This window comes from Oryx dammah, unplaced genomic scaffold (assembly GCF_014754425.2).
Source record: "Oryx dammah isolate SB20612 unplaced genomic scaffold, SCBI_Odam_1.1 HiC_scaffold_21, whole genome shotgun sequence".
Taxonomy (NCBI): Eukaryota; Metazoa; Chordata; class Mammalia; order Artiodactyla; family Bovidae; genus Oryx; species Oryx dammah.
Window position 1 is genome coordinate 55,189,810 of NW_024070205.1, and position 144,179 is coordinate 55,333,988.

General features: G+C 41.2%; 1 protein-coding gene across 1 annotated transcript; it reads left to right on the top strand.

Annotated features, from left to right (window-relative positions):
* The first annotated feature begins 39,710 nt into the window (after window positions 1-39,710).
* DUSP10 (dual specificity phosphatase 10) lies at window positions 39,711-80,205 on the top strand. The gene is made up of 4 exons (XM_040263241.1): window positions 39,711-39,887; window positions 42,136-42,989; window positions 74,735-75,106; window positions 78,941-80,205. The coding sequence occupies exons 2-4, from the start codon at window positions 42,179-42,181 to the stop codon at window positions 79,204-79,206; spliced, it is 1,449 nt and encodes a 482-aa protein (XP_040119175.1). The 5' UTR covers window positions 39,711-39,887; window positions 42,136-42,178; the 3' UTR covers window positions 79,207-80,205.
* The last annotated feature ends 63,974 nt before the right edge of the window (window positions 80,206-144,179 follow it).

Below are 144,179 nucleotides of genomic sequence, written 5' to 3' on the forward strand. Positions count from 1 at the left end.
ACTTGTCCAGACCTCTGGGCCCTGCTTCCAAAATGCTCTGCTTGCTGGCAACAAACTGGTGCTGGCTCTTAGTGGAAAGCTCTGGTTTTCCTCCATGTGGCCCCTTGCAAGGGGTGCTCTTGAGTGCATTCTGGGCAAAGCAGTTAGCTTCCCAGCTTAGTGCTAGATCTAAGAATAAAAGACAAGAGTCTCAGAAGTCACACCCACTCTTACTTCAGCTTCAGTCTGTGGTCATTCCTGACTCACTGGGGGAAAACTCATGAGGGTGTGAAGGGCAGAGAGGGAGGGAGGGAGCATCCATGGGGACCATCTTGGAAGCTGGCTACCCCAGCTGGGGGAAGTGCTATTTGGAAAGCCAACTAAACTGGACTTGAAAACGAGTGTGGAGGGGGAAGGACAGAGAGGAGCAGACAGATATCAGAACAGGAACTTGGGGACCAGAGCCTAAGCCTCAGGCCAGCCTGTTCAGACTGGAAAGCCTACTATGAATCCATGCAGAGCAGACACATTTCCGTAGGGAGGCTGCAAATGAGGGGCTGACTCAGGTCGCAGCACTGGCTGGACCCAGGTTAGGCTGCCTGTGAGGGGATTTGTGAACCAGACAGAGTCCTTCGTTCATCTCTGGACCTGGCTTGTCTAGGGGACTGGAGGCAGAGCCCCCTGGGTGAGGTGGAAACTGCCCAAGAGTCTCCCTCCTCAAGTCAGGATGGGTCTTGGGAGCAGAATGGACAACTGTGCAGGGAGAATGGCTGGGAGGTGGCAGAGATACTGGTGCTATCTGTCCATTGGCTGGGTGCTGAGCTACGCCTTGTGTCCCGAGGATGGACAGGATTTCCTGTGACTGGCTTTGATTTTCAACTGTGTGAACAGATGCTGTGGAAGAGAGAGAGCTCAGAAGGTTTGAAAGCAAACGTGGACCCAGCAACCCAATGGACCTTTTTATGTGCCTCTCCTCCTCAGCACATGCAATTAGTCACAAAATAGTCCCCCTTACATTTCTACCCATGCAGATGACACCACCCTAATGGCAGAAAGCCAAGAGGAACTGAAGAGCCTCTTGATTAAGTTGAAAGAGGAGAGTGAAAAAGCTGGCTGAAAACTCAACATCACATCACTTCATGGCAAATATATGGGGAAACAATGGAAACAGTGACAGACTTTATTTTCTTGGGCTCCCAAAACACTGCAGATGGTGACTGAAACCATGAAATTAGAAGATGCTTGCTCCTTGGAAGAAAAGCTATGACCAACTTAGCATATTAAAAAGCAGAGACATTACTTTACTGACAAAGGTCTGTCTAGTCAAAGCTATGGTTTTTCCAGTAGTTGTGTATGGATGTGGGAGTTGGATCACAAAGAAGGCTGAGTGCCAAAGAATTGTGCCTTTGAACCATGGTGTTGGAGAAGATTCTTGAGAGTCCCTCAGACTGCAAGAAGATCAAACCAGTCAATCCTAAAGTAAATCAATCATGAATATTTATTGGAAGGACTGATGCTGAAGTTGAAAGTCCCATACTTTGTCCACCTGATGTGAAAAGCTGACTCATTGGAAAAGATCCTGATGTTGTGAAAGATTGAGGGCAGGAGGAGAAGAGGATGACATGGTTGGGTGGCATCACCCATTCAATGGACGTGAGTTTGAGAAGCTCTGAGAGTTGGTGATGGACAGGGAGGCCTGGTGTGCTATAGTCCATGGGGTTGCAGACAGTCAGACATGACTTAACAAAGGAACAACAACAGCATTTCTACCCAAATCTCAACTTTGCAAAATCCTTTCACCATTACCTCCTTTGGGTCTAAGTTGTTGTTGTTCAGTCAGTCAGTCATGTCTGAATCTTTGCCATCCCTTGGGCTGAAGCATGCCAGGCTTCCCTGTCCTTCACCATCTCTCAGAGTTTGCTCAAACTCATGTCCATTGAGTCGGTGATGCCATCCAACCATCTCATCCTCTGATACCCCCTTCTCCTCTTCCCCTCAATCTTTCCCAGCATCAGGGTCTTTTCTAGTGAGTAAGCTCTACACATTGGGTGACCACAGTACTGGAGCTTCAGCTTCAGCATAAGTACTTCTAGTGAATAGTCAAGGTACTCAAAGCACAAGTCAAAGCTCAAGGGGAGTTGCCATCACTGACATCACGAAAGATATGAGAAAACAGAGGCAACCAGAGGCAAGAAGCTGTGACCAAACTCACCTGGGTGAGGTTAATGCTCTGACCTTGGTCCATGCACCCCTGAACATGGCATCAGCAGAGCAACCCCACAGATGAAATGCTGTATACCACAGATTCCTGGGTAAAAGGATGAATCTGGGACCCCCAAACAATGAGGAATGACCCCAACACTTGCAACAAGCCATGGGACTCCCAACCCTGCTGGTACACATTTTTACAATTTTTTTTTTAAAGAGGTACACCAGCATCCTTCTCTTGGTATGAATCCTAGACACAAGCTCACTCTGCTCCTGGTTTTGAGCATGACAAATTTCTTTAAGTTTCCTAAATTGATGATTCCCATACTATCAGCTTACTTGCCTACCATCTGCACTTGACTTTTCCAGCAGTCACAAAGGCAGAGTGGGAAATTCATTAGGCCTTAGGTGTCTTGAGGCTTCCCTCAGTGGTAAAGAATTTACCTGAGATGCAGGAGATTCCGCTTCAATCCCTGGGTCAGGAAGATCTGCTGGAGGAGGAAATGGCCACCCACTGCAGTATTCTTGCCTGGAAAACCCCATGGACAGAGAGTCTTTCAGGGTACAGTCCAAAGGATTGCAAACAGTCAGACATGACTGAGCAAATGAGCACTCAGGCATGCTAGGTGTCTTATGAGCCAAGGGCCTTTCCAGCCTTAGATGATGAATGAACCAGGTCATCAGCACAGCAGGTACACTGGTTAGTGTTCAGTGAAGGCAGATATGTTTGTAGGAGTGCATCCATTTCAAAGGGACCTTGCCAAGCAAGCACTATCTGCCTTCTTTGTGAAAGTAAGGTTTGTAAGTAAACAGAAGAGGTGAGTGCTATCAGGTTGGACTGCCCCCCCACCCCCCACCCCGACTCCTGCATGGGGGATGGAGAATGGTAATTCTCTGGTGCTTCCTCTCCATGCGGTAATCTTAGGCTCCCTGGCTTCTTGGCTGTAGGGGAAGCCATGTACTGGGGTGATGGGAAACATCTCAGTTCAGTTCAGTCACTCAGATACCATCCAACCATCTCATCCTCTGTCATCTCCTTCTCCTTCCACCTTCAATCTTTCCCAGCATCAGGGTCTTTTCCGATGAGTCAGCTCTTCGCATCAGATGGCCAAAGTATTGGAGTTTCAGCTTCCTAGCCTTCTTGGAATGCCTACACCATCCAGATGTCAAGCTTGTGTCTCTTGCAAAAAAAACTTCTGTGGGGCAGGCTCTCTTAGCAACATGAACAGATGAAGAGACAGTCTCCTGGAGGCAAAATCACTTCCCCAGGATCCCACCACTCACCAGTTTCTAGAGCTGGGGTTTGAATGTAAGCTTCATGGCTCCTATTGTTTATAGTTTCTCTGACCACGTTATCACCCTGGGAAGGAGATGTGAAGTCTTCCAATGAAACAGTTTTCCCCTTGTAGAAATTAATACAACAATGTAGCAATAAAATGTTCTAGAAAGATGATTTTGTCCCGTCAAGTTGCCCTGATACCCAGGGCTAGGAGAGGGGTGGGTTTCCTAGAGGTGGTGGCCAGGCAGCAAGAAGGGACCGTGTTTGCTTAAGGCGCTGCTGGCACCTCAGGGTGGTCTAGCACGTCTCGGGGAGGGGTCTGAGAGTCAGCCTCTTGTGGTGTGGGCAAATTTTTTAAAATTATAAAAATGTCTGAAGGTCTGGTTTCAGCCTGACTTAGTAATTTGCTTATATAACCTCTGTGCCTCCTCTTGGTGGCCCAAAGGGCCCCTGGATCAAGAGTTTTATGAACATCTTGCTGTGTTTAGTCTGTTGTACCTGAGAGTATCTATTTCACTAACCCAGATGGTGCTGTTACCACACACATATCCTGAAAGGGCAGGGATTGTATTAACAAGTATAACCAGTAAAACCACAGCATTTTGATTTAGCAAAAGGGTCTGGTGCCGGAAGCAGGTAAATCCCCTTCTGCCCACACACCCAGTGCTCTCCACCCTTTTATGAAGTTAGAGTCTCGGGCTGTGCACTCCTCTCTGCTTCTAGGGGTCAAGCAAGGCATTAGGGAAGCCCAAAGGGCTCATACTCAGCTCACAACACTCCTGGACTATATGTGGGCTTTGCTGTTTCCTTAATGGCAGGAGAAGCCATAATTGCTTGATTTTCCCTTCTCTTTCTCTGTTGGTTCTCCTTCTTCTTTAGAGAATTGTGGTATTCCTGGACCATACTTTCCAAATGGGCCCCTGAAGGCCAATTCTAGGGTGTATCCCTCACCAGAAATACAATATGTTTCTGATTATTGATAAGAAAGATGAGGAGGCCCCACTGGTTTCCCTGAAAATAATGTAATGTTTCAAGTTCTTCTCTTGTACTTTTCTGCCCGCTTCCATTCTGCCACCCTCCAGAAGCACGTGAACACATTATAAACGTAGAAAAGTCATTAACTAATTAGCTTTTAAAGTCTATTGTTTTTTCTGTAGCAAGCCATTGTGGATAAGAGGCTTCTTTGCCCTACATGAGGTTGCCCATTGACTTGAATGCTTAAGCACATCTTCAGAGAGTCACAATGCACTAGCATCTCAACTGTACAAGCAGTCTTTTTAGGCACCAGAGAGGGAGGCAATGTGGTCCTCCTTTCCAGGCTCAGACCAAAGAGGTCTTTAGCTCACCAGCTCCTGGCAATATCAGTGAAAGTGAAAATAGCTCAGTCGTGTCGACTCTTTGCAACCTCATGGACTATACATTCCATGGAATTCTCCAGGCCAGAATACTGGAGTCGGTAGCCTTTCCACTCTACAGGGGATCTTCCCAACCCAGGAATCGAACCAGGTCCCCCACATTGCATCTTTACCAGCTGAGCCACCAGGGAAGCCCAAGAATACTGGAGTGGGTAGCCTGTCCCTTCTTCAGCGGATCTTCCCCACCCAGGAACCGAACTGGGATCTCTGCATTGCAGGTGGATTCTTTACCAACTGAGCTACCAGGGAAGCCTGACAACGTCAAGGATTGCCAAATGCGTGTTGAGAATGATGTAAGGACTGTCAGACTGTTGAGACTGTTTTATGTTTGTGAGTATTTTCATTTAAATATGGGTTTGTGTTTATCATTTCGTGTGTTGCTCACAAAAATCCCTAAAGTTGATGTGGTATGTTATCATTTTGCAGAGGTGTTTCCCAGATGTTACATGGTTTCCTAAGGTGCACATATAGTGAATGGTAGAGCTGGAGCAGGCACCAGGATTTCTTCCTCAGTAAGTTGATATTCTTCCAAGGAGCCCTGCCTGCTTGCCTTTCTTATTGGAAGCTACATCAGCCACTTAATTTAGGGGTCAAAAATGGCTCTAAGTAAAAATATATGTTCACAGGAAAACCTGTAAAGGAGGATTCATAGTAGGAAATAGCAACCTGATCCAGTATTCTTGCCTGGAAAATTCCACAAACAGAGGAGACCGGTAGGCTTCCGCTCATAGGGTCACAAAGAGTTCAGTCAGACATGACTGAACAACTGAACACAGCACAAGAGCAGCGTCTTTATAACCAAAACTGGAAAACAGCCCAAATGTCCACCAACAGATGAATAGATATGAGATCTATCCACAGGACGAAATATTATTTGGCCATCAAAAGGTCAGTCAGTCAGTCAGTTCAGTCGCTCAGTTGTGTCCGACTCTTTGCGACCCCATGAATCGCAGCACGCCAGGCCTCCCTGTCCATCACCAACTCCCAGAGTTCACTCAGACTCACGTCCATCGAGTCAGTGATGCCATCCGGCCACCTCATCCTCTGTCGTCCCCTTCTCCTCCTGCCCCCAATCCCTCCCAGCATCAGGGTCTTTTCCAATGAGTCGACTCTTCACATGAGGTGGACAAAGTATTGGAGTTTCAGCTTTAGCATCAGTCCTTCCAAAGAACACTCAGGACTGATCTCCTTTAGAATGGACTGGTTGGATCTTCTTACAAAAGGTATGAAGTACTTCAATTCATGCTCAAAGTGGATAAACCCTGAAAAAACTATACTAAGTGAAAGAAACCCATCATGAAAGGCCACATATTGTGTGATGCCCTTATATGAAAGTTCAGAGTAGGCAAATTCATAAATAGGAGAAGTAGATCAGTGTTTGTTCTAGGACTGGGGACTGGAAGAGCCTTTGGCAGGTGTCCTCTAGTGGGTATGGACTTCTTTTAAGAATGATGAAAGTGTCTTAAAGTTGGTTTTGGTGGTGATTTGAATATATAAAATTTATTGAATTGGATACTAAAAGGGTGAATTGCACAGTGTGCAAACTATCTTTCAATAGATTGTTATTAAAAGCAGTTGTAACTTCCTCTGGCCATGGGTCCTTTCAGGGTTCCAAAGATCCTGGCTACTCTGATCTTCTGCCATGGTGAGAAATTCCCCCAACTATTTGCCTGCTTCAAGTTGTGGGGGTGAAATCAGGCACCTCCATAGTCCCAGATACAAACAGCTAGAAATAACTTCTCTGTGTCTCACACAGGAATGTACGTTCAGCTCACCTGGTGACCTTGATAAAATGTAGATTCTGATCCAGCAGTTCCAGGACATAGCTGACATGCTGCACTTCTAGCAAGCTTCCAAGTGATGCTGAGGCTGATGCTGGAGATCATGCTTTCGGAAGCAAGGGTGTCAACCACATAACCAGGTAGTGGAAATCTTTACTTTTCAACCGCTGACTTTGCCACACAAAGATGCAGCCTTTGATTCCAAAACACCACCCTGTGCAATTGAATCAAATATCAGAATCTCTTTCTACTCTCCATCCAGTTGTGAGGACCTTATGAAGAAGACTACTAACCATTCAGAACACATTCATCTTTGTGGAAAACACCTACCAAAATATTTGAATATTTTTTGTTTGAACTAATCAAATTAGCTATCTGTTTCTATGTGGTAGGGAAAACCCCATATTGTCCTACGTTTGTGCCTTTTTAATTATGAGTCTACATTTAAAAATTTCAAGATCCATTTCTATCTGCAAAACACCAAAAAAGGCTTAGAAAAGCTCCTTGGAAGGAGAAGAAAAAAAAAAAAAAACAAGGATTATGAACTTTCCAATGGGTTGTGGTAGAATTATGTACACAGATTCATTTTTATTTAATAAGCCTCTGTTAACATGGGGGCTTCCCCGGTGGCTCAGCAGTGGAGAATTTTGCAATGCAGGAGATACAGGAGACATGGATTTGATTCCTTGGTCTGGAAGATCCCTTAGAGGAGGAAATGGAAACCCACTCCAGTATTCTTGCCTGGAGAATTTCATGGACAGAGGAGCCTTGCAGGCTACAGTCTATAGGGTCACAAAAGCATCAGACATGACTTAGAGACTGAACAGCAAGAACAGCAAATAATAGTTTAGAAAAGTTTCTTTCAGATGTGTTACTTACTCATAGAGTTGCCAAGAGTCGGACAGGACTGATGCAACTTAGCCTGTGCCCACACCCTATTAACATGGCTGCAATATGCTACCCGCTATGGCTATCCAGCAGAATGGCAGGTATTTAAGATCAGAAGACACTCTCTGTGCTCCTAGAGGGGCCTGGTTCCTGGTGGGGAGAAAGACAAGCTTACCAAGAAAAGCAAGAGAGGAACAGGAAGGAGAGCCACATTTGGGGCAGAGAGCGTGCTTTGTGACTGCTGTCACTGTGTGACTGGTTTACTTTCTGTCTTCACTCCAAATTTTGCTGATGTTGCTCAAGAATCCTGGACATCCTCTTAACCCAAATAACACCTGCATTTACATAGGCTTTGCTAAAGACGGACAAAGGAAATGGCAGCAGTAGCATTAAGCTCATGGCTGGTAAGTCGACCCTATAGACGGCAGCCCATCAGGCTCCACCGTCCCTGGGATTCTCCAGGCAAGAACACTGGAGTGGGTTGCCATTTCTAAGCTCATGGAACCCTGCTTAAAAGCAGCCCTTCATCGTCCTCAGGCAGGCTGGGATCCTAGGCTCCAGGCTCTGCAGATTTTGATAAAGGGAAACTGACTGTGTTCCAAACCTTGGAAGTGCTGTGGATGTGGTATGAAAAAAAATTTCAGGTTGAAATTCCATTTCTGCCAAGGCTTTAGATGGCCAACAGCCTGGCTCTGTATACCTGCTGGGCTTTGATTTCATCTCTAATATCAAGATGATTATATTAACTTCTTCAGAGGTATGAAGCAAAGAGGAAATGGGCTAAAATATAGAGAAGAGCTTCACGTGCTGGAAAGCATGACAGGCTTTTTCTTCCCCCCACATACACCAGGCTCACGTGCCCCTCTGCTCCCCTCAGATCTAGCAAAGCTCACCTACCATCCAGACACTGTCTCAGAGCTGTTTCAGGGTGATTCTTGATGAGCTAAGTGAATGTGGGGTTTTCCTAATGACTGTGCACTGTGACTGTGATCAGGGGACTTAAGTCTGATAAGGGGACTTAATTTTCTGGGCCTCTGTTTCTGCAGCTCTAAAATAAAGGTATCACATTTTTAAATTCTCTCTGCTAGAGAAATTCTCACCCATTCGCAGGCAGAATTTCTATTCGGGGCCCTATATCTTATCTTCCATATGAAAAAATTGTCTGCAGTTCATTTTTTTCTTCCCTGGATTTTTGAGTCTGAGTCCTTATTTCCCACCAGTTTGAAAACACCATGATAACTCTGTTTGGTTAACCATCAGCTCTTTTTCATCATCCTTTCTGCCTGGGAGTCTGAATCTACTGCAGGTCCTCCACCACCCCCTTCCTAAGGAGTACACGTGTGTGTCTGCTTAGTCATTCAGTTGTGTCTGACTCTTTGTGATCCCATGGGCTGCATCCCTCCAGGGTCCTCTGTCCATGGGATTCTCCAGGCAAGAATACTGCCATGGGTTCCAATTTCCTTCTCCAGGGCATCTTCCTGACCCAGAGATCAAACCCACATCTTTGTCTCCTGTGTTGGCAGGCGGATTCTTTAGCACTGAGCCACCTGAGAACAGGGACCACTTATCAGCCCCAACTTTTGAGCTTTTAAAGCTAATCAGTGCAGATATTCTAATTCCTGTTATCTCCAACCAAATAACAAACCAGAAACTGGACAAATTCTTGAAGTAAAAATACCACTTTTAAATACGATTGATAAAATATTGACTGAGCCAGTATGAACCTCAACTGATAAAAGTTAGTGAGCATTTCCAGCAAGGCTGCTGTTGAGAAGATATTTTTTAAAAAAACTCAACCTTAATTAACCCCACCCCAAACTTACTATATAAATTTTCTTCTCCAGAATGTGAGACAAGTATGCATAATATACATGCAAATATATGTGCTATGTAAATTATTCCCAGGTCTCATTTGATAGATGTAGGCTATAAATCTACATTCAGGATGAAGAGATATACTAATAATTACTTCTCTAGTGTTAGATATTTGCAAAGGGACTTGCAGTTATTTATTACACGGTTCTTACTCTACGTAGAACAGTATTCTCCTTGATAAGAGAGAGCAGAGAATGATGTCAGGGCTGTTTAGAAAGCTTAGAAAGAGGACTTTGCTATCTTCTAAGTTTTAACCACGTGTTGCCATTACGGTTTATTCATTAAGCCAAGTCGGACCCTTTTGCAACCCCATGGACTGTGGCCTGCCAGGCTTCTCTGTCCATAGGATTTTCCAGGCAAGAATATTGGAGTGGGCTGACGTTTTCTTCTCCAGGGGATTTTCTCAACCCAGGGATCAAACCTGAGTCTCCTGTATTGCAGGCAGTTTCCTTATCAATTAGCCATAGCTTGGACCAAAGTGTTCTCTCTTGACATAAGGCTACAACCACTTCCTAGACGCCTTCATTTCTGTGAGAATGCCCTTAATTTGGGGGGAGAGTGGGGAGTCCCAATAGTAAACGTTTAGATTTGGAGACCAAGATCTTGGCCCTACCACCTCATTAACTAGCTGTGTGATCTCAGTCAGGTTACTCCATTGTTTCTGGTCTCTGAGTTCTTTGTCACACAAGAGTGATAGCATCTAATATATCAGAATATAACAAGATTTCTTGTGGGGATAAAATAATGGGCAGAAAAACGTTTTGAAGATATTGAAAGTCCATAAGGTGGTGTTATTACTGTTATTCAAATAAACGGCTTTTTCCATCTCATGCTGTCTGAAAGTGAAAATTCCTTGGTCAGCTTCCCTGATCAAGATTTTAATCATTCACTTTGCCTTGCCCCACAATTTCTTTAGAAGTTTCAACTTCTTCTTCTTCTTTTTTTTTTAAGACCAAAACAAGATATCATAATGGTTGAGATGACTAATTCTGGATTCAGATGGCAAGGATTTAAATTCTGGCTTAATTAAGACATCAAGCTCTGGTCATGATGAAGTAACTATTACTGAACTTAGACTTACTTCTGTAAAAAAATATAAAACAGGACAAAATATATGAGGGCTTTTTTCAGTCATTGAACAATACAATATATGTACCAGAGTCTGATCCCTGAGAAAAGACAAACTCACAAGGTGAAAGTCACTTTGGCCCCGGCTCTCTACTTATGGTACAGCACAGAGAGACAGTGTAAAAGCAGATTACAGAGGAGTCTCTTGGCTAAAGGTCAGCACCTGAAGCTTTTCAAGGGCCTGAAATCAGTGGGGCAGGACACAGGAGAGAAGGAAGGTGTGAAGAGAAGATTATATAACTCTGTTTGGAGGTTCCCTGTGAGTTCTCAGGTGAGGAATGGACTGAACTTGCACAGAAGGAAACAAAAGGAGACTTAAATAATAGCCACTGTAGGGTTGTAAGCAGAACAGAGGTACTTGTGGTCCAGTCCTACTGGTAGATGTCAGATACCAACATCTTAGGCTTTCCTAACTATCAGCATAACCAGCTGAAATCCTAGGAAAAATACATACAGATGTAAAGAAAATGCCCTAGAATAAAACCTATTCTATAAAAAAATCTTGAAACCAAGCCTTGAGAAGGTCTGCATGGAAGACAAGGTTAGTAGTTTGAGACCCACCAAGATAAAAGCCTGGAAACCATCTTGATCTTTTTATAGATCAAGGGGCTTCCCTGGTAGCTCAGCTGGTAAAGAATCTGCCTGCAATGCAGGAGACTCCAGTTCGATTCCTGGGAAAGGAAGATCCACTGGAGAAGGGATAGGCTACCCACTCCAGTATTCTTGGGCTTCCCTGGTAGCTCAGCTAGTAAAGAATCTGTCCACAATGCAAGAGACCTGGGTTCGATCCCTGGGTTGGGAAGATCCCCTGGAGAAGGAAATGACTACCCCCTCCATTATCCTACTCCATTATCTTCCCTAATAAAGCTTAAACTAAAATCTAAACAAATTCAAAGTGATTAACCAGTGGTGGAAATGCCTGCTAGAATAAAGCTCAATGTTTCAGAGAATGATAATAGAATCCACAGTCTCTACAAGATATAATGAACAATACCTAGTATGCAATCAAAACTATTAAACATGGAAGGAAACAGGAAAATGTGATCTCTCATCAGGAAAAGAAGTCAATAGAAACTGACCTTGGGGTGGCCCAGATATTCAGTTTTGCAGACAACTACTTTAAGGAACTTACTTAATAAATGGCCATGAACTAGAAGAAAATATGTTCTTAATGAGTAAACATAAAACATATTAAAAACAGAGAAAAAACTATAAAACAGAACCAAATGTGCATTTAAGAACTGAAAATTTAAATAATTGAGATTAAAATTTTACCTGAAGGCCTTAACAGGAAATTAGAGACAGCAGAATAAAGGGACAGTAGACCAACTTGAAGAAATATAGATATAAATTATCCTAGAAAACTGCAGAGCAATATTAAACAGTAATACAGCAGTCACGTAAGTGCAGTTTCAGAAGAAAAGAGCAAGTACCAAGCAGGAAATAAGTTATTTCAAGAAATAGTCACTGTAAAAGTCCCAAATTTGAAGAAAAAGATCACTTACAAATTTAAGAAGTTTGAGAAACCTTAGGCAAAATTAATATACAGAAAACCACACCCAGATACATCATAGTCACACTTACAAGCCAAAACTAAAAAAACAGGAAGAGAAAGGAAAACAGAAGAAAAGATTAGTGGTATCAAGCCATAAAAACATACAGCAGAAACACAAATGCATATAATTTAGAAAAACTTGTCTGAAAATGCTACATGCTATGTGACTCCAACTGTATAACATTCTGAAAAGGCAAAACTATAGAGATATTCAAAAAGATTAGCAATTGCCAAGAGTTTGAGGAGAGAGGAGAAGGATAAATCTTTGGAACCCAGGGGATTTTTAAGGCAGTGGAATGACTCTATAAAATACTATAATGGTGGGTACTTGACACTGTGTATCTGTCAAAACCCACAGAATGTACAACACGAAGAGTGAATCCTAATGAGCATTAATGCTCCTAATGTAAACTATGGACTTTGGTCAAAATAATGTATCAATATTGGTTCATCAATTTTAATAAATGTGTTATGCGAATACAAGATGTTAATAATAGCAAAAACTGTGAGCAGGGAAAAGAGGGTATATGGGAACTTATACTACTTTAAAAGTTGTAGTCAATTAAGTAATTTATAAAAATTATAAACAGGAGGAAATGATGAGCAATTAAGACTACTTCGTGTCACAAACAGTGGTGGCCAGAGGCACTGCAACAATGCTTTTAAAGTCTGTCAACCAAGGTTTCCACATCCTAAAGAAAAATATCTTTCAAAATTGAAGATAAAATGAATACCTTTTAAATAAACAAAAGCTGAGACATATACTAAGCAGTTAATATAAGAAATGAAATAGAATGTTAAAAAAACATAAAGCAAAAACATCAGAGAAACAGAGGAACAAAAAAGTGGAAAGGAATAAAAGGGAAACAAATAGCAGGATATTAGGGTAAAGTCAATGGTATCAATAACTTCATCAATGTAGATTCACTGAACAAATTATAAGGGGGTATGAAGAAAACTCTGAGAAAAGCTAACCATGTACCAATTCTAGAACTTTGGAAATCAGTTTGGAAGTTCAAAGAAAAGACAGTTATGGATTTTATTATCAGAGAATCTAACAGGAAAATCACCGGGGTAGGAACTTGACTTCTGACATCACAGTAGAATCCAGATGTCAAAGGACACAATATGTGCAAAATATTTAGAGACACAACCTGCACACTGATGACATGGGATGACCAGTTACCTGTAGAGGGATCGTAATCATGTGGAGTGATCAGATGGGTCTGCCTGGAGAGAAGCCCATGGGAGCCACGTAGGAACAAGGGAACTAACATTGCTGCAGGATTTTAAGCAAGTTCTGGAGGTTTACCACACAGCACAGTGCCTATAGCTAATGAAACTATATTGTATCCTTAAAATTCTCTAAAAGGTAGGTCTTCTGTTCTTGACATACACACAGATCATACCATCATGCATGATTTTGATGGTGGTGACTGTTTGATGGGTATATAAATATGCCCACATTTATTGAGTTTTATATATTAAATATGTATAGCTTTTTACACACACCTTAATACAGTAGAAAGAAAGAGACTGAGAGAGGAGGAGGGAAAAAAGGACGGAGGGACAGGGGAGAGGGAGAGGGCAAAGGGAAGAAAGAAAGAAAGAAGGAAGGAAGGAAAGAAAAAAAAAGATTAAAAAAAATAAGGAATGAGAGACTCTGGTATAAAGGAAGAGTGCCCAAGCAGTATGCAAGATATGGGAATAGGAGTAGACAACTGCTCAATGACAGTGAGTTAAAGATGCCAGCAGTTGAGGTGGTGAAGGTTCTGGAAGGCGGGGAGGCTGCTTCAAACAAGGAGTTTGGGAAAGTTCCCAAACACATGGGCGGGGCCACAGAGCCAGACCTTGACCTTGAAGAATGTCAGGAACTATAATGGCCCTGGAGACAGTGTTTCCTTCAAGTTTTGTGGGACTTGAAGTTTATAGAGTTTGGTGGTTCAATTTAAGAAAAACAATACAAAGCAACATATACAAAGAAAGATACAGAAGTGACTTCATTTAGAATGAGAAACCACAGTATTTGGAAAAGTTGGTGGTTCACAAATTTTACAGAACACAGAAATACAATGTAATTTCACAACTGATATTCCTGACTCAATGCTCTGACCTCTATGTGTCTGACACATCTTTAAAATACGTTCTTTTTGTGTTTTGATTGCATATTCTTTAATCTCCTTTTCCTATTACAATGATATTATAATTTTTTTTACACTAGAAAGATGATTCAGTCCCTCCTCTGACATGTCTGATTGAATTTTTTAAAATAAACTTACATTTTTGAAATAGCTTTTGATTTACCGAAAAATTGTGAAGATAGAACAGAGTTCCCATACACCCCACACCGGTTTCCCCTCTTACTGGTCTTTTCCATTTGCATGGTACGTGAGCTGCCACTAATGAAGGGCTAGTAATACATCACCTTTACCTAGTCAATGTGTTAGGGGAAGCACACTGATTGAAAACGCCCACCTTGGCCAGGCACCATAGTAACCATTTGCATGAGTTGTTTTATGACAGGAGGTCCTGGTGAGGAACAGGGAACTAATAAGCCTCCACCAACCAGAAGAGTTCGGGAAAGGTCAAAAGGAGACACCATCTATCTGACCACCTCCCAGAATCCTTCTCTCTGGCATCCATCTTGGCTGAACAAGGCTTGCACCATCAGGAAGGACTCTGAGTCAGAATGATTGGCCAAAGACCACCCGGAAACTAATCTCATCACCGTAAAACCCGAGACTGTGAGCCACACGGCAGAGCATTTCTCCTGGGTTCCCTTACCTTCCTGCTGTCTGCCGGGGCACCCTTTCCCAGTAAAATCTCTTGCTTTGTGAGCACATGTGTCTCCTCTGATAATTCATTTCCAAGAGTTAGACAAGAGCCCAGTTTTGGGCCCTGGAAGGAGTCCTCCTTCCTGCAACAAATGCATTCTTCAGGTTGTCTTAGCTTTTAACTAAATGTCCCTTTTCTGTTCCAGCACCCGATCCAGACTCCACACACTTGATTGTCAGATCTCCTGAGGCTCCTCTTAACTGTGGCATTTTCTTCCTTCCCTTGGTCTTGAGACCTGGTTTGGAAAGCTACCAATATTCTTGCCTGGAAAATTCCAAGGACAGAGGAACCTGGTGGGCTACAATCCATGGGGTCACAAAGGTTGGACAGGACTGAAGGACTAACACCTTCACCTCACTTTCACTTTGGAAAGCTACTAACCAGGGATTTTGTACTATGCCCTTCAGTTAGGATTTATCTGATGTTATTCTCATGATTAGGCTGAGGTTACAGGTTTCAGGGAGGAAAACCACAGAGATAAACTGTCATTTTCATTACACCTTATCAAAGGCACATATCACTCCTCCTTCTCCCTCCCTCCTTTCAATCTGTCCCCTTTGAAAGGACGTCTGTAGGTCTGGGCCACATTTAAAGAGTAGGGGAGTAGGGAGTCATGCTCCACCTCCTTGAGACAGGATATTTACAGAAATTAATTCAAAATTTTCAACATGGGAGATTTATCTCTTCTCCTCACTTATTTACGTATTCAATCATTTATTTAATTATTATAGGTACATGGATGTTTATTTCATACTTTGGGTTATAATACAGTGCTATTTTATTTGCTTTATTGCTCAAATAATTCCCAACTTTAACCATTGGGGGCTGTTTTACTTGGCTCCAATGCCACGTTTAAAATACTCCTGTCATTATGTTGCTGTTTTTTTTTTTTTTTTTTTAACACTTTACTCTCTGACACTGGAGATATTCCAGGATCATCTTGTATATTTCCTTCCTCAGTCATAAAATCAACCATTCCTCCAAGGAACTCTGGTTCCTTCTAATGGAGATTGGTATTACAAAACAAGATCTAAATATTAAGTACATTCATTGACACTAAAATTTAGTTGCTTCTAGGACCTTGCAGCTGACAAAATAAGGAAATCAAAAAGTGAAAGTGAAAGTGAAGTCGCTCAGTTGTGTCCGGCTCTTTATGTCCCGTGGACTGTAGCCCACCAAGCTCCTCCTTCCATGGGATTCTCCAGGCAAGAATATTGGAGTGGGTTGCCATTTCCTTCTCCAGGGGATCTTCCCGACCAGGGATCGAACCCAGGTCTCCCACATTGCAGGCATAGAAAAGTATATACTAACCTGTGTAAATATACATATCTACGTATATTTCTATATGTAACCATCTTTATTCATATTAAGCTAAACATCAGTTAGTACAAATGTCTGCCGCTCTCAACTACTACTTCATGTATCATTCCAGACCCTTTTCCTTGATATTGCTAACCTCCCACTTCAACAGTGAGAAGCCTGCTTCCACCATACACCCTCTTTTATTTAATTGCTCAATTCCAGTACAATTGTGCAGCAATACCAGAATTGTTAACTCTTTCTCCCGTGAGACTCCGCTTTATCATCTAGAGTACAGTACTTACACACAGTTTCTTTGTCCTTAAGTCTTACAGATTCTACTAATTTGCAAAGTTACTTAGGTCAGCACTCCTTCCCCACCCCCATCCTTTTCAGTAAGGTTGTTTCACACATTAGTAATACCTTAGGTTATTTTATCACATTCTGCATTCCATCCAAAGATCTCCTGACCTCTTAAATTATATTTTTTAATTTGTGTGAAGTTCACCCTCAGTGACACTCCACATCTTCAATCAACTACCAATTGCCTACCCTTATATAGTACTTATTATGTGCCAGACTTGTAACAAACTTGTAGTTAATGGGGGATAAGGCAGGGTCTGGGGAAGGATAAATGGGGAGATTGGGATTGACATGGATACACTACTATATATAAGCTAGTTAACTAATAAGAACCTGCTGCTGTATAGCACAGGAAACTCTATTCAGTGCTCTCTTTTGGCCTATATGGGAAAAGAATCTAAAAGAAAAGAGTGAATATATATATATATATATGAATAACTGGTCCACTTTGCTATACACTTGAAATTAACACATTTAAAATCAACTATTCTCCAATAAAAGGTTTTAAGAAATAGTTCACCTTTTGTGACGCAAAATGACTAGTGTCTGGGATCCATGGTTGTAGGAAATTTGTTTTTTCCTAATGAGTGTTTACCAGGCTCCCCAGGAGGCTCAGTGGTAAAGAATCCACCTTCAGTACAGGAGACGTGGGTTTGACCCCTGGGTTGGGGAGATCCCCTTGAGGAGGAAACAGCAACCCACTCCAGTATTCTTGCATGGGAAATCTTATGGACAGGAGCTGGCAGGCTACAGTCTATGGGATCACAAAAGAATCAGCTATGACTTAGAGACTGGACAACAAGAACAGCAAATAATAATTTGGAAAAGTTCCTTTCAGATGTGTTACTTACTCTTAGGGATGTCAAAGACATTTTTAGATTTGTGACCAAAGTTGGTAAAACTTTACTGAGGTTTCATGAACAAGCTGTAAGACTTGGGAGAACTTTCTACAGACTACCAGTCGGGGCCGTGCACTCCAGGCTTTGTTTCTCCTCCACATCCATATACTTCTGATGCCACAGCCCCACACCTTTGTGTCCCAAGATCAAGTGAGCCCTCCCAGAGGACAGTAGCAGTATTCCTGGACACCATTCTTGCTTTGGAATAGCTAGTAGTGATGTAACTATACCTGAAAGTATTTAGACCCATGTAAAACACTTCTGCAGGTTTAAATAATTGCAGTTCAAATATCTTTGTTGCGGCAAGTTTTTCAAAAATACTACCATGTGGACATGAGCCTACATTCCTTAGAAAATGAGGAGCCCTGAGGATTAAATTTATTGGCTTCATGTAAATTTACCTCTGAGTCAAACTTTTCATTCATTTATTCAACAACATTTAATGATCACCCCACATGTAAAGGGGCATGTGTTCAGTGAAATATGAGACAAAATCCCTGACCTCATGCCATCAGAAACCCGTTTCAGTAGAACGAAACAGTACAGATTATTGACAAGTAATTTCAAAATTTTATTTTCCATGAAGAAAATAAACAGGGGGCTATGATGCAGAATAAGAGGATGGCCTAATTTTTTAAAAAAAACTGCAAGTGAGGTGATATCTAAGCTCAAACTAGAAGGAAGAAAAGGAGTTCAGTATGCAAAGAGCTGAGGATGAGCCTTCTGGGAAGGAAATGGCTCACAGACATACACTCAGGCTGGAAAGAGATCAGCCTCCTCCGGGATCTGACGGGCTGGAGTTTAGTGAGAGAAATAAAAGGGACATGATTGAGGCTGTGCAGTGAAATGGGAGCCAGATCCTACAGGGCATTCTCTGCAGGCCCAGAGAAGAATGAAAGTGAAAGTGAAAGTCACTCAGTCGTGTCTGACTCTTTGCCACCCCATGGACCCCATGGACTATACAGTCCATGGAATTTTCTATGCCAGAATACTGGAGTGGGTAGTCTTTCCCTTCTCCAGGGGATCTTCCCAACCCACGGATTGAACCCAGGTCTCTTGCACTGCAGGCAGATTCTTTACCAGCTTGCCACAAGGAAAGAATAAGTTGTGTTCAAATGGCAGAGAAAGCGCTGAAGTATTCGGTTGGCCAAAAAGTTCTTTCAGATCTTTTCACTGTGCCTTATGGAAAAACCCAAAGGAAATTTTCGGCCAACCCAATATTTTTAACAAGAGAGTGACTGTTTGAGACTTTCCGCTTTTAAAGAAGAGGAAATTCTTTTAAAGGAGAGTTCTGTAAGGGGGGATATATTGGGAGGGGAGGTCATAAAGGAAGCTGGGAGACCAGTTATCTGGGTGGAGAGCTGGTTTCACCATTTCCAGACCAGGTAGGCTTGGATAAGCTGTTTGACCTCTCTTAGCCTCAGCTCAAAGTTGGGGTGGGGTGAGAAGCTGGCCCCTCAGCCTGCCCTTAGTGTGCCCATGGAGTCCTCTGCTGAGACACAGACCACCCAGGAGGCAGAAGAGTGGTGGGAATTTCTGATGTTCCAGGTCAGGGTTTGTCTCAGCCCTGACTTTTGTCAGCGAGCCAGACACGGTATCGAGTGAACAAATGAGCAGGAAGCCATCTCTCAAAGAGAGGTCAGGAGAACAAATGAACTTTTATTTACTTTGCTGTTCTTGTGTTCATAGCAAGGACAGCAAGGAAAGGAACTAACTCCTTGAACCTCTTCAATAATTGCATTTTAGTCAGTCATTTGAAGTTCAAGCTACAGGAGAGGCTAAGAGGGGCTCCAGCTTTGTATGCAGGCAGGCAGCAGTTGGCCTGCAGATGGCTGAGGGGATATGTCAGACACCTGGGATACGTCCAGTGTCAGAGTTATGTCTGTGGTGGAAATGATAAAGTTATCCCTGTGGTGGAAATGATAAAGCTACAAAATAAGAGAAAGGCCATGAGTTCACATAGTCTGGGGACCATAGCTTTGTCTGGGGGATGAACAGAGCTGATCAGGAAATTTGCTTAAAACATCCAGACTCTTCCCCTAGATTCTCTTCCCTGAGAAGCTTAGCATGTAACTCCTTCTTACTCTTCTGTCATCTCTTCCTCTTTCTCTAATTCTTCATTGTCTCCCCTCCAAACTTGCCTAATCTCCAATCACCTCCTCGTCTTTACCCAGAGCCTCTTTGCTTCCCCCGTGACATATCTGACACTCTCTCAGCTTCTCCAATTTGCATGGCCCTCCTCTGAAAATAGCTCATCATTTATTTTTTTTCCACTCTCAGACACATAAACATTTAGTGAGCATGTATAATATGTACCATGCATTGAGTAACTTTTCACATTTAAGTTTCACTTCTACCCTATGAGCTAAGTCCTGGTATTTTCCAGATTTTACAAATAAGAAAACTGAGGGGTAGCGAAATGAAGCAAATTGACTGGAGGAAGTAGAATTTGCCAGACTTGACCTCATGTTGCTCAATTGCCAACACCATATTCTTAACTATTATGCCATCCTACCTCCAAGTGACGGTGATAAAACCTGTAACCTCTGGATGACCTTTGCACAAGGATGGATGCGTGTTCAAGGTAACAGGGGTCATGGGAAACCAAGCTGTACCTGCTCATAGAGAGGGCAGCTCCTCTGTTCCCTGGGGGGCAGAATGGGGCCAGGGGACCTGCCATCCACGGTGGAAGTGGCATTTGGACTCAGCACTGGATAGAGGTGTTCTCCCCGAGATGAGGGATGAAGAGAGTGCCCTCATCTGTTAGGATGGGCCCGAGTGGATGGCTCGCAACAGGAAAAAGAAAACCCTCCAAAGAAACCTGCCAGATGGTTAGGAGCTGGTACGGAACACAGGAAGTAGATCCAGGAAAAAGATGTGGCAAAGCCAGGCCATCTTAGGTGTCAGGGCAACAGGAAAGAAGCTTCAGGCAGGAGGGGCATCTATGAAGGTGCTATGCTATGACAGAAGTGAGTCAGGGCCAACAACTCGCTTTTGGAAAATCAATTCATCTATTTAGTCATCAAATACTTGTGCACCTCCTGTGTCCCCAGCCCGAGTCTCAGGACTGGGTGTTCATGAGTGAACAGAATTGAACAATGCCTCTGCTCTGCAGAGATTTAATTGACACCACTCTTGTAGCAAAGTGACCAAAATTCGCTGGATGATGACAGTGAGAAGAGTGTGCCAGGCCTGAAGACAACACAGTTAGAGCTGTCAGAAGAATGAATCGCCCAGGATGGGGGTCTGGTGGGAGGCTGCAAGGGGTGCTGGAAACTCCTACAAGTTCTGCAAAGAATTTGCAGCTGATGGAGGAAACGTGTTTCTTCTGTTGAACTGGGCTCATGACAAGCTTTGACTGGGATGGTGCAGCTTCTTTAGCTTATGACTATCTGGGGCTGTGCCCCCAGTCAAGGTCAATGATCCCTTTTCTTTGGGCTTCCCAGCTAGTGGGGCAACCTGGCCAAAGGGCCAGGGACTCTGTCCGAGGTGTCCTGGAGTTGAGAGCTGGAGGGAGGACTCTAGTTCTGGCCCAGGGGAATTCAAGGCTGGCAGCTTCCATGAAATTTTTATTTTTATGAAAAAAAAAAAAAAGAATCAGGCAACAAATATTTATTGTTGCAAACTTCTTTGCTTCACAGAAAGAGTTTACTCTGAAACACTTTCAAATACATACTAGAGAAAACTCTCATTATGTGCAAAATGGAATCTAAATAATCAAAATTGTATTTATGATCAACTTTTCCGAAATTCGCCTCAGACAGGTCAGGATGTCCCAGTGAGCAGGTACTAATAAGGTGGCCTAATTTCTGTGACTGATGCTATGATACCAGTTGAAATTACTAGTTTTGTAAGGCATGCGATAGTAAAGCTATTCCAAACATTTACATGAGCAAATGCCTATGGCAAGGACCAAAAATTAGAGTCTCTAATATTGTGTAACTAACCTCTCTGTGACCTTGAACAAATCATTTCACCTTTGTAAACCCCAGGCTTCTTTCCTAGTAAAAGAGAGAGTGCATTAAACAATTCCTAAGTTCCCTTCCCATCCTGACGTAGCATTTCTGCAAGGTTCCATGAAGAAAACCACTAGGGGATTTGCATGAATGGAATGGGGCTAAGATGCCTACCAAGTGCGGAAGAAGAAAAGACACACATCAGCCAGAGGGTCCCAGCTCTGAGAGCCTGGATCTAGGCATCCTCCTGTATCAAGAGTATTGCACAGATGATGATACAGACTGTGGTCATCACTCACTCGGGAGAGATTTTGTTTTCCTCTCTGTGGCCTAAGGGACAAGTTGTGATCATGTAGATCAAGACTAGAGGGTCTTTAAGAGTAGTTGCATGTGTAGGCGGCTCTTGGGAGAATGAGGTGCTTTGCACGAGTGAATTCCCAGATAAATCCCAAGTATATTTCTGCAGCTATCAACGCTACTTTCACTAGGTTTAACCTATTTTCCTCAGGGCTGGTGTGAAGAACACGCACTGTTATTCTGTGTTACCTGATAGGCTGTGGCTGGTTTAGGAATAAAGTTCTGACTCCGGATAACCGAGTACCCTTCACCTTTAAAGCTTCTGTTTGTTCCTTTGCATCTTTGTTTGTTTTCATTCTCTCTGCAGTCCACTCTCTCCCTGTCCTTGCTTTTTTGTTTTGATCTGCATGTGTCTGTTTTACACAGAACTACCTAGCAGAGGGCGTGAAGGAGATGCCTTGCTTCCCTTGTGTAGTTCATCTGAGCTTCCTGATGGCTCCTTTCTCAGAATGAGGCTTTTATAACTTTCTGTCAGAGTGACAGAGCTACAAGATTGATCTCCATCAGTTACTCAGGTATGAAAATCTGTGTTTAGAAATCAAGAATCAATTCATGAAATAAACGATGGTTTGCAAGGCAATGGGCATTGTGGGAAATTTAGATGGAGTCTAATCAGAAGAGGATCTTGCTCTATGAAATGTGAAAACATCACTGCCTCTTGAACTTTATGCTCTCTTATCTGCAACATGAGACTAGGAATGCCCACCACGGAACTGTTGTTAAGTTCAAATGTGATAGAGAGAGAAAGTGAAAACACTTTGTAAAGGACAATGTGAAATTCAATTCTTACGACATAGCACTGCACTATTATTTGTGGGCCCATCTCATCCTCTAAACTGTAATTTATTTTAGGACAGAACGTTTGCCTTATATCCAAGGGTGACATGCAAATATTGAACAACTGGCAGGGTGTCAGCCAATCAGGTTGGACAATGGCCTAATCAAAGCAGATGTTGGTTATAAACAGCCAGAGTGACTAAGCCTGCCCTTAGATTAGCCCTGCTCTAACCCATGGGAATCTTCCAAAGAACTAGTACAGTATCTTACACGTAAGAGATGCTCAGTGAATGAACCAAGCTGCTTTGCTGCTTTTTATCTACCTTGTATAACTCTACTTGCAAAAATTTTAGAGGACCGTTCCTCGTTAAAAAAAAAAAAAAAGAAGGAAAGAAAGAAAAAAAAAAAAGAACTACATCTCTCTCTCTCTCTTTATATCCCCAGATTTCTTAGGGGCATGTGATATGTCTCTGCCCTACTTGACTTCCCCACAGAATATTTTTTTCCAAACTCAGTTCCAGGCACTAATCCCCGAACACCTGAAGCCTCTTTTCTTTTACCTGAGTTATAGATTCATTAACCCAGACTTTTTAGAAATGTTATTATTAGAACTTTAATCACCCATGTCCTCCTTTTAAGTTCTTTCTAAAATTACTTTCTGGCAATAATAATTATGTCAATCAGGGGCCAGCCAAATATAACTGTGGCCCTCGAGGCAAATCAAGACGGGAGTTTCCAGCCATAATCTATTATTTGGCTCCAAATGGTTGTGCTCATTTTCCTCCACCCCCACCCCACCCCCAAACTCCCTTCCCTGTCCTACCTGACATTCTTTGGTGTAAAGTGACAATAATAACAAATGGAGTCCTAAAGACTAGGGTAGAATGTTAGAATTGGATCTGTCTTAGCATCTATTGCTTATGTTGGAATCTGGGGCCAGATTCTGCCAGTCATATCTTAAAGGAATGCGAAAAATGACATCGTAAGTAAATAGGGTCAAAGTCAAGGGCAGAGGCCAAAATAGTAGTGGAATTGCTGGGGGTGGGGCAGGGCTTGGGAGTGTAGTGATATTTGGGTTGGAAGAGAGAGGAACTAGAGACAGACAGACATGAAGAGAAGACACAAAGTGTGCAGGTGGTAGGACTCCCATTTTGCAAGGTGGTCTCAGCCACGGGTGCTTCTGATGTGATGCAGGAGAGCCGTGGCCAATGGATCAGATGCAGACAGAGAAGTCGCCGCCAGTGGAAGCATGTTAGCCATGGTTCACGTGACTTCCCGCTTTCCTACCCTGCCATTTCTGTGGCCAAAGTTCTGTGGAGTCCAGGCTCGGAGCCCACTTTGACCAGCCACGTGGCATTTCATGACCCAACTTTCATCACCTTTGCTCAGCATATCATCCCTTCCTCACCCCCTTCTTTGTCCTGCTTCCTACTTCACTTCTTAAACAGTTCTTCTCTGCCCTCAATGCTTAATGGAAAGTTTACTCACATTTCCTTTTCATTTCTGGAGGAAAGGATCCCCGGGATAACGATTGTCCCCATCCTGCTGACCCATTCCTCTATCGTCCTGCCTCCAGGGCTTCTTGCTGACAACTGCTCTCTTCCTCTCTTGTACCTTCAAGCAGCAACTCAGCTCAGCCGCCAAAATACTCAACCCCTGCTTTCTGAAACAGAGTCCCTGGTACTTCTGCTTCCTCCATCTAGCCTTTTATCTCATCCCTTTCCTTAATCACAGCACTTCTTGAAGGGGGAGTCCTTGACACGGTCACCTCCACTGTCTCCTGGCTTCTTCTTCCCTATGTCTCTGCCACTCGCTCCTAGTTGTCATGCCCAAGTGTCTTCTCTGACCTCAACCTACTAAAATTCCCTACAGCGTCAGACACACCGTTATCCTCTTTTTTTGAAATTCCTTTCTAAGCTCCTCTTTCTCCTGATCTTCCTTCATTTCTCTGACTGCTTTTCCACAAATTCTTTCTTTTCCCACAAGTGCCTAGCAAATAGGATCAGTGTATTCTTAAATATATATATATATTTTTTTAATTAGAGGATAATTGCTTTGTAATATTTTTTGGTTTCTGCCATACATCAAGGACCAGCATATTCTTTCTAGACCTACTACTGAAAGTGTATTACTGGGTAAGTTGCTTCCACTCTGGCTACTGTTTTTTTCTGCAAATGAGGAGCTTTGTATGTGGACACTTGCACTGTCTATTTCGGGAGTAGTTTGATTTCAATGGCTATTTATTGACTAGTTCTTATGTGCAAAGAATGGTTTTGGGAAATGTACTCAATAAGTTTGAATGACATCAGGAGCCAAAGTTACTCTACCATCTGTAATGTGGCAATAACCTAACCAGCTACTGTAACATTTAGTGGAATGAGACAGTGTTAGGGTTCCACAGAAAAACAGAACCAATAAGATGTGTATAGAAACATAAGAGGAGATTTGTTATTTGAGTTGGCTCATATAGTCATGGAGGTGCCAAAGCCATCCCCACCGCCACCACCGCCCCAGTCTGCAAACTGAAAAACCAGGACAACCAGTAATTCAGTCTGAGTCCAAAGGCCTATAGACCAGGGGAGCTGATGGTGCAACTCCTGGTTCAAGGGTAAAGTTCTAAGGCATAAGTCCCAGAGTCTAAAGACCAGAGAACCAGGAACTCCTATGTCCAAGCATAGGAAAGAGGGAGGGAATTTTCCCTCTTTTACCTTTTTGTTCTGTTTGGGCTGTCCAGGGATTGGCTCATGCCCATGCACCTTTTTGATCCCCCTCTATTTGCTATGAAGTGATGGGGCTGGATGCCATGATCTTAGTCTTTAAAAGCTTCATGGCAAACAGATGGGGAAAAAAATGACAGACTTTATCTTCCTGGGCTCCAGAATCATTGTGGACCATGACTGCAGCCATAAAGTTAAAAGACGCTTGTTCCTTGGAAGAAGCTATGACAAACCTATTAAAAAGCAGAGACATCACTTTGCTGACAAAGGTCCATACAGTCAAAGCTATGGTTTTTCCAGTAGTTATGTATGGATGTGAGAATTGGACCATAAAGAAGGCTGAGTGCTGAAGAATTGATGCTTTTGATCTGTGGTGTTGGAGAAGACTTTTGAGAGTCCCTTAAACAGAAAGGAGATCAAACCCAGTTAATTCTAAAGGAAATAAATCCTGAATATTCATTGGAAGGACTGATGTTGAAGCTATAGTACTTGGGGCACCTGATACGAAGAGCTGACTCACTGGAAAATACCTTGATCCTGGGGAAGATTGAGGGCAGGAGGAGAAGGGGCGACAGAGGATGAGATGGCTGGATGGCATCATCAACTCTATGGACATGAGTTTGAGCAGACTCCAGGAGATAGTGAAGGACAGGGAAGCCTGGCATGCTGCAGTCCATGGGGGTCACAGAAAGTTGTGACTGAGCAACATGCACATTGGTGAGGGTGTCTTCTTCACTGTGATGATTCAAATGCTTCTCTCTCCAGGAACACCCTCATAGACCTCAGATAGAATGATGCTTTACCAGAGCTGTTTTACTTAACATAGAAACAGGCAGCATACAAATAAGCAAACAAATAAATATGATCAGCCTTGCTCATCTTTATTTAGCTGGCTAGCAACTGTTCATTGAACACTTATTCTGTGCCAGATATTATGCTAGCTATACAAATATAGTCATTGTTTATAATCCTTACAGAACCTCAGAAAGCATTGTTATTATTCCTATTCCAAAAATTAAACTGAGGCTCAGAAAGGGAAATGAATAGTCACAGAAGAAAAAAAAAATAAACAGAGAAGTTGGGATGGTATTTTGTAATCTGCTTCTTCATGTACTTTCTGACAATGTCTATTTTCTCTTCTAAACTGTAAACTCTTTAGGACAGAGAATATGCTAACTGTTCATTCATGAATCCCTAGCAGTAGTGTCCGCTAGTAGTCGGACACAACTGAGTAGCTTCACTTTCACTTTTCACTTTCATGCACTGGAGAAGGAAATGGTAACCCACTGCAGTATTCTTGCCTGGAGAATCCCAGGGACAGGGGAACCTGGTGGGCTGCTGTCTATGGGGTCGCACAGAGTCAGACACGACTGAAACGACTTAGCAGCAGCAGCGGCGGCATCTAAAAGAGAGGCACGGGGTAGACTATAAGTTAAGTAATAAATTGATCAAGTTAAACTCCAGGGTCTCCTGATTCTAAAGCCCATGCCCTTTTTGTTAAGAGACGTGGTCTTTTATGAATGCTATGTATCACAGACATGTATGTATGTGTATGTGTCACAGACTTTCGGGGAACACAAAGGAGTCCTATTTATGAATTTGGGGGAGGGTTTCTGTGTTGTTTTTGGCTTGGCCTTGCTAGAGAGTATACAGTCTAAGAGACAGGACCCAAGATGGCCAAGCAGTGTTGGGATTGACTTTAGAATGGGTGGGCAGGGGGTGAGAGACACTACAGGAAAAAGTTCTAAGGAGTTAAGGAGATGAATTCAGTGTCTGACAAAAAGTGATCAAAGGAATCGGAAACTCACTCCCTTACAAATACCTCTAGGGCCAGCTCTGTTGATCTGGAACAGCATTATCCAACGGAAATGTCATGCTAGCCACATGTGCAAATGATAGATGTAATTTTAAATTATCTAGTAACTTCTTTTTAAAAATGTAACAAGGAACAGGTGGAAGTAGCTTAGTAATATGTTTTGTTTAATCCTGTATTTCTAAAATGCTATTTCAAGATGTTCTTAAGATGAAATTATTCATGAGGTATTTTGTCTATTTTTCCTGTTGAATCTTCAAAATCTAAGCATGCATTTTATAAGGACAATAGGCGTTTATTCATTCTAGCCACAATTCAAGTGCTCAAATAGCCATGTGTGGCTAGTGGCTACCGTATTAGACAGTGTGGGTCTAGATATAAAGTATGGTCTGTGGACCAGCTACATCAAAGTTTCTGGAAAGTGTGAGGGAATGCAGAGGCTCCAGTCTCACCCCTGACCCCATGAGTCAGAATCAGCAGTTTAACAAGATACCCTGGGGAATCTGTGTGTACTTGAAGCTGGAGAAGCTGTGGTCTAGAGAGCAGGCAGGAGCTTCCAGTCTGCTAGAAGCCAAGGAGGATGAAGCAGAGAGCTGTATATTCACAGTCAAGCGCTTCACACATTCCTGATAAAGAGCCAGGAAAGCCAAAAACATTAGGCAGCTGCAAAAATACAGTACATTTTTATGTCCCATGCGGTTTTGTGAACTGTGACCTCTTCATTTTGCCAAATCCACTCCTTAGGCCCTTATGCTGAGATCTTGTAATAATTCAACTGTAGGTCGATTAACTTGGGAAAGCAAAACAAGGAATAAATAACTGCAACAAGATGTCACCATTAATTCTGGGATTTAAAACAGCTTTCTTAATACATGATAGAACACTGGGAAAGCAATCTGCATTGACTGTGGAAGCTCCTGATGGGCTCAAAATTCAGGATGTTTAGATAAAGATTAAATATGCATTTGTGGGGAAAAGCAAAAATATTCATCTTTCTTCCTTCAGGCTAAATGGACACAAATCAGAGGCTTAGAAACTTATCTCAGGTTTATTTTTGTATTTCCAATCTCTAGATTGCTTTAGATTTCTAAAACTAGAAGCCTTACTGCTTTTTTCTGCTTTCTCCTAATAAATTATAGTGGGAGGGGGCAGGGGGATTTATTTTCCTTCATTAATAATCATAGCTTAGATTTTCAATTTTCTTTTCTATCCTAGATTTATTTAGTGTGTAGTCATTACCATTTCAGAGTAGTTTTACACTCTTGGAAATGAAGGCATTCAAAGATGAGGTACACTCAATTTAGTGTGTCTTCTGTAATGCAGGAAAGGAATGGAGCTGTGTTAACACTCAGTAGAATGCTTATTTCCCAGGTCTTGCTCTGCTCTGTCTCCAAAAACGAAGAAGGTTGTATTAGTGTGTTAGTCAGGGTTTTCATAGAAACAGAACCACTAGAATGTATGTTTGTGTGTGTGAAGCAGGGAGGGGGCGGGGTTGTTTTAAGGAAAAAGCTTTTCTGGTCATAGAGGCTGGCAAGTCCAAAATCTGCAGAATGAGCTGTCACTCTGGATACCTAAGATGAACCAATGTTGTATTTTAAGTCCAAAGGCCATCTGCTGGCAGAATTCTTTCTTTTGTTGTCAGAGGGGGAGATTAGATTGAGATCTTTAACTGGTTGGATGAGGCCCACCCATATTATGGAAGGCAATCTGCTTGACTCAAATTCACTGATTTAAACATTGGCCCCACCCAATGAAAGACCCTCACAGAAATAGCCAGAATACTGTTTGATCATCTCTCTGGGCACTATGGCCAAGTCAAGTTGACACTTGAAATTAACCATCACAGATGGATATCACAGCAGCTCAAAAACACAAGGGAAAAGCTCTGCATCATCATGAGAAAAGGAGGCATAATCTGTTCCTCATACTATGGGATCAGAGAAACTCATCTTTGGGGTTCTTCAAGGTTTGAGTACAGTGTCTCTGGGCATGTATTAAAACTCAACATTCAGAAAACTAAGGCATCCGGGCCCATTACTTCATGGAAAATAGATGGGGAAACAATGGAAACAGTGAGAGACTTTCTTTTCTTGGGCTCCAAAATCACTGCAGATGGTGACTGCAGTCATGAAATTAAAAGATGCTTGCTCCTTGGAAGAAAGGCTATGACAAAACTAGACAGAATGTTAAAAAGCAGAGATATTAATTTGCTGACAAAGGTCTGTCTAATCAAAGCCATGGTTTTTCCAGTAGTCATGCATGGATGTGAGAGTTGGATCATGAAGAAAGCTGAGTGCCAAAGAGTTGATGCTTTTGAACTGTGGTGTGAAGACTCTTGAGAGTCCTTTGGACTGCAAGGAGATCCAGTCAATCCTAAAGGAAATCAGTCCTAAATAGTCATTAGAAGGACTGATACTGAAGCTGAAGCGCCAGTACTTTGGCCACCTGATGCAAAGAACTGACTCATTGGAAAAGACCCTGATGCTGGGAAAGACTGAAGGCGGGAGGAGAAGGGGACGACAGAGGATGAGATGGTTGGATGGCATCACTGACTTGATGGACATGAGTTTGAGCAAGCTCTGGGAGTTGGTGATGGACAGGGAAGCCTGGCATGCTGCAGTCCATGGAGTCGCAAAGAGTTGGAAAAGACCAAGCGACTGGATTGGGCATGCATTTGAACTCACTAAGCTTCCCCAAAGGCTGCTACCAGACTCTCTCATACTGGATGCCCCCTTGTCTGGCATAAAAACCATCAGCTTTTGTCTGGGTCAGAGTTGCCCCTCACAGAGATGCAGCAAGACCAGCAGCGTGACTGCTTCCCTCCCACCCCATGAGCGTGGGCCCAGCATCTGCTGGGGACAGCCAGACTGAGCTTCAGTGCTACCTCATTTTTGGCTGCAAAGATTTCAACAGCTCCTTTCTGTGGCCAAATTTTGTTCTAGTCTGTTTATCTCATGAAAACAAAAATGTTTGGAATTGGCAATATTTCTTCTGCTTGACCAGTCCTTGCCCCTCTCTGCTCAAATATACCTTTCCCAGTCCCATAATCAAAAGTACAAAGAAATAATTTATAAACAAAACAAAACCCCACTCCTCAGCATATATCCAGAAAAAAACTCTTATTTGAAAAGATACATGAACCCCAATGTTCATAGCAGTACCTATTTACAATAGCCTAGACACTGAAGCAACCTAAATGTACGTTACTGGATGAATGGATAAAGAAGGTATATATATATATATATAAAATGCTGCTGTTAAGTCACTTCAGTCATGTTCGACTCTGTGCAACCCCACAGACGGCAGCCCACCAGGCTCCCCTGTCCCTGGGATTCTCCAGGCAAGAACACTGGAGTGGGTTGCCATTTCCTTCTCCAATGCATGAAAGGGAAAAGTAAAAATAAAGTTGCTCAGTCGTGTCCGACTCTTAGCAACCCCATGGACTGCAGCCCACCAGGCTCCTCCATCCATGGGATTTTCCAGGCAAGAGTACTGGAGTGGGGTGTCATTGCCTTCTCCTATATATATATATAGTACTTGGCCATAAAAAATAATGTCACTTGCCGCAACATGGATGGACTTAGAGATTATCATATTAAGTGAAGTCAGACAAAGAAAACAAATATCATACGATTTCACTTCTATGTGGAATCTAAAACAAGATACAAAAGAATTTATTTACAAACTAGAAGTAGATTCATGGACCTAGAAAACAAACTTCTGGTCACCAAAGGGGATAGCAGGGCCAGGGAGATATATTCGGAATTTGGGATTAATATGTATACACCACTATCTATAAAACAGGTAAACAACAGGATCTACTGTATAGCACAGGGAACTACACTCAATATCTTTTAATAACTTATAATGGAAAAGAATAGAAAATAATGCATATTATATATCACTTTCCATGCACTTGAACTAACACAGCCTTGTAAACTAAATATGTGTCAATAAAAATGTAATATCTAATGTAAAAAAAAAGCAAAAGAAAACAAAAATTTCCAGTCCTCTCAGCCTTCTTTTTTTCTTCTTTTCTTCCTTCTTTTGATTTCTCCCTTATTCCTCCCAAAAGTAATCTTAACAATTGGAAGATAGGAAGTGGGAAAGAAAAAAATTGAACTTTAGGGAAAGCAGCAACAAATTCTATATAGGCTAGAAACAACAAATGGTAAAATATTCTGGGTCATCTTGGAGAGTGTCTAAGTCTCTAGCCTTTCTAGTTCCTACTTTGGAGAACTCACATAATATATGAGGACTGGGATTGTGCATTGACAAGGGAATCAGAATTTTGTTGTCATTTCTGTTCTGTTCATAATACAGGGAAAACAGTTCATTGGACTGATTGCTGTCAGTAATGAAATTTACAGTTCAAATGAGAAGTTTATCAAGTAGCAGTAGTTTTCCTAGTTCCTGAGAATAGGGGAGAAAAAAAAAAGCAGAGACATTACTTTGCTGACTAAGGTCCCTATAGTCAAAGCTATGGTTCTTCCAATAGTCATGTATGGATGTGAGAGTTGGACCATGAAGAAAGCTGAGTGCCGAAGAGTTGATGCTTTTGTTTGTTTGTTTGTTTGTTTTGAGTTTTTTTTTGAGTTGATGCTTTTGAACTGTGGTGTTGGAGAAGACTCCTGAGAGTCCCTTGGACTGCAAGATGATCAAACCAGTCAATCCTAAAGAAAATCAGTCCTGAGTATTCATTGGAAGGGCTGATGCTGAAGCTCCAATACTTTGGCCACCTGATGACAAGAACTGACTCATTGGAAAAGACCCTGATGCTGGGAAATATTGAAGGCGAGAGGAGAAGGGGATGACAAAGGATGAGACGGTTGGATGACATCACTGACTCAATAGACATGAGTTTGAGCAAGCTCCAGGATTTGGTGATGGACAGGGAAGCCTGGTGTGCTGCAGTCCATGGGGTCCCATGGAGTTGGACATGACTGAGCAATTGAACTGACCTGACCGGAAAGAGAGGGGACACAGTTGTTGATTCATCCATAACTGCTATGTCACAGGCTGGTCCATGCGTCAGTAGTTGAATGAAACAGAGCCCCAGCACTCCAGTTGGCCACTCTTTGATCCAATCTCTCTCTCTTAAAATTCTGAATTTTTGTGAGCTGAAAGTTTATGGCATCCATTCCTCCATCTTAAAGATTCCAACTTGAACTAAAAATGTCATCAATTCCAATAGAGACTTTTCTCTTACCTGTTTAACACCTTGCAGTGACTTGACCTGACCTGACTTGAATTCATTTGAACACCTACTATGTGCTAGGGGTGGTACTGTAGGCCTAGTACTCAGCATATAGAGAATACTTAAATTCACCCATAAAGGGACTCATCCATCACATTTTGTACGTTCTTGGCCCTTGCAAGCCAAGAGTGCTATTCTACAGCGGTTGCTTTATCAATCACGTAAATCAGGGGACCTCACTGAACATTCTGCCTAGGTAGGAAGTCTAGTGGGCCACAGGCCTCCTTCAACAATGGAAACAGGGCTTCTTGGAGTGCTGCTCCCCATCTTGCCCAGAATAGAGAGGAGAATTTCCTTTCAAAGCACATCACCCAACTCCCAGGAATGTGAAAATTGTAGTTTCCAGGCACGGGTCTTGATGAAATGCTTCTTTCTGAAAAAAGCGGTTTATTGACATCAGTCTCCTGTTGGACAATAAACACTGGCCAAGCCCTCTGTTGGGCTTCCCTGGTGGCCCAGTGGTGAGGAATCCACCTCTCAATGCAGGAGACAGAGGTTTGACCCCTGGGTTGGGAAGATCCCCTGGAGGAGGAAATGGCAACCTACTCCAGGATTCTTGCCTGGGAAATCCCATGGACAGAAGAGCTTGGGGGCTACAGTCCTTGAGGTCACAAGAGAGTTGGACACGACTTAGTGACTAAACAACAACAACAAAGCCCTCTGTTGGGAAGCTGAACACAAGGAAACAAATGCCTCGAATACTCTAAAATGGAAGATGTTAAAATGGGAAATGAAGATACCTTCATTCTGTTGAAACAGTGAAAATAATGAGGGATATTTTCCTAAGTGTGGAAGATGAACATAATGTCAATAGTGCTGGCAAATGCAAAAATACAACTATTGTGTGGAATATAATGAGAAAGCTAATATTTCCATAGGTGCTAGTGGAAAAGAAATTGGATCTAAACTGTAAATGGGATAATATGGTAACAAACAAACAAGAACGATGTGTAAACAACAGAGATCCCCACAGACAGATGCTTGATTAACGTCTGCATGAATCATTCAGGAGAGGATTGAATTTAGGGACTTCAGAGGTCCCTCAAGTTTCAGCTACCAGGGAGAAGGCAAAATGAGTAGTTAGAAAAGTGTCAGATGAACCCTGGTATGCAGCTGAAAAGCCCAACAATTCATGGCACATATAAGAAAAATGCTATTCATTCATTCATTCATTTGCTGACTCATTCATTTATTCAACGGAGCTTCTGCACTCACCCTGTGCTAGCTCCTGTCCTATCTTAGGGATGGGACAGCAACAAGACGTGGTTGGCAAAAGAGAAGTCATTGGCCCTTCCTTGAATCTGTCAGTCGAGCCTGCAGTGAAACCCTAACACTGACAAGTTTACAGCACTATTTGAGAGGACTCTGGAAACGAAGTAGGAGTTTAATAGATCCCAAGCATGGAGGATGCAGTGGTGAGAGAGACCACACCAAGACATAGTGGACTCTGGGAAGTTTGGGAGAAAGTAGAGGAAAAAACAGTGAATTCTTCCAAAGAGGTAATTAAAAATAGCCTGACAGTCTGGAGGCTGAGGGGGATATGATAGAAGTTTATAAAATCATAGAGACTGTGAATTAAATGACACAGAATTGTTAAAAGCAGATGCTCTGGGGCCGGATTGTCTGGGTTCAAATGTTGCCTCTGCTGCTTTCCAGCTGTGTGACTTGGGGCAGATTACTTAATCCGCCTGTATTTCTGTTTCTTCATCTTTCAAGTAAGGCTAATAAAAGTACCTACTTACAGCATCCATTCAGATATGAAGATTGAAATGAGTTCATGTCTGTGAATCTCTTTCAACAGTGCTTGGCACAAAACAAAACACTAAAAAATGTTACCCACTATTATTTTTTTCCCCTTAGAATCAGTTTAATCAATGTTTAATTGTGAAGGACATAAAACTCAAGACCCACTCAGTCACCTAAAGGGAACTGTAGTATCCAGAAGTGGTACTGTCTTAATCCACTAGGCTATGCTGAGAAGGTTAGATTAATTCCTTCATGTTAGACCTGCAACAAGTCCTAAGGGGGTTTAAGAATGCTAAAGTTGTGTGTTTATCTCTTATCTTTGCTTCCCACAATATGAACTATGAACAACACAGCCTGACATAGCCTCCTGGGGCTGAAGGCCTCTGGGCCTGACAGCATTTCTTAATGAGAAAATGATTGCTCAGTTTGGCAAAGGGGAAAATGTTAAGTTTTTGATGTAGCAACACATAATAATAATAAGCCATCCACTGCAGAGCAAGGCATTGCCAGAGACCTAGGGCCAATGAGTTAGTGTTTGTTGTTTTCACAAGGAAATAAGTTGGTGTCAAGATCCACACACTTGGGCCTAGTCAGAACCCTCTTGACAAAGAACAGGAGGCATGTGTGAGACCACAGATGGTGTGGAACGTGGGGGAGGAGTAACTACAGAACGGGCATTTCTCACTGCACTTGAGACAGTTGTTGGTTAGTTGCTAAGTCTTGCCTGACTCTTTTGCGACGCCATGGATGGTGGCCTGCCTGCCTCCTCTGTCCGTGGGATTGAGAGCTTCTTAATTCCCAAGCCAACAGGTCAGTTACCTCCTCTACTGCCAGGCTGGACTTTGAAATGAGGGCTGATGTCAAACCTGGTGTTGGGCCCTGCCCTCTGCATTCTCTGGGCCTCAGATTGGTTTGCAGGTAAAACAATGGACCATGATTAAAAAAGAAAGAAAGAAAGAACAAATAAAATAGCCAGAATCTGTTGTTTCCTTCCAGTGAAATCTTACTTTGGAGTTTCAGGAGTAATATATGTAGATACATTTTAAGAGTGGAGCACGCGGGGCGGGGGTGGGTGGTGGTCTTAGAGCTCCACCAGCTCTCTGCTGCCTTGGATTCAGTCACTCCCACTTGCATCCCATCCCTCCTCCCTCTGGCTCATCCTAACACAGTTTGAAAACCACTGGCCTAGATAAGCTCTCAAGTCCCCTCCAGGTCAATGTTAGACCAGCTCTGTGACTCTGGTGCCTTTAGCACCAAAGTGACCTCAAATCAAGGGAGCCATTTCAGGTTCTAGAAGAATACTGTCCAATAGAAATATGTAAATGGCATAAGTCATTGAACATCTTCTAATAGCCATATTCTAAGAAAAAAAATAAATAGGTAAAATGAATTTTATTAGCATATTTTATTTAACTCATATATTCAAACTATAAACAATTGAATATTGAAATATGTAATGGACATAAAAGTAACAGAGATATTTTACATTTTTTATATGAAGTTTTCAAAATCCAGTGTAAACTTAGAGCACATCTCAAATCAGATTTGTCACATTTCAAGTGTTCAACAGTCACGTGCAGCAAGTGGCTATCACACTAGTAAATGCAGATAAAGAAACTTCAGTGCCTCAGAACATTTTCCTGAGTCCCAGGCACACGTACTTGTTTTAGTTGCTAAGTCGTGTCTGACTCTTTTGGGACCCCACAGACTGTAGCCCGCTATGCTCCTCTGTCCGTGGGATTTCCCAGGCAAGAATACTGGAGTGGGTTGCCATTTCCTTCTCCAGGGGATCTTCCCAACCCAGTGATCAAACCCGGGTCTCCTGCATTGGCAGGTGGGTTCTTTACCACCGAGCCATCTGGGAAGCCCCGAACTGCATTTTACCCGTGAATTTAATGGGAAAGATCTGCAGGCCTCCTGTGTTCAAAACTCAAGACAGTGAAAAGTGTAGATGGGTCCTTTGTTTCTGTCACCCCCATAAGCACTGCAGTGGCCCGCTCTTTCAGGGGATCCTTCTCCTTAGCCTTCCTCAAGGCCTCGAAGTGTCACAGGATATTTCAGCAGGCTGGTCTCAATGGCTTCTGCTCGCCACCTCACTTTTCTATCCCACTGCTCATCCTCCACTGCTTATTGATTTAACGTCACCTTTACCCTGCAATTTCCTCTTTCTAAATGTTCTCTAAGCCTTTCTCTGCTTTAATTCTAGTATCTTCAGGAATCCACTTCAACCTTGAGTATTTTGAGAACCTAGCTCTCACCAGTCCCAACCTTCTGCCATCATCCCACATACTTAACCATTTGTATACACATAAAAGCAGTCATTTAATTAATACATCCTTTTTTTCTTTTGGTCAAGCTGCACAGCATTTGTGACCCTAGTTCCCCACCAGGGATAAAACTTGTGTTCCTTGCAGTGGAAGTGTGCAGTCTTAACCACTGGATCACCAGGGAAGTCCTTAATACATTTTGCTGACTTAAGTTAGCTTCACCTTTTTGTTTTAACACAGTGCTATGCACTGAAGGAACTCATATTTTTCTCACAATGTTTGTCAGAACAAAGATACAGCTCAGTAAAATCATGTTAGAACACTCAAATGCAGTGAAGATGCTCCACTATTTCTTTGGGACTAAAATTGAACATTAAGGCTTTGCCAGATATTTGTATACAGATCAGGTTCACAGCCATTGGTTGGCTGGTATTACTAATTTAAATCTAAGGGTAGTACTTCAGATACTATTTCCTCACTTATGACTCAAAAAAATGGAACAAAATCAACTCTTCTGTTTTTGTTTTCCTACCAATATGATTTGAATATAAACTATACACTTAGAGATGCTTAATTAAAAAAATAATTACATCTTTGTATATGTTAATGACATGTTTATTCCAAGTTTTAGGCTTGATAACTGATGAATTTTGCCATCTTTCCCAATTTTTCAGTAGAACTGGCTTAGTCTTAGTCAACTAAATTATAATAATCCACTAGTTTGAAACTATAATAAAATAATCATCTCATTAAATGAACTGCATTTCCTTTTGAAGTTACTTTCCCCTCTGGGCCTTGTCGAAAGGCTGTTAAGAAGTATTCCTCAGTTGCATAAATTCCTGCTTTGTTTGGACTTAGATACGGAGGTGTCAGCAATGGATTCATAACTTCTAGATGGTGAGTACTTTTAACTAGAGGTACAGCATTTCCTGAAGCAAAGACACTACTTTTTTACTAAATGCCCTTGATCTGTAGAGAACCTCTCCCCCCTCACCTTCTCCCCTACTCCTCCTACCTCCCCACTTCCCACCCCCAAACTGCTTTACACTAGAACTTTTTCTTTTTTCTTTTGAGCTGGAGTTTTGCTATTTTACAGACATATAAATAAACATAGGGTCTCTGGATGAACAGTATAAGAGATGAGAGTCAGAATCAGGACTTATAGTCAGAACTCTTCAACCCTGGATTAGTCAATATTTTTTCAATAATTATCTATAGTTAGGAAAAGGCAAGTTATTAAAGCTGCAAATAGATCCAGGGTTAGATCCTCTGGGAAGTTTTCTGATTTCTGTGGAAATTATTCAGAACCCATCTTTCTTGGCCAGAATCTGCTGATCCCCAAAAATGTAAGGACCAAATGGTGTCCCCAAGCCAGTCACTGGTTATCATTAAAGGGTAATGTGTATGTGTGTTGCTGTGTGAGTGGAGAGGGGGGCTACAAAAATCCTTTCCTGTTTAAGATGACTGCATGCATTCACTTCAGTTTGAAACACCTCTGTGAAGCCTAGACTGTGTGCATATGTATATATGGGATCCCTCAGCTCACTGAACATATCTGGCCAGCAGGCCAAGGTTTGGCATCTTCAAATTTCAGGTCTGTACTTAAGGAAATGATGTGAATATGTCCCCAGGTCACTTAGCTTGCCTATCAGGCTTGCAACCTCAAGTACATCTCCAGACACCTTCAATGTGGTAAGAGAAAAATTCATAGCCAAATAGTCTATAGTGCTCATAACATATTATTCCACTACAATTATTTCACTCTTTCACCCCTGCCTCTCTCAGACAGGAGACGGAGGAAAAAGAAAAAACCCTCTATTTCTTTAGGGTTCCTTGATGCAAACTCTCTGCAGTTTATCTCATCATCTCCACTTCTTTTCCTACCCCCAAGACTTTCCAGCAGTTTCTCTGATTTTTCCTGACGATAAACAGGCCAGCTGGCAACACACCCGCCTCCAAATCCCCTGTTTTGCTCAGAAGGTCACCTCTGACCGCGACCCCTCCGGCGACGAAATACAGGAGAACCTAGAGGGGCGGCGCCGCCTCCAGTTCTCCGTCGGCTCCACTCAAGCTGGTTATTTCTTCTCAGCTCCAGCTCCTTTCCTCCAGCCGCTGCTGTTCCAGAAGCTCCGGGCTGTTGGGTCCTCGGCTCCCAGGGGCCCTACAGGGTGGCGGGCAACTGAGGAGGGGCGAGGGGAAGGCGGGCCTCGGGCCGGTAGCGCGTATCTCTGCGGAGCGCGGCGCGGGGACCTTGCTGGTTGGGTGGAAGAGGGGGCGCTAGCGGGCAGCAGGCCTTGCCCGGGTGCCGGGGCGGGCGCGCGGGCTATGGGGTGGCGCCTGTGCAGCCCCTCGGGGATGCGCCCTCTGTAGCTTCTGACTGGGAACCAGACTGCCGCCTCCGAGCAGCCCTCCGCATCGCTGCCTTCGAGCTACGAGTGGAGCCCCGGGAGGCAGGCGAGGGAAGCGGGGGCGTGACTGGGCGCTGAAGTAGGCGAGCCACAGGGCGCCGCGCCACAGCCGCGCCGGGCAGCAGTAGGGCAGCCGGAGGGGCAGCGACATCTGCGGGCGGGCGGTCGATGCTTTCTGGCGGCGCGGAGCAAGCGGGGCGGCCCCGAGGACTCGGGCCGCGGCGAGGCTGGCGGGCCTCACTGCCGGTGGATGGACGGCAGACTTGCCAGTCCCGCTGGAGCCCAGGCCTCCAGCGCGTGGCCCTGGGCTCAGACTGTAGAAGAAGCGATGTCCCTGGCCGCGCGTTTACATTCATCCCCCTGCTCGGGTAGTTGGGCGACGTCCGTGAATCTCCGGTTTATCAAGTCTCCTCGAGGGACTCAGGGAACCCGTTTTTCCAACTGGGGATAGTGATTATTCTCGTTGCCTCTTGCCTTTAGAAAGTTATTCTAACACGGTTGATCATCCAGCCAGAGTAAGAAGGGAAAATAAACAGCGTGGTCTGTCCCTTGGTGAGGCGATGTACAGGGATCCCGCCAAGTTCGCAGAGCCAGTTTTAGGCGGAGCGGCAAACACAGCCCATTGACAATTCGGCCCCGGAAAGGGTTAACTGCATCCTGCGGGTTCGGTTTACATGTAAATAGAGAGCAGCTGCTCCGCGCGGGCCCCAGTTGGCCCTTTTAAGTTTTTGATTGGTTGCCAATGACATCACCGTCCGTATTATAACACAGTGGACCCAAAGCGGCGTCGGATAAACCCTCCTTAAAGAGCCATGGCCACGCCCCAGCTCCGCCCCCTCCAGGTGCCCATTGGCCGCGGGCTGCAGCGAAGTAGCGGTCGGGTTTCTTCGGATTCCTATTGGTTCAACACGCCGTCGGTCGGCAGCCGGCCCGCCCCCTCAGAACCTTACATTTACAGTGTAGCAAAAGAGAAAGTAACTATGTTGCTGCTGGAGATCAATGAAGCCTAGTGAATGAGGGCTGAATGTGCGAATCCCTTGCTGAAGTGGAGCGCCAGATGGTGGAGGGTTACACTTATTTATGAAGTAAGTGGAAGTCACCGTGGCTACTCCTGAGAGTCCAGGGGTTTGAGGCGGTGTGAGTGTGAGTGAGTATGTATGTGGTGTGTGTGTGCGCGTGTGTGTGTTGCGATGTTTACGGAGGAGCCACGGCAGGTGAGGTTAAAGTGTTCCCGCTGTTGGCTCACGCCGCCCTGTGCGTTTACTCTCTCTGCAGTCTACTTGGATTGGGGGCGAAGAAAAAAATGAGGTTTGTTGGGATGCTTTGCGGCAGTTTTAAAGGCCAGGGACTTGTTAGTGCGCTGTGTTGCGAAGGAGGATGTTAAGTGCCCCGAAGTGGGGAAGCAGCATTCTCTGACCACTTAATTTTCTTTCCAGCCGCTAACTAGAGGTGGAAGGGCGACTAGAGAGCGAGGGGGATAGCTCAGTGTTTTTCGGGGAGGTTTCCTAGGCTGTCTGGATGGTTTCACGGGCAGTATATATGCCCGACCCTCTGCTGCAGGGATGCAGGTCTCTCTCTTTATACACTCCGTGCGTGTGTGCGTGTGTGTGTGTGTGTGTGTGTGTGTGTGTGTGTGTGTGTGTGTGTGAGTGTGAGAGAGAGAGAGAGAGAGAGAGCGTGTGTGCGCGCCGCGCACTCTGTGTGGAGGTGGGGGTCCCAGCTTATGTCTCCGTGAGCCCGCTTCTGCGTCCCTCTCAAGGGAAATGGACTGTTGATCCTGGGACGTACCCTACCAGGTAACACAATAGCAAAGACTTTTCACCGCTGGGTCCAGCTGGGAAACAGTTATAGCTTCTGGAATAGTACTCGCTCTTCAAAAAATACTACGCAAGGGAGGAAGGGGCGGGGGAGGGAGGGAAGAAAGGAGAAAGGGAGGGAGAACAGGGGTTGGATTCTTCTTGCCCATCTAAAGGTGGTGAGAGAAAGCTGAGTCCAGTGGGGATCTGTGGATGTGATAGGTGCATGCCCGTGTGTGTGTGTGTGTGTGTGTGTGTGTGTGTGTATTCTGCCTGTGACATTTTGGCTCTGTGTCTGAGAATGGTGACAGTCCTGTGTAGAGGGATGTTGGATGACATTTTTCCAGACATCTCTTAAAGTTGGTTTAGATGAGCTCCTCTTGCATGGCGTTTGGTGTCTCCTCTGTGTGTATGTCTAGTAGGAGAGGAGCCAGCAGGGCCCGGGAATGGAGTGCCTCTATGCCCATGGGGAGGAAGGAACTGTCCCTTTGCAGGTACCCTCTCATGAGACAGGACATAGACCCCTGTGGGCAACTCTTTACTTCTCACTGGGAAGTCTTCTTTATGAATCCATCCTCTTGAAGAGGGGGCACATCTGTGTGAGATCAAAAGATTATGCATAGTGGCTGCCTTCCGCTGAGAGAAGCTCTAGGATGTTCCTGTAGGGAAAGGAGGAGAATGGAGAGTTGAAGTGGTCCTTTTCTTAAAGGCAGAAGTGGAGTGGGTGGTGCGGCAAGGGAGCCATCTGAGGGATGGATCTGTCAGGGTCAGGGTTTTCAGACCTGCTTCCCTAGCTTGAGGCTTCATTTTAGGGGACCAGTATGTAATAAAAGAGGAAATGCAGATTAATTTATAAATAAGAGGGCAGTAGGAAACATGGGAGGTTTTAATATGACTTTGTTGTGCTTTTCAAAGGACTTAGGAGAAAGAAAAGTAAGAATAGCTCAAAATTAAAGAGATTCACTTAGAGGGCTACTTTCATTCTGATATGCAGAAAGTTGACATCTGCCCCTGATGTATATTTAGCTGCTGTATATTCCCATGAGCCTTGCCAGCACTCTTGGTCATTCCTTTGCCTTTGCAGTGGCTGAAGGAATTACATGGAAAGTATGCAAGGGTGGACGTATGGGTCCTTCTCAGATGATTGCAGTATATTTCTGCCCTGGAGATGAGGCCCAGAAGAGATGCCTCTTAAGAACCTTCCCTTCCATCTTGAGCTTTTCTGATCCTTTGTGCTTGTACTTTTTCTAAGGCTGAACTTGGATGTGGGTCCATGAAAGGTTGTTCATCAACATTTGCATAGACTACATCTAACCTTAGACTCAGCAAGGACAGGGGGTGGGGAGGGGGATGGTCCTCAGGCGTGCATCCTCTTTGAATCCATAGTGGTGAGTGTCAAGCTTTGAGTGACAGGATACTGGGCACTTAGGACAACTTCGCTAAGAGGGATGCAAAGTCCTTTCCTAGGGATTGGATTCGACTGCTTTTTGTGTCACATGACTTTATTCTTTCTTTCCCCCCCTCCCCTTCTTTACAGACTGTCTTGAGTTCTTCTTGAATTGCCAGTTTTCAGCCTCCTCATGCCTCCGTCTCCTTTAGACGACAGGGTAGTGGTGGCACTGTCTAGGCCCGTTCGACCTCAGGATCTCAACCTTTGTTTAGACTCTAGCTACCTTGGCTCTACCGCCCCTGGCAGTACCAGCCACCCTCCTGTCATCGCCACCACCGTTGTGTCCCTAAAGGCTGCAAATCTGACGTATATGCCCTCATCCAGCGGCTCTGCCCGCTCCCTGAATTGTGGGTGCAGCAGTGCCAGCTGCTGCACTGTGGCAACCTACGACAAGGACAATCAGGCCCCAACCCAGGCCATTGCTGCTGGCCCCGCCACCACTGCCATCGGAAGCTCTACCACCTGTCCTGCCAGCCAGATGGTCAACAACAGTGAGAATGCAGGCTCTCTAAGTCCATCAGGTGGGGTGGGCAGCCCCGTGGCAGGGACCCCCAAACAGCTAGCCAGCATCAAAATAATCTACCCCAATGACTTGGCCAAGAAGATGACCAAATGCAGCAAGAGTCACCTGCCAAGCCAGGGCCCTGTCATCATTGACTGCCGGCCCTTCATGGAGTACAACAAGAGTCACATCCAAGGAGCTGTCCACATTAACTGTGCCGATAAGATCAGCCGGCGGAGACTGCAGCAGGGCAAGATCACTGTCTTAGACTTGATTTCCTGTAGGGAAGGCAAGGACTCTTTCAAGAGGATCTTTTCCAAAGAAATTATAGTTTACGATGAGAATACCAATGAGCCGAGCCGAGTGGTACCCTCCCAGCCACTCCACATAGTCCTCGAGTCTCTGAAGAGAGAAGGCAAAGAACCTCTGGTGTTGAAAGGTAATGCCCCCACCCCCTCCCCAAGCACAGCCCTGGGGTCACCCTGGGTTTTCTCTGAGAAGTACCAGCTTCCTCCTTCCACTGGCTGCAAAAGACCAGAATTGCCTTTCTTCTTCTTGTCTTCCCTTCCATGCCCTCTCTTAATTATTTGGGGGTTGGGAGAGAAACCCAGCAACCCTGAACTGAAAGCCAGAAGACTTGGGCTCTGGTCTTTAATTCACCTTCTCATTTGCATTGTACAAGTCATTTCCCCCTCTCGGAGATGGTTTTCTCATCTTTCTAAAAAGGGGCTCTATGACACCACATGGCATCTGCAGTCATGCCTGCTCTGGTAACTCTGTTCCATTCAAACTAGCTGGAAAGTTCTTGTCTCTCAGAGTTAACCAAAGCTGATGGAACGGAGAAAACCGCAACTGTGGTGAACTGCAAGTGAACCTCCAGGTACCAGTTCTTTCTGTGGGAAATTCTTCCTCTTTCTCACCTCTCTGAAAGTGACCTTCAAAACGGGCAGAGATCCTTATTTTAGGGCCCCTCCGAGAGTTCACCCCAAACATCCATTCCTTTGCCCAAACTCCAAGGGACGGAGTCATTTTATGAAATACCCTCCAACACACTGTTTCTTCTGGTGTCACCTGACAACCGTTGACATCATAGCTCCTTCCAAGATGGGGTAGTGGGTCCCTTGCCCCAGGACACTGAGCGTGAATAAGTGGATGTCCGTGTCATTGAGCCCTGGCAGGAGGAATTAATTGCCCACCCGTCTCTGGGCTCTTTCTGCACAGCATTGCCTAACCTAAAGGGAGTCTGCATCCCCTGTCCCTCCCAGATGTGTCTCTTTGCCCTTGGATGCCATTCTTTAGGACACTGTACACCACACTTCATCTTTAGTGTTTTCTATCAGATGGTGGTGGTGATGGTGGTAGTGAGAGACAGTCTTCTTCTTTCTTCTCTTTCCTTGAGTGTTGAGTCAAGGCACATGGTCTGGGCCACATTGCCAGCCAGTCTCCTGCACTGTGTAGACCAAAGGCATTGCTGGGTTCCTTTGAACACCTTGCATATTTAAATTGCAACAGGCCATTGGAATGAGCAAGGTAGTTGGTTTTCCTTTGTGGGCTAGTTCTGCCATTCTTCTTGTCTTCCCAATGGTGCATTCTGCCTTTTGTTGAGGAATGTTCTTAGAAATCTAGTTCTAAATTTTTTGGACCTCATCTCCCCTGCCCACCCTCACTGGCCTCTACCCTACTCTTATTGGGGTCAACTAGCACAAAGGTACAACTTTCCTTAAGGAAGGGCTGGTGGGCTCTCAGGGGAAGGAGAACATCATGGAAGTTACATCCAGAGTGTTCCAGCAGCACCCAGGCATTTTATGTTGTTTTTGATGGGTTTTCTTGTGGTTGCTGATATGCTCATATTTCCTCTGTGTATCCTTGTATTTTGTCGTTTTGTATTCTTGTTTGGCTGACTTTGAGTGATTCCCAGTAGGTTTACCCAGCTAGCGTTCTGTCTCTGTGATCCTGGCTTGTCTCATCTTTTTCAGAAGAGAAAATACCCTCTACAAACTTCTCATTTGTTTGTATTGGGGAGCCAAGAAGTGGAGAACCAATGGAGTGATCTTCAGGGTGGTCTCTCGCTCATGTAGAGTAGATGCCGATGAGGGAACGCAGGCCTTTTGTGTCCAAATGATCTGAGAACAGGCATCAAATAATCCACATGAAGATGACCCTGGACTTAAACATTGAGAGTGTTAAGGAGGAGCTGTAGATTCTACTTTCTACTTTGGAGTGGGCATTATTGTGTATGCGGGTGGCTTGTCAGTTGCTGGGAAATGAATCTCCTAGGTGTTGCTGATCAAAGTGGGGTTCCTCTCCCCATTTCCTGTGGATGCAGCTGAGAGCCCAGGCAGCCTGGGCTTGTTCCTCGGTGTCAGTAAGGTTGCCTTAATGGGGCGGGGCCAGGCATGCTGCTGATGTCACCGCTGGGCGCCTGCCGCCACCACCAACAGGGTTCATCATTTTCGGGTTGGTGAGACGCAGAGGCAGTCGGTCTGGAAGTTGCCTGGTGGTAGAGGTTGTATTATTTGTAGTTTGAGCTCTTTCTTCAAATATCTGGGGATTTTGTTGAAGATATGTAGTTTGGGAGCAGAAGGGTCTGTAATGTACTTTATTATTTTTGTCATTGTGATTTTGGTCTCTTTGCGGGGGGCGATGGCGTAAAATTGGGACCATGATGGTAAAGAAGGGAAAGAGATCAATATTAGAATGCCCCTCTAGCTGCCTTTTCATCTGGGTAAACCAAAAGTTAATACCCTAACACCGCTGAGGTGAAAATGGGGTGGATATCTCTGAGAAGGCATGGCCAGCAAACTTCGCCTAGATTCTTGAGTGGGTCTATCAGACCATCCTGATCTGGCTTTTCTGCTGAGGTTTATTTTAGTAATCCCCACCCTTGGTGATGTAAGATTTTATTTTAGCAAGAGTAGTAGCGGTACCATTTTGGAAGGAGTGGTTTTTGCAGGAAGATGGGGTGGGGGTTGGTTAGCATCGGGGGTAGATGCTTCTAAGGCTTCGGGAGTTTATTTTCAGAGATTTCAGTACAATCCTGGGTTAATTTATGGCTGACCCATCTGACTCTCTGGTTTCTGTTTGTAAACACTGGTTGCTGCCCTCCCTGTCCAAGTTTTATGTCCCCCTGTTTCACTGCCATGCTCTCCATGTTTGGTGCTGCCTGTCAAGTAGAGCGGCTGCTCAGATACTGTTTTAGTAATGCTGTGTCAGGTTGGGAAGAAACTGATCAGAGGCGCAGAAGCCCCTGCGATTAAGGGATTGTTCTAATTTACATTCCCCTCCGCATTGGGACCTTTGTCTGAATTCGTATTTTATTCTCATCCTCCAAAGAAGAAATGGCATCAGATCTGTGCTTCTGCTCCACCTGGCAAACCATGGTCAAATGGGTACATGTGTAGAGACTTGCAAAGGCTTTGAAAGAATTATAATCTGTTTTACACCAAGTTGATTTTTAATGTGATTTTGCACCCAGCTGAATAAGGAGGCTAGACGATTCTGGCTTTTCCATAATGAGAGCTACCATCTTTGCTATGATGTTTGTAAGGTTCCCCTTCTTTTCAGCAAGGCTGGGTTCAGGGAAGTCATTTGTCATTTACCTATGTAGGAATGGATAGTCTATTATCACCTCCTCTTTAAAGACAATCTGTGTCTTTAAAACTTTTATTATAAAAGCTTTCAAATACAGAGAAACCTAGAAAAGAGTATCATGATCACCATATACCTAGTACCCAGATTAAACAATTGTTAATGTTTTCCCTCTCTGCTTTTCTCTTCCTTTATTGGTTGTTGAAATATATTAGAATATAGATAATGTTCGACTATATTTCAGTATGTTTCATGTTTAAACTTAATGCTTTCAAATTAAACAGGATGGGCATATTTTATAGTACTGTACGGACAACATTTTCACTCCTAAATGTTGGTGTCATGCTCCTGTTGTTGACTTTTTAAAGCTTGGAATTCCATTTTGACTAACTGGCTATTATTGAATCTATGGGGCAGCACCCCCTACCCCACCAACACCCACCCACTCCCCCAGACTGGAAGGGATCTATAGTGTCCTCTTCCACAGGAGTCTATCGGGTCCCATACCTGTACTTGCTCTGTGCTGTCAGGAAACAAAGAGTGACTGACAGGTCTGCCTCTGAGTCAGTGGTATTTATTGGGGGCAGGGCTGGCAGGGGATGAGTGAGTACCACTTCAGGAAGCTGATTCAGTAGCAAAAATCTGATCACATAGAGAGGTAACTTTTTATGCTAGAAAACTTTCCATCAAAACTCCTGAAGTGAGCAACATAGGTGGTACATCCTCCCATAGTCACAAAGGGCTCTGAAGTCAATATTTGTAGGCATTACTGAGTCTGATGACAAAGTGAAGGGCTGTGCTTAGAGACTCTGAGGAAATATGTTTTCTCTTCTGCATTGTTTTGTGGGAGAAACAAAAGTCTTCCTCTTGTCCGTCAGGGATGTTAGGATTTTTTTTTTTAAGATAAGTGAAACAAAGGCATAATCTAGTTTCACAGGTTTAGTGTTGTGATTCTGAGCTTTTGTTTAACATCCAGACATACTGAATATTAGCCGTGTAGCAAATGGTGGAGAGATTCAGGCAGGAGCAGGGGGCCAGCCTGTCTGGGCATCTTGGCTCACTCCTTGCTAGCTATGCGCCCTTGGCCAATGGCTACTTCCCTTACTTCCTTATTTTCCTTATTTTCCAAAAGGATGTAACAGCAGCACTCTCCTGGTGGTAGTTTAGGTAGTAAATGAATTAATGTGTACAAAGTGTCTAGCAAAGTTCCTCATACAGAGTGAACTCTCCCTCCGTGTAGCCCAGTAGTATTACTGTTGGTTGAACAGAAATGATGGTGTCAGTAAAACTGCAGTTTTGGCCTCTCTTCCAAAGGAGTGCAAATAACAGGTTAGGTACAGCCGTGTGTGTGTGTGTGTATGTATGTGTATGTGTGTGTGTGTGTGTGTTGCTATGGCCTAAAAATAACTTGATGACTGTTACCTAATTTAAGTAGCATACAGTTGGAGTGCCAAGTAATTACAAAGACATGTTGGGTCAGAAGGCCAGAGTAATTTCGGCATATCCTAGAATTATTTATTCAGTGGGGAATTTGTAAAAATGTGATGATAAATCTGTCCAACGAATGTCCCTTAACTAAATAATGAAAGTATAAAACTATTAAGCTTTGCTTTTTCTGGCCTCTCATCAGGCTGATTTATTTTTGGAATAAGGATTGTAGTCTGACTATAAAAGGGGAGGTGGAAGGAGTGGGGAGTGTGCTTCATTTTGAAAAGTTCTCGAAGCTTTGCGTTTTGATGGGATGGAAGGCCAGGGAAAAGGAGGGAATTCATGGAAAGGCCTGCTCATTTCTTTCAGTGAGTCTTGAACCTTGCCGCGAGCTGGTTCAGAGTTGCCTGTATCTTCCTTAAGCTTTTGGATATACTGTGCTGCTTCCTAATTAAAATGTAAATGAAAAGTTCATTCACTGTGTGTTCAGCAGAGTTTAGCTCACTTTCACCTGAGCTCCAATCGGGACTTTGCCACTGACCAACTGGAGGTGTCCTTAGGCGACTCAGGTTACCACTCCAAGCCCGTTTCTCTTCACTGTAAAACAGGGATAATTCCAACATCAAGGATGAAAGATGATGTAAATAGAGTGTCTGGCACATAGATAGCTTGTCAGTAAATCAGGTCCCTGGGCTCTGCCCCACTACCCCCACGCCCTTTCAGAATCTCATCCGTGAGACTGGGTGAGGGGGCAGCGGGATGGGAAAAAGGGGTGTGTCCTTTCTAAGCACAGCCCTAGCTGCTGCTGCTGCTAAGTCACTTCAGTCGTGTCTGACTCTGTGCGACCCCACAGACGGCAGCCCACCAGGCTCCTCCGTCCATGGGATTTTCTAGGCAGGAGAACTGGGGTGGGGTGCCATTTCCTTCTCCAATGCATGAAAGTGAAAAGTGAAAGTGAAGTTGCCCAGTCGTGTCCGACTCCCAGCAACCCCATGGACTGCAGCCCACCAGGCTCCTCCGTCCATGGGATTCTCCAGGCAAGAGGACTGGAGTGGGGTGCCATCGCCTTCTCCAAGCACAGCCCTAGGGAGCATGTTAAGTAGGAGCCACTGTTCTCACCCATTCAGATCAGTGAAGTTAACCATCTGGCTTGTCAAGGACAAGTTCAAGAAACTCCTTTTAGATGAGAAAAAGCAGGGTAGAGGAAGGGAGATTTGGCAACATTATAGGAACCGAATCATTCTCTAGACATAGCCTTGTGGTGTTCCTGCTCTCAGGAGCTGGCATTAACCTCTGACCAGGAGCTGGCCCTGCTTCCTTTATTCTAGTGTTAGCACCGACCAGACTCTGCCTGGCCCAGCATCTCTGGGGAGCGCTAGTTTGGGCATAGTAATGTGTTGGTTTGCAGTTCCGAAGCAGTTTGGTTCAAGCAGCTACAGGACACAAGAGGGGCAGCAGTTCTCATCCCAGGAGAAGCCCAGGAGGAGTCATCTCACCTCTTCTGAACTCGAGAATCCCAGGTTATAGAAGAGGGAGGAGGCTTAGAGGTCACTAGTCCAGGAACCTTCACTGCAGGCTGCACCTTGAAATCATCTGAGGCAACTTAAAGCCTAGGATGCTCTGTCCCACCCCCAGTGACTCTGATGAAATTGATCTGGGCTCCAGCTGAAGTATCAAGACTTTTAAAAGCTCCTCGGTGATTCAAATACGCAGTGAACTGGGACACCATCGAGCTCATCGTCTTATTATGCAGTTGCGGAATTGGGGCCTAGAGAGGTTTATTGCTCGTCCAAGGTCACATGCATGATTAATTTCAGAGCCTTAGTGCAAAAATAGGTCTTTCCAGGTTGATAGGTTGATTGTGTTTGTGTGTGTGTGTCTGTATAAAATAATACATACATAATTTTAAAGATACATCTGTTTTAAAATCTTTATTGAATTTGTTACAATATTGCTTCTAATTTTTTTTAACCCATCCATCTTGTTTATTAAGTTCACTATGTTTTTTTTCCCAAAACTTCAAATTTTTTTATTTTGTATTGGGGTATAGCCAATTTAGCCAATTAACAATGTTGTCGTAGTTTCAGGTGAACAGTGAAGGGACTCAGCCATACATATACATGTATCATTCTGCTCCAAACTCCCCTCCTATCCAGGCTGGCACATAACGTTGAGCAGAGTTCCACGTGCTGTACAATAGGTCCGTGTTGATTATTCATTTTAAATACAGGAATGTGTACATGACCTTCCTAAAGTCCTTAATTATCCCTTCCCCTTGGCAACCATAAGTTCATTTTCTATGTTTTGTTTTTTTGGCCTCAAGGCCTGTGGGGTCTTAGCTCCTCCACCAGAAGTCAAACCCAGGTACCCTGTATTGGAAGGCAAAGTCTTAACCACTGGACTGCCAGGGAAGTCCCTAAAATAATATGTTTAATCAAGAATGAGATGGTTGGATGGCATCACTGACTCAGTGGACATGAGTTTGAGCAAACTCAGGGAGATAGTGAAGGACGGGGAAGCCTGGTGCGCTGCAGTCCATGGGGTCAAAGATTTGGACATGACTTAGCAAATGAACAGCAACAACAATCAATCATTTTGAGTATTGCTACCTTTGTTCTTGCATTTTGGGATTTCAGTCTGAAAGTATAAGGACTTAAGTCTAAGATATTTTGAAACCAGCAAGCTCATGGCCCTGATATTTACCTGGGTCCTAGAAATATGGAACAATACTAATGATTATTTGATCCCATCTTCTAGGGAATTTAATGGTTTCAGGAAGAGCTGCAAAACAATTATCAAAATACACCCCTGTACCTAGATGTCTAAGGACTTATGTATTCGTTGGTTTCCATGGATATTAAACCCTTGTGGGTATGGGAGATTCATTCCCTTTTAAAATTTTTCTTTCTTTTTTTTTTTATTGAAGTATAGTTGATTTACAATACAGTGTTGCATTAATTACTGCTAAACAGCAAAGTGATTGTTCATCAGATATCACTGAATGCCTTCTACGTGCTCAGCACTGGTCTTTAGGCTAAGACATCTGCCATCATACCTAGGATAATTTGAATGTTAGAATGAGAGCATGTGTGGACCAGGCTAATATTCCAAATCCATTCCACCTTGCAGCTCATGTACCTGTGTGGATTCTTCATTCTCTTCTGCAGCAAAATCTTGTTTAGGGAACAGTTTATCTGGAGGAAATATCATTCCCCTGGGAAATCCATGTTTGTGTGACCTTTGGCTTTTTTCTCCTTTATTTTTCCCTTTCAAGATAGAGTCTGGCCTTTTCTAAGCACATCTCCTTGGGCCAACACAATTTCTTTCCAAAGTCTTGATCCAAAAAATTATTATTTTTTTATTTTTTTTATTATTTTTTTTTATCAAAAAAGGAAATGCACATACTCTGTCTCAAGAAGCTCAGGGCTGACAGGCTTCCTCTGTGCACTTGAGTGGAACTGTGTCATTTGAACCTCACTAATTTGGGACATGTTGCTGATAGGAATAAGACCTGTGTTTATTTTTTCCTGCAAGCTCTCTATGAAAAGAGGGCATGCAAAGCAAACAAACATTGTAAATGGTATTTCAGAGACAAGGTTTTGGCCTGCTTAGGAAAAAAAAAAAAAAAAAAAGAGTTTCCAAGTACAATTAAAAACTACTCTAAGGGACCAACTGAGCTATCAGGGAAGCCTACTCTAAGGGACAGGGCTTTGATAAAAACACAAGCATTTATTGTTTTGAAGCCTGTGCTATTTCCCCTAAACTGTGTGGGTCCCTCTTGCACAGATTTTCTGTGGCTACAGATCCATGTACTGTAACCTTACTAATTAGAAAAATGGGAGGGAAGAAAAAAGTGTGAGTGTGAACCACAGTCTGAATTTTATTGTAGAGTATTTCAATATACATTTTATATTCATGTTGATGTAGTATCCTTTCTAATTATGAAGTCCTTGATTCTAGATGCTTTTATGCATAAGTGAGGAGGAAAGTCTCAGCATCTTTTTTTTTCAGCATAAATCTGTATAATCTATTATTACTTAAAGTTGGGAAATATATCTATATTTATGTAAATATAAGAATATTTATAAATACATTTTATATATGTATATATATATATTTTTTTTCCAGTTCCCACCCCAACAAGACCCATATTTTATGTAACTTAAATGGAAAACAAGCTTGAGCCTATGCTTTTGGATACAGAAATGAGCTGTGCAGCCTGGTATTTTCATATACGATAAAGTCTGCTACCCCATGCTCTGCCTCTAGATCACTAACAGGAATAAAAGGTTTACGGATTCATTAAATTATCCATATTGCCATGATGTTTTATTTGTGATAGAAGTCTACTTATCTTTCTTTTACCACCCCTCCCCAAGACTGGAATTTCACAGACATCGAAATCAAGCTAAACTCTCTCAGAGTTCTTCAAGAAAGGGTGTGGTTTGGCCTTTCTACTTCCCAGTGGACTCCTGTCAGGCATCTGTTGCCCAATTCTCAATTAAGTAAATAGATGAAGCCACCCGATGCAGGGAGCACTGTCAGGCCGTCCTCCCTTTGAGGAGGGTAAGCTTTTCCCCTTATGATGTGAGCTCATGTGAGCTTACTTTGTGTCCCTGGCTAAGGAGGCGGTCACTTTAGGCAGAACATTACTGTCCAGTTCTTTAGTACTCGGTGCTTATGCTATGGGAGAAATAATCCCACATTCTTTGAACTGTGGCCCTGGGGTTTGCTTCCACTGGGCTAAATATCACCAGCTGTTGCTCCTGGCAGACAGGGAAGAAAAAGCCGATTGGGAGGAAAGGAAGGAGGCACAGGGGTGCAGAGGAAAGAGAATGCTGTGAGGGTAGAGGGTGCTGTCAGAGTCACAGACCAGATCCTCAGGCTCCTCGACGGGAGTCCTGGGTTCCAGTTTCCAAGGCCGTGAATTACTGTCATTAGTTCTGACAATATGTCTGTGTCCCTCTTAAAATAATAAGACAAGACAGTCTTCTCAAAGGGGCTTCCTTGAAGGGATCCAGGACATTTTCCTGGGCCTTGTATTTCTTATTAAAAAACATATTTTTATGGTAAGATCTATAAGAATGGTCTGATGATTCTCATGGAGTGATATTTTACTCTGACAGGGGAACACTATTTAATCACATATAACTGACCATCCTATCATCCCTGAAATTAGAAAATTATTTTCCAGATAGTTTGGTGGGGGTAGGGGGAAAGCGATTGAAAGCTTTCTATGTGCTGGGCATCGGGCTATCACATCAGCGTCTTAGTTCCCAGCACAGCTTCCTGAGAGAGGTTTTTAGATTCCTAGTTTTACAGAGGGAGAATCAGAGGAGGAGATTCAGTACCCTCCTCTGCCCCTATTATTAACCAGTGAGTTTCAGAATGAGAACTGAAACCCAGTTCTAAGGATCTCAAAGGCTCAGTTCTTTCCAGGCTGGCCGCATGTTTATTTACAAGCGAGCTATAGCTCTCATTCCTTAGGGTCCCTTTAACTGGGCTTTATCTATGAAGTGTCCTTGGTTACAATATCTGCGCCTCCCCCCATATTTTCTTGTATTTCCTCAACTGAAAATTCCAGTGCTCAGAGTGGCTGACTATGTCCTCAGAGAGGAGCTGGCTGCTCAGTGACCTCATCCTGAATTATATCCCAGCTTTGGAAAACTTCAAATTTTGGTCACGGCAGAGGTTTCTAACTAGAGCAACCAATCAATGAAAGAAATATTTGAAAACTGCAATGATTATTTGTAGCACTTATGAAATGTTTGCTATCTAGTGGACTCTGACATGGGAGCACTGTTTCTCGTGATAAGACTGCACTCTACATATGAGTGACTGAGACTCAGAGAGGTCCAGACACTTGTCCAAGGTCACTCAGCTGTACGTGGTACAGACTGCTGGGCACAGCGTTCTGAAGCTTCTGCTCCGTGTATTTTCAACACAGAGAAGTTTAGAGTGCATTCTTCTAGTAGCCTGTGATCTGAGGATGAGGCTTCCTTCTTTTGTCCATATGAATGTACTCACTTTCTAGAGTTGGGAGTAGATAAGGACGAAGGAAGACAAGTATGAAATTACACATAGTGAGTAAGAAAGCATGTTTGATAGGTATATATGACGATATCCCAAAGACTCTAAGACCCGACAGTATTTGATTATTTATGTTTTATATTCATTATCTGTTCTATCAATATGGATAATAATATTAACTATGTTATTTTCCCCCTCAAGGGCGTAAAGAATTTCTTGTTGTTATCATTACCTCTGGGAAGTGAATTCTCTGAGATTAGTGAATAAGAATCTTATCAAACTATTTACTATTTATTGTTTTCCTCTTCTTTCTTTATCTTTCTTCTTCTGTTCTATAATCTAAGCTTATAAATACAGCTCAGGTAACCTGAAAGTGTGACAGGGACAGACTCCAGAAAAAGCATAAATAACATCCTTGGAGGATAGCAGAGTGGACCCCTGGGAACCATGTGCTTGAAGTAGTATTCATTCAGGCAGAATTATTGAACATTTTTTTACACTGTCCCATTTTACAGTTATGGAAACTAATTACTTACCCAAGAGAACGTAGTTGGTAGCAGCACTGGCATAGAATCCATATTTCCTAACTCTCAGTTTAGTAATTATCCTTTAAATCCCAGTGGGAGTATAATGCTTTGGTTTGCATTTGAGTTGTTACTAAATAAGCAAATTTTGTGGGTTCACGTGTTTGGCCAGGTTGCTTCCTGTTTTCCTTCCCTTCCCCTTTGTAAGGAGCTGATTAAGTGACTTTTCAGTGAATTGATTGGCTGATTTGCATTTGTATTCAGCTTTCCTTTAGAAATTTGCATCTTTTCTAGCAGAAGGAATATATTAATAGTAAGTTAACAGCACAGATTCTAGAGTCAGCCTGCTGAGTTTGAATCTCAACTTTGCCACTTATTAGCAGCATGAAGTTGAATGAAATAAATTTGGTGTGCCTCAGTTTTCTTTTCCATAAACTAGGGAGGGGAATGACAATTGTCTTATGGGATTCTTTGAGGTTAAATTAGATCATATATATATATATGAACAATGCCAGACACATAGTTGCTAACATTTGATACAAATGTATCATAATTATAATACTGTACATCTGTAATAAAAGCTCATCTCCAAGGGATATATGAGTAATAAATTCAGTCAAATGAATTGACATCGCCACTGGTGAATGTAAGTAGAAATGACACTTTGATGCTTGGCAAATTTTTTTTATGTTTAAAGGTTTGGAAAAACCCAGCCTTTCTAGTGGGGTGGATAGGTAACTACATCAGGACTTTTTTCTGAATCAGTGCTACTCTGGAAAATTATATACTATTTCTATGTAAGGAAATCTAATAAAATTAAGTCTTAGCAAAGACTCAATTATTGAGTCAATTCTTGAGTCTTTGCTAAAAGTCCACTGTTGGACTATTAAGAAAATTTTAGAAAGAAAAATTAGATGACACGCTAATCCCCCGGACTGGCCTAGTTTCACTTTTACATATTCTCTGCATTCCTTACCCATATATGTGCATATTTTGCAGAGTTTTTCATACAGAAACTGAAATTCATTTTCACTTTATATTGCATATGCTTTTTACTTCCTGTATAGTCATCACAGGTTCTCTTTGAATGTTATAACGTGTCTTATTTTATAGTTGTATCACTTTTTACTTAATTCATTTGCATACTCATGAAGTTAAGATTATTCCCTGATTTTTGATATTATAAGAGAAATCTCTGAAGGGAACCCCCTATTTGGGAGTTTCTCCACTTTTCCATTGAGGAATGGAAGCTCCGGGCCAGTCACCTTGAGTTTCTTCTTTCCCTTTACTCCTCCTTCACTTTTTCATTCCTGCATGTCTCTTCAAAAATAAGCTCCAACTGCCTGTTAAAGTTATTGGTTTGTAGGGAAGTCTTTATCTTTCATCACAAGGTCTTTGCACAAATTCTGTGTGTGCCACACACGTGCCCTAAGGCATGTACTGTAAATCTCCAATTTCTGCATTGGTGGGCAGAGTAAGGGAGCGTAGACGCAGCCAGTCAATACTATTAAAAACCAGAAACTATTGTGGACATGAATGATCTGGCAGGACCAACACCAGCTCCGTTTCAGAAATCTGATTCACTGAATCAAATAGCAGTTTGATGCTATTGATAAGACATTTTGAAAGGAATATCCTTGCAAATAACAACAGAAAGTTAGATTTTATGAGAAGCTATTAAGTGTTTGTGCCCCTGCCTCTTTCTCCTATTTTTTAAAACCCTGGGGTTTTAGTGCAGCTTGGAAGTCTTTTGAGTGCTTAAGCAGTTAAAGGAATACATCAGGATGGAAAGACAATTCCCATTAGTTCGTTTGCCAAATTAAGGTAAAATGCCCTTTAAATAGGAGCTAATTCTCTGACAGATAATTAGCTTGTCTTTCTTGATAAAGTATGTGAATTGGATTGAGTTTATTATAATTAATCTTGCATATTATGTAAAAATGCATTTGTCTGCCCTTATTAGGTGAATCTCTTCATTCCTAACTTAAGGGTGGCTTGGAACTTCAATCCCACTCCAGTGAGAACTGACTGAATTGGATGAATGCCAGGGTGATGGGGAGCATTGTTATAAATGTTGGGAGAGGCTGAATGTGGGGTACCACTATTCAGAGACAGGGCTTTCTTAATAACGTGGTTATGTCCTCAGTCACTCAGTGGCGGCCAACTCTTTGTGGCCCCGTGGACTGTAGCCCACCCGAATCCTCTGTCCATAGGACTCTCCAGGCATGAATTCTGAAGGGGGTTGCCATTTCCTCCTCCAGGGGATCTTCCAGACCCAGGGATCGAACCTGTGTCTCTTGCATCTCCTTCGTAGGCAGGTGAATTTTTTACCATTAGTACCACCCAGGAAGCCCTTTTCTTATTAATATCTACATCTTAAAAAAAAAAAAAAAGAAAAACTTTGATTATGTTTTGGGTCCTGAGAAATCAGATGCTACAAAGCTGCTTGGAATCAATCTCCTACTCATGACATTCTTTTGCATTTACAATGCAGAGCATTTTCTAGGGACTGAAGAGTGCGGTGATTGGCAGATACACTTGCTGAGGTCTAAGCAGTGACTCTGGGAGATGGCCTGAGGGGAGCAGAGGGGATACTCAGTGACTTCAGGAGCCGCAGCCCCCCACCCCCCCTAATTTTCTTCCTTCCCACCTCCCAGCTATTCAGAGTTTCTTGAGACGCCCCATCTGGCTGCTTTCAGGGCTTCTTTTCTCATCAAAAGCTATTGTCCATGGCTACTTGATTTTGCCAAGGGCAAATGTGGGCTGGGGAGATGGAGTTTGGGAATAAAAGGACATACTGTAGATGATTCACCCAACAGCCTCTCTCCTCCAAGCTAAAGTTTTTCTTTTCCGGAGAAGATGGAGGATATTTGATGTTGCATGGGAGTTGCCTAACACAGGGCTTAGATCACCTTAGGGTGTAGCCCTTGGCCACTGTGTGTGTGTATGTGCACACATATAGTTTAGTTAACATTTGCAAAATGGACACTTAACTCATTTAATGAAGACAGCAATAGTCATCTCTATCTGCAGCCGTGGCTCAATATGATAGCCATGAGCCACGTGGGACTTGAAATGAGGTGAGTCCAAACTGAGGTGTGCTGTGTGTGTAAGATACATGCTGGATTTCAAAGACTTTGCATAAAAAACATTTAAGATATTGCGTTGATCATTGTTTTACTGTAGATTATACATTGGAATGATACTATTCTGGACACGTTGACCTAAGTAAAATATACAATTAATGTTAATTCTACCGATTTCTTTCTCCCTTTTAAAAATATAGCTATGAGAAAAAAGATTTGTTACATAGTAACTGGTATCATACGTCTATGGAATAGTGCTGATCTCTATGTAGTGATAACAGTATTATTATCTCTACTTTTTAGATGAGGAAACTGAGGCTCAAAGAGGTTAGGTAAATTGCCAAAGTCACACAGCAGAAAGTTAAATTCTTACTGCAAAGCCAATGTAAAGCAATGTGATTATAGGGTAGGGATTCTGTAAGTAGTTTGAGCTCCACCCAGGAAGAAGTGGGGGCTGGAGACTGAGTTCAGTCACGTGACTGGCTCACTCAGTGGGGCCTAGTAGTGAAGCCCTAATGAAAACTCAACTCCAGAGCTGCATTCAGCTTTCTGATTCATGAACACAGTGGAAGGCTGATGAGTCCATGGGACACTGAAGGTCCTTGTTCAGGACCCTCTCACCTCTTGCTCTGGGTATCTCTTCACTTGGCTGGTCCTGATATGTATCCTTTGTAATAAAACCGTCAAGCTCTTTCCTGCATTCTGTGAGCCATTTAGTGAATTATCCGACCTGAGTGGGGAGTGGTGTGGGAAGCCAAGAATTTTAAGCTGATTGGTTAGAAGTGCAGGTGGCCTGGGAACCCCTGGGCTTGTGGCTGGCGTCAGAAGTAAGGGACAGTCTTGTTGGGTTCCATGCCTTTAACTTGTGGAGTCTGTATTGACTCTGTGTTGTTAAGGGGAGTTACACTGTGGTTTTATAAGAATAGACTGCTTTCCATCGAGATGTATGTTTTAGGGGTACAGTGTCCAGGAAAACAGAGTACTGTAGCTTAACTTGCTTGTTTCTCTAACCCCACATCTCAGGTGACAGTGGCCAGTTATGCTCTAGGCTTGTGAAATGACTCAGCCTTCCAGCAACTGCTGTTGACCACGAGACTTGGCCCCGAGACAGGGTAGCCTCTGACACCACCATGCCCAGCAACCTTCCAGCCTGCAACTCTTGGGGTCCCTCTGCTTCTTCATGTCCAACAATACCACATAAAGGGTGATGACATATACATTACATATCACTTTGATACCAGAGATTTTTAAATATTGGTGTTGAGATTAAGTTCCTTACCGGAAACTGTTATAGGGTGATAACATAGGTAGGAGTGTTTTGTAGTTTTTTTTTTTTTTTTTTTTTTTTTAGTAGTTTGCAATGTCTGGGGCCTCCCAGGCTCAGTAGTAAAGAATCCGCCTGCCAATGCAGGAGACTCGGATTTGATCCCTGGGTCGGGAAGATTCCCTGGAGAAGGAAATGGGTTGCCAGTATTCTTGCCTAGAGAATCCCATGGACAGAGGAGCCTGGTGGGCTAAAGTCCATGGGGATCGCAAAAGAGCTGGACACAACTGAGTGACTCAGCAGCGGCAGCAGCAATGTTTTGAATCACACTTTTGTCATACGTGTCCTATTGACATCTCCTAAATGCTGTGTTCACATCTTTTCTTTGGGGGCTTTGGTTTGGATTTTTAAACCATCATTCCATGTGTTTTCTTTTTCTTTTTCAGTTTGGTTTCGCCTTCCTTCTTAAAATAGACACTGTCTTCCCCGTGGTCCTGCTAACTGTCACCCTTCTGTTACCGCTGAGGCCTGGCTCTCTTCCTGAAGGCCCTCTTAGGTCACCAGCTCCTAGAAAGTGGACTCCTACAAAGGCATCTTGGGGCTGCCCTAGAAGGCTCATTTCTAAGAAAAGACAAACTTAAGCTGTATAGTTAATGCAAGGGGAGATTCCTTTACCAATGAAAACAAGGAATGAAACAAAGACTCTTCTAGAATTGGAAAAGAAGTCTCTTGAAATGCCCACAGTGACTTGATTTCTACCTACTTGGGCCAGCTCTGGGCACTCTGCATACTACCACTATGCCAGGGTTGCTCTTTAGAACTGTTCGGCTTTGAGGTTGCAGAGAGTTAGGTAACTGCCACTCTCAGTAACTGTGGGAGCTAACCTTCCAGTTTCTAGGAAGGTTAGAAAGAACCAACCAAAAAGACACAGAAAACTGGGCGATCTCTGCTCACTCTGTGTCTCTGAGATCCTCACCTTCCAGACGACCAGTGTCTCTGAGGCCTTTGTTTCTGTTTTTCAAGAACACCGGTAATGTGACCCCTGTGAGAAAACCAGGGCTGGAACAGTCTTTTTTAGAGAAGAGGAAACTCCTATGTTTGAAGAAAAAGCTCTTAGGATATGATTATATTTTAAAATGGCTGCTGAGTTAAGTAACTTGCTCAAAGGTGCAAGGTTGAGAGGGAGGGATGGGAGGAACCTGGAATTGCTGATTTTACATCCAGCCTCTGTCCCTTCAACAGGAGGCAGAAGAAATAGCCCTGGGGCTGAATTCACACCATGTGACTCATCTGTCTGTTAACTCAGCTTGTCTCATAGGGCAAGCCAGTTAGCTGGGTGGGGGCCCAACTAGATCTCAGTAGTGTCCCCCGCAGCGCACATTTCATGCTTAATAAATGAGTATGTAAATAGACTGGGGGTGGGGGGGATGTCTCTCACCCTGTTCTCTGACATCCCGCAGGCTAAGTGCTCCCTCCTAAGTAAGCTTCTACTTGTTCATGGCTCTTCTATTCATTCATCGCTTATATAGAACGTCCAGTGAGGAGGCATGGAGAGAGGAGAAAAGGTTAAAGGCCACCAGGAATGATTTGGCTTTGACCCCAGTCGTCCTCAGGCATGGCTGTTTGTCACCTCTACAGGCTACTTCTTCCCCATGAGCCTTTCCAGCCCTCCCTTCCAGTCTGGGAGAGTGACAGGATTTCTGTGTCCTCACGCTAAACTCACCTGGCTGGCCCTGTACTTGTCCTACACAAGTCTCAATGGGATGGCATCATTTCAGTTGTTGTTTTTTAATTCAAGTATAGCTGATTTACCATGTTGTGTTGATTTCTGCTGTATAGCAAAATGAGCCAGTTATATCTGGACAGACACACCTTCTTTTTCATATTCTTTTCCAATATGGTTTATCACAGGGTATTCGAGGAGTCTTAAAATGCTGCTTCTGCTACATTTCCTCGATTTTTCCTTCATCTCTTTCTTTCTCTCATTTGATTTATCTTCATAGACTATATATTTTTAAAAACACTTTAATCTTTTAAATTCCTAGCATTATGCTGAGCAACATATAGTACATCTTTACAATGAACTGGATCTTTCTCCTCTCATTCCAAAGCTCATTTAATCGAGAAACATTTTTAATAAATATGTAACCATACTGCTTATTGTTTGTAATCAATGTGTCAAGAAATTCTGTCATTCATAGTCAATGTTTCTATTCTTTACAAGGAAGCTATAAGTTTTGTTGCTGTTTAGTCACTAAGTCCTGCCTGATTCTTTGTGGTCCCATGGAGTGTAGCCCGTCGGGCTCCTCTGTCCATGAGATTTCTCAGGCAAGAACACTGAAGTGGTTTGCCATTTCCTTCTCCAGGGGATCTTCCTGACCCAGGAATCAAACTCATGTCTCCTACATTGCAGGCAGATTCTTTATCACTGTGCCACCTGGGAAGTCTGAGATATAAGTTAGGAATAGCTATTTTACCTGTAACTGACACTCAGAGAAGTTACAGTATAGGGATGCCCAGCTAGTAATTGGCAGAGATGGGATTGGAATTCAGGTCTCCTGATTTCAAACAAGTTACTCTTCCACTCTCAGTGACATTTCCTATCACAACTAATGTGTCTCTTCTTTAAACTCTAGAAACATTCAATGAGCATCTACTATAAAAAAAATCAGGTATGGCTTTAGGTGCTAAACAGTGCATACTTCCAATTTCTATGAATAACTCCCAGTATTAGTTCATTAAATCCTTGAAGTGACTCTATTGTTGCCTGCTGGAACTGTTATTAGCCCAGTTTTGCAAATGAGGAAGCTTGGGTACAAGGAGGCTAAGGAACTTTGCTGAGATCATGCTGCTGGAAAGTGCAGAGGCCGTCTGAGCCACAGGGCAGTGATGTTGTGTTTCCTCTAAGATGCACAACAGCTTGGCTTTGTTGGGATCCACACTTTAACAATAAACAAGGGGAAAAATTAACATGTGATTTCAGATAAGCGATCAGTGAAGACTATGAAACTTTAAAACTTCACAATATAGTGAAAGAGATCTGTGGGAGAGTTGCTATAAATAAAAGGAAGACCTTTATGATGGGATCCTGTTTGATCTGAAGTATGAATCACCTACACGAGGACCTAGGGGAAGGGAGTTCCAGGAAGAGGGAAGAGTACATGCAGAGGCCCTGAGGTGGGAAGCAGGTCATCTAGGGTTCACAAATCCCATGATAATGTCTCTCTTGGTTGTTCATTGATGTCCAGGTTGTCCACACTGTGCTGAAATTATAGAATGCTGAAATTTTGGGGAGAAACTTACAGATGATCCAGACCCCCGGTTTTCTAGAAGTGGCAAGAGGGGTCACAGAGCTAGCACCCAGTATGACTGCAGCATGGAAATGGGGGCAGTGTTCCAAGTCCCTGCTGTCAGGACTTCTGTTCCCTGAGCAATGTTAGGCCTGGCTTCAAGGGAGAGCGCTGGGCAACCTGGCAGTGCCAGATGTGGGGTGCCTCTCAAGTCACCTCTCCTTTTCACCCATCCCAGGTTGAACCAACCATGACTTGGCCAACCTTCCACTGAACCTCAAGTCTACACTGAAAATATATGATCCCAGTCCTCCCTGCCAGAGATGTACTGGCTTCCTGGTTTATTTTTTCTTCCCTTTCATCCCAGAAGGTGATCCATGACATGGAGACACACCAGCTTTTGACCTGGTGCAAACGCGTGTATCTCTCGGCACACAAAGGCCCCTCACCTGGCTCTAGGCTGATCTTTCCAAGTTCGGCCCTCATGTGGGTCTCGGACCACTGGGCACAGCTGACTCAGTGAATCCTTGAGCCAAGAGAGCTCATGCCTGCTCTTTCTGGCAGTTTATCATTAATGCTCAGACTTGCTTAGTATTCTTGCCAAATATAGAATTCAGCTCAGTGGCTTGAGGAAGTTGTTGCTATGCCTTTTGTGAACTGAAAACACTGGTTCAGTAAAACGACTCATGGTTTGATGTTGACACTTGATCCTTTCCCCTGCCACTTCCTGAATTCCCTAAGCCACAGCCCTTTGACCCTCAGATCATATGAAAACACATCCTTGTAAAAGCTGTTTGTTTGGACATGGGAGTGTCACCCACAGCTAGCGGAGAAGCTCGCAGCACTCTTTGCCCGGTGCTTCCCTACACAACAGTAAGGATGGAACCCACCCTTCACTCGCATGACCCTGTCTTGCTTCCTGCCTTTCTTCCCGTCCTCTTGTCATGGATGTTTGTAGATGACCTTTTACGAACATGATTTCCAATGGGAATGTTTCACGGTAGAAATATGTTCTCTCTTGAGGCCTGCTCTTGATATTTCTAGAGATTTATTTAATTGGACTCTACTTAAATCCCTCTGGGAAACATACTTTTGCCGTGAAGTTGTGATGTGTTTAATTTGGGGTCTAAGATAAATGCTGGTCCTCAGGGGAGGTGGATCATTAAGCAACAGTTTTCCTTTTGTACAGTGGGCTTGTTTAATGAATAACTTTACTGGGCTTTCCTCTGTTTGTTTGTTTAGCAATGCTTCATTAGTTAAACTCCCGCGCTGCAAAGCAAAGAATGCTTTCCCCTCTCTTCAGAGACCTAAACAAGCATGGAGAGTATCTGCCTGAGCTCTTGGGGAAAACATGGCTTTGCGTTTTATAGCTCTCTTCTCCTGTTAACATTCTTCCCTCTCTAGTCTTCCAGCACGATCTCATGGATTTTTTTTTTCCCTCTTCTTTAATCCTTCCTGATGGATTAACCGGTATTGAGCTTTTTAGTGAACAGAGGAGAAGCCTAACATGGTATCGAGTGGCCTCCCTGATACACAGAAAGTCTCCAGCTAAACCTTTCTTCAACCCAGAGAGAGGCTGCAGGAAGGACAGGGGTCAGCACTGATCCACAGGGAGAGTATAGCTAATGAGGAGACATGTGTTTTGGGGAAGAAATGGGCTCCTCGGCTTGTAGCTGGCTTGTGGCACGAAGGTTCTGGAAGATTCCAGAGGCATGCTTTAGGGAGCTTTCCCATCTTGACCTTGGACCACTTCTGGCTTGAATTTGAGATATGGTACCTACTTGAGCTGGCTCCCAGGAGTCAGATTCTCAGGCAGTCCACAGCCATGGGTGTGGTACTTCAAAAGTAAGCATTATAATTTACATTTTCAAAAAGTAAGCTGTATGGGAATTAAAAGCATTGCTGTGTTTGTCTGCTTGGGCTGCCATGACAAAATACCATGGACTGGCTGCCTTCAAGAAGAGACATTTATTTTCTCACAATTTGGAGTCTAGAAGTCTGAGATCAGGATATAGGATGGTCAGGTTCTGGTGAAGTCTTCCTGGCTTGCAGATGGACACCTTCTTGCTGTGTCCTCAATCTGAGACACACACAGAGGGACAGACCAAGGTATTTGGTATCTCTTCTTATAAGGTTCTAACCCCCTTTATAAGGACCCTACCTCATAACCTCATCTAAACCTAATTATTTCTCAAAAGTCCCATCTCCAAATAATATCACATTAGGGATTAGGGCTTCAGCATGAGAATTTGGGTGGGGACAGGAGGAGACACAGTCAGTCCATAGTGGGTACAAAACGTGTATTCTGCAAAAGGAAGGGTATAAATTTTTCCCAGGTTTGGAGTATAGATAAACTGTACAATTTGCCAAATTATTAATAACTTTTTTCTCACTCTTCTCTCTCTGCCTTTCAAACTCATATTGATCACATATTACGGACTTCTACACATTCAGGAGCTTCTTGCTGAACTTAGATCAACACCCCAATTGCTTAATGGCTCTCAGAGGCCCTCTGCAGACTCCTGGGCCTCTTCTGGTCACTCTTGCTTCCTCATTCTGCTTCATCACATTCTGTCTCTTTGAGTCATTGAGGCCTCATGAGTGTCCTGCCTTGGCCTCTAGTTGCGGTCCTCTCTGCCTCAACTGTTCTCCTAAGTCCCCTCCCCTCCATCCATTTTCCAAACCAGTCAATCCCTTTTTATCCCCAGAGAGGCCTGCCCTGAAACCTGATCTAATCGGCTCCCTCTCACAGCACCGGAGACCTGGAGGGCACCTCATGGCCCTCATCATCATTAATCATTCTCTTTTTATTTCTGTTTTATATGTTGATCATCCATCTCCTCCCATCGGACCCTGACTGGTGGGGAGCGTGAGAGGAGGGGAGAGGGAAGGGCCATCATCAGCCTGTCATTCAAATCTCAAAATGTCTGGGAGGATTTGCTCTCAAATAAGAGAGATTTTCTAAATATTTATTTATATATTTGACTGCACTGGGTCTTAGTTGAAGTCTCCAGGCTCTTAGTTCCCTAACCAGTGATTGAACTTAGGCCCCTTGCACTGGCAGAACAGAGTCTTAACCACTGGACTGTCAGGAAAGTCCCTAAAAGAGATTTTAAAACTTGTGTTCATCAGGTGTATCTGTTTAGAAAACCCATAGGCCTGAGCTGTGTGTTCGAGATGTGCCTTTCTCCCTAGGAACTGGTTGGCCTGGGATGAAATAGGTAAAGTTTAGATGTGGATGGACCAGAAGGAAATCTGAACTTTCATGTTTTCAGGAACGGGAGGCTTGAACTTGGCTGTCTTGCTATCAGCCCCTCTATATACTCAATCTGTAGTTTGATAGGCACACTTTGTAGCAGAAAGCTGTTCCCTTGATTGAATCCCAAAGCTCTGTCTTGAAAAGAAAAACTATTGCATTAATTTCTTTAATTGGCATTTTTGTGAGTGGATGTGAAGCTCAGTCTCATGGCAGATGAACTCGCAATGAAAATAAGGACTATAACATGGGACTTTGGATAGACTGGGGGAAGAAGGGTACAAGTAGACCCATAGAGGTCAGCTCGGACCAGTCCAGGCTTGGCCTAAGAGAGCATGGACAACTTCTCTTGACCTCAGGCTGAAGAACCGACTTGGAAAAATCAATTATGCCTACCCGCTGCCTTCCAGCTTGCTGGAGCTGTTTGTCAGTCCCTAAGTCATGTCCCACTCTTTGCGACCCCATGGACTGTAGCCCACCAGACTTCCCAGTCCTTCACGATCTCCTGGGGTTTGCTCAGATTTATGTCCATTGAGTTGGTGATGCTATCTAACCATCTCTTCCTCTGCTGCCCTCTTCTCCTTTTACCGTCAGACATTCCCAGCATCAGGGTCTTTTCCAATGAGTCTGCTCTTCGCATCAGGTGGCCAAAGTATTGGAGCTTCAGCTTCAGTCCTTCCAATGAATATTCAGGGTTGATTTCCTTTAGGATTAACTGGCTTGATCTCTCTGCCTTCCAGATGGTGCTTCCTGAAACTTTTAGGAGGCAGAATGGGGAGGGTGATGTAAAGATGGTGTTCTCTACACTAAGGGGCCTCATGGTGTGTGTGGGGTGGAGGACAGGAGGGGGGCTTGACCACTTTTCCCATCTTCACTTCAACTCTTTAAAAATAAGTTTCAAAAATATTGTGTGGATTCATTGGACGTTTAAGCATCAAACATGTTCCAGGTAGAAGCTCCCTTTGTTTTCTTTCCAAAGTGTTTTGTGAGACAGGCAGGGGGAGGGTGGGGAGGGAGAAAGAGAAGCTAACACAGGCAGGCTGGCAGGACCGGGGGCCAAAGGGTGTTTTTCCTTAAAGTCACAGTGACTTCTGCCAAACCTGAGGGGTTCCTGGCTGTGGGAACTCAGCGATCTTAAGTTTGAAGCCTGCTCTCAGAAAAGTCATCTGCTCATTAAAAGAACACAGAGCTGTTTAATTTTTGTCTTTGTGGAAAATTGTATGACTGTCATCAGCTGTTGCTTCTGGCAGTGCTTTCTGTTCTAATGTAAATAAATGAGGTAACAGATTTAAAGAAACAGGCTGTATTTACGTACTTGGAGAGCGAAGTATGCTCTCAAACAATCTGCCCGTGTTCTTCAAATACACACAAATTAAACTGCTCTATCCTAAACACTAGTTACTCATTAAAGCCTTAAAGTACGAATGCTAAGAAGGGGGCAACACAAGTGCACGCCCTTCAAGGGTAGTGACAAGAAGCTGCTTTTTTGTGTGCAGTTGAGAGCTACTTCAGCAGGCTGAAATTTAATCCCCAGCTTTCTTCTCCACCAATTCGGTAGTGAGGTTACTTTTTAAAAAAATTCATTTTATTGAAATATAGTTGATTTACAATGTTGTGTTCATTTCTGCTGTACAACAAAGTGATTCAGTTATACCAAGACACAGAGTCTTTTTCATATTCTTTTCCATTATAGTTTATCACAGAGTATTGAATTTACTTCCCTGTGGTATATAGTAGGACCTTGTTATTTATCTATTCTATGCAAAATAGTTTGTATCTGCTGATCCCAAACTCAAAACTCATTCCACGTTCAACTTCAGTTTTGTTGCTTTTTGTTTTTGTTTTGTTTCGATTTGTTTTTAAAGTAGCTTTATTGATCTATTATTTAAATACTATAAAATTAGCTCACTTTATGTTTTGTTGAATTATAATCGACATATATTACATTAGTCTCAGGTGTATACCATAGTGATTCAATATTCTTATACACTGCAAAATGATCGCTGTGCTAAACCTCGTTTCCATCTGTCACCATACAGAGTTATTATAATATTATTGATATTCCCTGTGCTGTGAATTTCATCCCCATGACTTACATATTTTATAGTTGTAATTTTCTACCTCTTCATCCCCTTCACTTTTTTGGCTATCTCCTAACAAACCAAATAAACAAAACAAATCTGAAACAGACTTATTAGATACAGAGAACAAGCTGATTATGGCCGGAGTAGAGGAAGCAGGGACAGCTTCTGAGCTGAGGGTAGGGTGATAGGGTTAGAAGGAGAAACTTTTAAACTTGTCAAAAACATGCCAGTGTCAGCGTTTCTTGGAATGCATTCAATTAAAGCTTCATTTTCAGTTTTTATAAATCAAAGATCCTAAGTCATTGGATCGTTCTGACTCTCTTTGCTTTCTTGAGGTAAATATTTAGGCAGGAATTAACAACAAAAAAATACTTTCCATTGAGGGCAGTACAAAGATTCTATCTGTCAAAGAAGGAAGTGATACATTTTAAAACATAAGAAGTCAGAGCCCCCAAACAAGTTAATAATTGGAAGTAGTTGTAGAAGTATGTAGAACCAAATATTTAGCTGAAAGCACATTGCCTCTTATATAAAGATTAGGAAAGAGCTAAAATTATTGTTTTTAGCCCTTGATACATATTATAGCTAAGTATTAGCTGATTCAGAGTGCTAGATTTTATAATTTACTACTGTTGTAGTAGAAAGGATGGCAGATAATCTGGAAAGTCTATTTCAGGTAAGCATTAATAGTCTAAATTATGATTTTTGTCCAGCAGAAAATTCAATGAAAGTACCATATTATTAACTCAAAATTTGAGAATATTCTGGCATAAAATTTTGAAGACTTTTCTGTTTTTTTTCTCTCAAAACATCAATAAATATAACTTTGTTAAATTACTATTAGGTGTAAAGATAGGGGTAATATTTATTTTGGAAAGACAGTTTTGTGAGGGACATTCTTAAAGTAATTTCCAACTATGATTTGTCACTAGGTAAAGTACACACCAGAGAGATCCTTTTATACATATCTTTTAACTTACCTAAATTATTTCCAAAAAGAGATTGATCACCCATCCATGACTGAGAGATTGATCTCTTACCTACAGTTATTGGTATCAAACATATCAACAAATTACCTATCTTCCTATAACATGTAGCTAAGTCCTGCATACAAAGGGATTTAAATCAGGTTATTCCTGCACTCTTTCCCTGATGCCTGATATATTACAGACTACCTTCTACAGTTGGCTTTTAAAATACATCTGTAGAGAACTTGTATCTCCTATTAGAGAGACCAGACAGTAAAAAATCATTGAGGCAAGGGACTAACAAACGAACAGATATATCTTCCCAGAAAACAAATATTGCCCAAATAATAAAAAATGTGCTCCTTTGAATTCAAGATCCTAATTTTTCTTAAAGAGTTTTAACCTTTATGGTAACTTGTTGCTTATGTTTTTTTCACACACTGGACAGTTCACATGTAAGCAATGAAATGACAGCATGTTAAGGGTCATAGGGGTACTCTTCTCTGACTCACAGTCTCCACCAGCAACACTGCTGGACTCAGTCTTCTAAGTTTCTCTCTTCCCCTGGTAACAAAGTCGTTTCTTTTATCCCTTTTGTTCTTACCTTACACCTGGTGACACTGTACTTTTGACTCATTCTCCCTCTTGTGCCACCTCCCTTAGGAAAGGATATGCATTCCCTGGGGACACAACTGATTATAAAACAGTTTAGGTGATACCTTCTGGTATTGAACTTGAAACCATTCCTACTATAAAATCCCCTGTGGCATCTATGACTTATGAAGACCATTTCTTAGAGAATAAGAGGTAGAAGTAATCTTTATGGATCTAGATTATATGCCTAGTATCTTATAATATTCTAATATTCCTCTCTCCTATTAAGGTGGGTGATTTTCTTCCCTGAAAAGTATGAAACAATCCCTCACCTCTACCCCCACTCCCCTACCCACCCACCCCATCTTCTGTCTTTGAGACTTTCAAATCTGGAAGCCTGACGTCAGCTCCAATTTATTCAGGCTTTGTGAGAATAGGATCTTGAGAGTCTGCTCAGATGGACTCCAGTTTCCACAGCCCACAAAATAGTATCCATAAGGGCCCATTTTCTAACAATCGCTTTCTCATTTATAGTGGTAATAACTCATGTGGTGTCTTATCCATATTAAGGGCTCTATGACATAAACACTACTGTTAGCTCCACATAATGGGTGTGGAAGTTGAGGTGCAGAGGTGTTAAATAACTCACCAAGGTAACACAGCTAGTTAGGAGGGAAACCACGATTCTCAGCACAAGCAGTCTGGCTCCAGAGTCTATGTTCTTAACCACTATCATCAAGCACCACTTTACTTTAAAAAACTAGTTACCCAGTAAGAAAACCTAGACAACAAAAAATGACAATGAATATGCTCGCAGCAGGTTTGTAGCAAAGCCCATCTTGCATTCTCTTCCACTTTTCTTTGGATGTTCGTGCCATTTGCTGACCTTCAATGAGAGCATTTTCATTAGATTTCTGGAAAATGCTCTCTTTTCAACTTAGTGTACAGCCAAAAAGCTGGTGTGTCAAAGTGCTGGCCATCTTTGAAAGATGGAAATGTCTTGCTTATAGATTCTGCATTTGGATGCAGTTTCTTTAATTTGCCACCCAGAGCATTGCTTCTGAATCACAGTACAGAGGGCTCTTGTGTTTCTAGGGCTGGGATAGCCAAAACAGCTACAGGAGCTGAAATTCATCTATAAAGAGAGGTTTCCCACTTCAGCTAGAATCCACTGCTTCAGTGGTACTCTCACCTCACTGACCTTCTGTTGGAGGAAACGCACCAGTTGCATTTTTACATGTTTTGTGGGGGTGCTGTGTGTTCTTTGTTGTTGCCATTCAGAATCCACATGCTGACCATACTCATTTTGGCAGAGAACCTGGTTTTGAGATAAGGTTTGAAATGTTTGCCCCCAGTTCTGTTGCTCATGCCTGGAAGTATTTGCACTGATAACTGCCAGCAGTTTTGTGTCTATAGAGATCACTCAGCCCTTGGGACTTGGGGGCACAGGAGAGAGAAGGGGAGGGAGGGGAGAAAAGGGATTTTATTGAAAACACTCAATTCTCCTCTGGCAAAACCAGGAATCCAAAGACATGGAGTCTTTTCTTGGGAAAGCTAGGACAAAGAAAATGAAATCAGATTTCATTGTTTAGGAAAGATAGGATGTTGTTGCTTTTGTAATAATAAAAGTATATTATTTAAACTATAAAATTGCTCAGATACCTTGGTTCCTAGTTCTTTTTCAATAAACTTTTAAAATAAAAATTCTGGAACATTAGCTTATTTATCATTTAGAGTCTTTATATTAAGCAGATTTTTTTCTGGATTATAACCTCATATCTTAAAGCTCTTTTACTCATTCAGTTTGTACTTTATTTTTCCTCCTTTTCTGGCTTCTTTAGAATTTTTTTTTTTTTTGAGATATCTAGTTTTTTTTTTTTATGAAAGTATAGTTGATTTACAATGTTGTATTAATTCCTGGTGTATAGCAAAGTGATTCAATTGCACCTATATACACATTCCTTTAAAAATTTTTTTTTCCATTATGGTTCATTATAGGATATTGAATATAGTCCTCTGTGCTATACAGTAGGACTTTGTTGTTTATCCATTCCATATATAAAAGTTTACATCTGCTAACCCCAACCTCACACTCCACCCCTCCCCCAAATTCCTCCCCCTTGGCAACTGCCAGTCTGTTCTCTATCGATGATTCTGTTTCTGTTTCATAGATCGATTCATTTGTGTCATATTTTATATTCCACATATAAGTGATATTACATGGTATTTGTCTTAGAATTTTTTTTTTTAGATCTTTAAAATGGTAGTTTTCCAAAGTAATGAAAAAAGTGCTTAATATGTGCTATATATTGTTTCAAAATACTTTATTCTTATAAATCAGTTCAATTCTCAAGACTGTCGATAACGTAGGTGACCCAGTTTCATCTGCAGGGAAACGGAGAAGCCGAGAGGTAAGGACCTTATACAAGGTCTCATTGCCAGTGTTTGGCAGTGCTGGGATTCAGGCTGAGCAGTCTGGCCTCAGAATCACTGCACTGCATTGAGGGTTCTCACAAACTTCAGAGTCAGCAGATCTGCTGAAGGTGAGGGCAGCAGCAATGATGACATTGTAGTAATGAATATTATTTATCAAATGCCAGATCATATGTTTACATAGGTATCCTATACCACAATTCTTTGGATAGGTGATATTATGCCCACTTCACAGATCAGTAAACTGAGGCTTAATGAGGAAAAGAGATTTGTACCAGGTCTTACAACTCTCATGAGACAGAATCACAGTTGCGGTCTGTATTTGTCTCTCACCCTTCTCTTAACTACCATGCTACACTGCCTCCTCTTCAGTTGTTAGTTGTCATCTTGTAATGTTCCTATGTTGTCCTAACAAATACAAAATAATCAAAACTCCTCATGAAGTGACTAGTCTGTTCAGCTTCTATGAGATGTAGTGAGGTAGGGTGGAGGGAAAGTCATTGGAAGAGAGAACCACATGAGCCCTCCTCCTTCCCTTCACTTCCAAACCCCTAAGGAAGAAAACAGTCCTCCCTACAGACATCTCTCTCAAAGCCACTACTATAAGATTCTACTGGTTCATTTTGCTGTAAGCATCATCCTCAGAGTTCTTTAACTGCAGTATCTTGCTGTGCATGACCCTTAGGGAGAACTGATGCTGACGTTGGTCAGCAGACTGGCAGTTGAACAGACTGTTTGTTCATATCCCTCAATGAGCATTTCCTTGTCTAGTTAATATGTGTGAATTAGAATATTTCCTTTTCTATCTACTCTGCCTCCAAAGATGCGATGAACAGAGTTCCCACATGGCTTAAACATACACATAATTTCGCACGTGAACACCCCCTGGGATCCTGAGCATTTTGTGTCTGTCTCGAATTCCCTCTCTTCCCCTCCCCCATGGGCTTTTTCCCCCCATTAGGCAAATGGAAGGCTCATGCCACCTGTTAGCATTACATCATTGGCTCCCCAGAACACAGTTGCACCAAAGGCCTTAAACAAAGTAGTTCTTCTTGTATTGTTTGCACTCAAAGAGCTGATATCATGCCAACTGATGTCATTGTATGTCTTTGTGTAACTGCTATGGCAACTGGGCAGGTGGGGAGTCTCCAGCTGATGTCATTGGGGAAGGAGGTGTAGAGACAGAATTTTAAAAAGCTCTATGCTGCTTTTTTTCTGTGTGTGTGGTTTTCTGGCATGCAGTTTTTTTTTTTTTTTCCAAACTAGCTGCTTTTAAGACAAATTACAGCTTGAGTACCCTAAATAAGAACACAGAAAAGTCTCCCCCACCACCTACCCCCTAAAGGCTTCTTTTGAGTTTGTTTTGTTGTTCTGTCCTCTCATCTTGTATGGAAAAGTGTAACAACTGTCTTTTCCTTAAGGAGAAAAAAAAAAAAGTGAATTAGGTTCCCATCACAGAACTGGTGCGGAACTGTTTACTAGGATTTTATGGAGCCAAAGCTGAGCAGACTTCTAAATAACTACAGTCTCTTTCGTGGAGCTTGTGTTGGTGACAGTAATTTCAAATTCTTGTTTAGGTCTATTCACTAATGAAGTTTTTTCTGGTAATCTCCATTTCTTCCATCTGCTTGAAAACTGATCCCTTTGGATCCAGACAAACTTTTTATTTTAATCATTATTTCATAGCAGAATAAACTAATAAGATGTAAAGGCAGAGTTTAATTCTAGAAATTAATTAAAATGAATTTGTAGCTCTTGCTTTTTCTTTTCAAATAGGTTTAGACACAGATGGTCATGATACTACTCCTTTCAAATCATCTTTGAGTCATGGCTGCATCTTAATGAAAATAATGATTTCCCGGGTTTTTACAACTTGTGTGCACTGGCTGTGAATAGCGCTGAGACTTGGTCTGGGGTACAGCCTGGAGCTTCCTGATGTGGTTGGCAGAGATGAGACCTGAAATGGAGAAGGACATAGATTCAGAAACTGGTGAACAGTTCGACTTCCTTTATTTATTTTAACACAACCATATCCTGTTCACACTTATGTTTCCTCTCTTATCTCCTCAAACTATCAAGAGAGAAGTAAGGCATCTGTCTGGAGGAGAGGGGGAGTGGTAAATGTTGCGTTCTGATGACTTTCAGCTTCTAGGAGATCTCCAGCTTCTGCCTGTGTTCAAAGGCAACAGTGTATCTGATTGATAAGAATTAGGGCTCGCTAAGTAGGTAATACTGTCAACTCTGATTTCATAGCCCTTACATGTACATTGTGTAATTTGACCTTCATAAAAATCCTCTGGGCTTACCCACAAACACATCTAGCAAATATTAAAGAAAAAAGTTTAAGCAATAGACTATAATCCATACTTTTCCTAATTTAAACTAGTGCTCTTTTTTGCATGGTTCTTTAGCTTTTGATCATGTGGATGGTGAACATTTTTGAATCAGCTTTTTTCATTTAATATTAAATAGAAACATAGTCTTTATTTTCGTATTCCTTTCACAACTTTGAATGGCTACATAATATTGCACTTGGGTGACTGACAACATTTCTCTTTTCAAAAATGTTTTTGTTTTTTACTTGGCCTTTCTAGAAAACAGATACTGCTGTAGGGAACATCTTTATGCATCTAGCTGGATATCTTTGGCAGATGTTTTCCTTAAGCTATATATTCCCATAAATGATACTGCATTTGATGAGGGGGAGGTTTGCATACTTTGTATGGATCCCTATATGCTGCTGCTGCTGCTGCTGCTAAGTCTCTTCAGTCGTGTCTGACTGTGCAACCCCATAGACAGCAGCCCACCAGGCTCCACCGTCCCTGGGATTCTCCAGGCAAGAACACTGGAGTGGCTTGCCATTTCCTTTTCCAATGCATGAAAGTGAAAGTAAAGTCGCTCAGTCGAGTCCAACTCTTAGCGCCCTCATGGACTGCAGCCTGCCAGGCTTCTCTGTCCATGGGATTTTCCAGGCAAGAGTACTGGAGTGGGGTGCCATCGCCTCATCCAGATCCCTGTATACCAGATTCCTAATCACACTGAGAGGTATATGCCATTACCCTCATTTTACAGATGGGGAATTTGAGGCCGAGAGAGAAATTAATTTATCCAGATCACAGACCCAGGAAGTGGTGGAACTGGGATTATAACCAAGATAATCTGGGTTCTTCTAAGATCCTTGCTTATAACCACTCTCTTGTTTGGGAGCAAACTTGGCCTTCTGGGTGAGGTGAGCTTACAAAGGGCGCAAGTTACACACCTCCAGTACCTAGTTAGTTACTGGCAGAAACTCTACACCCGAGGAAGTCATCTGTGCCTTCCTGGGCTCCTGAAGTGCAAGGCTGTATATAGGCCACTGAGCATATGACTCTTAGGGGCAGATCAAATGTGCAGCTAATGAAATTACCTGATGCTTCGTGGAACTCTTTCCAGGGGAACATGCCCCAGTTTGTATAAAAGGCCCAATTCCAAAGTACTGCATGCAGCCTCCGAAATTTGTCCTGGGTCTCCCAAGGGACTTTCGTTTCTATTTTGATTTTCTTTCTAAAAAATGCAATAAGCAACTACACACATTCATTCTTCCGCCGGCTCTGAAGTTCGAGGAGGGAGTCATTCTCACTTCCTGTGTTTGTGTTCCAGGTGGACTTAGCAGTTTTAAGCAGAACCATGAAAACCTCTGTGATAACTCCCTCCAGCTCCAAGAGTGCCGGGAGGTGGGGGGCGGCGCGTCTGCGGCCTCGAGCATGCTACCTCAGTCCATCCCCAGCACCCCCGACATCGAGAACGCGGAGCTGACACCCATCTTGCCCTTCCTGTTCCTTGGCAACGAGCAGGACGCTCAGGACCTGGACACGATGCAGCGGCTGAACATCGGCTATGTCATCAACGTCACCACCCACCTGCCCCTCTACCACTACGAGAAAGGCTTGTTCAACTACAAGCGGCTACCGGCCACCGACAGTAACAAGCAGAACCTGCGGCAGTACTTTGAAGAGGCTTTTGAGTTCATCGGTAACTATCTCCCGCGGGGAAGTCTCATCTTCCGCCTTCCTTTTCCCTCCAGCTTTTTTGCTTTGATATCAGGTCCAAGATTTCTGCCTGAGTTGCAGAAAAGCTCCGTGGAAGTGTTTTTGGGCTCCCCCACCTGGTGCAGGGTATTCTCCTAAGTCATAACCCAGCAAGTGTTTTGGAGCCATGGTTATCAAAGTACAGTCATTCAACTGGGTTGGGAATCCATTCAGTGAGACCACCTCATGTCTCCAGTTCCCAGTGAAAAAGTGGCAGGGGTCAGCATTGAGATGTTCTATAACATCATCTCAAAAGAACTGGTAGAAAGGAAGAAGTTGGTGGCCAAAACAGGTGCGTGGGTATATGGTCTACTGAGATTTCTTGGCATCTTGCAGGGAGTTAAATATAGCCTGCCCTCTGGTGGGCTTCCCTGGTGTCTCAGACAGTAAAGGATCCACCTGCAGTGAGGGAGACCTGGGTTGGGAAGATCCCCTGGAGGAGGGCATGGCAACCTACTCCAGTATTCTTGCTTGGGGAATCCCCATGGGCAGAGGAGCCTGGCAGGCTACAATCCATGGAGTCGCAAAGAGTTGTACATGACTGAGCGACTAAGCACAGCACAGCACCGTATCCACAGGTTCCACCTCTGCAGGATATGGAGGGCTGATTGTACTGTGCCATTTTATATAAAGGGACTTGAACATCCATGGATTTTATCCCCAGGAGTAGAGGGATGCAGGAACCAACGCCCTGCAGGTACTGAGTGCTGGGTGGATTGTAAATACGACACGGGCTTCTAAACTCATCCGTGTCTCCCTTACCTTGAGTTAATTGCCACTGCTTGAGGTCAAGGTAGCATTTGCTGAAGGATCTTTTCTGAAGGATATTTTTCAGAAACATAGTGCTATAGTGAACATCTTTATGTATCACATCAGTGCCAAGGTGGTGGGGGGAGTAGAGAGTAGTATTCCCCTTCCGTTTGCTTTGTCTCTCCATACTTCATAGTTGTGTAGCCAAAGGGTGTGAAGTTGAGTGCTCATGAGATGATACTAGATTTTCTTAGTTCATCCAGGCTCATTGAAGTAGGAAAGATCAAATGGTATAGCCCGTGTGGTTCCCAAGGAGAGAAAATTCTAGCAGCAGCAGGCTTTCATCTCCACAGGGAAGCAACGACCAGCCTAACCCTAATCTTCAACTTTAACTTTTGCTGCTTCTAAGCCTCAGACTGTTGCAAGGCTTAAATGATCACTTGGAGAGGACCTGGTACTCAATAATTGGTTTTCTCAAGTGACTCCAGTCTTTCATACTACAAAAGAGTGACCCAGTCCTTTTCCTAAATATTGTGGCAGGTTGTCACTGGCCTCTGTCTCAGGAAGAATGCACTCATGTTAGTGCTCCTTTGTCAGGAAAAAAACCCCCAAAACTTGGATTTATCAGCCATTGAAGATTTGCGGTAGAGTTGGCAGCTCTGGTCACTTGGCCCAGGCATTTTCTTGCTAATCTTGCCTGGTTTTGCAGGGCTATGAAGTGTTTAGTCTGGAAGGAAATTCTGAGTGGTCACTAAACTCAGAAAAGTAAAGTGACTTCTCCTAGATTGTAGGAACTTTAGTGTTAGAGAAGGGACCAGAGCCTAATGCTCTTGACTCCAAGGCCAGACCCTGGGGCCAGAAGCGTGGGCGGTGTTTACAAGGCTCTATTATTGGGTTGGCCAGAAAATTTGTTTGGATTTTTCTGTAAGTCAAATGTTACAATTGTTCTAATGCATAATGCTTGTGGATGGAAAGATACCTTACATTCTTTATTAATGATATCTGAATCAAACCTTGAGCCCCAAGGGAGAAAAGTTTTCATCCAAGTAGATGAGGAACTTCCTGGTTGACATATGATGTCATGAGTACAATTTTTTGTCTTAGTTCCAGTTGGGGGAAGTTTAGAAATTGTTTTCTATTTAATGAGTAGCATAAGATGTGCTTAGGGTTTAAGAGAATTTCAAAGCACCCACATTCCTTATAAATTATTCAGGCTCGCCTGGTTTTTTAGAAAGAAAACAAACAAACAAACAAAAAATAGCATTAAAGCCTGGAAACAGTTCCACATCACACTCTGCACAGGCACAATTTTTAAATTTTCATTGTTATATCATTGGGTAAACTGAAATCTTACAGTCTTGCTTTAAGAAAAATACACCCCATTTTAGAAATATAAGAGCATTCACAGAGAGTCTGATGTAAACTAAGCAGAGTCTAGGTTTAGGATTTAATTATGACAGTTGGTTATTCCTGCATCGGCTGATATTATTCCTCTATTCCCCTGTACCTGGTTAGTATTACTCCCATTATTCAGATAGGAGGATTGAGCCTCTGAGGAGTTACAGAATTCATGCAAGTTCCTCTACAAGGTGGAAGCATGGCCAGACCTAGCCCTTTGTAGCTCATCTTCTTTACCCCCATGCTTCCCACTCTTGGGGTGGAGGCTGTTAAATAGTGTGTGCTAAAAAGAAGAAATTGAAAACAGGAGGTGCTTTTGTAAAATACTATTATCTATGAGAAGGAAGTCAAATCTCTGAATTTTTAAGTTGAAAATTTGCACAATATTTGTTTTGTTGATCTATGAGTGGGTAACCAGTAGAAGTAGTTTATGTTAAAATGTGGCTCTCCTTTACATACTCCTTTCCCAGTCTTCTAATTGATATATTTTTCAGGGATACTCTCTTTGGGATGACTTTTATTGGGTTGGCCAAAAAGTTCGTTTGGGTATCTAGATACAGTAAAAAACCCGAATGAACTTTTTGGCCAACCCAATAGTTTTGCAGTGTCACTAAGAATCCATTCAGACAGTGCCCACAAGCTGTTCTCCTGGGTTTTTAATATATCTGAAAACCTTTAAAGTGTTATCTTTTTCGATTGCCCTGGATTCTGAGCCAGCACTCAAATTCCTCCATCATCCATGTCATTACCGTGTTAGAACAACATGTATGGATGTGAGGGGTCTGGGCAGTTCAGACGGAGGTGACACCCTGTGCCTGAGTACTGCAAGTCTTTAGTTTTGCAACAACAGGGCTTTTGGGTAAGATGCTGAACACAGTAACTTTCTAGTTTTGTTCCTGTAACCTCCTTCAGCGTTTCCTAAGAGTGAAACTCTTATCTATTTAACACTAGTTCCTGTACAGAGCAGTTCTACAATATAAAAAAAGAAGTGCTTTTTCTCTATCACAAGTGGGAGAGACATTGTTAATAATACTAGTTTTGATAAATGACACAGTGTGACAATGGGAATTAATATCCTTAATCAGAAGGGTCTACTTAACCAGTGACTTAACATTTAGGCTGATTATGTCATGGCTCGTTCCTCAGTCAACCACCATCACCTAGGAGGTGAAGTCGCTCAGTCGTGTCCGAGTCTTTGCGACCCCGTGGACTGTAACCTCCTAGGCGTCTCCGTCCATGGGATTCTCCAGGCAAGAATACTGGAGTGGATTGCCATTTCCTTCTCCAGGGGATCTTCCCGACCCAGGGATGGAACCTGGGTCTCCCGCATTGGAGGCAGACACTTTAACCTCTAAGTCCACTCTTACGGTGAATGACTCTTTCACCTAGTCTTCTCTCTCAATGTAGAAATAAAGCTTCTTATTCAAGCTAATGTTGCTTTTAGCCATTTCTGGAGGTTGTGACATAAACAGACACAATTAAATAGGAAATTATACTTAGTTTCCAAACCATTTTAATGTCATCTTTCTCTACAGAATATGACAGCATCAAGTCTAGCTAAACGTTAACCTCTCTCCTTCCATCTCTCTTTCCCCTTCCCTGCACCTCTTGCTTTTCTCCCTCATTCCAGAGGAAGCTCACCAGTGTGGGAAGGGGCTGCTCATCCACTGTCAGGCGGGGGTGTCCCGCTCTGCCACCATCGTCATCGCCTACTTGATGAAGCACACGCGGATGACCATGACTGATGCTTATAAATTTGTCAAAGGCAAACGACCAATTATTTCCCCAAACCTTAACTTCATGGGGCAGTTGCTGGAGTTTGAGGAAGACCTGAACAATGGTGTGACACCACGAATCCTTACACCAAAGCTGATGGGTGTGGAGACAGTTGTGTGACCATACTGTGGCTGGAAAAGATGACTGTTCTCCTTCAGCAGATGAAGAGGAAGGAGTATGGATTCTTTCTTTTCTTTTTTTCTTTTTCTTTTTTTTTTAGATGGGGGTAAAGTTTGTGAATGGAAACAAACTTGTTTAAAAACTTTATTTTTAACCAGTGTGAGAAGAATTTAACTTTTGATGCCGTTGAGATTTACTTCCCACCAACTGACAAAGCAGGGAGTCTAAAGAAGTAATTTTTTTAAGCCAACAATAAAAATATCATAAAACCTGTTTCTTCCCCTTTTCCTTTTAAGCTATTTGTAGAGTTTATGATTAACTAGTCTGTGCAGGTTCATAGACCGAAGATACTACACTTTAAACCAATTAAAAAGAACCCAAAGTAAGTAGAAAAGACATTGAATCATGAAGACCTAGGATCTGCCTGACCTGTCCTTATAGAAAACAAAAACCCAACCAAACCAAGCCCTGCTGTGCTCACTGGTGCAAAGAGAAGACCAGGGCAGCTTAAGTGGTCTAAGAACCCTTCACATTCTTTAAAGAGACAAAGGATACTGTTGATTTTGTGTGTTTCATACTCTGGATTACTTTTCTTCCCTCTCTGTGTTTAAGAGATTTTTTTTTTCAAATAGCAAGGAACTGACCATTATACCATATGCCTTCACTGGCTTCTTGTGCAATAATATGGTGTTTTGAGTGTGCAAATGAGTTAGAGCTGGCAGCTGAAAAATAGACAAATAGTGCAAAGTTGCCAGCTTGGAGATAGAAAGGAATTAAACAAAACCAGTTACTTTCTTTCCCACCTTTTTCCTTTTTTTTTTTTTTCTCTTTGATTTGATTCTGGTTACAGTGCCATAAACCTTGTTACATATGTATATCAGAATGTAAAAAAAAAGACAAAAATTTATTTAAAAATATTTTTCGCAAAAAAACTTGGTGTGTTTCTGTTGATTGTGTAAAAATTTTATTTTCATTATATAAATGAAAATCATTTGGAAATGTGTCTTTTTCCTCTTCTTTTCCTCAATTCAAGTTCAAGCATCTTTTACCTCTTGTAAGCTGTCCATGTAACGTAACTGAAAATAAACACAAATTTTTGATACAGGGATAGAGAGATGAGGGAAAGGAAATATTCTCTGGCCTCAGTGGGAAGCAGAGAGAATTAGCAAGGAAGTGAAAAAGCTCTAGTCGGCCAGGTCATGGTCCCCTCTATTGTCACAGTCCTGCCATCCACTTCTGCCAGTGTAATTCCTCTTACAAAGGGGAAACCTTAGGTAATCTCCTTGAAAAAGGTGTGAGGTTTTACACCAGCCTTTGAGCCTTGGTGACCAGGTCACTGCCAGATTGATTGGTTAGAATTCTCTGATCTCCCCAGTGGCTCTTTGATCAATATCTACAATATTGATATTGTAGGGGTCTTGATATCCCCCTTCCATTGTCATTTACCCGCTTGGCATCTTTGGTAACATTAATCAGAAAGCACTGCAGGCAGATGCTTTACCATCTGAGCCACCAGGGAAGACCTGGTATGTACTGCAACACACTGCTGTTTCCTACTTTTCTGCCGGCAAACTGAAGTCAACTTCATAAGTACAGCTTCCCCATCACACTTGGTTAATACATAGTTGGTATTCCATGGGTTCCCAGTCCACAGAGGAGTAGGGAGTGGGTAGGGGAAGAACACAAATCAAATGTTTTCTATGTTTTCTTAAAAATAGAAGCCTCCAGGGAGTTGGCCATAGGGAGGGTTCACAGCAAATTAAAATCTGCCCAAAGTGAGTAAAAAAGTAGAATGATTTTGAAATTTCCAATTCTATATGAGTACATTTGGACATAATATCCTTGTGAACATTTGCCGACCAGTGTTATAACAAAATATTTTTGACATTTTAAAAATAGCTTTTCTATTAGAAGTGATTTAACTTTTTGTTTGATTAGAAATTAGAGACTGAATTTAACAAGAATTAACTGTAGGTTGTTTTGACTTAGTTTGGTTTATTACAAAGCATTAATAATATGACAAGCAAATTTCTCTTATGCTGCTTTCTACTCTTCAGTCTTAATTTTTTTGGTGCTAGAACGTATTTAAGGAGTGGGATTGATGTGTAATTAGGGATTAAAAATATGTAATGATTTACTATATATTTCTTTTTCTTTATTCTAAGTCCAAATATTAAAGTTCTGATAGTGTGAGTTTTATTCCCCCTTTTTTTTCTTTTTAACAAAATGAGAATTGCTATAGTTTCTTGAGCAAAATATGGAAATAATTTATGATTTTTGAACTTTATAACTTTATGCTTTTGAGAGCAAGATTGTCCTAGGGCAGATAGGAATTCTGCCAATGAGCATACCAAGAATTCTGAGAAACTCTTCTTTATTTTACTAATCTGTTTTGAATCACTTAGCCTCTGTTTCTTCATGAGGAATGTTAACCACTTCATGAAATTTACATGGATTAACCAAGCCATTGCACTAGAAACCAGACTCCCCAGGTTTTGTTACTGAGTCAAACTTTGGTTTGCTCACCCTCAAGTAGTAAAGGCAATCTGTTGACACCAGGATGTGGTGAAGGAAGGTGCAATGTTTATTGCAAGGTGTCAGGGAAGGAGTCAGGGCAGCTGGTACTTAAAACACCCAAACTCCTAGATGGGTTTCAGCAAAGCATTTTTAAGGACAAGGTAAGGAACTGGAGTCCCGAGGTATGTGATCAGCTTGTGCAATTCTCTGATCGATTGATGGTGAGGTAATAGTGCAGAGTCACAGAGCTTAACATTATCATTGCTTAGGTGCCAGTGGGTCTGGGGCTGTGTGCTTATGACCATCAAGCAGTTAATTTCTTCTCTTTGATGGTGGTTTTAGCATCTGTGAAACAACTCAGGAAATGTGCATGAATACTATCATCTAAGCACTTCAAAAAGGATCTAAGCCAAGCATATGAGGGAGGAGTTTGCCCTGGGAAGGTCCCATAGGATTCTGCTCTGTTACAAGTTCTGAGCCTCATTTGTTGTCTCGGAGCTTTGGACTGAGCTGGGAATTCACTGTTGTCTTCCTGAGAAGCAGGGTCTCTGAATTACTGATGCACATATTATTCTCTGAGTCTAGCAAGAATGGTTTCATGCTGGATTAATTTAACAATAGAATGAATCTGTAGCATATCTAATAATAAAAAAAAAAAACAGGCATCATTACTTTACATTAAATAAAATAGCAGTTTCAGCTCCTCTATAAGCACTCCCTGCCCCAGTTAATATGTTTCCAATCAATGAATACTAACCCAGATGTAGAGTTCACATTTCATGGAAGAGCTTGTGCTAGCACCTTTTGGAAAAGGACATGTAAGGCAGGACATGTGGTGGGGAAGCTGACAAAAGGAGGACATGTACAAGGGAAGATATAAAAGAGGAAATGCACATGTCTGCCAAACCACATGTTGATGGTAAATGAGAAAAGACAACCCTTTGAAAGGTGATAAAATATGAGGAACAGGAGAAAATGGGAGTTTATAGTAAAACAAACAGAAAGACTATATAGAACTAGGAAAACTAAATCCCACTTCAGAAGTTGAATAAGATACAATGCTTGTAAATTGCTCTAACTAGATCTTCTGGAAGATGAAAAGTTTGGCAGGTAAAACTGAATACAAATCGAGAAATATGGGTGTCACCCTGATGGTGAGTAGACTCTTACACATAAACCACAGCACATTATATTTTGTTCCCCAAGCAATCTTCTGTAGAAGAGTTTCTGACTTTATGGAGAGTGTAGACTATGAATGCCAGTGCTTTCCATTGTTCCTGATTTCCTCCTTTGTGACAAACTTTTCCAGTGTTTGGTGGGAGATACCCAGGGTTAGACAACTGTGTGCTATAGTGAAGAAGTCAATGGCAGTGTGTTTGATGGTGATGATCCATGTCTCTGTGGCTCAACAGAGCTAACAGGGAGAAAAGATGGCCATAAAGTAAAGGAGAACAAGGAAGAATGATAATTATGTGGAAAAAAATAGTGCCGACATTTGCCTTTTACCAACGTCCGTGATGTAGGTGACTTAGTATCCAGTACCCAGAAGTATCCTTTCCCAAGTTGCTGACCATGTACCTGGTGCAGGACGTGTGAAGCAAAGGAGGAGATCTGGAAATAGCTTTAAGAGCTGCAGTCACAGTTATGGCCCTAAGCCAAGGGGAGTTTCCAGGTCGGTGAAAATGTGCACTGGTTGCAATAGTCGTTGGTGCCCTCTTCATAGTACAATGGCTGCTACTTCACTTCTGTGTTCCAATCTCATGCAGATTTCTTTTAAGGTGAACCTTATCCCAGCATGAAATAGATAAAGGAAGTCTGGGAAATTCTGCAATTTCATATTCAGCTAAGTTGATCTTGCACAAAACCGCCAGAGTCTATCCTTTGCCAACTTGCTATCCATTTACACTTCTCTTAACCATATATATATATAACTTCCAAAGAAAGACATTAGAAAGTGATGTTTCCACCTGAGAAGATGCAGCTATCACTTCCACAATTGAAGAGATACTAATCCTCTCTCCAAATGAGAGAGCATAGTCTCATGTGTTACTTTATTCATTTGGGGGCGATCATTTCTCTTGTACTTGAGATCTACTCTCTCTTTGAAATCCTGTAATTTAAATACTGAGATATAAGGATATTGTAGATTGAATTGTGTTTGCCAAAAAGATGTTTTTGAAGTTTTAATTTCAGACCTTGTAAATGTGTTCTTATTTGAAAATAGCATAATTGCAGATGTAATCAAGATTTTAAAAGGTCATATTGGATTAGGATGGGAGCTAATACAATTACTGGTATAATTTGACCAATCCCTCTTATAAAAGGGTGATTTGGATACACACAGAGGAACCAATGCCATATAACTAGGGAGGTGGAGGCTGGAGTGATTCATCTAAGAGTTAAGGAGCACTGAAGATCACTGAATATCACCAGAAGCTAGGAGAGAGACATGGAACATATTCTCAGAGTCTCCAAAAGAACCAACCCTGCTGACACCTTGATTTTGGACTTCAAGCCTCCAGACTATAAGGTAATACATTTCTATTGCTTTTAGTTACTCAGTTTGGGGGACTTTGTTATGACAGCCCAAGGAGACTAATACAAAGACTAACCACATTTAATATTAGATGATACAATAGCTACAGGAAAAAAAAAGAATTGGTTAATATAAACCAAATATATTTATATCAAAGTAAGAAACTCCAGTTCTTTGGCCACCTCATGCGAAGAGTTGACTCATTGGAAAAGACTTTGACGCTGGGAGGGATTGGGGGCAGGAGGAGAAGGGGACGACAGAGGATGAGATGGCTGGATGGCATCACTGACTTGATGGACGCGAGTCTGAGTGAACTCCCAGAGCTGGTGATGGACAGGGAGGCCTGGCGTGCTGCGATTCATGGGGTTGCAAAGAGTCGGACACCACTGAGCGACTGAACTGAACTGAACTGAAGAAATGTTTATAACTCTTACTGTCCTAATTTCTACAAGTGATCATGTAGTCACAGGTGATGATTATAACTTCCTTCTTTTACTACTCATTCCATTTACCCTTTGTCCTCAACAAGCATCTCACCTGCTCACAGTTGCTTGGCTGTCGGGATAACCTAAATCTTCATTTTTGATGGATCTGAAAATCTTTGGTGGTCCCACCTGCATTGGGTCCTTTTGTGGGAAGACATGAGAGCGTAAGAGGTGCCCTTCATCTAGACTTAGTTCTTCCTACTCCCATAGTCCTATAGTCATCCAATGTCCCCTTGGTAGTCACAAGCCATTCCAGAAATACAGCAACCCCATCCTTTGCCTGTTTTGTTCCTTTAGCATGAGGAGCCCAAATTAGCCAGCAGATAGTATCAACTTGCAGTATAACGGAGAAATTGTTGGATCTCCTAGGAGGTGCATCTGTGCTTTGGAAACTAAGACTTCTAGACCAGGAGAGCACAAAGGTGCAGAGTAGGCAGCACAAATTTTGCAAGGAGATACCAAGAGTAACAGTGAGAGGAAATGTTTTCATTTACAGCTCTTTTTGGGCCTGTGAATCTTGGATAAGGGAGAAAGAGCAACATATATTTGTTGACATATATGTTCGAAAAATTTACTGCGTCTTGCAGGACATTACCCTAGCCCTGAAAAGTTTTCCATCCATCTAGCTCCATAACTGAAATGTCAAAAGTACTATTTTACTGCTTCAGAATGATGGATAACATAGTAAGAGTAGTAAATTCCACAAGTGTGAGCCTGTCACCCCACTTCCTGTGCTGCAAAATAAGTTCCTTCATCAGAAACAAGGCATTGTGGAATGCTATGTTGGTGAATAAGATATAAGAATTCTATAAGCCCACAGATACTAATTTTGGCAAAAGTATTGCAAGTGAAGTCTAATCCATATGAGGAGTGTGTTTCTGTATAGTGAGAACAAAACACTGCCCCTTCCATTATAGGAGAGTTCCAATGTAATTAACCTATATCATATAGCTGGCTGATTACCCTAGAAATGGTTCTGTTTCAGGGGCTTGGTATTTGTCTCTGCTTTGGGTGAGTTGGGTGCTCAGTCTTGGCTGTAGCCAGAGTCGCCATGGTGAATGGAAATTCATGTTACTGAGCCCATGCATAACCTCCATCTCTTCCATCTTGGCTATTTTGCGCATGAGTCAGTGCTTAAAGACAAGTGTGACCAAGAGAACCAGACTTGACAGATTTCACGGAATACATTTTCTTGTCCCTTATTAAGATCTTTCTATGCTGAGGGTGAGCTTTCTGAACATTCGTACATTTTATGCCCATTCAGAGAGTTCTGTCCATTGACTTATTCCCCAGACTTTTCTGTCTCCAATTTGTCAATTATATTTCTTCCAAGTCCCTGAGAAGCCATGTAAACCATTAGCTACTTCTTGGGAAGCAACGTAGATCCATATCTCTGACTCTCTCCCAGGCAAAATGAACAACCAGGTGTACTCCTGGAAGTTCTGCCCACTGGGAAATTTTTCCTTCCCCGCTCTCAGCCCTGGCTACCCACCAAGTGGGGCTGTCATGACGTGGCCATTCATTTTAGGATTGTACTGAGATATACAAAACTCTGCAATCAAGGTCAAATATTTTTCTTTCAGTCCACTGGTCACAGAGAACATTCCATGAAGCCATAACTGAGTTCAAGGAAGTGATGCAGCAAGAATAGATCACTTGTTTATTTAACTTACTTGAATCTGATTTCACATAGTGCAGCTTCATTTGACAATCAAATAATGTTATTCCCACCCAGTTTAGAGACCTAGTGTGTCAATAACAGATTTCTTCATGTACAATCCAGGTTGTGTTTTAAAATAATGATCTATGATTAAGCTTTCAATTTCAAACTGTTACTCAAAAAAAGAATAGCATTTTCCTGAAGAAGCTGTCTGAGTTTGGTTCCAAAATCCTAAATGGCTGCTCTATGGTTCACCTATCAGGTGAATGGCTTCATAAACCATCCCTGTCTAATAAAGACCCTTCTAGCACCATGGGATGTACTGGGTATAGATATAAGAGCAGCTTTCAGGACAGCCTTGAAATATTGCAGATACTTCTCTTATTCTGGAGCTCAGTTTCTACACCCAGTTCTAATGTGTGGGTTTTTTCCCCACCATACCAAGTTATTATTGGAAACCAGTTGGGTGTCCTACAATTCAACTAGATTCTGACACTGTCTCTTTGGAGATAGCACCAGGTGCCGCAGGTTAAGGATTTATTCCTACAAGAATATACCCTCCCACTCCAGACATCAATTACAAGTCCAGGTTATTACCAGTGTTTCTGAATGACCATCTGAAGATTGTGGGTTCCAATGACACCCTCCCTGGATTTAATTTGCTAGCGTGGCATAGAAGACTCTGAGAAACATTTGACTTACTAGATTACCAGTTTATTAGGAATGGCCAAGTAGAAGAAATACATAGGGCAAAATATAGGAAAAGGGCACAGAGCTTCCATGCCTTCTCAGAGCACACCATTCTTCCCAAATTTCCATGTGTTCACTAACCCAGAAGCTCATCAAGTTCTGTCCTTTTGGGTTTTTACAGAAGTTTTGTTATGCTGGCACAACTGATTAAATCATTTGTGATTGAACTAAATCTCCAGCCTCTTTCTCCTCTATAGAGGTTTAGGGTGGGGCTGAAAGTTCCAAATATTTAATTACATGGTTGGTTTCCCTAATGCCTAGCCCCTATCCTTAGGTGCTTTCCAAAAGTTATCTCATTGGCATGACAAAATCCACCGGTATCACTCTCATCCATGGGAAATTCCAAGGGTTTTAGGAACTCTATATATCAAAAGCAGGAACAAAGACCAAATATTTATTTATTACTGTAAATCATAATACATCAGGAGCCTTACTTCCTGGTGACTCAGACGGTAAAGAGTCTGCCTGCAGTGTGGGACACCCAGGTTCGATCCCTGGGTAGGAAGATCCTTTGGAGAAGGAAATAGCAACCCACTCAAGTATTCTTGTCTGGAAAATCTCATGGATGGAGGAGCCTGGCAGGCTACAGTCCATGGGGCCGCTAAGAGTTGGCCACCACTGAGCGACTTCACTTCCTTTCTTTCTAATTAAATTCATAACCTTTCATGTTACTTGGTAGATTGGATTAGCATGCCCAGTGAGGATATATGTGTTGTGTAAAATTCAAGAAAACCTATTAGACACTGTGCCTCTTTTCTTAGTAGTAGGAAGGATTAGATGTAACAACTTATCCTTTATCTTGAAGAGAATTCCCTAAAAGCCACTTGTCTTTGGTGCCAGGATAAAGTTGAAGTCTTTATCATGAGGTTACTGAGCCCTCTAAAAACATATATGATTATATAATCTTTGTAAGTTGTGTTTAAATTATAATTATTTCCTTCTGAATCATTTCATGATTGAACAAACTTAAAGCTCAAAAGAGGAAGTGAGCACTTAAGTCAACTTTATTTTTTTTTTCATTACCACTATTTTCATATAAGGGGATAAATATGTTTTCTCCTCAGCACAAATATCAACTGGAATGTCCTGGAACATCAAACGGTACATTCTATGCTTAAGAATTCCTCTTATACAGTTAAAAGAAATTTAGGTCTAATGGCCTAGCCACCCAGAAGGCTCAAGACCCAGCACTACCCACCCATGGAAAAGCACAGTCTTTAGAAAGAACATGTTTCAGACAAAGGAACAAATTAAAATACCAGAGGAAGAGCTAAGTGTAGAAACAGACAATCTATATATGAGGAAGAGTTCAGGGCAGTGACTGAAAAGATGATCAAAGATCTCGGGAGTGAAATGGATGCACAGAGCAAGAAATTCAACATTTTAAACAGAGTTAGAAAATAAAAAGAACAGCCAAATGGAGATGAAGAATGCAATATCTGAAATAAAAATACACTGGAAGGAATCAAAAGTAGACTAAATGGTACAGAAAAATGGATCAGCAAGCTAGAAGACAGAGTAATGTGAATCAGTGATGCTAAACAGAACAAAGAAAAAAGCATGAAAAAGGAGGTGAGGACCATCCCGTGTTGATGACTGGCCACATGAGTTCAAGGTGGCTCTCTCTGGACCTACTGTGGGCCCTGCTACTGGGCCTGATTTTACTGTCCATACTTCAACTTTTAGAAAATAAAGATGATCATAAAACCTTAGAAATGGAGGTAATAATACCTGTTCTTTTTCAGCCCCTTGGCAATCTCATGGGAAAATTACTTAATGGCTGCTAAGAATTTTCAAATCCAGAGTGTTGTTAGTTCCTGACTTAAGAGTACCTTTTCACAAGGACAGAAAATCACTTCATAATGACCCAGTGTCCACACAACTGTTTGGCATCAGGCGGTTACAATAAGGATGCATCTTTGCTCACCCCTGTCCCTCAAGTTGTTGAGATATAAGGTTGATAGACTTATGCAATACTCCTTCCATGCCCTCAGTTCTAAGATGAACTGCTCCTTTTAATGGTCTGGTGGCAAACCTGTGGGCTTGGCTCTTCAGGGTCCATAAATGTCAGGATGCTTTACTGGGGCTGACATGGTTTTTCACTCCTGAATGTCTCTGACAGCCCATGCGTGGCTAAAAGGCCAGGGCATTTTTAGCTTTAGTTAAGCAACTCCAAAATCCTCCAGGTTGCTGCTAAATCCTTCTTTTAGTGCTCTTGGAGTGCTAGCTGAGGGCACCGTGTATCCTCAGCACCCAAGGCGCCAGCACAGATGGGGCTGCTCTGGGCTGATTCTCCTATATTTAACACAGCCCTAATTACCCACAGGTCTCGGAGTGAGGAGGGCTGATGAGCAGTTCAAGTTCCCTGCATAGAAATAGCCCCAGAATAGTTCCAGTGTTGTTTCTAATTGCAATGGATGAGCAGACTGTCTCATTAATCCTCCCCTATCAGCGTGCAAACTGGCTGCCCCAGAATAGCCCTGAGCTCAGTCAGCCCACAGCCGGCACTGGAGATGGTGCTTTTGTACATATTTGGAGAGGGAAGGATCTTCTCCCCAGGGATGGATGCATGTGTTTGGGGGTGAGAAACAGTCTATGAATTCCGGAGTCTTGGGTATACACAAAGACAGGATGCAGAAAAGTAAAGATTATCACATCAGGTTTGGACAGCCTTGGTTCAGACAGAAAAGCTATGAAGTAGCAGAGAAAGACCTTCAAGTGGGCCCAGCAGGTTTTATGCCCTTTACCTCTGTGCCTGAATATTTGACTCTGTTCTGTTCTCCTGTTCCACCCTTTCTTCCTTACTCAGTGAAGGATCTGGTATCAGTTATAGACATTTTGTACGAATGTCACTAACAGGTTTTCACATGTTTATAGCTTTACAATTATCAAAGGTTATTTTCCTTTACACACTCATCATATGAGACCCTTACAGCAATCTTGCAGAAGTTAGCAATGGCAGGCTTTATTGCTATTACACAAAAGAGGAAACTGAGGACCAGCAGGTACCAGTCTGTAAACAACCTGAGATCACACAGTTAGTAACTGATCTTGGACAAGAAATCAGATCTTTTCTCTGATAGTTCTGTTTTCTTGTTAGAGAAATAGCAGTATCTGATGGTCAGGATGACGCCATGGAAAGAGAAGACTCTGGAATCAGACTGGGATTTCAACCTCTGGGACTTTGGGCATGTTGTGAGGATTAAATAAAATAACGCACGCACACACACACACAAACCCTAGTCAGAAAAGTGCAAGTCTCGGGGGAAAAAAAAAAACAAAAACCTTAATTCCACAAAACTAAGTTATTTTGCCCTTTCCCTTGGGGAGAAGGAGATAACTCTTCAGGGCACAGCTCAGTTCAGTTGCTCAGTCGTGTCCAGCTCTTTATGACCCCATGAACTGTAGCATGCCAGGCCTCCCTGTCCATCACCAACTCACGCTTGCTCAAACTCATGTCCATCAAGTCGGTGATGCCATCCAGCCATCTCATCCTCTGTTGTCCCTTTCTCCTCCTGCCTTCAATTTTTCCCAGCATCGCAGTCTTTTCCAAGGAGTTAGTTCTTCACCTCAGGAGGTCAAGGTAGTGGAGCTTCAGCTTCAGCACCAGTCCTTCCAATGAATATTCAGGACCGATTTCCTTTAGGATGGACTGGTTTGATCTCCTTGCACTCCAAGGGACTCTCAAGAGTCTTCTCCAATACTACAGTTCAAAAGCATCAATTCTTCAGTGCTCAGCTTTCTTTATGGTCCAACTCTCACATCCATACATGACTACTGGAAAAATCATAGCTTTATGAACCACAGGGTTCATAAAGTAGTATGTGGACCATTCTTGCTTTCTTCATCTCTGTCCTTCCTCTGCTCCTTCTCTCTCCTTTCCATTGCCAACCACCCATGGAGCCCTCTGTATGTGCTAGGATCTCTGGGAGATACAGTAATTTGAAAGTCAAGTTGCTCTCAAGTTCCAGACCATGAAATCCAATCCACTATTTTATATATATATATATATATATATATAACCAACTGCCTCTATAGAGGCAAAGGCAAAAGAGGTAAATAGAAGAGATGAGAATTTTAAGTAAAATTTATTGAGCAGCTATTGGCTTCAGGCGCTGCTTGATGTTTATATGTATTTATAAACATACATATAAAGTAAAATTGTATTTAATATTCAAAAAGAAATCCAATTAGGTATTCTTCACACTACAGAAGAAAAGTTCGGCAATAATTAACAATTTTATTTCAAGAAGATGTAGGTTATTGTCTCAACTTACCATCCAGAAGGAAGAAAATACAAATGAAAAGCAAAAAAGATAGCCTTGCTCCAAAACATAAATCTATGCAAATAAGTATAGACATACAATCTGTAACCACAGATCTTTAGGAACACATGTGGTTGTTTTCTCTTCCACAAGATCGAGTCTTTCACAGTCTTCTAGATCCATCTTCAAAGTCACTGTCTCCTTGAGGCCATTCCAGATCCTCCTCTTCCTCTCTCCATTCTTTGCCCATGTGGATGGGTCTTTTCCTCCGTGTGCTCCCAAAGTGGGTTGCATACACAGCATAGCTTACACTTCATAAATTCATTTTAATTTAAAAGTTCTCATGTCTCACATCTATCTCTGGCAAAAATCCTTCAGGGGAGGAGGCAACTGCAATGCCTGATAATCAACTGAGAAGTAAATAGAAAGAGCCCACAACTCCATAAGTGGAGGTACTCTATAGTGCTACCTGGACATTACGGAGTAGCGGCTTCCCAGATGACGCATTGGTAAAGAATCTGCCTGCCAGTGCAGGAGAAAAAGGAGACGTGGGTTTGATCCCTGGGTTGAGAAAATCCCCTGGAGGACGAAATGGCAACTTACCCCAGTATTCTTGCCTGGGAAATCCCATGGACAGAGGAGTCTGGCTACAGGAGACATGGCTACAGTCCATGGGGCTGCTATGAGTCAGACATGATTGAGCAACTGCACCTACATGCATGCACTGAGCTTTCAGTGCACCCCAAACACCTCCAATCCTTTGCATAAGCTTCTCATCTAGTCCTTGTAACCTCTCTGAAAGGTAGACATTATTATTCCCCCCCCCCTTTTTTTTAAATAAATGAAGGCTTTGCCAAGTCTAATACCTAACTCTGTCAGGGTCATCTCTGCATAGTGGGGAGACAGGAGTGGAAGCCCAGCCTGTGTCACCCAAAGCCCTTACTCGTTAATCTCAATGTCTGACAATCTCCTACATCAAAGGGTATTGGCTTGTTTGTTGCTTGGATAAATGCATGAATGAATAAAAGAAGGAAACAAATGAAGGAACTTAATCTGTTCCCTCTAACTCTCCTATTCTCTCAGCATCCAAAATTCCATCAATTATGGTTGGTATTGATCTTCTGAAGTTTTGAATAACCAGCCCAGACAACACGGGCACTCTGGAACACTGGTACCACCATTGTAAGCACTACCTGAAAGCTGACTTTCTCAAAATGTTACCCTTCATGACCAGACCTGCCTGTGCATGGGTGCTCATTCATGTCTGTCTGTGCAACCCCAAGGACTGTAGCCCACCACGCTCCTCTGTCCATGGGATTTTCCAGGCAAGAATACTGGAGCGGGGTGCCATTGCCTCCTCCCAATCCAGGGACGGAAACCCTGTCTGTTGCATTGCAGGCGGATTCTTTACCACTTGAGCTATGGCTCTCTGTAAATGCCTAAGATTTTATTGTCAGGACATTCCTTTTGACAAGGGGCTAGTAAGGTAAAAATTCCCAGGGAAAGAGCTGTGTATTTATTCATTGTTGGCCATTAACATCAGCATTTCATGTCCACAAATGTCTTGGGAATGTACTTGCTTTCTGTGGCTGTTCTAACCAATTAGTACAACCTTGGTGGCTTCAAGTGACAGAAATGTATTCTCTCACATTTCTGAAGGCTAAAAGTTAAAAAGGTTGAAAACCTTGATGATGAAGTTTCCATCAGGGCCACACAGCTTTGGAAGGCTCTCAGGGCAAATCTATGGAGAAGGAAATGGCAGCCCACTCCAGTACTCTTGCCTGGAGAATCCCATGCATGGAGGGGCCTGGTGCGCTACAGTCTACGGGGTTGCAAAGAGTCAGACACGACTAAGCAACTAACACACACACAGGGCATATCCATCTCTTGCTTTTCCAGCTTTTCTTGGCTCGTGACTGTTTCATGCCTTAGTCTTCTCATCTCCTTCCCCTCTGTGTGTATCTAATTTCCCTCTATCTTTCTCTTATGAAAACACATGACATATTTAGGCCCACCTGCATAATCCAGAATAATCTCCTTAAAAGCCTTCATATAGTCAAATTATGGACACCTTACTGTATGAGACAACATCCACAGAGTTCTGGAATTGAGCTCTGATACCCACTGGCACAGACGGACTTCCCAAGTGGTGCTAGTGGTAAAGAATCTGCCTGCCAACGCAGAGGACATATGAGATGTGGGTTCAGTGCCTGTGTTGGGAAGATCGTCTGAGAAGAGCATGGCAATCCACTCCAGTATTCTTGCCTGGAAAATCCCATGGACAGTCCAGAATCCAATAAGCCAGCTTTTCACTCTCCTCTTTTACTTTCATCAAGAGGCTCTTTAGTTCTTAACTTTCTGCCATAAGGGTGGTGTCATCTGCATATCTGAGGTTATTGATATTTCTCCCGGCAATCTTGATTCCAGCTTGTGCTTCTTCCAGACCAGCATTTCTCATGATGTACTCTGCATATAAGTTAAATAAGCAGGGTGACAATATACAGCCTCGACATACTCCTTTTCCTATTTGGAACCAGTCTGTTGTTGTTCCATGTCCAGTTCTAACTGTTGCTTCCTGACGTGCATATAGGTTTCTCAAAAGGCAGGTCAGGTGGTCTGGTATTCCTATCTCTTTCAGAATTTTCCACAGTTTATTGTGATCCACACAGTCAAAGGTTTTGGTATAGTCAATAAAGCAGAAGTAAATGTTTTCCTGGAACTCTCTTGCTTTTTCGATGATCCAGCAGATGTTGGCAATTTGATCTCTGGTTCCTCTGCCTTTTCTAAATCCAGCTTGAACATCTGGAAGTTCACGGTTCACATATTGCTGAAGCCTGGCTTGGAGAATTTTGAGTATTACTTTACTAGCATGTGAGATGCATGCAATTGTGCAGTAGTTTGAGTATTCTTTAACATGGCCTTTCTTTGGGATTGAAATGAAAACTGACCTTCTCCAGTCCTGTTGCCACTGCTGAGTTTTACAAATTTGCTGGCATATTGAGTGTAGCACTTTCACAGCATCATCTTTCAGGATTTGAAATAGCTCAACTGGAATTCCATCACCTCCACTAGCTTTGTTTGTAGTGATTCTTCTTAAGGCTGACTTAACTTCAAATTCCAGGATGTCTGGCTCTAGGTGAATGTGAGGAATCACATCATCGTGATTATCTGGGTCATGAAGATCTTTTTTGTACAGTTTTTCTGTGTATTCTTGCCACCTCTTCTTAATATCTTCTGCTTCTGTTAGGTCTATACCATTTCTGTCCTTTATTGAGCCCATCTTTGCATGAAATGTTCCCTTGGTATCTCTAATTTTTTGAAGAGATCTCTAGTCTTTCCCAGAGAAGGCAATGGCACCCCACTCCAGTACTCTTGCCTGGAAAATCCCATGGATGGAGAAGCCTGGTAGGCTGCAGTCCATGGGGTCGCTGAGGGTCGGACATGACTGAGCGACTTCACTTTCACTTTTCACTTTCGGGCATTGGAGAAGGAAATGGCAACCCACCCCAGTGTTCTTGCCTGGAGAATCCCAGGGATGGGGGAGCCTGGTGGGCTGCCGTCTCTGGGGTCACACAGAGTCGGACACAACTGAAGTGACTTAGCAGCAGCTAGTCTTTCCCATTCTATTGTTTTCCTCTATTTCTTTGCATTGATCACAAGGAAGGCTTTCTTATCTCTTCTTGCTATTCTTTGGAACTCTGCATTCAAATGGATATATCTTTCCTTTTCTCCTTTGCTTTTCACTTCTTGTCTTTTCACAGCTATGTGTAAGGCCTCCTGATACAGCCATTTTGCTTTTTTGCATTTCTTTTTCTTGAGGATGGTCGTGATTCCTGTCTCTTGTACAATGTCTTGAACCTCCATCCATAGTTCATCAGGCACTCTGTCTATCAGATCTAGTCCCTTAAATCTACTTCTCACTTCCACTGTATAGTCATAAGGGATTTGATTTAGGTCATACCTGAATGGTCTAGTGGTTTTCCCCACTTACTGCATTTAGAGTTTAAAAAATAATCCCTTTCAAGATGGTAGACTGAACAAATGCTGTGAGTGCCCTCCTGAGCACACTCCAAATTCCAAACACACAGAAATACAGAGTAATAGATTCAAAATACCTCTTTAAAAATACCCAGCCAGTTTTTAAATCAAGAAGTACATTCTCTAGGTATCAGAAATGAAGGAGATTTTGGACATAAAAAGTAAGTAGGATTTGAAGAATGTGTCCCAGAAGGTTATACAATCAGATGAAAGAAGTAGGGTTCTAATATGCGAGTAGGAACAGAAGATTGGATAGCAAACTTTGTACCTGGTGGAAGATGAAAATGTACTCTGCAAGAAATCTCAGCTCCATGTGAAACTTTGGCTCCTGTCCAATTATATGGTGCAAAATTAGGATGTTTTTCTAAATATGATGGAAATAGACTCAACTATAACAAGTAAGAACCCCTACTTATATCATGTTTTGGCGTGAGATAAATCTCTTATATTACTAACTCAGTAAGAATCAATACAAGTAGTGAACTCAAAATGATCTCAGCAGAAACTATGCAATGACTTTAGGATACATCTTCAGACTGTGGGGAAGGACAGGAAGTATTTGTAAGACAGGTATAATAAATATTTAGTTATTTCTCAACATGAAAACAGAAAAATAAAACTTTTTAAATGAGCATGTTTAAGATGTGCAAGAATAAGGAAAAGAAAATAATTCATAGAACAATAATAGGAAATTATGAAGGAGAACAGGCTCTTTTGAAAAGGAAAACTATAAATTCTCAAAGATGAAAAATGAGTTGTAAAAATGAACACAACACACAAGATAAACACTAAATTATAAATACCAGAGGAGAGATTAGTGGGTTGAAAAATAATTTTGAGTAAACCACTGAAAATATCCTAGATCAAGAAAAATGAGTAGAGCATTTGGAAGAAAAGTTAAAAGGTATAGGGAACAGAAGCAGAGGTTCCGACAAATGTCTAATAGAAATTCCCAAAAAGAAAGACTAGAGATAGTAGGAACAAATAATATTCAAAAATACGATAGTAGGGAGTTTAGGAATTGAAAACAAACACCAGATGCAGACTGAAAAGAGAGCAGTGGCGATGAAGCAGGATAAATACAAACAAACTGATACTTAAATACATTGTAGAGAAACTACAGAATGTCAAGGAAAATTGGAAAACCTTAAAAGCTACCAGAAAAGATTTTTCGTTGATTTTATTGAAGTATATTTGACTTACAATGTTGTATTAGTTTCAGGCGTACAGCAAAGTGATTCAGTTATACATACATTTTTCCCATATCTTTTCCCTTATATTCAATACTTTGTAATAACCTATAAGGGATAAGGATTTGCTTATAGTAAAGTAGGGCTAGCAATTTGGGTCAATTATTATACTAAAATTAATTACTATGGGACTTCCTCAGCAGTCCAGTGGTTAAGACTCCATAACTCCAACACAGGGGTCATGAGTCCAAGGGAATTAAGATCCCACATGTCCCATGGCATGGCCAAAAAAATTTTAAAAAGATATACTTAAAAAATAATTACTAAAACTGGATATAATACGAGAAACATTTTTGAAAACACTAGAGAACTGTTGAAGTCATTCTAAATTATAGAAACAAAGTTAAGGAAACCCAGTGAAGTAACCTTGGCATTTGGGCATACTTTAACACTAATACATCTTCCGGCTCTGGAAGAGTCAGCTGAGAGGATGAAAAGTTAAGCAAAGTCTTTGGCAGGCTGAGAGGACTAAGGGAAATGTTGGAGTTCAATGTTCCCTCCAAGGAGGGAGGGATACTGGTAAATCTCCCAAGTTTTAGATTGGTACCTACAAAGGATTATAGTTGTGGACTAAGGAGATAATGAGTATATCAACCTTATAGAGTTTGTAATCCATCCTTAAAAGATGCTTACTCCTTGGAAGAGAAGTTATGACCAACCTAGATAGCATATTCAAAAGCAGAGACATTACTTTGCCGACTAAGGTCCATCTAGTCAGGGCTATGATTTTTCCAGTGGTCATGTATGGATGTGAGAGTTGGACTGTGAAGAAGGCTGAGTGCCGAAGAATTGATGCTTTTGAACTGTGGTGTTGGAGAAGACTCTTGAGAGTGCCTTGGACTGCAAGGAGATCCAACCAATCCTTTCTAAAGGAGATCAGTCCTGGGTGTTCTTTGGAAGGAATGATGCTAAAGCTGAAACTCCAAAACTTTGGCCACCTCATGCAAAGAGTTGACTCATTGGAAAAGACTCTGATGCTGGGAGGGATTGGGGGCAGGAGGAGAAGGGGACGACTGAGGATGAGATGGCTGGATGGCATCACCGACTCGATGGGCGTGAGTCTGAGTGAACTCCAGGAGTTGGTGATGGACAGGGAGGCCTGGAGTGCTGTGATTCATGGGGTCGCAAAAAGTCAGACACGACTGAGCGACTGAACTGAACTGAATCCAGCCTTGGAGCATTTTAGTCATGTGTTAGATTAAGATGACTCTGGGATTGAAAGTACTCCTAGCTTTAGCCTAGGTGATAGATAAATATTATCCAGAGCTCCAGATTATCTCTCCACAATTTCATATATATATATAATGTATGTATATATATATGTGTGTGTGTGTGTGTGTGTGTATATATGATGTATATATATCTTTCAGACATGAAGATTAAATTTTATGTTCACTTAACATCACAAGATAAACTTAGAATTTTGGAACACACTTAACAAAAGTTAATTATATCACTAAAACATTAACTATAATTTAAAAATAATTGGATGAGTTCAACAATGATTAGACATAAGAAAAAATTAGGGAGCTGAAAGAAAAATTAGAAGAAAGTTTACAGAATTAAGAATGAAAACTCAAAAAGATGGAAAATACATATAAGAGAAGGAAATCCATGAGGAAATACGTATTTGATTCAACGACATATATATGAGAAAAGTTCATGTAGTACAGTGAATATACGTGTAACTAGAGTTCAGTGAGTAGACAAATAGGAGAAGAAGACAGAAGCAATATTTGCCTAGAAAATGATTGATATTGCTCAAGCCATATATCAAGCTACAGATGCAAGAAGCATCATATATTGGTCATTTGGAAAATATTTGGTTCACTGAGTATATTAGTTTTCTATTGCTGCAACAAGCAGTTTCCACAAATTAAGAGGCTTAACGCAACACCCATTTCTCACAGTTTCCAAGGATCAGAAGTCCAGATACTGTGTCTCAACTGGGTTCTCTGCTTAGGTCTGAGAAGGCCAAAATCATATGCATTGCTTAGGGGTCATATGCATTGCTTAGGGGTGACTCCAAGGAAGAATTTACTTCCAATTTCATTCAAAGCATTCACAGAGCTCATTCTCTTCTTATGCTTTCTATGTGATACCCTTTGTCTTCAAGATAGGTAAAGCAGGTTGAGTTCTTTTCATTCTTTAATTCTCTCCTGTTTCTTCTTTTTCTTGTTAAGGGCTTCTGCAATTTGGATTCATCTATATAATCCAGGATATTCAGTGTGTCTTAAAATCAACTAATCATGAACCTTAGTTACATCTGCAAACTCCTTTTTGTCATGTATTATAACAAAAATCATGTGACACCAGGGGTCAAAAGATGTGGGGTCAAAATTTAACCTATTGCAGCTCTTCCAAATGCTTATGTATTTCATTATACAGTATTTAAGTACTACATTCATTGACCTCATAATTGATATCATCAGAAAAGTATTTATTAGAAAATTCTTAAACTAAATGTCATGATAGGAAAGTAGTGCTTTTTCCCCCTAAAATTTTAATTTTCATTTGAAATCTCAAATTTTACTACTGGTAATAATTTTTTCAGTTGTATTCTTTTAGTGACATGCTTACTTCATTCACTTTTGAGAAAATGTCTGGCAAAATACCAAAGCCTGAATAACCATAGTTTGTCAGTCACTTTTTTAAGTAAAAATAGTGTTTCATGAAATGAATGGCTAGTTCAGCTTGCACCACAACCAACCTCCAAGTGCTTTCCTTTCAAAGAGCCATAATATTTTGGCACGTAGCATAATTGCTTTATGCTTATTTCCCATATTGTTACAAAGCTGCTATTTATTCAAAAGTTGAGATTTAATAATGTTAATAGTTTTGACTGATCCATCAAGGGCATTATTACGTGAAATGAGTACTTTTTCTTAACTGGATCTGTGTGGCAATGGAAAAAAGAAAACTACTATTACCATTTGGTGTTAATACCAAGATTTGCGTGAAAGCACCAGCAGTTTTACAGTTTTACCCACCACCAATTTTGCATCACTGGTACAAATGTTAACACAATGAAAAAGACAAATAATGTCTTCGTAGTATTATAAAAAGTGTTTTCACCCCATGAATTCCCTTTTTATGATCTCAGGAAGCCCTAGGATTCTTTGAATAACTTTAAGAACTTGTCTTGGTAGTTTTTCAAGGCATTAAGAGATACACTTGAAAAAAATTACAGGGCACTCCCTTCACACAACCAGTAATAAAATTTTGAACTTATGGCCCCAAGAAGAGGTACAGGTAGAGAATAAGCAGACTCTAAAGGCTCCATTGTGCTTCTGGATGATAAGAAGGTGGCCCAACCATTTGTTACTGATGTTCTGGAGAAGAGTTACAATATCCCACAGAAATTCCTTTAGAAGCATGCTCAAAGTCCTAACACTGGTGTTAATGAATTATGAATTGTTTTCAGAGTACCATTCTTTTTATGCTCTTATGAAACAAAGAGAACAGCTGCCTTTCTCAACACTGCAAAATGGAATATTTAGAATCGATGCATATCCAACCAGTCTGTCCTAAAGGAGATTAGATTGTCCTGGGTGGGGTGTTCATTGGAAAGACTGATGCTGAAGCTGAAACTCCAATACTTTGGCCACCTCATGCGAAGAGTTGACTCATTGCAAAAGACCCTGATGCTGGGAGGGACTGGGGACAGGAGGAGAAGGGGATGACAGAGGATGAGATGGCTGGATGGCATCACCAGCTCAATGGACATGCGTTTGAGTGAACTCCAGGAGTTGGTGATGGACAGGGAGGCCTAGTGTGCTGTGATTCATGGGGCTGCAAAGAGTCAGACACGACTGAGTGACTGAACTGAACTGAACTGATACATATGTGGAGTTAAATACATACATGGGGTATGTGCGAAGAATGGATGAACATATTCCTATGGGACCAGATGCAAAGACACGTTATTTGAGTCCATAAAATCCATTAATTATGTGCCACCAGGGTAAAAGGTTGTCACTGAAAGAGAATAGCAGGCATATCCTGTGTTACTGGGTCACCTCCCAACATCATATGATGATGAGAAGATAAAATTCCTTTGGAATGAAACAAACCAGCTTATCAAACAAGTTAAACATGCCACCATCCACCATGAGAAATATGCAAGAGGACTTTAGGGCTATTAACAAATGGAATGAGGAAGAAGAGGGTGAATGAGTATTTGAGTGCAGAATTGTGTTTTGTGAGAAGGACAGGCCACTGCACCTGAGTAAAACTGCAGTCATTCTTGCATATAACAAAGAGCAGTAGTCACCACTAGGACACCTCTGCAAAACCTTCAGGGAAACCCAATTGCCTGATAGAGCTGTGTGGTTGGTGGAAGAGGAAGTGGGGGCTGTTTGCTGATGATGCTAGGTTTACGGGTCCATGATCTGGTCTTGCTTTGACCTCCTTCGCCCTCCCTTCACATCACCTGTTGCCCTGCTGCTATCAGCTGCTGTATGACCATTTGGGATGGGCTCAGAGAGGGAGTGGCTGGGTTTCCCTACAACCCTGGAAAGCGTCATTCATCGCGTATTCTACCAGCATTTTTCTGGCTCTCTCTGGACTGATCTGAAGTTTTGGGGTGGAAAGGGGATAGCAGGTGAGTCAGAGCCCAGAACTCTGCCTGGTTGCCTGGTGAGCCAAGTGTTTACTCAAGTTGCTTTGAAGAAGATGTAAAAGACATCGGGGCATATTTCAATAGACTATTCCTGTTATGGAAATGAAAGGGACAGTAATTTGGTATTTCACCCTAAATTAATATTTTAAAGTTAGCAAGCCAGTCACATAAACACATAGTGAAACATTTTTGTTGAATTCCAAAGAACAGCTTTCCAAATTTTCTCCACCTCTTTAGAATATTGTGTAACATTTAAACATCAAGAACTTTTCCGTTTTTCAGAATGCAAGATTTCTACATCAGAGCTTATTCTTCTGTCCATGATTTCTCTCCATTGGATGTTAGGCAAAATTAAACTGATCTCCCTAATTATTGATTGTTTGGGAATCTCATTCATTCAGTCAACAAACTTAGTGGCCACTGTATGCCAGGCACCGTTCTCAGGCTATGAAATAAACAGAATGTATTATAGTGATACAACATGACTTAAACTACAATGTTAATTTTATTGCTTTCAATTCCATCTCTTCCTTGTTTGTTTTCCCCTCCACCTATCTCCAAGCTCTTTTACAAGGAAACTCACGAAGAGTGCATATAACATGTATGAACCAACGAGACTGATCAGTGGGCCTTTTGAGGACATTAGCCCCATTGAGAAGAAGATTCTGATTCAAAATTCTAAGTTTAATTCAAAATTCAAAATGGAGCTCCTTGCAGATTCTGTGCAGGGGATGTTTTAGAGAAAATGGCTTCAGCCATGTTCCCTGAGCAATTAGAGACCATTTTCAAGGGGACTCTCACATTTATAGATAAAAGCCTTCACAAAGCAATGTGCAAATTTGCCTGTGTCTCTAGAGACACTTGGTTGAGTCATTTGTGGCATCAGATTCGATCCTACGTTTGTCTCACATTTCTTAGGTGTTGTTTCTCTGAAAAGGGAAGAAGACAAATGTCACTGTCTCTTCCATCTTTCAGTCTCCATTAATCTGGCTCCCCTGTATTCAAGTGTGCATTGGCCCTAAGAAATAAGAGTAAAAATTTCTTACCAAGAAAGTTGAAGCGTTGTTGTAAATTATTATATCATTTGGAGGTCCATACTTACCTTTTTAACAATGCTCATAGTAATTTAGGATAACAGAAATGAATTATCTTTTCCTTTCAATTAAACTCAGTTTTTTCTATTAACATATCAATGGACAGCCTTCATGGTATCCAACCTTGAAATGCCAAATGGTTTCCTAGAGGTGGGGTGGGGAGGGAGCTGTAGAATTGGAACAGTTATTTAATAAACAGCCTCTCACAGCTGTTCCCAACAGGAAATGAGGAGGAATGCTACAGACAACTGTTGCGATCCCAGACTAGGATACCACAGTGCCAACCTTTTGGAATAAACTCCCTTTGCCAAAAGACCTTGAGACATTTCGGGAGAGAAATGCCACAAGATGGCATTACAAAAGAGAATTACCCCATTTTATTTTCCTTTTAGTGTTGACTATTTGGTGTTTGTGTAGAAGGGATGGAATGTCTTAGCTTAATGTAGACAGATTGAAAAATGGGGGATTAAGGAAGGGAAGGGACAGATGGTCCGTTATCCTGCCTTCTGGCCAATGTATTATAATTGGTTGGGACTACCTATAACCTTATAGTCAGTGTGATCTTCCAGTTTACTGAGGAAAAGTAATGTGCAGTAAGAAAGGTAGACCACACATGAAAGGGCACAGAATCGTTAAAGGGTGAGTAACCAGGTTTCTCTAGTCCAAAAGGGATGTATTACAGAAAGCTATAGGACATTTCTAGGCCCTCAAGTAACTGCACAATGAGAGGATCCAGATTTTACCAATCTGAGACTTTCTTCCCCTTGTAGAGAGTGTAATAAAACATCTCTGCTGACACCACAGCTTCAAAACATGATTGAGGCAACCAGCTAGAAATAACAGAATATTTCCAATAAAGACAGCAAAAGCTGCAGTGTTATCCAGATAGGAGAGAAAAAGGTTTTCTCTGACAATAAAGAACTGGTAACCTATGGCTTGCTCAGTTAGCTGAAGCAAATCCCAGCCTCCTTAATTATATCTTTGCTAGAGGTTCTTATGTGTTTGTTAAATCTTCACTTCAAATTTCAAGCCTGAGTGTGCAGACCATGAGTGCATGCTCAGTTGCTAAGTCATGTCCAACTCTTCACAACCCTATGGACTGCAGCCAGCCAAGTTCCTCTGTCCATGGGATTTCCCAGGCAAGAATATTGGAGTGGGTTGCCATTTCCTTCTTCAGGGGATCTTTCCAATGCAGGGATTGAACCTTCATCTCCTGGTTGACAGGTGTATTCTTTACCATTGAGCCACCGGGGAAACCCAGATAGAGGCAAGTGAATATTCTGGCTGGAAGTGCAGAGGGTTAGGCTAGCAGGGTCACCCAGGAAAGGGTTAAGAAAGCCGCAGTGCCGTGACTTTTAGATGACTATCACAGGATAGAGGACCTCTTCAAGGTCTGAACTGGCTAAAGATCTTCACATGTTCCTTAGTAAGATGCAGTTGGAAATTACTACTAAAATGATATATTTATAGTGTTATTCAGTTCAGTTCAGTTCAGTTCAGTTCAGTTACTCAGTCATGTACGACTATTTGCGACCCCATGAATTGCAGCACGCCAGGCCTCCCTGTTTATCACCATCTCCCGGAGTTCACCCAGACCCATGTCCATGGCTGTGATGCCATCCAGCCATCTCATCCTGGGTCGTCCCCTTCTCCTCCTGCCCCCAATCCCTCCCAGCATCAGAGTCTTTTCCAATGAGTCAAATCTTCTCATGAGGTGGCCAAAGTACTGGAGTTTCAGCTTTAGCATCATTCCTTCCAAAGAAATCCCGGGCTTGATCTCCTTCAGAATGGACTGGTTGGATCTCCTTGCAGTCCAAGGGACTCTCAAGAGTCTTCTCCAACACCACAGTTCAAACGCATCAATTCTTCAGCGCTCAGCCTTCTTCACAGTCCAACTCTCACATCCATACATGACCACAGGAAAAACCATAGCCTTGACTAGACGGACCTTAGTTGGCAAAGTAATGTCTCTGCTTTTGAATATATATACTTTTGAATATACTATCTAAGTTGGTCATAACTTTTCTTCCAAGGAGTAAGCGTCTTTTAATTTCATGGCTGCAGTCACCGTCTGCAGTGATTTTGGAGCCCCGAAAAATAAAGTCTGACACTGTTTCTACTGTTCCCCCATCTACTTCCCATGAAGTGATGGGACCAGATGCCATGCTCTTCATTTTCTGAATGTTGAGCTTTAAGCCAACTTTTTCACTCTCCTCTTTCACTTTCATCAAGAGGCTTTTTAGTTCCTCTTCACTTTCTGCCATAAAGGTGGTGTCATCTGCATATCTGAGGTTATTGGGTGAATATAATCATCCTGGAGTTACCTAAACACAGAAGTGACTCTAGAATTTAAACAGAGGAAGATTTAGTGTTGGCAGTCTGGATGGAGGTAGTTAGTGGAGACCCTTAAATTGATGCTATATTTGCAGTAAAGATAAGCCTTTTACTTAGGTTGCACATCTACGTGGGATGACTTGGGTGGCTATATTGGGATGACTTGACCTGAAGGCTGTTATTGGGTGCCCTCTAAAGATTCCCCCAGTAAATTCTTTGTCTCATCCACCAATCTTATATCCTAGTGTGCTTTAGTTATTTTCCACATTATCCTTCTGTGTCAAGCCCTGAACCATTTGGGGGTTATGGCTGGAAGGCATCACTGATTCGATGGACGTGAGTCTGAGTGAACTCCGGTAGTTGGTGATGGACAGGGTGACCTGGCGTGCTGCGATTCATGGGGTTGCAAAGAGTAGGACGTGACTGAACGACTGAATTGAACTGAACTGATGTGGATAGATGTGTGGACTCCATGGGCAACTGCAGTTCAGAATATAGCATCTAGGAAGAGCAAACCAGGCAAGTGACTTTCTGACCCAATTATGTTTTAACAAGGCTTATTTATGTTGGAGGGCTGGGAGGAGTAGGTGGTGCTAAGTGCTCCATAGAAAAAGTTAAATTCATACTTTAAAGCAGTTGTGGTCTCTCAGAGTTGTTTTGTTTGGCCAGCCATCTGCCTTGGAACGCATGCACAACTTTCTGGGGGCTCTCTCTCCCCCCAACCAAATGTCATGTAATAGCACTATGAACTCAGCAGCTATCTGAAAGTTGTAACCACTTTGGGTCACTATTCACTAGATAGGGAATGGGGACTTGAGTAAGATGGGCTATTTAGAGACTAATCTCCAGAAATTTAGAATTAGGCAAGAGATCAGAGGTCAGTTTCTTTCTAGGCAGCTGGACACATACTATGTGCATTTGGGAGATGTTGGTATCTATGATATGTGGGAGAAAAAAATGTAAACAGGTATTATAAGATAAAAGAGCTGAGACGGGTAGAAAGAGACCTGCCTGGATGTCTTACAACTTTTCAGTTCCTGATTCTCATCCTTTTCCTCAGGGTGGGCTTATCTTTTCTTGACTTCTCTAAGCCATTATCAAATCCTTGCAATTTTATCTTTCCCTTTCATTGCTTAAGCTGGGATTGTGTGATTCTTGTTAGTTGTACCATCAGGATTCCTCACTTGGAAAGTGGCTCAAAAATGTTGTTTGTAGTCCCCCAAAATTTGAACATCTGCCATCTGAGAAGTCAATCCACAGTCCTAAGTATGATTAGTTGCTTCCCTATTAAATTATGTCAGTAGCTGTCTTGGTTTAAGTCTCGACAGACTTTGTGGGTGATCATTATTAGTAGTGAAGTCCTCATTTTATTTTTTTTAATTTATTTATTTTAATTAGAGGCTAATTACTTTACAATATTGTAGTGATTTTTACCATCCATTGACATGAATCAGCCATGGGTGTACATGTGTTCCCCATCCTGAACCCCATTCCCACCTCCCTCCCCATCCCATCCCTCAGGGTCATCCCAGTGCACCAGCCCTGAGCAGCCTGTCTCATGCATCAAACTTTGGCGATTTCACATATGATAATATACATGTTTCAATGCTATTCTCTTAAATCATCCCACCCTTGCCTTCTCCCACAGAGTCTGAAAGACTGTTCTTTACATCTGTGTCTCTTTTGCTGTCTCACATATAGGATCATCATTACCATCTTTTTAAATTCCATATATATATGTGTTAGCATACTGTATTGGTGTTTTTATTTCTGACTTATTTCACTCTGTATAATAGGCTCCAGTGTCATCCACCTCATTAGAACTGATTCAAATGCATTCTTTTGAATGGCTGAGTAATACTCCATTGTGTATATGTACCACAGCTTTCTTATCCATTCATCTGCTGATGGACATCTAGGTTGTTTCCATGTCCTGGCTATTGTAAACAGTGCCGCGATGAACATTGGGGTGTACATGTCTCTTTCAATTCTGGTTTCCTTGGTGTATATCCCCAGCAGTGGGATTGCTGGGTCATATGGCAATTCTATTTCCAGTTTTTTAAGGAATCTCCACACTGTTTGAAGTCCTCATTTTAGAGTGTAGAGGTTGAAGAAAAATTAGACACATTGTACTCATTATTACTAATGATTCAACTTTACACCATGAGAATACATTCAAAGTTATTGTGCATCTTCACCAGAGGGCTGAAGAGTAATCAGATGTGTATTATAAATGCCTGAAAGTGAATTTTTTCTTCAGAGTAAAGAGTTAAATAAAGAAACTGTCATCTGTGGCACTTGACTCATCCTATGGGATCTAGTTTACAGTTATGTATGTATTTTTTTAAGGCAAGCTGTCTCAAGTTGCCTTCAAGGCTACTCTTTCCTCTCACTGCATAACTTTCTCAGTCTTTTCCTAATGCATGCCTTCTACTTCCTTCAAGTCACGTTGTTTTCAATAAAGGCTGCTTGTTCTTGAAGATACTAGTATCAGTGTTGCTTCTTCTAAGATGGCTGTGCTCTATCCGGCTTCGCTCTCATCTGCAGAGCTATTGTCGTGTTCTCTGGCATTTGCCGACGTGTGGCTTTGCTTTGTTATTTTTTCAGGTCTTCCCCACCAAAGCACTTATATGTTGCTTAGCAGATATTAAGGTGTAGTCATTTCTTGTGGAAGGAGAAAGAAGGGAAATAAATGAGAAAGCAAAGGGGAAGTCAACTAGCACTGCTTTATAAGTTTCTACTAATCTAGGTTACAGTTTTGTATTTCCTGAATGATGAACATCAATTTTGCTGCAAATTATGTTGTCTGTTATTAATATGATTCTAGCCTATCATGGTGTCTTTATTATGCCATAGTGAACTTTCTTGGTTTGATACCTTACCACTATGTACCTTTTAGGTATATATCTTAATAAGGCAACATGCCATGAAGGTTTACAAGTTTAATATCCTCATGGTGAAGCAGGTAAGTAACCATTTCAACAGGCTCTTTATTTAAGAGCAAGGAATTCAGCACACATTTCTAATTTCTGAGACTCTTGTTGAGTCTTGGATGTATCTTGAGATGACACACTAATTCTTAAAATAAGATTTATTTTTTAAAATCTTGAAATAAGATTTTTCTCTAGGTGTTTTCTCCGTTTGTTTGAGGCTTTAGCTTGCTGAAGAATCATTTTTAAAAAGGCCAGCAGACAGTTGAAAACACACCTCTGAAGCTTTGTGAAATTGGTTTGATTTTTTAGGAATAAACACTAGATCCAAGGAGCAGAAACACAGACAAAGAGAAAGGACTGTTCCTTCAAAGTGAAGGGTAATTTTCTCAACAGTCTTGCAGTAGATCCTGTGTTTTGAATATTTTTTCTTTTTTATGTAAAATATTAAATCTTAGTATTGAAAAGGAAAAGGGCAGCAGAAATTGAGGAGAAGTTTAGTCCTTATGGTTCCTCTCTTGATGACATGAATTAATCTTCACGTAATGAGCAAACTTCCCCCTTCTAAGCCCATCCAAGCTCAATGGGCAAGACACCAAAGACAGAGCAGTCTTGGGCCAGGATTGCTCCAAGAGGCAGATAAACCCATACAAGTTAATCCAAACCACATTTAAAAATTTGTTGGTTAGTCACTAAGTGGTGTCTGACTCTTTTGCAGTTTCATGGACTGTAGCCTGCCAGGCTTCTCTGTCCATGGGGTTTCCCAAGCAAGAATACTGGAGTGGGTTGCCATTTCCTTCTCTATGGGATCTTCCTGACCCAGGGATTGAACCCCTGTCTCCTGCTTTGGCAGGTGGATTCTTTACCACCAAGCCACCAGGAATGCATGACGATTAGACTGAATGCTGAGAAGTCTAGATAAATATTAGAATTAGTTTTACATAGACAAATCAAATTTTACATATTTTCTTCCCTGTGTTAGCTATCCAATAACCCTAATCAGCATTAATATTGACAACATGACCTAAATCTGTGTACATTTTAGTTCTCATTCTACTCACATTCTCTCTTTTGAATGTGAATTCACCTCTCACTTCAGATGGTGAATGATACTTTTGTAATCACTGTAATCATGTTGGGTACCAACATCTACAGATGTCTGTTAACATCTCAACAGTTACTTTTTTTTTTTTTTAACAAAGGAGAATAAATTAGGACTGAAGAAGGACTTGAAAGAGTGAGGGCGTTGGTGATAAGGCAACCTACTTTTCCCGTTCAGCCCCTCTTGCAACTGAGGAGAGTCAAATGATTTAGGAAAATCAAACACCTTCACTTTGAATTTCATCTCTGATGTTAACTAGCTGGACTGATTATGCTTACCACTCTGATCCTCAGTTAGGGATAGTTTGGAAAAGGTTCTGTTCCTATCAGAGGCTTAGTAAGCATTAGTTCTTTTGGGACACCCACATTTTGATTATGTTTTTTTCAACTAAACAGTCTTTATTGAGCAGCCACCATATCTAAGGCATTCTTGCTAACACACTAGAGATATGAAGATATATATGATACGGTGTCTACCCTCAAGCTGCTCCTTGTTTATTGGGAAAGCTTTGGAATATAACTGACTTAAGACAGATAACCAAGAAAGACCTACGATATAGCAAAAGGAACTATACTCAACAGGTTGTAATAACCTATAAGGGAAAATAGTCTGAAATATATATATAAGTTGTTTTATATATATAACTGATTCTCTGCACTTTACACATGAAACTTATGTGACATTGTAAATCAACTATTTGTTATTGTTATTGTTTAGTCACTAAGTCATGTCTAACTCTTTATGACCCCATAGACTGTAGCCAGCCAGGTTCCTCTGTCCATGGGATTCTCTGGGCAAGAATACTGGAATGGGTTGCCATTTCCTTCTCCAGGGCATCTTCCTGACCCAGGGATGGAACCCCCTCTCCTGCACTGACGGTGAGTTCTTTACCTCAGAGCCACCAGGGAAGCCCTCAAATCAGTTATCCTTCAATAGAAATTAAAAAAAAAAATATATATATATATATATAAAACCTAAATGGTAAGAAACTATGTCCTCTGTCTGGAAAATGGCAACATGAGGAGGACTATGATGATTAAAATCAGCAGTTTCACATGCAATGCACTTCAGATGGTAAGAATCCATAGAGACTATAGCAAGGAAACTCTACTTGAATGGAGCTCCTTATAGTTTCCTTAATCTTCTGTCTGAATTATTACTACCACTAGACATGTTTGGCTGTGAAATTTGTGCAATTTGATTCTTAGACAATTATGGATCAATCTATGACCCTACCATCATCTTTCTTCAATGTGACTCTCTTTTCCTTGCTTGAACTGATGTTAAAAAGAAATAAAATATTTTCTTCTCTATTATTTCAGCTGGAGGAATAAGAAATTGGATGAATTTTCCACAATAAGCAGAATAAAAAACAGCAGGGTAGTTTAAAATTCTCTCAATAATTAATGATATTCTTCTCCATGATTTCATCCCTTACCCTGTTCACTACTGTGGTTCTGACTTAATATTGGTATTTTTCATGTGGTAGACTCCCCCAGGATTAGGAATCCTAACAAATCCAAAAGATACCTATATACCACTCTTTGAGCTAGCATGCAGTTTTTCATATTACTCTTTACTAATATGGGGCTTCAAAGGTGCCTCAATAGTGAAAAATCAGTCTGCCAAATCAGGAGTCATGGGTTCAATCTCTGGGTCAGGAAGATCCCCTGGAGAAGGAAATAGCAACTCACTCCCAAGTGTTCTTGCTTGGGAAACCCCATGTACAGAGAAGCCTGGTGGGCTATAGTCCTTGGGGTTGCAAAGAGTCAGACATGACTGAGTGACTGAGCATGCATACACACACATTTGTCAATATAATTATCTACTTTTGGGGGCTGATGATCTTCTTGGGGCCATATCAGAAACAAATAATTCTACATCCTATCTCTGGAGCAGGCTGAACTAGATGCCCAGAAAGAGCCAGTAACTGTGAAATACCAGACACAGATGCATGCTCCTTGAAAGAAAAGCTATGACAAACTTAGACAGCATATTAAAAAATAGAGACACTAATTTACCAACAAATGTCCATCTAGTAAAAGCTATAGTTTTTCCAGTAGTCATGTATGGATGTGAGAGTTGGACTATAAAGAAAGCTAAGTGCCAAAGAATTGATGCTTTTGAACTGTGGTATTGGAGAAGATTCTTGAGAGTACCTTGGACTGCGAGGAGTTCAAACTCATCAATCTTAAAGGAAATCAATCCTGAATGTTCATTGGAATGACTGATTCTGAAACTGAAGCTCCAATATTTTGGCCACCTGATGTGAAGAACTGACACACTGGAAAAGACCCTGATGCCAGGAAACACTGAAGACAGGAGAAGTGAATGACAAAGGATGAGATGCTTGGATGGCATCGCTGACTCGAAGGACATAAGTTTGAGAAAGCTCCAAGAGTTGGTGATGGTGTGCTGCAGTCCATGGGGTTGCAGAGTTAGACATGACTGACTGGACTGACAGACTGACCAGACATAGGACTTTTGTTTTCCTAATAATTTCTCTTCAAATGGCTAGTATTTATCCACATTAAATGTGAGGCTGACTTAGGAGGGGTTATGTATTTTTTTTTCCTGGATTCAAGCCAGAGATGGAATTAAATTAATCCATTCCCCTGGTAAATGACCTGGAAGATGTCTCCATGCTTCTTCTTGCTGCTCTCTGGCTTCTGGATGATGTAGATATTCAGAAGAACAGTTGCCCAGAGGATATACAGTGAGAGAAGGAACCAGGGAAAGTCTAGTCAGTTGACACCTTGACCCAGTATCTGTATATAAAATCCCAACCTCTAATCTTAAGCAAGGAAATGTCCCCAAATTGTAAAACTTTAAGAAAAATGGACTTGTTTTCAAACAGCATTAATAAGACATTGATTTTATATCATTGTTATCATATTATTTTGAAAATCTTGGCTTTTAAAGTGTAGTTTTGTTTATATACTGCAATGGAAATCAAAATAACAACAAAAATAAATAAAACAAATGATGAAAGCCTTTCTTATTCTCCTAGAGTACAAAATGTAAAAACAAATTGAATGTAAGGGTAATACAACCTTAGAGGTATCTCTTGCTAAGAGCCAAGAAATTGGTTCTTCCTCCTTTGTGTTCTTGACATGCAAGTTTTATCCATGGACTATCAGAAAAGAGGCAAAACCTTCTCCTAAAAATAAAAGAGAAGCCCCTCACAAACACTGCCAAATAATCTGGTGATGTCAGCATGGTTTTGGACTCTTTAAGAAGTTCATGCCATTTGTATTAGATGGAGTTCTCTAGAGAATCAGAGCTAGGAGGATATGTAGGTATGTGAAAAGGGATTTATTTATTTTACAGAATTGGCTTGTATGATTGTGGAGGAGGGTGAGTCCAAAATCTCCAGGATGGACTGACAGGCTAAAGACCCAGAGAAGATCTTCTGCTGTGGTTTGAGTCTGAAAGCCTCTAAGACTGAAGACCCAAGGAAGAGCTGATGCTGCAGCTGAAATCTAAAGGCTGTCTCCTGGCAGAATTATCTTTTGCTCAAAAGAGGTCAGTCTTTGGTTTTATTGAGGCTGTCAACTGATTGGATGAGACCCACCTACACCATGGAGAACAACTGCTTTACTCCAGGTCCACCAATTTAAATATTCATCTTATTAAAAAAAAAACCCTCATAGAAACATCCAAAATACTGCTGGAGCACATACCTACACACTGTGACCCAGTCAAAATGACACGTAAAAGTAATCATCATACCACTTGACTCAGTTTTTCAACTTCTAAACAAATATGCTAAGAATATAATGTATCCTAAGAATATATTGTAATCAGAGATATGGTTAGGGAATTACATATAAGAAATATTATTTGTAATAGATGAAGCTTGAGATATTTTAAATGCCTAATGATACATGTATGAGTAATTAATATATTGAAGATCTAATAAATGGACTATTATTCAAGTAATAAATAGTTTTTTTCTAAAGATTATTTAGCATCATAGGAAATTACTCATAATATTATGCTAGATGAAAAACTAATAACAATTTTACAATTCTTTTCCCTCTTTCCTTTCTCTACTTCTCATTTTGTTTCCCTACCTATATTTCTCTGTTTCTCTCTCAGAAATATTTCAAAATGTTTACAGTATCTTCTTTTCATAATTTTCCATGTTTATTGTAGAAGTAAACATTTTTAATATGAGAATGTGCTAAATTTATCATCAGGAAAAGTGAAGAGACTTTGTTAAGTTTTTGCGTCTGTATTTATCAACTTGCCTTTATCCTGACAGGAAACACAAAATCTCTTTAAGGGAAAAAAGCAAAACAGAGCATTTACTGCCGTGTCAGTTCCTCACCATGGAACATGAAGGAATAAATGTACTGCAAATGCAAAGTTTGCACCACAGGAGTGGAATCTGGATATTATGAGATGCAAAACTCATATAGGGTGACTGGCAAATCCGTTGCCATTTTCTGGGGACAGCGAGAAGGAAAGAGAGAGAAAGAGAGAGAACTTTGCTACTCTGAAATGTAAAAAAATTATTTACGGGATGAGAAAATGAAGGTCCCCAGGTTTTTATTACCAATAGAATATAAGCAAAAAACTCTGAAAAAAATTTTTTTAAACCTCCCCAGAGCAATTTGCTATCTCTAATTTATAAGGCATGCTCATTATTTAATCATTTAACCCAGGTTGTCAGTAACATTGCCAAGAAAGCGCTGACAGTGCAAAAGCATAAAATATTCATGAAGCACTTTTTTTCCCCCAACAGACTTCCACTTAGGACCTTTTGTGAGTGACAAATACTAGTTTTGCTCCCCTACTGTAAACAACCAGGAAACTGGACAAAATATTAAATACATATTTAGGCATTGGACAATTGAAAATATAGAACTGTGATACAAAAAGGAAGTGAAACTGATGAGGTAAATTCCCCAATTATTTCAGCTTTTTTCACAAAAGAATTTTCTGCAATAGCAGACAGGAAGGGAACTTGAGCAAAGCAGAATACTCTCAACTGAGGGACAAGATATAAACCTAAATTCAGAGACAGCTTAAATTTGAAGGCCTGGATGCCAGAGATGACATAGCTTTAAAGAAAGAGAGCTCCAAAAACTTGCATTATGTAGACAACTAATGAGAATCTACTGTATAGCATAGGGACTCCACTCAATGCTCTGTGATGACCTAAATAGGAAGGGAATACCCAAATGAGGCTATATAATATACATATAGCTGATTCACTTTACTATACAGCAGAAAATGACACAATATTATATAGCAACTATACTCCATAAAAATTTTTTTAGAACCCTCTTTACCTGAATTTTAAACTGAGCTTGCATAGAGGCCAGGAGACAAATTACTAGTACTAAAGAAAAAAAAATTACAACTTTCAAAGCACTTTTGGACTCAGAGGGAGAGGGAGAGGGTGTGATGATTTGGGAGAATGGCATTGAAACATGTATAATATCATGTAAGAATCGAAATGCCAGTCTATGTCTGATGCAGGATATGACACGCTTGGGGCTGACGCGCGGGGATGACCCAGAGAGATGTTGTGGGGAGGAGGGTGGGAGGGGGGTTCATGTTTGGGAACGCATGTACACCTGTGGTGGATTCATGTCAATCTATGCCAAAACCAATACAGAATTGTAAAGTAAAAATTAAAAATAAATAATTAATTAATTAAAAAAAAAAAAAAAACAAAGCACTTAGGGAATTCTGTTAATGGTGGTTGAGGTACAAGGCTTTGTTGATGAATTGTCATAATCAGCTCTGTTTAACTAAAAGAAAAATGAAAAAAAAAAATCAGTCCCTGGAAAGAGTTCTTCTAGAGTGATGGTGTAAGGATCTCTTAAAATGTGCTCCTTCCTGAAAACAATCAGCAACATTTTCCAAAATGCTGGAAATGAACCAAAATTTGCAATAATCTGAAGGACATTCATTCAAGAAAAACACAGGATTCTTGGCAAGAAAAGTTAGTTTTGTGGTGTCTCAACTTACCTGTTCACATTTGCTTCTCATTTCAGCAGTGGCCTTAAAACCAATGGCTCATTGTAGTTTTGGTTTACATTTTTCTAATAATTAGTGATGTTGAGCACATTTCCATATGCCTCTTGGTCTTCTTTGGAGAAATGTTTCTTTAGGCCTTCTACCCACTTATACCACAGAGAACACTACTCACCGCTCTGTGGTCACCTAAATGAAGGGAATCTAAAAAGGGGATATATGTATATGGATAGTTGACTCACTTTGTTGTACAGCAGAAGCTAACACAACATTGTAAAGCAACTGAACTCCAATTAATTTCTTTTTAATTGGCCACAATAAGAAGTTCAACAAAGGGTTGTCTGGTAGGGGGTCATTGAAATTTCACAAATATATAGCAATGATAAAGAAAAGGCTCTCAAACAGTAACCATAAAAAAACAGTAAATTAGCAGTCACAGGAAGGGGCAGAATAGTTTGAATCTCCCAAAAAACTCATCACCACAGGTTTTTTATTATTTAACCTGTCTGGGTGTTGTCTGGCAATTCTTTCTTTTTCCCCTCATATATCATTCATTTATTCATTACAAATCATACAAGCAGAGAATTTTAATTTAACCTAAGATTCTAATGGGTGTTCCTTGGAAGAAATGATGCTGAAGCTGAAACTCCAGTACTCTGGCCACCTCATGCGAAGAGTTGACTCATTGGAAAAGACTCTGATGCTGGGAGGGATTGTGGGCAGGAGGAGAAGGGGACGACAGAGGATGAGATGGCTGGATGGCATCACCAACTCAATGGACATGAGTTTGAGTGAACTCCAGGAGTTGGTGATGAACAGGGAGGCCTGGCGTGCTGCAATTCATAGGGTCACAAAGAGTTGGACACGACTGAGCGACTGAACTGAACTGAACTGAACTGAACTGAAGATTCTAATACATATTTTATTGGAATATATCTGGTTACTGAAAATGTATATTGTACACTACCATAATACTTTACTATATTAATTTATTTAATACTCACAAAAAATTTACGAGGTACACACATACTATTATTATACACATTTTCTAGTTAGAAAAATAGAGTCCCAGATACAGGTGAAGTTTCTTCTACCACATGGTCCAATCATATTTTTCTTACCCTTATTTTGGAAGCCATCACTAATGTGAGTTTGATGTATATTCATCCATTCACTTGTTACTTTCTACATTCATACATCTATCCAAAACCAGTATAAAATAGTGTGTTGTGTGTTTTAAATGTATATAAATATTATCAGACTATCTCAAGTTAGTGATTTAGCATTTTTTTTTTTTTGACGAGAAGATGTGAGAGTCTGGGCTTAATGAAATAAGTCATCTAGTCATTCCTTTGATATGCACCTTGAGTGTCTAGGGCTCGTGACCTGCTTTTCTCTATCCTGAATTCCCTCAGGCTGCACTTTTGGGGGTGGCTGTAGAGACAGATGTCTCAGTGGCCACAATGTCTTCTGTTTACTGATATGATAACAGTGTTCAATGCAAAAGACACAGGAGATGCAGGTTCAGTCCCTCGGTTCCCCAGGGACTAAGATTCCCCAGAGAAGGAAATGGTAAGCCACTCCAGTATTCTCGCCTGGGAAATCCCATGGACAGAGGAGCCTGGTAGGCTACAGTTCCTAGGGTCACAAAGAATCGGACGCAACAGAGCAAATAAGCAAGCATAATGTTCATACAAGTCTGAGGTGGGACCTAAGATTCTGCATTTCTCACAAGCTCTAGGGTGGATGATGGCAACAGTGCTGCTCCATAGATCACACGTCAAGCAGTAAAGCTCCAGGCAACATGTGAGCAGGCTCTGTATATCATGGAAAGCTCCCTGTAAGAGGAGTTTAGGCCAGGTTTTAAAGGAAGAATTGGCATGTTTTTTGTTTACTTTTTAAGTTTTAAAAAAATCTTTTTTTTTAATAGTAGAGAAAAGTTGATTAAAATGTTGTGTTAGTTTCAGATATACAGCAAAGATATTCAGTTATATATACACATGTATCTATTCTTTTTCAAATTATTTTCCCATTTATGTTATATAGAATAATAAACAGAGTTGCCTGTGCTAACAGCTGATCCTTGTTGGATATCAATTTTAAATCTAAGAGTGTGTATATGTCAATCTCAGACTCAGAATTTATCATTTCCACCTACCTTTCCTCTTTGGTAACCATAAGTTTGTTTTCTAAGTCTATGAGTCTGTCTCTGTTTTGTAAATAAGTTCATTTGCATCATTTTTAAAGTTTTCCCACAGAAGTGATATTATGTGATGTTTATCTTTCAGTTCAGTTCAGTTTAGTCGCTCAGTCGTGTCCGCCTCTTTGCAACTCCATGGACTGCAGCATGACAGGCCTCCCTGTCCTTCACCACCTCCCATAATTTATTCAAATTCAGTCCACTGAGTGGGTGATGCCATTCAACCATCTCATCCTCTGTTGTCCCCTTCTCCTCTCACCTTCAATTTTTCCCAGTATCAGGGTTTTTTCAAATGAGTCAATGCTTTACATCAGGTGGCCAAAGTATTGAAGTTTGAGCTTCAGCATCAATCCTTCCAATGAATATTCAGGACTGATTTCCTTTAGGATGGACTGGTTGGATCTCCTTGCAGTCCAAGTCCAAAGTTCAAAACTATTAACTCTTCGGTGCTCAGCTTTGTTTATAGTCCAACTCTCACATCCATACATGACTACTGGAAAAACCCTAGCCTTGACTAGATGGACCTTTGTTGGCAAAGTAATGTCTCTGCTTTTGAATGTGCTGTCTAGGTTGGTCAAAACTTTTCTTCCAAGGAGTAAGCATCTTCTAATTTCATCTGCAGTGATTTTGGAGCCCCCCCCCAAAAAAAAAATCTGTCACTGTTTCCACTGTTTCCCCATCTATTTGCTATGAAGTGATGGGACTGGATGCCATGATCTTAGCTTTCTGAATGTTGAGCTTTAAGCCAACTTGTTCACTCTCCTCTTTCACTTTCATCAAGAGGCTCTTTAGTTCTTCATTTTCTGCCATAAAGGTACTGTCCTCTGCATATCTGAGGTTATTGATATTTCTCCCAGCAGTCTTGATTCCAGCTTGTGCTTCATCCAGCCCACCATTTCTCATGATGTACTTTGCATATAAGTTAAATAAGCAGGATGACAATATACAGCCTTAACCTACTCCTTTCCCTATTTGGAACCAGTCTGTTGTTCCATGTCCAGTTCTAACTGTTGCTTCCTGACCTGCATACAAATTTCTCAAGAGGCAGGTCAGGTGGTCTGGTATTCCCATCTCTTTCAGAATTTTCCACAGTTTGTGGTGATCCACATAGTCAAAGGCTTTGTCATAGTCAATAAAGCAGAAGTAGATGTTTTTTCTGGAACTCTCTTGCTTTTTCGATAATCCAGTGGATGTGGTAATTTGATCTCTGGTTCCTCTCCCTTTTCTAAAACAAGCTTGAACATCTGGAAGTTCATGGTTCATGTAATATTGAAGCCTGGCTTGGAGAATTTTGAGCATTACTTTACTAACAAGTGAGATGAGGGCAATTGTGTGGTAGTTTGAGCATTCCTTGGCATTGCCCTTTTTTGACATTAGAATAAAAACTGACCTTTTCCAGTCCTGTGGCCACTGCTGAGTCTTCCAAGTTTGCTGGCATATTGAGTGCAGCACGTTCACAGCATCATCTTTTAGGACTGGAAACAGCTCGACTGGAATTCTATCACCTCCACTAGCTTTGTTCATAGTGATGTTTCCTGAGGCCCACTTGACTTCACATTCCAGGATGTCTGGCTCTAGGTGAGTGATCATCCCATCGGGATTACCTTGGTCATGAAGATCTTTTTTGTACAGTTCTTCTGTGTATTCTTGCCACCTCTTCTTAATATCTTCTGCTTCTATTAGGTCCATACCATTTCTGTCATTTACTGCGCCCATCTTTGCATGAAACATTCCTTTGGTATCTCTAATTTTCTTGGAAAGATCTCTAGTCTTTCCCATTCTATTGTTTTCCTCTATTTCTTTGCACTGATCACTGAGGAAGGCTTTCTTACCCTCCTTGCTGTTCTGTGAAACTCTACATTCAAATGGGTATATCTTTTCTTTTCTCCTTTGCTTTCCACTTCTATTCTTTTCACAGCTATTTGTAAGGCCTCCTCAGACAGCCATTTTGATTTTCACACTTCTTTTCCATGGGGATGGTCTTGATCCCTGTCTCCTGTACATTGTCTTGAACCTCCATCCTTAGTTCATCAGGCACTCTGTCTATCAGATCTAATCCCTTCAATCTATTTCTCATTTCCATTGTATAATCATAGTGGATTTGATTTAGGTCATACATGAATGGTCTAGTGGTTTTCCCTACTTTCTTCAATTTAAGCCTGATATGGCAATAAGGATTTCATGATCTGAGCCACAGTGAGCTCCTGGTCTTGTTTTGGCTGACTGTATACAGTTTCTCCATCTTTGGCTGCAAAGAATATAATCAATCTGATTTCGGTGTTGACCACGGACCACAGTGTTGTCCACGTGTAGAGTCTTCTCTTGTGTTGTTGGAAGAGGATGTTTGCTATGACCAATGTGTTCTCTTGGCAAAACTCTATTAGCCTTTGCCCTGCTTTATTCTGTACTCCAAGGCCAAATTTGCCTGTTACTCCAGGTCTTTCTTGACTTCCTGCTTTTGCATTTTAGTCCCCTATAATGAAAAGAACATCTTTTTGAGGTGTTAATTCTAGAAAGTCTTGTAAGTCTTCATGGAATCATTCAACTTTAGCTTCTTCAGCATTACTTGTCAGGTCATAGACTTGGATTACCATGATATTGAACAGTTTGCCTTGGAAATGAACAGAGACCATTCTGTTGTTATTGAGATTGCATCCAAGTACTGCATTTCAGACTCTTGTTGACTATGATGGCTACTCCATTTCTTCAAAGGGTTTCTTGCCCACAGTAGTAGATACAATGGTCATCTGAATTAAATTCACCCATTCCAGTCCATTTTAGTTCGCTGATTCCTAGAATGTTGATGTTCACTCTTGCCATCTCCTATTTGACCCCTTCCAATTTGCCTTGATTCATGGACCTGACATTCTAGGTTCCTATGAAATATTGCTCTTTACAGCATTAGAATTTGCTACTATCACCAGTCACATCCACAGCTGGGTTTTGTTTTTGCTTTGGCTCCATCTCTTCATTGTTTCTGGAGTTATTTCTCCACTGATCTCTAGTAGCATACTGGGCACCTATCAGCCTGGGGAGTTCATCTTTTAGTGTCCTATCTTTTTGCCTTTTCATACTGTTCATGGGGTTCACAAGGCAAGAATACTGAATGTTTTGCCATTCAGTATTCTTTTGCCATTCCCTTTTCCAGTGAACCACATTTTGTCAGAACTCTCCACTATGACCCATCCGTCTTGGGCGGCCCTACATGGCATGGCTCATAGTTTCATTGAGTTAGACAAGGCTGTGGTCCATGTGATCAGATTGGTTAGTTTTCTGTGATTGTGTTTTTCAGTCTGTCTGCCCTCTGATGGAGAAGGATAAGAGGCTTATGGAAGCTTCCTGATGGGAGAAACTGACTGAGGGGGAAACTGGGTCTTGTTGAGATGGGCTGGGTCATGCTCAGTAAATCTATAACCCAATTTTCTGTTGATGGGTGTAGCTGTGTTCCCTCCCTGTTATTTACCTGGGACCAAACTATGGTAGAGGTAATGAAGATAATGGTGACCTCCTTCATTGTACTGCTAAACTCACTGCCTGCAACTCTGCAGCAGGCCATCACCGACCCACACCTCCACTGGAGACTCCTGGACACTCCCAAGCTATTCTGGGTCATTCCCTTGTGAGGTCACTACTCTTTTCTCCTGGGTCCTGGTGCACACAAGGTTTTGTTTGTGCCCTCCAAGAGTCTGTTACCCAGTCCTGTGTAAGTTCTGGCAGCTCTATGGTACGGTTAATGGTGACCTCCTCCAAGAGGGCTTGTGCCGTACCCAATTCTGCTGTAGCCAGAGCCCCACCCCTGTGGCAGTCCACTGCTGACCCGTACCTTCATGGGAGATGGTCAAGTACAGTTCTGTCTCAGTCTGGGTCCTGGTACACACAAGGTTGGTTTGAGCCCTCAGAGCATCTCTGGCGGGAATGAGGTTTGATTCTAAACATGAATTCACCCCTCCTACCTTCTTGCAAGGGCTTCTCCTTTGCCCTTGGGTGTGGGGTATCTCCGCACAACTGTTCCAGGGCCATGCAGCTGCCGCTCCAGCGCCTACCATCTTGCTAGGGTTTCTCTGACCTTGGACATGGTGTATCTCCTCACAGCTTCTCCAGCATCACACAGCCACCACTCCAGCACTGTACAGCCACTTTGTGTGTCCAAATTACTTCACTTAGTATGATAATCTCCACATCCATCCATGTTGCTTCAAATGGACATAGGGTGTTGTTTTTTTTTTTTTTTTCCCCCACCAGAGCATACATTCCAGAAGGAATGAGATGACTGAAAGGTAGAAAAGTAAAGTGGATACAAACAAATGATACACTAGCTGGCTCAGCCCTACCAGGGAGCTGGAGATCTGGCAGAAAATAGAAATAAATAGCAAACCAAGGAAATTTAATGGCCCTCTTATGATGTCTGGATGTGTCAGACTCAGTCACCAACTCGAAAACTGTGTTTTCTGGAGAATTGCTGGTCGGAGAATTGAGCATCAGTATCTGGCTGCCTGCAATCAAATTAGAAGAGAAAATTCTGAGGTTATACTTTTATTTCTTCAACTTAATTTTTAAAATACTAATCTTTCTTTTCTCAGTGTGAAGTACATGCTTTCTGCTCTTTTAAAAATGATTTTATGCCACCAGGTATGTGTCTTCAAAAAAGTGGCAAATGACATACCTTTTCCCTCTCCCTTTCAAATGGCGATTTCCAGTTCTAATTGCTCATGGGTGGCTGCTTATGACTATCATTACCCAACCCTCATCTTTAAATATTTTGATATATTAACCTGAGGTGGGGCCTGAGAAGAAGTATTTTTGAAAAGCTGTACAAGTGATTTCAATGGGCAGCCATTGCTCTCCCATCATTATCTGATCTGACTCTGCCTCCACTGGGGCACAGAGCAGGGTTTACACTGGGTTTTCTAGGGCTATTCGTCAACAAGAGAGAGTCTAAAGAGTCAGAGGCTGGGACAGTTTCACAAATTCTTGACAGAGTACTACCTATTTCACTAAAACATGTTAGAGATTATATAGCAATGGTCAATAGTTGTTCCTGTAAGCTAAACATACTCCTACTACTCAGAATGGATATTAGCTCAAGAAACTCACCCTTGTAATTTCTCAAGATGGACATTTATAGTTTATGGAAAATGCCCAGAAAATAAATGGGTCTAAATTTTTGGAGGAGAAGAGGATTCCCCTTTTAAAAAATTGGATGAAATGTTTTGAATACATTTGGAAAAGAATTCATCCTTAATAGTCATGAGAGTTTGGCAAGAATCAGAGAAGTCTGAAAATCAGTGTGAATCACAGTAATCTTTGTGAACGCAAAAAGATCCCATTGGGGATTTTATTTGCATAGTTTATTTTTAAAATTCATTTATTTTCCTCCTTTTTACTTTTGAAGTATTTGTGGTTGTTGTTCATTTGCTCTGTTGTGTCCGATTCTTTGTGATCCTATAGACTTCAGCATGCCAGGCTTCCCTGTCCTTCACCATCTCCCAGAGCTTGATCAAACTCATGTCCTTTGAGTGGGTGATGCCATCCAAACATCTCATCCTCTGTCATCCCCTTCTCCTCCTGCCTTCAATCTTTCCCAGCAGTAGGGTCTTTTCTAATGAGTCAGCTCTTCGTGTTAGGTGGCCAAAGTATTGGAGTTTCAGCTCCATTGAGTCCTTTCAATGAATACTCAGGATTGATTTCCTTTAGGTTTGACTGGTTTGATCTCCTTGCAGTCCAAGGGATTCTCAAGAGTCTTCTCCAACACCACAGTTCAAAAGCATCAGTTCTTTGGTGCTCAGCCTTCTTCATGGTCCAACTCTCACATCCATACATGATTACAGGAAAAACCATAGCTTGACTGTATGGACCTTTGTTGGCAAAGTCATGTCTAGCTTTTTAATAACTTGTCTAGCTTTGTCATAGGTGTTCTTCCAAGGAGCCAAGGAGCAAGCATCTTTTAATTTCATGGCTGCAGTCATATCTGCATTGATTTTGGAGACCAAGAAAATAAAATCTGCTTCCCTTGTTTCTCCACTTATCTGCCAAGAAGTGATGGGACCAGTTGCCATGATCTTAGTTTTTTTAATGTTGGGCTTTAAACCAGCTTTTTCACTCTCCTCTTTCACCTTCATCAAGAGGCTCTTTAGTTCCTCTTTACTTTCTACCATAAGGGTTGTGTCATCTGCAAATGTGAGATTATTGATATTTCTCCTAGCAGTCTTGATTCCAGCTTGTGCATCATCCAACTTGGCATTTTGTATGACGTACTCTGCATATAAGTGAAATAAACAGGGTGACAATATATAGCCTTGACATACTCCTTTCCCAATTTGGACCCAGTCCATTGTTTCATGTCTGGTTCTAGTGGTTGGTTACAATCCCAAAGAAAGGCAATACCAAAGAATGTTTAAACTACCACACAATTGCACTCATCTCACATGCTAGCAAAGTAATGTTCAATATTCTCCAAGCTAGGTTTCAACAGTACATGAACCGAGAACTTCTTGTGTGCGTACAGGATTCTCAGGAGGCAGTTAAGGTGGTCTGGTATTCCCATCTCTTGAAGAATTTTCCACAGTTTGTTGTGATCCACACAGTCAAAAGCTTTAGCGTAGTCAATGAAGCAGAAGTAGATGTTTTTCTGGAATTCTCTTGCTTTTTCTATGACCCAACTGATGTTGGCAATTTTATTTCTGGTTCCTCTGCCTTTTCTAAATCCAGCTTGAACATCTGGAAGTTCTCGGTTCATGTACTGTTGAAACCTAGCTTGGAGAATATTAAGCATTACTTTGCTAGCATGTGAGATGAGTGCAATTGTGTGGTAGTTTAAACATTCTTGGTATTGCCTTTCTTTGGGATTGCAATGAAAACTGACCTTTTCCAATATGATTTCTGTGTGTTAGTCACTCATTCATGTCCAACTCTGTGACTCCATGGACTGTAGCACACTAGGCTCCTCTGTCCATGGAAGTTTCCAGGCAAGAATACTGGAGTGAGTTGCCATTTCCTTCTCCAAGGGATTTTCCCAACCCAGGGATGGAACCTGGATCTCTGGCATTGCAGGCAGACTCTTTACCATCTGAGCTCCTATTGGGAAGCCAGTATGATTTACATGTAATAAAATAGACACATCTTAAGAGTACAGTTCAAACAGTGTGACAAATATATACCTGTGTGTTTCATTGTCCCAGTCAAGATAAAGGACATTTCTATATCACTCCAAAAAGTTCACATTTGTGGACCTGTAGTCATTGTCTCCCCAGCCCTCCCTTACGTAACTCCACTGGCCTGATTTCATATAAATGAAACATAAAAAAATATATGCTTTTATTCTTTTATATAATTTTTTCCAATCTGAGATATAACTGGCATATAGCATTGCATACAGTATAATCACTTGATTACCTATATTGTAAAATGATGATCACAGTAAGTTTAGTTAATATCCATTATCTTACACAAATCCAAAAAAAGGAAAAAAAATATTTTTCTTTGTGATGAGAATTCTTAGGAGCTACTCTCTTTACAACTTTCCTCCATATCATACAACGGTTATATTTATAGTCATCATGTGGTACATTACATCTCCACTATTTATCTTGTAACTAGAAGTTTCTAGCTGTTGCCATTTTAACATATGTACATTTTTATATCTGACTTCTTCATTCAGCATGATGTTGAGATTCATCCATATTATTGCTTGAATCAGCAGCTTTAAAAAAAAAAATGAGTTCAGTTCAGTTCAGTCGCTCAGTCGTGTCCGACTCTTTGCGACCCCATGAATCGCAGCACGCCAGGCCTCCCTGTCCATCACCATCTCCCGGAGTTCACTCAGACTCACGTCCATCGAGTCCATAATGCCATCCAGCCATCTCATCCTCTGTTGTCCCCTTCTCCTCCTGCCCCCAATCCCTCCCAGCATCAGAGTTTTTTCCAATGAGTCAACTCTTCTCATGAGGTGGCCAAAGTACTGGAGTTTCAGCTTCAGCATCATTCCTTCCAAAGAAATCCCAGGGCTGATCTCCTTCAGAATGGACTGGTTGGATCTCCTCGCAGTCCAAGGGACTCTCAAGAGTCTTCTCCAACACCACAGTTCAAAAGCATCAATTCTTCAGCACTCAGCCTTCTTCACAGTCCAACTCTCACATCCATACATGACCACAGGAAAAACCATAGCCTTGACTAGATGGACCTTAGTTGGCAAAGTAATGTCTCTGCTTTTGAATATGCTATCTAGGTTGGTCATAACTTTTCTTCCAAGGAGTAAGCGTCTTTTAATTTCATGGCTGCAGTCACCATCTGCAGTGATTCTGGAGCCCCCAAAAATAAAGTCTGACACTGTTTCCACTGTTTCCCCATCTATTTCCCATGAAGTGATGGGACTGGATGACATGATCTTCATTTTCTGAATGTTGAGCTTTAGGCCAACTTTTTCTCTCTCCTCTTTCACTTTCATCAAGAGGCTTTTTAGCTCCTCTTCACTTTCTGCCATAAGGGTGGTTCCATCAGCATATCTGAGGTGATTGATATTTCTCCCGGCAATCTTGATTCCAGCTTGTGTTTCTTCCAGTCCAGCGTTTCTCATGATGTACTCTGCATAGAAGTTAAATAAGCAGGGTGACAATATACAGCCTTGATGTACTCCTTTTCCTATTTGAAACCAGTCTGTTGTTCCATGTCCAGTTCTAACTGTTGCTTCCTGACCTGCATACATATTTCTCAAGCAGTACTATGCATGTACAAGTTTTTTTTAATTCACTTTCTTGTTGATGAAAATGTTTGTTAATTCCAGTTTGGAACTATGAATAAAACTGTAAGAAGATTTATTTATAAGTTTTTGTGTGTATCTCTTCATGTAAATAATTAGAAGTGGAACTGTTGGGACAAAGGATAAGTGGATCACATGGTAAACTTATAAGGAATAGTCAAATTTTCTAAAGTGGTTATAACATTTACTTCCCTTCAATAATATATGAGAGTTCCAGTTGCTGATCACACTTACTAACACTTACATTGCCACTTTTAAAATTTTAGCCATTATGATGATTTGTAGAGGTATTTCAGTGGGATGTTAGTTTCCATCCCCCTGATGACTAAAGATTTTTAAGCAAATGTTAGTCCCTATGTCAAACCATATACAAATATTAACTAGAAATGAATAAACACAAAAAGAACACTTTTACAAGAAAGCATAGGAGAAAAACTTTGTGACTGTGGGGGTAGGCAAATATTTCTTAGACAACTTATAAAAAGCACTTAAACATAAAAGAGAAAGAGTGATAATTTGGATTATATCAAAACTTAAATCTTTCACTTTTCAAAAGATAGTGTTAATAAAATTAAAAGATGAACCACAAACTGGGAGACAATGTTTTCACTAAATGCATTTAATAAAGAACTTATATTCTGAATATATAAACAACTCTTATAACTCAAAATGAGAAAATGAATCCACTTTAAAAAAAGGAATAACAAATATAAATAGACACTTTCAATTATTTTTGTTGAACATTATTTTATATAAGTGCATAAATGTGATCAAATACATTTTAAAAAATACAATCTTATTTTTCCCATTTTACCTTAGTTTCTACTTTCCTTATTCTACTCATGTCAGTACCCAGCTCTAAGCCCCTGGCCACCCATAGTAACAACCCAGAAGTATTTCTCTAGTAATGTAATCACATAAACACACACAGACACAGACACACACACACACACAGGCACAGATAAGGACTCTGTCTTTATTTTTTAAACAAAATGGGAATCATATTATTTTTGTATTTCTGCATCTTGTTTGCTTTTTTACAAAACTTCATTATTGACACTGATCCAAATCAACTGTCATAATGCCAGTTTTTCTCTTTTCATAGCTTCACACTGTTCTGTGCTATGTATTAACCATAAGTCATTCAGCCATTGCCTTTGTTTCAATTTTACTCACTGAACAGTGGGATGATAAACATCCTCGCATATATCCTTTTCAGTATTTTTGCTTTTAGGGGTGAAATTCTTGCCAAATTGCTTCATAAAAAGGCTATGGTCTCCTTTTTTTTTTTTTTAACTTAGTACACTGTAATTTTATTTCATTTATTTTTTAAAATTAATTCTTCTTGAGTATAGCTGCTTTACAATGTTGTATTAGTTCTACTGTAGTTCAAGGTGAATCAGCCATACATATACATAGATTCCCTTCCTTTTGGACTTCATTTCTACAACTGACAAGAAATATGGGAAATGTGTGCCTTTTAGGGTTATCTTGAGAGCTGGTTGAAATAATAAAGATTAAATTTCCACAGCCCTTAGAAAAATACAGGCTATGCTCTTTCCCCACAGCCCAACCAGCAAAGTAGATGTGGGAAGGGATAATACACCCTTGTGTTCAGGTACAGAAAATCTAGTGCCAAACACTGTGTGTCGTATTCCTAGTTCTGCTACTTATTAGCTGTGTCACTCTGTACCTCAGATTCCACATCTGTAAAATGGGAGAAATAGCACTTACATCATTAAGAGTGTTGTGAAGATGAAATGAGTTAATACCTGCAGAGCAATTAGTGCTTAGTATATAGTAAGTAGGGTAGAATTGTTAGCTGCTTGTTGCTCATTTCACAAATGTTGAATAAGCATCTGCTATTTTTCTCAGCATCTATTTTAGACTCAGGCCATGGCTGTGAATAAAACTGACAAAAATATCACTTGCCTGTGGAGCTTTCATTCTAGTGGAAAAATATGTTACAGTGTTTACAGGTTTAAAACAGTTTTGCTGTTCTGATAAACATAAAGTAATATCTCATTATTCCTTTTGATTTGCATTTTTCTGACTAGGAGTGCATTTGATCATCTTTTCACTTACAAAATTGACACTTCTATTGGTTTTTATATTTACATATTTTATGTATTTTACCTACTCTTTAAATTTTTGATCATTTTTGTTTGGTATGTATATTAATACCTTCCTTTGTTACAAATTCTTTTTACCCAAATCTATGCTGTATCTGTTGACTTTCTGTAGTGCATCCTTTTCCATATGGTAGTTGTTAATTTTTATATAGCTAACAATTTCCATCATTATTTTATAGCTTTTAGAGTAAAAGACTTAGCTAGGTTACATTGTACCAGTATTTTCCAAAATATTTCTTACAAAGATTAATTTTTTTTTTCATATTGAAATCTTTAATTAATTTGTGATTGTTTTTTTAATATTACTGATGATATAATGGGGTTCCATGTTTTTCTTCTAGATGAAGACCAAAATGTGTAGATACTTAGAAAAAAAAACTATCTTTTTTCTACTGAAATTAAATGAATATTTAACATCATGTATAGCCCATCCTAAAGGAAATCAGTCCTGAATATTCATTGGAAGGACTGATGTTGAAGTTGAAACTCCAATACTTCGGCCACCTGATGCAAAGAACTGACTTATTTGAAAAGACCCTGATACTGGGAAAGAGTGAAGGCAGGAGGAGAAGAGGGCAACAGAGGATGAGATGGTTGGATGGCATCACCGACTCAATGGACATGAGTTTGAGTAAACTCTGGGAGTTGGTGATGGACAGGGGGGCCTGGTGTGCGGCAGTCCATGGGTCACAAAGAGTCAGACACGACTGAGCAACTGAACTGAACTGATATATATGTGTTTGTGTGTATGTGTGTGTGTGTGTGTGTGTGTATACTGTATTTTCCACTTCAGAATTATTTATTCTATTTACAAATCTGTTCTTTTACCAATACCATATTGATCTGATCATAGTGACTTTTGGTGTGTGTTGGTATCTAACAAAAATGAAAGATTCTTATGATGCTCCTTTCCCAACTCTCATAAATAGAGGAAATACTTATAGAATTAGATAAGAATGACATTCCTTCTAATTTATTGAATGACTACGGTATGTCATGTGTTTTTTACATTATCTTACTTAATGTCCCATCATTCCTATCAGGCAAGTATTATATTGCATGTAATTGTCCAGAAAATCAAGCATCAAAGAATGACATTCTTTTTACTCAAAGTCTCATAACTGGTAGTTAGCAGAATTACAGTTCATATCACATATGTCTCGCTCAAAAGTCCTCACATATGTTAATCTCTCTTTCCTTTGTGATGCAATAATTCAACTTAAAAGAGTAAAATAAATTAAAATATCCTAGAGAATCACTAAATCATGAGTTATAGAAAATATTGGTTTATGCAAGAATAATGCTGAGCAAAGTTAATTACTGTTGGTTTTTTGATAGAATTACAAGATTAATGCCCAGGGGAGACACTTGGTTGCAATACATCTTTATGTGAAAATGGTGCTTCCCTTCATTTGTCATGTAATGCAATTCTTTCAATTGATCTGAAGTGGCTTTGTAAGCTTCTTCAAGAAGCTTTTATTTTTGACAGAATGAAAATACAATTGCCTTAAGTGTCTTTTGCAAGAAGGCAACTCTGGACAGTGAAAGCCGTCCTCCGGGCAGGTCTCTTGGTTTCTGTCGGCACTGGGACAGGGGCAGAAAATGACCCTGCACAGCTAAGGTCCAGAGGAGCCCACACCCTCTTCACATGGCCCTAAATCTCCACTCTCCTCTCCTCCCTGTACATTAGGTTCATACTGGGTTCTCAACAAAGCCTCACTCAAAAAACCCCAATAAACAAAAAAACCCACCCAAATTGTTTCACACAATTCTTTTTTTCCCACATTATTCAAGCATGTATTGCTGGAACCATTCATCAGGGCATTTAGTTACTTGCTATCTTCTATTACTGTCCTTAAGGTCTTAAGTCTTGAGTCTACAGTAAGATGTATAGGTTCATAATGGTGAGCAGCTTACTGAACAATGTGGAGATTGAAAAAGCCCTAGTCCAATAATAAAACTTCCTGACTTGACTTGAATTCCTACCTATTAAGAAGTAAATCAGAACCTGATCATAGAGAGGCTCTGAAAGTCTGAGGAAATCTGTTTCCTTTATTAGTTAAAATATGGTAGATGGGTAGAGTCACAGCACCCAGGGCACTCTTTTAGTCCTTTCAGAAACCTCACTAGCACTCCAAGTAAACAGAGTTTCAAGTCAGTCCACACCAGTCCTCTGCCTCAGACTTTCCCAAGGCTCTGGCTTAGGGGTAGGTTATTCCACTTCTCGGAGAAGGCAATGGCACCCCACTCCAGTACTCTTGCCTGGCAAATCCCATGGATGGAGGAGCCTGGTGGGCTGCAGTCCATGGGGTCACTAAGGGTTGGACATGACTGAGCGACTTCACTTTCACTTTTCACTTTCATGCATTGGAGAAGGAAATGGCAAGCCACTCCAGTGTTCTTGCCTGGAGAATCCCAGGGACGAGGGAGCCTGGTGGGCTGCCATCTGTGAGGTCACATAGAGTCAGACACGACTGAAGTGACTTAGTAGCAGTAGCAGTATTCCACTTCTAGGCTTCTCTGGTTGCTCAGATGGTAAAGACTCTGCCTGCAATGTGAGAGACCTGGGTTCAATCCCTGGGTCAGGAAGATCCCCTGGAGAAGAGAATGGCTACTCACTCCATTACTCTTGCCTGGAGAATTCCATGGACAGAGGAGCCTGGTGGACTACAGTCCATGGGATCGTAAAAAATCAGATATGACTGAGCAACTAACACTTACTTACTATTTCATACTTACTACTTCTACCAGAAGCACAGTTCAGAATCTAGCACACTCGCAGCCTTACAAGTCTCCACCAGTAGAATGGCCAGACTATTTCCAGAGCTCTTGTTGTAAAAGGATATGTCCTCTGAAAGAAATAGAGCAGCACAGTTTCCATCATGCTGTAGTGAGGAAAGAAATGTAAGCACTGTTGAGTCACTGCCAGGAACAGGTATGTTACCCAGCTTTAACTCAGCGAGATAAAGTGTAGCTGAGGCATGCTTAGCAGGGGCTGTCAGTTTTTTAGGACTTCTAAAGCATGCCTTTCTCATCACTGGAATCGTGACAACTTTCTCCTGCAAAGTGCAGTCCATATTGAATTCTGGGGAGCAGCTAGCAGGAAAGTGGTATAGTTAGGTGCTGTTTCATAAAGGACTGTGCAAATCACGGCATGCCATTTTGGAGATTAGCACTGCGATGTCTTAGAAAATTGTGTGTGTAAAAAAGTACTGTGGTGTAGTAGACATACTTTGCTTTGATTTCAAGTTCCTTTTTTAAAATTAATCTTTATTGGAGTATAGTTACTTTGCAATGTTGTGTTAGTTTCTACTGTACAGCAAAATGAATCAGCCATACATATACATATATCCCCTCCCTTTTGAACTTCATTCCCATTCAGGTCACCACAGTACATTAAGTAGAGTTCCCAGTGCTATAGAGCTTCCCTGGTAGCTCAACTGGTAAAGAATCCACCTGCAATGCAGGAGACCCTGGTTCGATTCCGGGGTCAAAAATATCCACTGGAGAAAGGATAGGATTTGTTCTCATTAGTTATCTATTTTATACATAGTATTGCTAGTCAGCTTCTGAACCAGAGCAGTTGCATGACCTTGATCAATGTATCTGCCTTGTCTGAGAAGGAATCCTATCCATCCATGCAGGAACAAGGCTGTAGAAGTCAGTGAGGAATACTTCCAGACCCTCCGAACCACAGTTTCCACTGGGCTCATTATTTGACTTCTCAAAATGCCAGATGCCTAGTAGCTGTCCAACTAAGAGCAGTTGTTTAACTGGCTGATTGATTGTGTGGGTTTTAAACTGATTGGAATCCTGTAAACAGCAGGCACTCCTCTTCTCAAAGTAAGTCTGAAGAGTGTCTGCTGAGTTAGGAACTATCTTACGGCCTGCAACAAATAACAGAATGAGTGCGGCTGGAGCAAGAACAGAAGTCAGATGTCCAGGGTTCATGGGGGTGCTCCCAGTTGGAGATGCAAGACTCTTGTCCAAGGGGACGACAGGCTGAGCTGTTGAGAGAGTCCTCCTTCCTCCCATTCAGGCATGTTTGGAGTCCATTTCCAGCCCACACCAATCACAGAAACAGACTGAAAGAACCAAATGAAATGAGATAATGAAAACCATCCCACAGCCAACAAAGGAGGCTGTCCAAAATGCAAGAACAAATAAAATAAAAACCTCTGGCAGAACTCAGAAAAAAAGGACTGCAATTCAAGAGGGAGCTAAAATTACTCTTAATAGATCTTGGTAGAACTGCTGAGAGACCTCAATCTCTCAGCTCTCTGTATTATTTATTGATTGAGCTGGTGTTCTCACTGAATCATGAGTGCCTCAGAAAATTACTCCAGCTTTGGGTTGCAGAATGCAGGCCAGGAAAGAGAAGTCTTCACTTGGGACCTACTTCTTCTTTGGCTATGTGGTTGTGTTGGGGTTTCCCCATGCCTCAGTTTCCTCATCTGGAAAATGCAGAGATGCATGCAGACATTGGTCATTTCTCTTTTTCTCAGAACTACTTTGACTCAGCAGCCCTTGTGCAGTGATAAGACTTTTTTATGTCTCAGATTCAATCACAAATTTCTCCAAATAACTTATCTCAATATTTTTTTTCTACTTGTAGTTCCTAAGTCCATCCACTGTAGGAAGAGACCTTTTAAGCAATCTTGAATTTTACTGCAGCCCAGTCTGTGGCTGCATGGGCAACTGAAATGTCTCTGATAGATAGCACTTGGTCCATAAGATGTCTTCAGCAGATTAGTTGCAAAAAGTCAGAACTTGGGTTCTGTCCTGGCTTTGTCACCAGGGTGTTGTAAAGTCTAGAACAAGACAATATTTTTATTTTTCCTCATCCGTAAAATGAGGAGATTGGACTAGGTGCCTTTTAACATCCCTGCCAGCTCTTAGAGTTTGTATTATAGTAATGGAATTTGTGACACTGCTTGTCTTTCAAGAAGCAAAAAACATTGGCTTTAAAGATGCAGAAGAAAAATGGTAGCTTTCTTTCACTCCCTTAAGAATAATCTTCTGTTGCCAAATTAGTGACATGGTAAATCAGGGTTACTGTATTCAGTATCTCTCCTTGGCTAGCACAAGCTGGTAATCAATCCTAGTTTTGTGAAACAGAACATTTTCTTTGAAGCAAAGGCATTACCCATAGTCTCAATAAAATTTGTAAATCTAGAAAAGATGGAAGATTTTTTTTGCCTATATTTGTTGTTAAATAACAAGACCTTTGTTTAAAGCTAAAGCAATACTATGTTTTATGGCCAATGTCTTATCTGTATATCCACCTGTCTGTCTGTCTGTCTGTCTGTATCTCTCCATACCATACCCCTTCTACATCCAGTCTTGGATAGATCTTTCATCTTGAATTGGATAGACTGAAACTTCCCAGGTCACAATAAATAATTATCCTAGATATTTATAATGCACATATCAAACATTTCTTCCCTGTTAATGTAAGAGCTTCAATTTAACCTCTGAGCCAAGACTGAGTTCTGTTTTGTTTTATTTTCATTTATTTGGTGGTAATGTGGAGAAGGTATAATGTCCTTGGCTTTTGCTTAAACCAAGAAGACCTAAAGAAGATTTAAATATGATCTCACCAATGATGATTTTACACAGATGAGTTGTAGAATTTCTTTAACTCCTAGAAATTGAGTGAGCTGATAACCAAAGTGCCACTGCTCAGAGGAAATGTTACCTTACAGTTGACTGTAATGCTTTTACTGCTCACCATTACATGGGTTTGTATGAAATGGCAGGGAAGGGGACAAGCAGAAATTGAGAAGCATGGAGTATGGAGAAGGGCAAGGTACTGTGGAGGGACCTGAGAGAGCATATGCATATAGTGGGAAAGCAAGCAAGCTGAAGAAGAAATAAATATCGTGCATCCAATGTTTGGCAATGAACCTTGCCAACTAAGCTCATGAAAATTCTGGGCAAATAAGGCCACCACTCAATACATGTATTGAGGCCTTCAATGTTCTCAGCATTCTTGAGGGGAATGGTGAAGCTACAAAATTATATGATTTTATTTTCAACTCTAGACTATTTCTTGGATGTGCAACAAGCCCTGTGATAGGCATGGGGGAAAATAGAGGAATAGAATCAGAATTAGGCAGCACCTCAAATAGTGTGATTAAGGCTGTGTCATCCTTGAAAGGCTCCACTACCAGAATCTACATATAATATGTAATGGATCATCCTGATGTAACTTGAAGGGTATGACCAAACAGACATGTCCCTTGCCATGTAGGAGCTCCGTTCCACACTGACTCTTTCTCCAAATGAGTTCATTTTCTTCTATATCTTTCTTATTCTCTTCCTCTGGTTTGTAGTGAAGTCTCTTCTTCATCCTCCTGGAAAACCCCTACTTCTCTTTTAAGACTCACCTACACACCTTTTCGAGATGACATTTAGCCAGTTCTCCATCAGCTCAACCATTGTTCTCCCATTTTTCTGTACTTGCCTAATCGATCTTGGAGGAACATCTCATTATCAGATATCGTTCTGTGGTTTATAACTAAATATCATGGCAAATTCTGGCTGGCAAAAGTTACACAGAGTATGATAAAACAATAATTACTACTCTTATATCCTATGCACGTATCTTTTTCTTTTTGCTAAATGATAAACCACCTTTGGCCTTTTGGGTATAATTCAAAGGCATGACAAAGAATGCTGATATTTCAGCAGTATTTCTTATTTGATCAAACTCATAGTTTTCTTTTTTTTTTCAATTGGATCATATGTAAGCAGAATTTAAGCAGCTTCTGTTCAAAATCAGCAGGAAGTCTTGGTCAAATTGCTATTTGATGTTTTGAAAATTGTCCTGCATTATGCATGTATGAGACATACCAGCTCTCTTTGCTTTGAAATTTCTTCTCTCTGTTCCAAGGGATTTGGCAATTTCCCCTTTATTTGGTTCTTTGTTTAGTGTTGATGGGCAATCCTTTTTCATGCATCTCAGGAACAAAATGTAACGCAGTTTAATCTACTTGGAGATACATTCTCTTCTTAGACACAGTAATGTATTCAGTAGTTTCTTTGCAAGAAAATATAGAACTGCAGTTCTTTGTCTAATATTAAAATGTATACCATTGATGTAAATGTGTACCCGGCTGATATATTTCCACGTATTCTGCATCCATAATACTTTATTTCAATGCCAAATTATAGGGGAAGCTTTTGAAGACATTTCAATGGCAGTTACCAGTAGTGCTGGCATCTCAAGTAAAGTAATGAAAATAGTAAACATATGGTCAAGTTTGTGCTATGACAGCCATATCACCTCTGCTTCCTGGCCACGGTGATGGTAAGATGCTGTTGATAATTATGAGACAAATTTCCATCTCAAAAATGTTAAAATGATCAAAGAAAAGGTGTGTGTTAGAATTGATGAGATGTGGTAAAGACTTAGAATACATCTAGAACTTTTCTTATAAGAAAATTCATGCCTCAAAGATTGACGTCACAAAACAATAAAGAAGAAAGAAAAGTAATCCACTAAAGAAAACTGCTGCTGCTGCTGCTGCTAAGTCGCTTCAGTCGTGTCCAACTCTGTGCGACCCCAGAGACGGCAGCCCACGAGGCTCCCCCATCCCTGGGATTCTCCAGGCAAGAACACTGGAGTGGCTTGCCATTTCCTTCTCCAATGCATGAAAGTGAAAAGTGAAAGGGAAGTCACTCAGTCCTGTCTGACTCTTAGCGACCCCATGGACTGCAGCCTACCAGGCTCCTCCGTCTGTGGGCTTTGCCAGGCAGGAGTACTGGAGTGGGGTGCCATTGCCTTCTCCTAAAGAATACTGAAGAAGGTGTAAGAAAAAAAAGAAAGTAATCTAAGGAAGGTGAAAGGAAAAGACTGATAAAGATATATGGGAAAGTTAACAAATTAGAAAATAAAAAACAATAGAATATTTTAAAATGTTCTGTATTTTCTGTTATTTTGTCCAAGTGCATTGGCTAGCAAGAATGCTGCTGGTTTTCAGTTTGAGATTTTGCATCTTCAATTAGGTTAGTTTACTAAGAAAATTATACTCTTGAAATAAATGTAGCATTGAATCAAATGACATTTTCTTCCATCATCTACAGAGATGATCATGTGATTCTTCCCTATGATCTAGTCATAGAGTGCATATTAGCTTTCTAGTATTGTAACATGCTTGTATCTATGGGCTTTGTTACATTTGTGATGGCTTATCAATTTATCAAGACACACCTGGATATATTATATTAATTATATTTCATGATATAATATTCATGAGTTAAGTGTTCAATTTTGGCAGAATATATTTGAACATATTCAATTAGCTTGTGACTGCTGTAACTACTATCCTAGGGTTCTGAGTTGTTGTATTTACTTTACAGCAACCCCAACACTCCCACAGCAGAGACAATAGCTCTCCTTTGTAGTAAATATAAAGCTACAATAACAAAAATGATTAAGTACTGGAAGAAAGATAAACAGAGCAGTAGAACAGTCTAGAAATAGATATAAATTCAATATTCTCATATTAAAATATGAAAATGTAGCATACGATTATTTATTTACTTGTTTTATTTTTATTGAGTACAATTAATTTACAATATTGTGTTAGTTTCTGCTGTACAGCAAAGTGAGTCAGTTATACACATACATATATATCCACTCTTTTTTAAGTTCTATTCCCATGTAAGTCATTACACAGCTTTGAATATTGTTCCCTGTACTATGCAGTATTCCTTTAAATTATCTATTCTATATATAGTAGTATGTATATGTCAGTTTCAATCTCCCAATTTATCCCTCCCTCTAATTTAACCCCTGCTAACCTCAAGTTTGTTTTCTATAGCCTGTGACTCAACTACTGTTTTGTAAGTAGGTCCATTTTTTACCACTTCTTTAGATTCTGCATAATAATATAAATAATATCATATATTTGTTTTTCTCTGTCTGACATACCTCACTCAGTATGATAATCTCCAGGTCCATCCATTTGGGCTGCAAATGACATTATTTCATTCTTTTTTTATTTTTATAGCCAAGTAATATTCACAGATGGTGACTGCAGCCATGAAATTAAAAGACACTTAATCCTTGGAATAAAAGTTATGACCAACCTAGATAGTATATTGAAAAGCAGAGACATTACTTTGCCAACAAAGGTCCGTCTAGTCAAGGCTATAGTTTTTCCAGTGGTCATGTATGGATGTGAGAGTTGGACTGTGAAGAAAGCTGAGCACCAAAGAATTGGTGCTTTTGAACTGTGGTGTTGGAGAAGACTCTTGAGAGTCCTTTGGACTGAAAGGAGATCCAACCAGTCCATTCTGAAGTAGATCAGCCTTGTGATTTCTTTGGAAGGAATGATGCTAAAGCTGAAACTCCAGTACTTTGGCCACCTCATGAGAAGAGTTGACTCATTGGAAAAGACTCTGATGCTGGGAGGGATTGGGGGCAGGAGGAGAAGGGGACAACAGAGGATGAGATGGCTGGATGGCATCACCGACTCGATGGACATGAGTCTGAGTGAACTCCGGGAGTTGGTGATGGACAGGGAGGCCTGGAGTGCTGCGATTCATGGGGTCACAAAGAGTTGGACACGACTGAGCAGCTGAACTGAACTGAACTGAATATTCCATTGTGTTTGTCTACCTCTTCTTTGTCTATTTCTTTCTTGATGGACATTTAGATGGCTCCCATGACTTCCATGTCTTTCATTGTAATCAGTGCTGAATTGACTATTGGGGTACATATATCCTTTTGAGTTATGGCTTTCTTTGGGTATACTGGGCTTTCTAGGTGGTGCTAGTGGTAAAGAACATGCCTGCCAAAGCAGGAGATTTAAGAGATGCAGTTTCAATCCCTGGGTCAGGAAGATCCCCTCAAGGAGGGTATGGCAACTCACCCCAGTATTCTTGCCTGGAGAATCCCATGGACACAGGAGCCTGGTGGGTTACGGTCCAAAGGGTCGCAAAGAGTCGGACGGTAGTGAAGCGGCTTAGCCTGCACACACACTGGGTACATGCCCGGGAGTGGGATTGCTAGAACATACATTAGCTCCATTTTTAGTTTGTTAAGGAATCACCATATTGCTCTCCATAGTGGTGGTACCCGTTTACATTCCCACCAACAGTGTAGGGGGCTTCCCTTTTCTTCACACCCTCTCCAGCATTTATTATTTGTAGACTTTTTAGATGATGTCCATTCTAACCAATGTGAGATGATATCTGAACAAATTTTGTGGCCAGCCCAAAAGTTTTGATTTGAATTAATAATTAGTGATGTTGAGTATCTTTTCATGTGCCTCTTGACTATCTGTATTTCTTCTTTGGAGAAATGTCTATTTAGATTTTATGCCTATTTTTTGATTGGGTTGTGTTTTGATACTGAGCTGCATGAGCTGTGGGAAAAAAAAAAAATAATGTTCAAGTCAGGAAAGTGAGGATATATTGGATTTTAGTTTATCTTCCACGTAGTAGCAATTTTTACTCCCCTGAACTTCCCATGGACAGCTCACATGGCCTTTGTGCTATGCTGTTAGTAGCGTGTCTGGCAATGGTACAGTGGGGACCACTCAAGAATGTGGAACTCCACAGTGAGGAGACAAGGTGGTCTACCCTGCCATACACACTCATCTTCATTGTTATAGGTTACTCTTGGGGTTAATTGCTTTTGGGGGGATATTTTGACAATATCATGTAATATTTCTTTTCTTTTCAAGGGAAATTAGAGCAATATAGAGTAGGGTCATTTGTTATCTCAAGCAATTACCCTTGTTTCTTGAGAAGATAAATTACGTATTTTCAACCAGGGATTAAAAAAAATATGGGATATCTGCAAAATCCATTTGAAATTTTCCTTTTTAAAGGGTGTTCGCTGTTTTTCAGTGTTTCTATTAAAGAATTTTTGAAGAAAAGTGGTTACTTTTAAGAGCTCCAAATGAAAGGAAATTTGTGGTCCTTACTGTATCCGTTGTAAGTAAATTTATTAAAAGATCAAAACGCTCTTGTCATGGTGGGCTTTGCTGCAGGTAGAAGTCACCTCTCCCTGTTATTTATTCACAAAGATAAAGTGAACTGCTTTATATACAAAGATAAAATCCAACTGTTCAGATAACTGGATCCTCATCTTCAAGCCAAAGGTGAGAGTAGAGCAAGTGACTGAAAGATCTTTCCTATCTCTGGAACTAAAAGGGCAATAAGGACCTTTCACAGCATTGTTTATTTGTTGGTACTTGAAATTCCCATGTCATTGAAAGGAAGACTATCAATATAAGGTCTTTCTCTGAGAAAGGAGTCATTCCTAACTTTGAAAGAAACAAAAATGTCACAGAAAGGAGAGAGAGCACCAGTCTGGTGAAGAACTGGAGAAGCTGCAGTTCCAGCTACAAGTTGGAGGGTGGTAGAGAGATACCCCTAGGCATAGCTTGAAGGAATAGCAATGGGCACTCTCTGTTCCAGTGAAGTGTGGGTAAGTTGTGGGTGGGTCACATGTTGCCTAGTCTGAGGTCCTCTCACAGGTCTACAGAAAATATGTTCAAGCCTAGGAGTCCAGTGGGATGGTCAAGACTTTATCTAACAGGGCAATTGCACTGAGCCCATAAACCTTATTTTTCAGAGCAAATGCTACCATTGGGGCAGCTCCAAGATATTGGGAGAGATCACTTCTATTTTTATATTAGAGTGAAATTTTGAAGTCAGCAGATTCCCTGAATAAAGAGCAGAAAATGGATATAAAACTCTGGTGCTAGTGATGGTTTAGTCACTAAGTTGTGTCCGACTCTTGTGACCCCGTGGACTATAGCCTGCCAGGCTCCTCTGTCCATGGGATTTCTCAGGCAAGAATTATGGAATGGATTGCCATTTCCTTCTCCAGGGGATCTTCCTGACCCAGGGATAGAACCCAAGTTTCCTGCATGGCGGACACTCTCCTGCATTGTAGGTGGATTCTTTACCAACTGAGCCACCAGGGAAGCCCTGGATATAAAATTAGTTCTAGGTTGTTGGAGAAGGCAATGGCAACCCACTCCAGTACTCTTGCCTGGAAAATCCCATGGACAGAAGAAATATCAGAAAGAAGATGCATTGTCCAATTTTCCAGAGTACTGTAATTCTCAATTAAAAATCGTGGTCATCAATTCAGTCTAAGAGATCTCAGACTCCGATCAAAGTGACTCTGGCTATGGGTTTGCTGTGTTTCTTTTTACAAAGTCCCAGAAATGCAGACTGTAAGAAGGGGTTGGACATCTGGGTTAGGCTGGTGCCCAGTGCAGTGAATCAGAACGTAGAAAATCATGTGGACATGCTCTCCAACACCATCTCAGCTTGGCTGTCAGGACTTGTCTCAACAGACCCTAAACTTGAAAGTCAGACTGGCGTCTCAATGTTGCTATAACTTCCTTGGGTGAATATCTCTTCTGAGCAATTATAAACAAATTACTTCATCCATAACATGCAAAGCCGCTGTGGTCTGAATTATAATCTCTTCTTCCCTCCCTTCTTCCCTTCCAGTTTTTCTCTCTTTCCTATGCTCACACGTGCACACACACACACACACACACACATTATAAATGCCCAAATACCACATTTTCTTGTCTAAACTGGAATAGCTTAGAAAGTATTTTATCTGGCTGTAGAGTTTAAACACTTGCATGTATTGTTGCAGATTTTTGGATATGTGATTCTTAGTTTAACAGAGGACATTTGGGATTATAAAAAACAAAATAATCCAAGCTCCCATAGCATCAATTCTGCTTTTGAGGAGCTATAAGTGTTTTCTGAGACTGAATATATCGAATGCTATGAGATGAGAAGGACTACTATGTAGGCGGCTGGGGGAGGAGAGGGACAGTAAGACCCACCTGCCCTGCCCCCACACCACGTGCAGTTGCTGTGCAGTGCCTGGGCCTCCTCTCCACCCTACATCCTGGTGAGGTTTGCTCCCTTACTTCATTCAGGCCTTACTTAGTTGCTGGCTCTTCACCCAGTTTCATCTGTAGTTCATAACAATTTTTACCTCCTGTAATTACAAATGTGTTTGTTCACCAGTTAATTGTTCATGTCCCCTTCAATCATGTGAATTTGTTTACCAAACCAAACTTGAATCTGTCATCGTTTTGTTATATACATTGATTTTCTTTTTTTTAGATTCCACTTATAAGTCATAACATGCAGTATTTTTTTTTCTATCTAATTTATTTCACTAAGCATCATACCCTCTAGGTCTACCCATGTTGGTTCTTTGAAAGATAAACAAAATTGATCAATAGCCAGATGTATTTAGAGAAAAAGGAGTGCCCAAATCAATAAATCAGAAATTAAAATGGTGAAGTTGTAATTGACACCACAAAGATTCATGAGATGTTATTATGAGAAATTATTTAACATGGACAACTTAGACATAAATAAATTCCTAAATGTGTAAAAACTCCTAAGAATGAACCAGGAAGAAACAGAACGTATGAACAGACCAGTTACCAGTACTGAAATTAAATCGGTAATAAAAAACCTCCCGACAAACAAAAGTCCAGGCCAGAGAGCTTCACAAGTGTATTCTGCCAAACATTTAGAGAAGACATAACAGCTATTCTTATCACAATATTCCAGAAAATTGCAGAGGAAAGAATGCTTCCAAACTCATGCTATGAGGCCAGCATAATCCTGATACCAATATCAAATAAAGATATCACAAAAAAGAAAATTACAGGCCAATGACACCAATTCACATAGATGCAAAAATCCTAAACAAAATATTACTAAACTGAATTCAATAATATATCAAAAGAGTCAGACAACCTGCAAGTGGAATTTATCCCAGGGATGCAAGAATGGTTCAATGTCAGCAAATCAAGCAACGTGGTCCACCACAGTAACAAGTTGAAGAACACATGGTCATCTCAATAGATGCAGAAAAGGCTATTGACAAAATTCAACATTTTTTTTGCAATAAACACTCTGAACAAAGTGGGTGCAGAGGGAACATTCCTCAATATAATAATTGCCTTATATGATAAGCCCACACCTAGTATCAGAATCACCACTCTCATCACTTTAATTCAATATTGTGTTGGAAGTCCTAGCTCTAGCAATAAAACAAGAAAAAGAAATAAAATATAGATCAATGTATCAGGATAGAAAGCCCAGAGATAAACTCATGCACCTATGGTCACCTAATCTATGACAAGAATATACAATGGAGAAAAGACAGTCTCTTCAATAGGTGGTGCTGGGAAAACTAGACAGCTACATGTTAAAAAATGAATTTAGAGTACTCCCTAACACCATACACAAAAATAAGATCAAAATGGATTACAGATCTAAATGTAAGGCCAGACATTATAAAACTCTTAGAGGAAAATATAAGCAGAACCCTCTTTGACATAAATCACTGCAAGATTTTGTTTGATCCACCTCTTAGAGTAATGAAAATAAAAACAAAAACCAAATGGAATCTATTACACTTTAAAGCTTTGGCACAGCAAAGGAAACCATAAACAAAAGAAAAAGACAGCTCTCAGAATGGCAGAAAATATTTGCAAATGATGCAACTGACAAGGGGTTAATCTCAAAAATATACAAACAGCTTAATATAAAATGCAGCCTAATATAGATGCTGCTTAATATAAAAAAATAACCCATTCAAAAAGTGAGTAGAAGATCTAAATAGATATAAAAATTGCTGGTGAGGACTTGGAGAAAAAGGAAAACTTGTGCACTGTTGTGGGAATGTAAATTATTGCAGGAACTCTGAAAAACAATATAGAGATTTCTCAAAAAACTAAAAATAGAACTACCATATGATCCAGCAATTCCACACCTGGGAATTTATCTGAAAATGCAAAAACACTAATTAGAAAATATTTATGTTTTTCTATGTTTTATGTTCATTGCAGCATTTACAATGGCTAAGATATGGCAGCAACCCAAGTAAGTGACCATTGATAGATGAATAGATATGGATGATGTGGTGTGTGTGTGTGTATATTAGTATTAGAGTTGGACTGTGAAGAAGGCTGAGCGCCGAAGAATTGATGCTTTTGAACTGTGGTGTTGGAGAAGACTCTTGAGAGTCCCTTGGACTGCAAGGAGATCCAACCAGTGCATTCTGAAGGAGATCAGCCTTGGGATTTCTCTGGAAGGAATGATGCTAATGCTGAAACTCCAGTACTTTGGCCACCTCATGTGAAGAGTTGACTCATTGGAAAAGACTGATGCTGGGAGGGATTGGGGGCAGGAGGAGAAGGGGACAACAGAGGATGAGATGGCTGGATGGCATCACTGACTCGATGGACATGAGTCTGAGTGAACTCCGGGAGTTGTTGATGGACAGGGAGGCCTGGCATGCTGTGATTCATGGGGTGGCAAAGAGTTGGACACGACTGAGTGACTGAACTGATATATTTATATGTATATATATATTTACAGCCATAAAAATTAATGACATATTGTCATTTGTGACAACATAAACAGACACAGAGGGTATTGAGCCAAGTGAAATATGTGAGATAGATAAAGGCATACACTGTATGTTTTAACCTACATGTGGAACCTAAAAAACAAATGAACAAATAACAGAACAGAACAGAATTATAGATACAGAGTCAAACAGTTGATTACCATAAGAAATAGGGGTGGAGGAAGGAAAGAAATAGGTGAGGGATGAAGACTAAGGGGTACCAACTTCCAGTTGCAAAATAAAGGAGTCATAGATATGAAATGTATTGTGTGGGGAATATAGTCAATAACTAATATGTTTGGTGACATAATATAACTACGCTTCAGTGGTCATCATTTTGAAATGCATTGAAAAGATCATAGTGTCATATTCTGGGAACTAGTAAAGTGTTGCAAGTCAATTACTTTTCAAAAACATATAAAGAAAAGTAACAACTCATGGGAAAAGAGATCAGATTTGTGATTATCTGAGACAGGGGGTTGAGGGAAGGATAAATAGAAGAAGGGGGTCCAAAAGTTAACTTCTAATTATAACATAAATAAAACTGGGGATGCAGTGTATAAAATAATAAATATAATTAACATTCCTATATATTATACATGAAAGTTGATGAGAGAGTAAAGCCTAAGAGGACTCATCACATTTTTTTTCCATTTCTTTAATTTTGTGTCTGAGATGATGAATGTTCACTAAACTTATTGTGGAAATCATTTCATGATGTGTGTAAATAAGATCATTATGTTTTACAACTTAAACTCACACAATACTGTTTGCCAATTATATCTCAATAAAACTGGAAGGAAAAGAAGATATAGAGCAAAAGGAAAAAAAAAAACCCTATCAGATTCACTTTCTTCATTTACAAAATGAAGGCATCTGTATG

What these genes read in the sequence shown, in the direction of transcription:
- DUSP10 (XM_040263241.1), top strand. Translation starts at nt 42,179, where the DNA reads ATGCCTCCGTCTCCTTTAGACGACAGGGTAGTGGTGGCACTGTCTAGG. An exon ending in AGAACCTCTGGTGTTGAAAG is followed by an intron (nt 42,990 to 74,734) that starts GTAATGCCCCCA and finishes TTTGTGTTCCAG; the next exon opens with GTGGACTTAGCAGTTTTAAG. An exon ending in AGAGGCTTTTGAGTTCATCG is followed by an intron (nt 75,107 to 78,940) that starts GTAACTATCTCC and finishes CCCTCATTCCAG; the next exon opens with AGGAAGCTCACCAGTGTGGG.